Consider the following 124,579-nt stretch of genomic DNA (forward strand, 5'->3'; position numbering starts at 1 on the left):
CTTACTATCATCGGTTATCACATTATCATCGATTAAAACTCCGCTAAAATAATGGTGAATCAAATTTGTAAGGGTCCTGAATGCTCTTGAACTTCGTTCCTTATTTTTCCGTTGAACCAATTTTATTCAAGCTTTAATATTGATTCTTATATATATAAATATATATATATGGGTTCGAATCCCGGCGAGGGAAGAACAAAAAGTTTGCGAAAGCAAATTTACAGATCTAACATTGTTGGGTTGATGTTTAGACGAGTTGTATATGTATATATATAAAACGTTTGGCATACATACTCAAATCCTTGTATAAATGATTTATTTGCTATTTAAAATAAGAAAAATGTAGTAAACTGAAAATCAAACATACCTGATCTCAGTTGAAACAAACAATTTGAAAGTAAAAAACGTTTTAGAAAAAACAACTGACAGTTTGGGTTTTAAGTTTTATTTCCAAGTACAGGAACGTATTGATCGTTTCAGCGTCTTTCGTGAGTTGTTTACCATGGCATTTCATGTTCTCTTCGACAAATGAATTATGAATGTCACCATGATTTCTTTTGTCCCTTTTTAATCTAGATATTATCAAACGTTTTAACATCTGACTTGTCTTGCAAAACAATGTTACTAATTACAGATTGGCAAGCCTTCAAATTAGGGAAAATAAGTTGTATAGCATATAACATTATGGTAATCAAATCAATGCATTTAAATGAATTAAAAGCTGCAAACAACGATCGGAAATGTTTTATCTTGCAAAAATATATTGTACTTGTACCAACAATATGATCAATTTCATAGAAAACCGTTTTCCTGTTCTCAGGAGTCTCTGACCTTTGTATGTCTTTGATTTTAGTTCATTTATATGTTTCAAAGTTACTGTGACGTCCTTTTTCACTTCACTAGTACACATTTGGAATTAGATTCAGGCTGAAGTCTGCCTCTGGGTATGATATTTTTTCGCTGTGTTGAAGACCTATTGGTGATCTTGGGCTGTTTTCTGCTCTTTGGTCGATTTATGGCCTCTTTGACATATTTTCTATTTCCATTCTCAACTTCATGAGAAAAAAATTGTTGTGTGTTGTGTTATTGAAATTTTCATTTGTGTAGGCAAAATTCATGCATGCAGTGAACTAACATCTAGAATTTTATCGTTCCCATCTCAAAACGATCTCATTCTATGTTAGATGTGACAAGACTCATAATACGTTGATTAATGTGTTCAAACTAATTTATATCAAAACCAAGGTTAAGTTTAGGTTGAGTATAAAATACCGAAATAAAATAAACCTTATTTGAATTCAAGTGATAAGTTAGACCTTACGAATGTTAGAGCAAATAGAAAATAATTCACTAAGAAAAAAGTATTATTAGACATGTTTGATAAGTGTGCATATGTTTCAATTAAGTTGTTGCATTATGACATTTATTGTGCGATTTCAACATTTATGAATTTATGTGGACATTAATAATTAGACACGATAATGACTATTATTGCATAGCAATATAATATTTCCCATAGAAAGTAACCAAAAGTTAGCGTGCAATAAGTTCTAATGTTGCACTAGTGCAATAAATCTTCAAAAAATCATGATGTCATCAACGACAAAATATTAGTTTAAACCAATTTTTACTTTTAGATACATTATTGCTATACAATAAAAGTGTTATTGCATGAATATTGGGGAATATTGTCTCTCGTAGAACATATATAAAATTCTACATGGGACAATATTCCCCAATCTTCATGCAATAACCCTATATTACTTGATTTACTCTTTTCACATTTCTATTATCCTAGAATTACATGGCGGCTGATGTATAAATAGTAAGGGTCACTTAAACGTTGTGTAATATTCGTTTCAAAAAAGAAGAAGGATATAACCAAACGTCGTTACTCCATTTCCATAAGTGGACCTATCAAATTAGACTTAGCAATCTAAAATGCTCTCCGGTGTTTTGTAATAATATTAACGGTACCAATTTTCTTGCACCAGATGCGCATTTCGACAATACATGTCTCTTCAGTGATGCTCTTGGCCAAAATATTTGAAATCCAAAACCTATATAAAAGATGAAATGCTATAATCCAAAAGGTCCAAAAAGTATAGCCAAATCCGTGAAAGGAATCAGAGCTTTGCATGAGAGAGATACATTCCTTAATTTAAAATAATTTCTATCATTTTGTAACAGCAAATTTTAATAACACAAAAAATCCGTATTTTCATGCCATTACCAAAGTACTGGCTACTGGGCTGGTGATACCCTCGGGGACTAATAGTCCACCAGCAGAGGCATCGACCAAGTGGTAGTAATGAAATTAACGGCACCAATTTTCTTGCACCAGATGCGCATTTCCAGAATACATTTCTCTTCAGTGATGCTCGTTTCCAAAATATTTGAAATCCAAAGCTTATATAAAAGATGAAGAGCTATAATCCAAAAGGTCCAAACAGTATAGCCAAATCTGTGAAAGAAATCAGAGCTTTGCATGTAAGGTTCGCGTTGCTAAATTGGTTTTTTTTTTCTTCGTTGTGTTTTGTGTGCTGGTCTTGTTTCTCTTCTTTTTTTTTTGCAATGGTATTGTATGTTTATTTTCAACTTTTGAATGTCCTTAATGTATCTTTCGTCTGTCTAATGGACTGTTGCATCACCTGTCTCGCTACGTTTGGAATTCATGCTATTGAAGAAGGTGTGGGTAATTCTAAATGATAAGGATGACCTTGTCCCACGTGGATAACACTGGTTGTATTGCTCACAACTTTTTGGAACTTTTGGTAATCTTCAACTCTGTACTTGTTTTGGCATTCAAACTTTTTTCATCTGAGCGTCGCTGGTTGGTCTTGTGTGGACGTGGCGCGCGTCTAGCGTGTTAAATTGTTAACCTGGTACCTTTTGTTGGCTATTATTCGTTAGTTTTTCTGTCCTATATTTTCTCCAATTGATTTGTATTGTAGTCCTGTAATGTAATAGTGTCATTTTAATGTTATAACTAACATTGCCATTAAAGCGGGAGGTTTGGCATGCCACAAAACCAGGATCAACCAACCATTTGTTTTCATTAAATGCCCTGTACCAAGTCAGGACAATGACCATTGTTATCTTATAGTTCGTTTCTGTGTGTGTTACATTTTAATATTGTGTTTATGTTGTATCGTAGTTCTCTTATATTTGATACGTTTCCCTCAGTTTTAGTTTGTTACCCGGATTTGTATTTTCTCTATCGATTTATGAATTTTGAACAGCGGTATTCTACTGTTGCCTTTATTTATCTATTCCCTTATGGTTGTTTTCTCCTGGTTTTATTAATCAATAGCGATATGTATTAAATAACGAGTAATTACTCTTAACGGTCTTTTGGTTGTTTTTGTTTGTTTTATAACGTAAGTAACGGTAGTAAATACTACTTGGTAAAAGGGGACGGGATTGTAGAAACGGGTATTTCATAACAGTCAACCAACTCGAATTTACAATGGGATACTTTTAACCAACTCGAGCACTTGGAATGCATGATTTTATAATTTCCTTGGAGGCATCAACCCTCTATCAAGGAAACCATAATTGGAAATACAGGCCAGTGAATATCCTATAACGTGGGAGATGTATTCGTAATACAGGCCCTGCATGTTGTTACACAGAAATTCAACTTGATAATTAAAAATGCACCGTAACAACTTATTAATCGTATAACAGCGTTCCTAAAAATGAAGACTTTTTGTAAATAAGTGAATAAACTATTGATATTTGCGTAAGGATACACTCACCCTCGGTTGACTGAGTCAGACGTTAATACAACAGAGTTTTCTTCTAAACTTTCGTATAAAAGCTGATGTATAACATCTTATCTAAAAAAATGTTCGCCAAGTTTCGTCCCAAAGAAGTCTTCGAAAAAAATAATATAAGACAACCTTTATTTCATGATTATGAATGTATTTATTTCATTTAGTCAATAAAACTTTAATGACATTGTTTAAATATGTAAAGCATGGCAATAATTAATTTATCTTTTTTTATTCTTTGTTTAACATTCTTCATTAATAGTTTTTTTTTCTTCAAAATCATCTTGTTTCAACATCAACTCTTTTTTCAATTTAAAGAATTTGATTTATATTGGGGATAGGGTTGTCATTCATAATCGAATCTGATGAAATAATATCTTTTATATGTTAAGTATATGGCGTCCCAATCTGTTATATATATTCAGCTCTGACCGGTCATCGACATTGACAAGACGCATCATATTAAAGTACATATTGCTCAGTTTAAAGTACATAAATAATATAGTAAAAAACAAAAAATACTAAAAACTGGAATGTAAAATCAACGACCGTATTGCTATTTTTAAAGATGAACTTGCACGTATCTGTAGCGGTCACCCTCTGAAAGACATTTACATTGTTGAGATGTACAGAAATAGAAATTCTTTATTTGACCAATCACGGAACCTCGCGTGTTGTACATGTCTGTAAGAGTAGCTAAAAATACACAATATTTTTCTTAAAATTAATTACACGTGTCTGCTTCCTCAAACTCATGTCCAAAAAGGATGAACAATAAATCCATCTAGGTAGTGACAAATAAAGCAAACCAACATCAGTTTTTGTTGTTTCTAACTTAATCTACAGTGTGAAAAAAACATCCAATAATCTAAAGAAAAACGCGTCGAATAGGAAATATGATTAGAAAGAACAAGCTTTACAGTGCCTATTTAAACGTTTCTTCTATAAATGGTCTATATGAAATGGATTTTGATTTTTGATTTTTCCCATTCGTGTCTTTTGTATTTGTTATATTCTTATAGAATATTTCGCAATCGGTCAGAGGAATTTAATAACTTTAATTTTATATTTAATGTCTAAGCTGACTAGTATATAATTTTGCATCTATATTAAAATGATGCGGAGACGGAACTCAAATATTCCACTGGCTGAAATCATAAGTAAACTCGGTAATTTGGAACCATTATTTAACGGTAGAAGACATTTAAGTCGCAAAATTGGGATAATAATTTATAAAAACCACAATAGGGGTATCTAAGACCAGATAATTACATGATTATACTTATATATCGTTGTAATTTAACATTGGTACAAACGCCCTGATATTCTTTAACCTAATGAAAATGATCAATTTAATAAAATTCAATTGCATATGCTAAAACTGAACAATATACGCTTGCTATATTCACGATATTCTCTTATTGTATGAGTGTTTACTATTTTATCAATATTTATTACCTTAATTATGGAACCAAATTTAAATAGCTTGGAATTCAGATTAGATGCTGGCTACTAAAAGCGAATTATTATTTCACTATTTCACTTTCATTAATGATTGAACAAAAACAAAAACACATATTTTATTTTTTGTTTATATTTCGTAGCTAGTGCCCCATTAATAACTCATTTCAGATATTTTATTGTTGATCGTAAATTTACAATGTAGAATTTATGATTCTTAACACTTGCCTTTTTTGGATGAAAAACATTACAACAAAATACGCACATGGAATATAACGTCACTGAATAAAGTATAACCCTGGGTACATGGTTAGTTTTAAACATCAACTCTCCCTGTGTACACCATGTAACGAGAATGATACAAAAAATATCCAATCAAACATACAACAAATCTATTTTATGTCCCACCTACGATAGTAGAGGGGCATTATGTTTTCTGGTCTGTGCTTCCGTTCGTTCGTCCGTCCGTCCGTGCATCCGTTCGCTTCAGGTTAAAGTTTTTGGTAAAGCTAGTTTTTGATGAAGTTGAAGTCCAATCGACTTGAAACTTAATACATATTTTCCCCATGATATGATCTTTCTAATTTTAATGCCAAATTATAGTTTTGACCCCAATCTCATGGTAAACTGAACATAGAAAATGATAGTGCGAAGTTCAGGGTATAGTTTTTGGTCAAGGTAGTTTTTGATGAAGTTAAAGTTACATCAACTTGAAACTTGGTACACATATTCCCTATGATATGATCTTTCTAATTTTAATTCCAAATTAAAGTTTTGACACTAATTTCACGGTCCACTGAACATAGAAAATGATAGTACGAGTGGGGCATCCGTGTACTATGGACACAATCTTGTTGATCCTGTAAAACACTCACTTTTTTAGAAAGCTAAAACTTATTGTTTGATATGTGTATTCATGTGATCAATCATTATGAAACTTAAATTTTGTTAAATAATATAAGTAAAGGATACGTCGGCAAATAATTCATAAAAATAGGTTCTTATCCAAATTCTTATTTTATTTCATTTTTTATTCTTTACCTTTAGTTTGTTGAATTATGTTAGGGAACGTCTTCAGCTGTGGCATTTTTCGCTGCGTTTAATACCCATGGTTGGCCTCCGGTTGTTATCTGCTCTTTGGTCGGGTGGTGTGTCTATGACACATTCCCCATTTCAATTCTTAATTTCAGATTTGGTAATGCTTCTCAATATCATTTATAGCACAATTTGAACGATTGCATGGTTCTATATAGATTAAGTGGAGCCAAATCTACTTACCCCGTCCAGAGCACCTGAGATAACTCCGAGTTTTCGGTGGGGTTCGCGTTCCTTAGTCTTTAGTTTTCTTTGTTGTGTATTGTGTGCTATTGTTTGTCTGTTTGTCGTTTTCTTTTTTAGCCGTTATCAGTTTTGAAGTTTGAATTTGAATGTCCCTTTGGTATCTTTCGCCCCTCTTTCAAGACGTAATTAGTACATCGGTTTTTCAATGCTTCATTGTATCTTATATTGATTTTGAATAACTATCGTATACTAGTATAATGGAGTGTCTGTAATAACCTTTCTGGAAGTATTAACGTCTGCCAACAATCGGGTAAGTGATCATAATATGGAAATAATTACTTTAAATGTGCATATAATTAATGCAACGACTTTATTTTCACAAATCAAAAAATACTTTTAACTGTTTTTCTTCTTTTAGGTTTTATCAAAAGTACAGATTTAAAAGAATTTGGGGATCCCTCCAAATCGAATGCGTTCACCATAAATCGAATTCATAATAAAATTCCGCTATTAGAATCAAAAGGAAGACTATATGTTCCATTCATAATTCGCTCACACTTTCCAGCAGATTTTTTTTCCAGTCAATTCGCTCAATATTTACGTAAATATGTGCAAGTATTGTTCAAGAAGCATTATCCTGAACATGCGGTTCCTTATGAACAAGAACATGCCGAGGTTAACAGAAGCACGCATCAAACGATGGACAACGGAAATACATTTAGCATTTATAGTTCAGCAAATCTTGCTCCAAAAACTTTATTTAGTTCATCAAACAACATGGCTGTAAATGGCAAAACTAGTCACACCGGAAGTAAAATGGGTATACCGATCGTAATGCCACATAAAGAATCTTCTGCAAACCAAACGGAAATGGTGATGGGCATACCAATTCACATTCATCAATTACAAAATGGATCAGTTAACCAGGATATTCCTACATTTACTGTATCGAACAGTGCTCCAGTGTTACAATCAGGAAATATTTCGATGTTTGATTCATTTGGATTTAGAAGTGGCAAACAACAAAACAAGCAAGGAAAAGGGCAAACACCAGCTGACGATAATCGCAACATTATATGGATCAACCCAAGTCGCATTACTCAAATTAGAAAAGAATTAAAATCTAATAACAACCAAAATGAAGTTACCAACGGCGGGTTTCAACTCATTGGCAATCAACAAGGAACGATTGAAATAGGGAATGAAATTTCAAGCGACAAAAACACTAATAATGTGAAACTCTCATCACTACTTGGTATTAGCACAAAGTCTACTGGCGTTCATGATCAGCAAATTGTTCAGAGAACGAAAAGTAAGGGTAAAGACAACTTTGTAATATGGCAGGTTCCAGTATTCGATAACAAACAGATAATGTCCTCATCCGGTTCCTCGAATGGCAAACATACTAAGTATGAAATAAAGAACGCCGTTAAAATGAAAGTCGAAAGAATGAAAATGCCAACCATTCGGAATATTATATTACCTATTAATGCCTCTTCAAATGACTTGAAAAATCGCCCGGGATACAAAACGATAAACACGGTTAAACAGAAAGGCAAAAGGTTTAAAGTCAAGGCTAAAACACATTCTATGTTACCAGTTGATACCAGTCTTAGTGATTTGCCCATGAAGAAACCCAAAATAAAGGGGAAATATAGAGATGTGTGGAAAGATTTGATTGTGAATTCACAAAAGAATACAGGTCAAATACCTCCTGTGACACAGCCAAGGGTACACCAAAAGAAACGAAACTTCAGCAAAATTCCATTTCACGACAGGAAAATGACTGAAAACATAATGATAAAAAACACTAATTTGTTTCCATTGAATGGAAAACAAAAGTTTGTTAAGCCTTTATCCAAATCAGTAATACCCGAAAAAAGCTTTTTATTTAAATCAATTAAAAAAAGTATACCTTCGAACGACAGACAAACAATAACGCAGGAACACAATGATATAAATAGTATATCCACAAAACAAAAGCATGAAAAGCGTTTGGAGGATATGCATAACATGGATCATACTGAAAATTCTAGCCCTACTACGTATGAAAGGAACACTATACATTCATCAAATATTATAACGAAAACAAACACCCCGGTTCGGCAATCGCACAATGAGGACAAATTACCAAGCATTACTGTTCATTTACCTAACCTTTCAACTCATTCAAGGTCAATGACAGAACCATCATATCACACTGATCAAAAGGAAAACGAGCAAACGTCTACACATGATTCAAGACGAGTTGCGATTTATCCATATATGGATGAGCAAAGAGTAAAACAATTGAAAGATGAAGGCATGATTTTGCACCACAATACGGAGGACAACAATGAAACAATTTTTGACATTGACAATGGAAATAACATACAACATCAATCAAATGAAATATTGAGTCAAAACGAAGAAAGAAATAAGAAAGAAAATAAAATACCACAAAGTGCTGCAACAAATGAAAGGAATCTTCAGTTTATCAAAAGGAAAATACAGTCCAACAGAGACCAGATTCGAACAGAACAAATCAACATTCGAAAGAATACTATCTTGAAAGCAGACAAAATTGATGACAAAGATGTATCACAAAATAAAATAAAAACTGTAGGACAACAGAATAGATTTCATGTAAAAATGAATGCTATCAAAATGCCTCATAGTGAAAAAGATCGTAATGACATTAGAAACCTTACTTCCTTACACAATATAAATGATGGTTATAAAAATATTGAACAATCCAATAGAAACAAGATTCAAACCGACCAAATCAATATACGAAAGAAAATACTTTTGAATGCAGCCCAAATTAAAGACAAAGAAATGTCACAAAATAAAAGTAAACATGAAGAACAACAGAAAAGAATAAATAGCCGAGTTAATGCAATCAAAATGCATCATAGAGAAACACGTATTAAAATGATCAATAATGATCGCAATGCTATAAAAGATCAAACATCCTTTCAAAATTCAAATGATGGTAACAGAAATAAAAAACAATCCGTCGGAAACCAGATTCGAAAAGAACGCATTGACATACCAAAGAAGATCAATTTGTATACAGACAAAATAAAAGACAAAGACGTGTCGCAAAATGAGAGAAAAAATGTTGGACAACAGAATATATTTCAGAACAAAATGAATGCTTTCATAATGCCACACAGTGACACAAGTATTACAATAAACAAAAAGGATCGTAGCATTGTTAGAGATTTACCTTCCCTACAAAATCCAAATGATGGTGATGAAAATAAAATGAAATCAAACACAAATCAGAGGCGAACACCACATATCAATACACAGAAGAAAATTCATTTGAAAGCAGAAAAAGTTATAGACAAACATGTGTCGCAGAATGCAGGAAAAACTTTAGAACAACGGAATAAATTTCATAGCAAAATTAATGCTATGCCGCACAGTGAGACAATTATTATTAACAACAAAAACGATCCTAGTGTTATCAGAGATCTTACAACCTTTAAACATTCAAATAGTGGTTATAAAAATAAGGTACAATCCAACAAAGATTATATTCGAATAGAGCACATCAATACACGGAAGAAAATTCATTTAAATGCAGAGAAAATCAAAGACAAAGACATGTCGCAGATTAAAAGAAAAACTATAGGACTACAGAATAAATTTCATAGCAAAATAAATGCTATCAAAATACCGCACAGTGAAACAATTATTACAATAAACAAAAAGGATCGTAATAGTGTCAGTGATCTTACTTCCTTACAAGATTCAAATAATGGCTATAAAAATAAAGTACAATCCAACACAAACCAGATTCGAACAGAGTATATTAATACACCAAAGAAAATTATTTTGAATGCAGACAAAATTAGGGACAAACCTGTGTCGCAGAACGAAATAAACACTTTAAAACAACGGAATAAATTGCATAGCAAATGGAATGCAATCAAAATGCCTCGCAGTGAAACAAGTACAAAAATATACGAAAACGATCTTTCTGCTGTCAGAAATCTAGCTTCCTTACAAAGTCCAGTTAGTGGTGATAAAAATAAAGTACAATCGATTAGAGACATTAATCGAACAGAACAAATCAATATAAGGAAAAAAATTCTTTTAAATGCAGATCAGTTTCGAGCCGAACAAACTGATATACGGAAGAAAATTCTTTTGAATGCAGACAAAATTGAAGACATAGATGTGTCTCAAAATGACAGCAAACATGTAGGACAACAGAAAAATTTAAAAAGCCAAGGTACTGCAATCAAAATGCCTCATAGTGAAACAAGTATTAGAATGAACAAACAGGATCGCAATGCTATTAGAAATGCAACTTCATTACAAAATCTATATGATTTTGATAAAAGTGCACACAACAAATTACACTTTAAGGACAAATTGAATGATTCCGTCAGATCAAGAACAAAACCTGTGATGGGGTCATTGAATTCCATTCAATTAGCAGATCAATTCGTCCATAAAAGGGGAAAGACAGTCTTAAAATCTAAACCAGGTAGTTATTCGGGGAGCAGTTCTATTCAGAAAATTCAATATAATAAAGATCATTTAAAGGAAGAGTATCAAGAAAAAGCTAACTCCAATAGTTCAAACAAGTATGTCAAAAAGAAGAGACAGTTTATGAAAAGGACTTTTAAAAATCAGCAAGGATCAGAACTTTCCCTGGATAATGTTATTAATAAAAACGACCAGCCAACATACAAAAATCAGGTTCTTTCAGATGTTGGATCTCACGCTTCAAATAACGAAAATATTTTAAAGAAACCGATCGAACAAACACATGCAAATGCAGAAAATAACAATAGACCATTATCCATTGATTATTATAGTGTTGATTATGTTTCTAGACAACCAATGAAAGAAGTATTAAAGGATTCGAATTATAAAAGAAATCCATCTAAGAACAGCCAAACAAAACAAACTCTAGAATTTCAAGAAATTGTACAAGGTAATGATCGCTTATCCATAGCTCATTTGAATAAACCTAACAATGGTAATTATAAATCTAAAAGAACTGAAATTTCTCCTCTTAAAATAAATACTACGTCTTATATACAAACTACAGTCCCGGTAAAACATCTTCCACAACAAATTAAAACAGTTATACCTGAGTTCAAAAGGAATGTAGATTTTAAAAACAATGATCTGCAGAATAATCAGCAAATATTAACTAATACACGATTTGGAGAAATAAAAGGCAAGAGAAATATAACACCTGACGTGAGATACCATAACGACATAGCTCCAGAACTACAAGTGACTAAACAATTACATTTACCGAGATCTAAAGGTGCAATTGAAAATGAAAATACCTACAAAACATCGATAATCAGTGACACGTATGATAGGAACGAACAAAGTAATAGTAGAGGTGGACAAATAAGAATGCAAACTTTTAGAAGAGAACCAGTAGAAGGTGGCAATAGTAATATACCCACTTCAAAAAAGGAGTCAATGAAATTATCGGAAAGAAACAAGCAGTCAACCAATGATGTTGTATTGAACAAGTCGGTAGGCAAATTACCCTTTGATAAATCTTTTGCTACAGACAACACACAGGATGTTCAAAAAAGTCCCCATGTTCAACAATCAAAGCTGAGACATAATAACGTAAAGTTTAAACCTATTCAAAATAACATTCATTTTGTGAAAAAACGGCTTCCAAAAAGAAATACTGACAGAATAACTACTACAAAATCAATAAAATTAACTGATAGACGTCATCAAGTAAACACAGATGCTCTGCCATCTATATCAGTTCAATCATCAGACAAATCCGATATACAGAATGACATGCTGGAAAACTTGTCAACTCGAACCTCTAACCACAGAGAAAACAATCAAGTCATTTTATCGGATCATCAAGTAAGCGCAGATTATCCGCTACCAATTGCATTTCAACAAACATCATCAGATAAATCCGAAATACAGAATGACATGCTGGAAAACTTATCAACTCGAACCTCTAACCACAGAGAAAACAATCAAGTCATTCCATCGGATCATCAAGTAAGCACGGATGCTCTACCATCTATATCTGTTAAACAAACATCAGACAAATCCAATATACAGAATGACATGCTGGAAAACTTATCAACTCGAACCTCTAAACACAGAGAAAACAATCAAGTAATTCCATCGGATCATCAAGTAAGCACAGATGCTCTGCCATCTATATCAGTTCAATCATCAGACAAATCCGATATACAGAATGGCATGCTGGAAAACTTGTCCACTCGAACCTCTAACCACCGGGCAAACAATCAAGTAATTCCAGCGGATCATCAAGTAAGCACAGATGCTCTGCCATCTATATCAGTTCAATCATCAGACAAATCCGATATACAGAATGGCATGCTGGAAAACTTGTCAACTCGAACCTCTAACCACCGGGAAAACAATCAAGTAATTCCATCGGATCATCTAGTAAACACAGATGCTCTGCCATCTATATCTGTTAAACAAACATCAGACAAATCCGATATACAGAATGGCATGCTGGAAAACTTGTCAACTCGAACCTCTAACCACAGAGAAAACAATCAAGTAATTCCATCGGATCATCAAGTAAGCACAGATGCTCTGCCATCTATATCAGTTCAATCATCAGACAAATCCGATATACAGAATGGCATGCTGGAAAACTTGTCAACTCGAACCTCTAACCACAGAGAAAACAATCAAGTAATTCCATCGGATCATCAAGTAAGCACAGATGATCTGCCATCTATATCAGTTCAATCATCAGACAAATCCGATATACAGAATGACATGCTGGAAAACTTGTCAACTCGAACCTCTAACCACCGGGAAAACAACCAAGGCATGCCATCGGATCATCAAGTAAACACAGATGCTCTGCCATCTATATCAGTTCAATCATCAGACAAATCCGATATTCAGAATGACATGCTGGAAAACCTGTCAACTGGTACCTCTCATAACCGAGAAAACAATCAAAACATTCGTGATACACTACCTTCATCCTTTACCCACAGACACTCTGTTATTGATAGTGAAGCAAATAGAGAAAATAGTGAAAAGCAACAACACACAGCATCAGATTATTTAAAACACATTGACAAAATGGTAGAACCGAATGATTTCCCGAAAACAAAAACCAGTTTGCATAAGCACATTTCTGCACATCCACAAGGATTAAAGAAAAGTTTTATATCACCCAAAAAAAGTTTTATATCACCGAAAAAGAGCTTTATATCACCAAAAAAGAGTTTTATATCACCAAACAACAGTTTTATATCACCAAAAAAGAGTTTTATATCACCCAAAAAAATGACAGGTAATGTCCGTCAATTAATCCATTCAAAGTTCATTCGGCCAAGAAAATTATCAAATGGTGTATTAACAAGAAGAACTAATAAAGAGCCAATAAAAACAACAGTACAAAATTTGGTGACGCAATTGATTACAAAAGTAGACGACCAAAAACTTAATCAACAGGACACGAAACCGAAGACAATATTCAATCACAGGCATTTTGATACATCGATTAAGAAACAAAGTGTTCAGTCGCCTTTGCATGTTGATTATACTAAAGGATATGGAATCGAGGCTAAATCTAAAATAAGCAATCCTGCTTATATGAATGTAATGAAAGCAGGTCTCCAAAAGAAAGAGGTGTATAAGGGTGCGCTCGACATTCAAGCAGATGATGATAACAGTGACTACTACTATGATGAGGAGGATGACTATGACACTACAGACGTTCCAGGATTAAAATTCACAACAAAAGAAAGTTATATAAACTTAAAAACACCATTAAAAAGTATCAAAAATGGTGAAGCTGATATAAACGAAAATGAGGAATACTACGAATATGACAGTTATTCTGATAGCTTTGAGGATGAAGATGTATTACCAGAAGCAAAACGTAAGGGCATAGAACAATCACGACATACTAATGAATTAAAATTTGCTAATCCTATTTCAAATTCAAATTCAAAACACTCACAGAAACCTCCATTAAATTCACAGATTGATGGAGATTTTTCAGACTACAGTGAAAGCGATTACTACTCCGATTCTTATTATGACGATAGTGACGATAGTGACGTAGTGACTGCAAATAATAAGGATCAGTCAAATGATAGAAATGTCAATCCGCAATTATCAAAGACGGTATCTAACGTTGATTCTGATCTTTATTACGATGACAGTTCCCTGCCTGAAGACAATACTAAATATGAGTATTACGATGGTAGTGACAGTGACATGTATTATGATGAAAGTGAAAGTGATCTCAGTGATAAAAGACAGATTTTAACAACAGACTTACAAAAGCCTAAAACAAATACCGTCCCAGAAAGTGACATAAGCAAAACGATACCTCCTAACTTAGCGAAAGCTTATGAAAGGATACGAAAATTATGTTTGTGTAATTATGTCAATGGTAGAAGTCCCAATGGTGTTTTAATGCAACGAAATACTTGAATATCTGCAATTAGGATCGCTGTAAATAGCTGTTTCGGAATATATTCATAAGTGACCCATCTCTATTAATCCCGATAGGGAGTGTACATGGATTCCACTGTACCCTTCCAGGTCTCGAGGGGTGCTCCGTAAACGGAGGGATCTAGGTACATACATACATACAAACATACATACACACATGGCTTTCCAAGGATACAGTAATAGTATATACAACTTACCATCTTTGAGACTACAATAAAGTGAGATGTGGGTATACGTTAATAAAACGTCAACTCAAAAACTCAATAACAGGGACCTACAGTCTACTAAGAACAGTTAAAACCCTAACAAAAACAAAAATAATACTCTTTCACAAACACTACACACAAACATCTGATTCAAACAAACTTTACAAAAGCGTAATAGATTGAAATTGAAAATGTTATATGTTTCAATATTTTTATAACATCACTAATGTTGTAAGTATAATGGAATCTGATGCGACTGTCATACAAGTGAGGGATTTAGCGCTATAAAACCAGGTTCAACCTACCATTTTCAACATTTGAAAATGCCTGTACCAAGTCAGGAATATGACAGGTGTTGTCCATTCGTTAAATGTATTTTATCATTTAATTTTGCAATTTGATTAAGGACTTGAATTGTGCTCGGAGTTCAGTATTTTTGTGATTTTACTTTTTATACAAATGCTTACTCATTAAGGTGTGAGAAATCTGTCAACAAAGACAGCTCCTATCCTATGTCCTGATATCAGAAAATGGTCTTCAACGAAAAGAGAGTTAGATACGATTACTTTACTCTGTGTTTAATATTGTATTGACAGAAGAGTAGTTGACACTGTGTTATGTTTACTCTGTGCATGCTATTGTATCGACAAAAGAATAGTTGACACTGTGTAATGTTTACCCTGTGTATGCTATTGTATCGACAGGAGAGTAGTTGACACAGTGTTATGTTTACTACTCTATGTATGCTATTGTATCTACAAGGTAGTAGTTGACACTGTTTTAGGTTTACTCTGTGTATGCTATTGTGTCAATAGTAGAACAGTTGACACTGTGTAATGTTTACTCTGTGTATTCTATTGTATAAACAGGAGAGAAGTTGACACTGTGTTTTGTTTACTCTGTGTATGCTATTGTATCGACAGGAGAGTAGTTGACACTGTGAATTGTTTACCCTGTGTATGCTAATGTATTGACAGAAGAGTAGTTGACTCTGTGTTTTCTTTACCCTGTGTATGCTATTGTATCGACAGAAGAGTAGTTGACTCCTTGTAATGTTTACTCTATATATTATATTGTATCGACAGAAAAGTAGTTGACACTATGTTATGCTTACTCTGAGTATGCTATGGTATGAACAGAAGAGAAGTTGACACTGTGTTATGTTTACTCGGTGAATACTAATGAATTAACAGAAGAGTAGTTGACACTGGGTTATGTTTACTCTGTGTATGTTATTGAAAAAACAGGAGAGTAGTTGACACCGTGTTATATTTACCCTGTGTATACTATTGTATTTACAGTAGAGTAGTAGACACTTTTATTTGTTTACATTGTGTAAGATATTGTATCGACAGTAGAGTAGTTGACGCCGTGTTATATTAAAGCATTTATATGAGGATGTTTACTTTTATGTCAAGGTACTCTGTAAACCAACTAATTTTCGCGACTTTCGTGAGACGAAAACTGTCGCGAATATAAATCGGCGCGAATGTGTAAAACTTGGAATTATCCTTACGTAACTGCATAAAGTAAATTTGAAAATCGCGACATAATTAGCGGCTAAATGGGCTAGAAGGGGCTAAATGCAAAATAAAGTATCCGCGAAAATAAGTTCGTTTACAGTATATCGCACTTAGTTTCTTAAACCAAATGTGAATTTAACAGAAACTATCAAAGAGCTGTCTTTAAACCAATATTCCAACAATGCCAAATAAAAGCTTTAACAATGACGACCACTGACGAGATAATTCTGAAAATGTAGGTGATAGGTGGTTAAACTTTAATAAGTATATTAAGGTAAAGACATAAACTATGTAAACTAGTACAGATATGCACTCAACCAGTTCATTTCAAATGTTGCATTGTTTAATTGTTAGAACTGGGATGTCGTGTTTACATTATTTGTAAGTGTCTGGAATTATTCAACAGTTTCGATATAACTTTTGGACTGCTGTCGTATGTTTATAAAATAAAAATTCTTTTTTTTTTTTTGTAAAGAAGGTTCCTGTTGATAATTTAAAAAAAATCAAAATCTACAGTCTTTCATTCTTAAAGGATATTTCCATTTTATCGTGAACGAAGAAAACTGAAATTGATCTCATGCGCTAGAGCAATTGGTGAAATTTGTTTTGTCCCGTCACTCATTGAATGTTTTCTATATTTTAATCCTTGGATTAGTTATTCTATAATTTTTCTAAATCAAATTTAAGAAAGCTGACTAGAAAATGTACACAAAAAGCATACAATTGTCAGTAATTGCATTTTTGATACATCTTATTGTTGCATCGTTGTTAAGGAATTCAAAACGGATTTCAGATCATCGATAGTCTCCGTTAAATTGCCCCGATTTTGTTTTTTGTCCATGGATTTATGAGTTTTGAACAGCGGTATACTACTGTTGCCTTTAATTAACCACAACTTTTCCTGGCTCGGTCTGATATAAAGCATGACATATGATTAATGCCTAGAATATATGTTTGTAGTTTGTGTCATAAGGTTATTGTCTCCAAAGACATGTCCACTTTTCTTTTTATTCATATGTATCTCATTATTGAAGTTCTTAAATTTTGATTACAGTAAACCGTCTTCAACTGTTTTAACTTTTGAAACATATCTTCATAAACGCATTATAAGTTAAACATAATAATAAAACATATTTAAATTCAAACTGCACCGACTAACTAGGAGTTGGTGCATTTCAAACTTTAAACTATTTTTAAGCTATCAAAATAGATTTTTTTTTCATATTGGACTGTCATGGTAGTAATAAATAAGAGGGGAAATTAAACATGGGTTTGATTTAACCAATTATTTGATTGTTGCCAATTATCCTGATTTATTTATTTTAAGAGTACATGTATTTGTTATTTGACTATAATGACTCTAAGTCAGACGTAAATATAATTGTTCATGACTTTTAATGTGACAATCATAATTGTTCGAAATAAACTTTTTATGTTTATATGTGTGTAACTTAAATCGGACGTCTGGTATTTCAAAACTTATTTACAGCTAAGTACTTACTGCCTTCTAACTTGAGATTATTTTTAAAGTATGTTTAGTCAACATTTCAACCTGACAGCTAGATTGACAGGTCTTGAACATCTAGATAACAATATAGTCTTCAAAACAATGACAAAAACGTGTCTGTGTACGTCATGTGTATACACAACCTTAAACGAACTGGAAAAGTCCGTTAGGGAGGAGTTAATTCATACAATATAACAATAAGAAGAGGTGATAAGATTGTAAATGAGACAACTCTCCACCAGATACCAATTGAGGCATGAGTAAAGTGATGTGTTTTAGCTTTTATTTTTGTTAAGAAAAAATCTTTTTTGGATTCGGTATCTTTGTTTTTCATTTTATTTCTAATAAAAGTTTATTTATTTTTTTTGGCTTTCGAACTTTTCAGAGCGTCAATGGTTGATATTGTGTGGACAAAACACGCGTCTGACGTATTAAATTTTAAACCTGGCACCTTTTGTTAGCAATTATTCGTGTGTTTCAATGCCCTGTATGTTCTCCCATTTATTTGTATTGTAGTCCTATCACGTAACATTGTCATTTTAATGTTATATTTAACATTGTCATAAAATTGGGAGGTTTGGCATGCCACAAAACGAGGTTCAACCCACCATTTTTTTCATTGAAATGTCCTGTACCAAGTCAGGAAAATTGCCATTGTTATATTATAGTTCGTTTCTGTGTGTGTTACATTTTAATTTTGTGTTTCTGTTGTGTCGTAGTTCTCCTCTTATATTTGATGTGTTTCCCTCAGTTTTAGTTTGTAATCCGGATTTGTGTTTTTTTCTCAATCGATATATAAATTTGATCAGCGGTATATACTGTTGCCTTTATTCAAGTAAACATTTTACCTTTTCTGCTTCGGATTTATTGGAGAAGTAGTGAACACTCTTATTTAATTTTTTGGTACAACTTTTTTTCTTTTTTAAGTTTTTTTGAAACGAATATTTATGGTTCAACTTGGAGGAATTTTTAACTATTGGTATCACATACAATGAATTTCACAATAGTGTTCATTAAAAGGGAAAAACCTGGAAAATATAAGAATAAGATGTGGTATGATTGAGATTAAGATAACACTCCACAAGAGAACAAATGACACAGAAGTTAACAACCATGTGTCATTGTACGGCCTTCAACAATGAGTCAACCCAAGAAAATTAAGCCCCGAAATGAGAAATGTAAAAAAAAAAAAAAAATGGCCTGATTAATATAAAAATAATAAACCAAAAAATATGATATACAGCAACAAAAGACCACGGAATTACAGGCTCCTGACTCCGGACAGGCACATACAGAATGTGATGGGGCCAATAGTCCATTTGAAATAAGTTTCATTTGCTTCATGAACTTAGGCACCTACCATTTATCTTGTGTAGGGGGTCATGGTTTTTTTTTAAATAGCATGATTCTACATTTTTTGTAAAAAAAAATATTGTTCACTTGGGAGGAAATTGTTGCCATCGAAAATCAGGAAAATATTTAACACTGAGTTGCAAAACAAATGTCTTGTTCCTTTATGTAGTTGAATACGAAGTTTGTTATAAGTCAAAATCTTAACAAATTTTTGTGCCGAGAAACACCCCACTCACATACAAATGAATGATTGGTGCTTTTTACTATAATTATATTGTTGATTTAAAGTAGTGTCTATATAAAAAGAAAAGAAGATGTGGTATATGATTGTCAATGAGACAACTCTCAACACAAGAACAAATGACACAGAAATTAACAACTATAGGTCACTATATGGCCTTCAACAATGACCAAAGCCCATACAACATAGTCAGCTATAAAAGGCCCGGAATGACAAATGTAAACCAATTCAAACAGGAAAACTAACGGCCTAATCTATGTACAAAATATAAAAAAAAAACAAATATGTAACACATCAACAAAAGACAACCACTGAAATATAGGCTACTGGATTGGGACAGGCACATACATACAGAATGTGTGTGTGGGGGGGGGGGTGGGGGGGTGGGGGGTTAATATGTTAGTAGTATTCCAACCCTCTTCGTAACTTGTCACAGTACAATATAGGAAAGAACTATAAAAACCAGTTGAAAAAGGCTTAACTCATCACATGGATACAAATAGAAATACAGCGAACAAAAAAAAAACAGACTGGACGTGTCCTGGTATTTGTATATCCAAACAACAAAAAGACACTAAGTATAGATCTGAGAGTACTCGCAGTTACTGGCAGCTAGTTTACAGCCACTAACAAATAACAAGAATACATGCATCTAATTCTAAATTATCAATCAGTAAACATCCAACATCCAATGGATTTAGTGTAAAGAAGTCATAAACGGTCAGAGAAAAACATGACCATGTGGAATGCCAAGATACAGCTATCGATAAATTGTAGATTTCAGCATTTTTTTCAAGTCATGTAAATTTACTTATTAGTAAATAGGCGAAGATACTGACGGGTCATTCAAACTAATATATTAAAGGTAAACTGACATGTTAGATAAAGGTATCAATAGTATACCGCTGTTCAAAAGCCATAAATCGATTGAGAGGAAACAAATCCGTTTTACAAACTAAAACCGAGGGAAACACATCAACTATATGAGGAAAACTAACGAAACAACAGAGCACTGAGGTGCAAACAAAAACGACAAACAGTTCCATAAAACAGTACACAAAACTGCAGACTGCGTTACACGAATCCCACCAAAATTAAAGGTATCCAGACTAATCCTGCTTTACAAATAGCATCTATCATCTTGTTCATGGTTAGCACTAACTTGTGTCTCATTGGGTACTGTCATTACCGAATAAACGAGCAATGAAAGGGGTTGTGATAATAAGAATATATCCTTTGTTATCTGTGACACAGTCTATCCATGGTGGAACTCTAACCTGTGTTCCTTTGGCGCGATCTTACAGAATTCATGTAGGATATTTATTATATTACACTATCAATGTATAACATGCTTTGAAAAATGAGACATCCTTAAGGAAAGTATGTTGTAAATAATGTCATTGTCCAATACCTTTCTACCTCGCTGATGATAACCTATAGGGGACTACAAAATTTTACAGCCAAATGTCATAGATATCGACCTTGTACAGACAATGACAATTTCAATTTATAGATTCAAGTGTCCGCAGCGCTTTTCTTAATATGACTTCATCGGGAACTCTCAATCTTTATATATAAGTTTAATTTTTCGTGAATGACTTCATCCGAAGCTATACGACAAAACGAATAGCAAAATCTTCTTTAAGTTCAACTTTGCCTTCAATGAATTTCAGATTAATTTCCGTATCAATATAGGTACCCATCTTCGACTTTGAGACTTCGGATAATTTTGGAGTTTTGGGGGCAATATAGGCGATAGAAAAAGGTCATGCACTAATATGTATTCATTGAAATTTTCATTTAATTAGATTGCGACGTGTTACGTTTCTCCTCATGACTAAACACCGGTTGACTGAACAGAACAAAATGACAAGTGCTGAAAATAACAATGATTTTTTTTTTTTTTTCTGGGATCGTACATGTGATGAATATTAAGGATTTCATAAATGATAAAAACATTAATAATTAATTTACTTATAAATACATTTATACATTTGAAAAAAAAACGTTTCAACACAAATATAATGTCTATAATGTATTATCAATAAATAAATTTAAAAAAAAAACGTATGATAGTTATAATGATAGTTTTAATTGTCGAAACTTTTTTCGAATGTGATGCCGTTTCAACAGGATTATAAAATTGCTTGCATTGTAAAAAAGTAAAAAAAATAATTAAAAAGAATGCATGATACTTTAAAGGGAAACTTCGCAAAAAAATTAAAAATTGATATTATGTCCATTCTGTATAAAAATTCTCAAATTTATAGATATTAAAGTTTTATTCCACTAGATAAGAGATCACCATCGATTTTAAATTTTGAGTATCAATTCTCTGCGTTCCGCCATTTTGTCATCTACTACGATTAAAAATCACGATATGTCTATAAACCACAAAGGACCAAAACTACAGTAACCGATGTAGTCGTAATTGCGTGTCGATATCTTGTCAATCGTACGGTTGTTTTATCTGACTAACTAACTTGATACGGAAAATGTTCTTATTTTTTTTTTAAATAATCATAGTCTGTTATTTTTAAACTGTTAATATTGGAATTAGTTTTAAAAGTCAAAGTTCAAATCTTAAATAAGTGTTCCGTGAAAATTGTTTTCGAAAATCTAATTCGTTCATAATTCTTTAAAGTAATAAACTTTATTCATATAAATTCGGATCTTCCCTCATCTGATCACCAGCATGGCTAAAGGTATTACTCCCAAAGGTATTGTGAGGGGTGTGAGGTGACACGTCCAGGTATTCAAGCGATTTCCTGTCGGGCATGCAAGTTCATGCATCGTTTCACTTCTGTAGGTATTGATCAGTGTACACGGCCGATAACTTATAACTTTCCATTTTGAACTATCAGGTGTATAATATACATCTCTGTCTTGCGTGTCCGAAAGTAGTCATTACTTAACTCATACGCTTGTTTAAAAATAACATTTCTGGTGTAAAGAATATTATTTATAAAAATATAAATAATACCCCAAATAAAAATAACATTTCTGGTGTAAAGAATATTATTTATAAAAATATAAATAATACCCCAAAAAAAAAAAAGATTTCAAGAAATAAAAATCTATTTACATATTTTTCCAAGGGTTAATTTGGGAAAATGTAATATATACTCGTTGTCAATAGTAAAGGACAGACCCACTGCTCTACATGTGTTACTAATAGCCTAAGAAAGCAATTATTTTGTTAGGTCAATTCTCTTTCGTACAATACCAGAAAACATGGAAAATAAGTTCTTTAAATTTTGACTCTGGAATTAATACCGTTTTTGCATGCGAGAAACTTTATTTCTGGCGATGAGCAGACATGGGCGGAAAACAATAAAAAGATAGGTTTAATATTTGTTCATTCATTTAACATGTATATCTTGTGACGGAAATGCTTCCCTAATAATGTTAACAACACAAGATGGAAAAGTCACTCTGTTTCTCTTGCCAAGTGGTTGCCCTTTTCTGACCCAACAAACAAACTGACGATAAGCCATTAGTCGGCTTTGGCTGTCAGTTAGTACGTCTGGAGCTCTCCCTCTATGGCGCTTGTACCTAGAAAAACTTATATAGCTGCCATTTGTCCAATCCCTTTGTTTAAATGTACATTTGATACTTGAAACAATAAAATATTTTGAATTGAATATAGCTGGTTTCAAGAATAACCGGGTTCAGACAAACTGTGAAATCGATATTGTCATTAATGCATTCATTGTTTTCCGCCCATGTCTGCTCATCGCCAGAAATAAAGTTTCTCGCATGCAAAAACGGTATTAATTCCAGAGTCAAAACTTATTTTCCATGTTTTCTGGTATTGTACGAAAGAGAATTGACCTAACAAAATAATTGCTTTCTTTGGCTATTAGTAACACATGTAGAGCAGTGGGTCTGTCCTTTACTATTGACAACGAGTATATATTACATTTTCCCAAATTAACCCTTGGAAAAATATGTAAATAGATTTTTATTTCTTGAAATCTTTTTTTTTTTTGGGGTATTATTTATATTTTTATAAATAATATTCTTTACACCAGAAATGTTATTTTTATTTGGGGTATTATTTATATTTTTATAAATAATATTCTTTACACCAGAAATGTTATTTTTAAACAAGCGTATGAGTTAAGTAATGACTACTTTCGGACACGCAAGACAGAGATGTATATTATACACCTGATAGTTCAAAATGGAAAGTTATAAGTTATCGGCCGTGTACACTGATCAATACCTACAGAAGTGAAACGATGCATGAACTTGCATGCCCGACAGGAAATCGCTTGAATACCTGGACGTGTCACCTCACACCCCTCACAATACCTTTGGGAGTAATACCTTTAGCCATGCTGGTGATCAGATGAGGGAAGATCCGAATTTATATGAATAAAGTTTATTACTTTAAAGAATTATGAACGAATTAGATTTTCGAAAACAATTTTCACGGAACACTTATTTAAGATTTGAACTTTGACTTTTAAAACTAATTCCAATATTAACAGTTTAAAAATAACAGACTATGATTATTTAAAAAAAAAATAAGAACATTTTCCGTATCAAGTTAGTTAGTCAGATAAAACAACCGTACGATTGACAAGATATCGACACGCAATTACGACTACATCGGTTACTGTAGTTTTGGTCCTTTGTGGTTTATAGACATATCGTGATTTTTAATCGTAGTAGATGACAAAATGGCGGAACGCAGAGAATTGATACTCAAAATTTAAAATCGATGGTGATCTCTTATCTAGTGGAATAAAACTTTAATATCTATAAATTTGAGAATTTTTATACAGAATGGACATAATATCAATTTTTGATTTTTTTGCGAAGTTTCCCTTTAATGCATTCACCCAATTCAATATTACCATCACAGAGAGTAAATTCGTGGCAACAAAGACATTCCGTCAATAACGGCATAACTATGCATTTAGTACACGCAAACCAATCTGTGTTAAACTGGCGAGGGTTGCTCAGGATATCTTGATTTCGGGAACTTTCTGCAGCTGCCATTTCATGGAGCTCTTCTTCGGTATACTCTGGCTCTAGTGCGTACCTAAATTGACCTTACTCGTCAAGATCTGCCTCTCTTGACGGACTGGAACCACTGCTAGTACTATCATTCTCCGAACAAGACATTTTTAGTTATGATTTTATGATTAATTTTTGGACCATATATACACTGTCCTATAGAAACAAGCTCGCACAAATCATAAGAGAAAAATATGTGAGTAAAAGTTAATTGAATTATCAAAGTTAATATCTTTTGGTCTCGAATGTATGTTAACTAATTAATGTGTTTTATAGGCTAGCTCAAATCCTCATCCAAATGATATAATCTATATGTAATAATCGTTTCCTACCACACCGAGATTTGATGCCAAGCGGTAGATATATTTTAGGTACTAATTAAGTAATTAAATGAACAATAGATAACAATAATTAATCATATTAAATGTGCAAAGATTTAAAAACAAATGTATTTTTTCTTTATTCGTACATATTATATTCCGCTTCGGTAGAGTTATCTTCAGATATTGATTAATACATGGGTTTCAAAAGTCTAAATGTAAGTGTTCTCGTACATTTTTTTTGCCTAATAAAGACAAACAAAATGCTTTGGTAAAGCTATTTCTAATTTTTAAGTTTCCCTTTTTTATGAGACATAAATCAAGGACAAGAGGTGTGTATCATTTCATTCTAACACATGAATTAAGTTTCCCGTCTTTAACCGAAAATTGTTTATTTCTTAGTAAATTAATTTATTTGAATTCAAATAAATAATAGCACCAAATATAATTGAATAATTCCACGGCGATCTATTTTCATTTGTCACCAACTTGAATATGTAATTTAAATGTGTGTATTAAATGCTCCCTTGTTTTATAATCCACTGATCCGAATAGACAGTCACACCTGGCAAGGTGTGCCCTAGAGGCGTGGTTAAATACCGAAGTGCAAATAACAATTTACCTTTCAACAAGCCATCTACGAGTATTGCCACAGAACCGTGAATACACACATCGTATAAACCTAGTCATAGCAGAGACAGTAAAAGGTCAATAAGAGTACACCAACACATTGTTTTTACAGATTATTGTACTTTAATTTGTTCACCTTATCAGTCCAAAATGAATGAATTAAAAATGAATTTATAACTTTTGTGTTGTCTAAAAAAATTATTCGAATATATACGTTTAACATAAAAAAATTATCTCATGAATGTGTACAATTGCACGTCTGTGCGTTTTATCTTCTTATTATCGGTTGGTTATTAGATAAAGCATAAGTCATCGGCGCGCTTACGATTACGTTAAAATATGATTAAAAACCAAGACTTTTAATGATTGTATTTTAAATCCCGGCATGTAAAAACCAGGAGAAAACGTCACGACCTACAGGAAGTTGTTAATATTTTTTCATTAATTATTGAATTTCTCCTTTATTACTGCACATATAGCGATAAAACTTTGTGAATATATATATTATGTCATAATGAACATATTTAAACCATAAGTAAAAAATCGCGAATTTTCCCTTTAAATTATCCTGACGGACGGTGATGATAACATCACTGATGAATTTACTTATATATACAATGTACATTTAAAAACTTTTTTCGAATCTACAGGATTATAAAATTTCTTGTATTGTCAATATACGTTAAAAATTAATTAAAAAGAATGTATGATAGTTTAAATTGTCCTGTCGGTTGTCGGATTTCACCGGTGATCCGAGATCAGGGTTTTTTCCACTTAATGATCAGCCATTGTCTTTATGAAAGGGCAATCTCGAATACTTATTCATGAATAAAGCTCAGATTTCACTATAGTGGTAGATTTTTTTCAGTTTGTTGATACCCCCTACGACTCTTTGTAGAAATTTCAAACCCGATAATGAAATGAAATTTGATAAAGAATACGAACTAATAACAATGTAACATATTTACAAATAGACTTTAAATCGGAATATAGATTTTAACTCTTTAAAAAGACGTGATAACATATTGATAATATATCCGTGATGTTTGTAATGGCTATCACAAGAATGGGGAGTCTATAACGTGTGAATTTTAGCGTTACTGATACCGGAGGCGAATAACTAATATGATAAAAAGGTGAGTTCGAAATTTCTTGGTTTTTTTTATGAATAACTGCAGCTTCTTTTATTTTAGCTAATAACATTGATTTCAATGCATGTTAAATTGTATATTTTTTTAAGCTGCAAAATTTTCACTAGCCTAGGTCTTCCAGAAAATAGTTCATTCATTTACCAGGCATGTTTTTTTCTAGCATATTAATTAGAATGCAAATGACCTGCGCGTTAATTTATGCTATAAATTACTGTTAATGTTTCAGAACCTGTCATTTATTTTTAAGTTACAAAAAAATCATGATCATAAATTGGCGCATGCCATCTGGTTAAGGTTTCTTATAAGGTTCTATGCACTCGTCAATCTGCAGTGCTAGTGCATGTATATACTTTCATGATGAACTTTGTCCATAAATAATTATGTTAAACAGTTTTTTAATCCATTGATTTATTATATAATGTATATAGTAAATTTTCATGTTTTTCTATAAACAGAGACCATTTGACGTTTCATTTTAATTATCATCATTTATGGTGTCATCGAGGATGTTTTACACGAAGACTGGTCATATATTAGAAGTTCCTTCATATATTATAAGATTCAATTGGACGACATGTTCACGAAAATTATTTCAATCGGAAGACATATTCTTGAATATATTTTTCAATTGGAAGACATATTCTTGAATACATTTTTCAATTGGAAGACATATTCTTGAAAATTATTTAAATTGGAAGACTCATTCTTGAATATTATTGGAACTAATGTTACAGTATGGGGTCCTTACGTAATAAAAGATATAGAATATTTGTTCCAACAAGAAACGAAATTATGGAATAAATAAAGATTTGTTATAACAGTTTACAGGGGAACTTATGTTATATGTTATAAATAGACGTTAATAGACTTTTACAGTAACAATAACATTATTTTTTGCATTTAAACATTATACAGATAAAACTTGAAACCCATCATAATTATTCAAATTGACTTGTAAAATGAGCATAAGAGCATTTAATATAGAATTAATTGTCATTTAAAATACTGAAAAGACTTAGCAGGAGGTTTGGCGAATTATAGGTATTTATATACACAGCGACTCTTCCGATATTATTGTATACATTTATCTGGTGCAGCAGAATGTGTATCTTTAATGTTATAATCCGGGAGCCAGATGACTTAAAGAAAAGATGTCTTTATATATAAAAAAAAAAATATTGTAATCTACGTTATATGCTGAATAACATGCTTACACAAAACTCGTTAGAACTCTGTTTAACTTGGAATTTTATAGTTCCATAATTATACTACTAGTAGCTAATTTCATGTATTATGTATAATTGATGCTTCTGTAACGCAGTTACTGCGTCTGAGTTTTTTTTTTTTTTTTTTTTGTTATAAAGTTCAACGTTTAAGTTTAACCAAATACACGTACTGGTCAATTAAGCCTGTTCATCCTCCACCCCCAATGTGTTCATATTCAACCTAGTAGTATATCAACCCCAATTTTTGTAGACTTAGATATTTTCTGCATGAAATTTTGTTTTTACTATCATTCTGTATTTGAATTTTTAAACTTAAGTAGCCCGATGGTTGACTTTAGAATAGAAATGTGGTCAACCCTAACCTTCTCCCCTCCCATGCACAGTAAACCTTTGAAAAGGAAAACCCCCCTCACAAGTCTAGATGTTGCCTCTGGCAAGGCGTAATAGCTGCTCCATCCAACAAACACTCGTTTTCCACTCACTGCAGCTTGTCTGGCAAAACAGCCGTTGGACGTCAGAGTAATCTCGGACTATAGTGTGTTCTGTTCCTACTTTTGCAATAAATATTTGCCACTGGATGTTTAGAAAGCCAAAAAAAAAAAAAAAACAACATCAAAGGTATTGTCCAATCCCTGAGAGAGCTGCTCTATTTTTGTTTATTTATTGGATACATTACATACGTGACTTTGGTATATTATTGTTTTGACATGTAAAATGAAGTATTGTATGATGCAATTAAAGGTGTTTGTATAATTGATCATATATTTGTTTTGTAGTAACTTCCAGCAAACAGGGTCCGTAATCACAATGTCTTCTACTGAACCTTGACCTTGTTTACATCTCCATAGCAATTTGTCACAATTTTTACCACATGGACCACTCAGGAGCTGTCGTGCTCCATGCATCAACAACATAATTTGTCAACTTTTCAAGGTCACGAGTGCCAAACCTATAATAACAACATATATCAAAAAGTACATTATATATTTTTAAGGGCAGCACTATCTGAATTTTAACTATGAATAAAAGTTGATGTGGGGTATACCCTAATTAAATAACAACCCGACATTGTATGATTTTTTTTTTCAAACATGCTAAAGGAGAAACTATTTTTTCCGTCCAAGACCGAGTCTGATTTAGAAAAAAAATAGTAGATGTATCCCTAAAACCAAATGTTCCATAGTAGATATTATAGATATCTATTTAATAAATTAGGTGCGTCCGAATCTTTCTAGATTTATCTTCATCTTAAATGCTAAAAAACAAAACCAATTGGAGCAAAGGGTGTATAAATACTTAAGGAGTTATATGGCCAACAGGGACATTTGCTCATTGCTGAAGGCTGTCCGGTGACATATAGTTGTTAGTTTCTGTGTTATTTGGTCTCTTGTGAAGAGTTGCCGTATTTACAATCATATCAAATCTTTTTCATTTAAATTTAAAAAGAGAAACCAAAAACATCTAAGTAATCGGCCAACTTTACTATTTATATTCGGATCTTTCAAATTGGAACATTTTTTTTCGTCATTTATTCTGTCTAGATTTTTAAAATAAGACGTTAATTAAAATTGGGACATTTTTTTCGTCATTTATTCTGTCTAGATTTTTAAAATAAGACGTTAATTAAAATTGGGACATTTTTTTCGTCATTTATTCTGTCTAGATTTTTAAAATAAAATATTAATTAGATGTGTACTTTGGTTTAGAACTTAACAAAATATTAGACTTTTAACTTCAATTTGAATCAAATGTCCCGTTACAATAATATCAATATTGGCCACTTAGGCATTGTCCGAGTCTGGACAGCATAGTTATTGGTTGATATTTTAAATTAAAATTACCTCATTAAAATGAGACTAAATATCACTGCTTCATTAAAGCTACTATATTGACATTGTTACATTTTTATTTGTATATTATCTATAATTGCATCTAACATTCAATGTTTTCCTTCGTATATTGAAATGCTTGTGAACAAATAGTACAGTACACTGGGAGATTTTTACTTTATTAAAATGTGAGTAAGGACACGTCCTTCTTTGGTTCTTTTCTTTTCTGTTTTGATGTTAACGTTAAGTTGAAATATTAATCGAAAAAAATAATAACTTTTCTTTGGATAACTCATTCCTGATCAAATATTAAAGGTAAAGTCGATTCATCTTTTTTCAGTCTCTTAGTTCTATGGTTATGTTTGTAATATCATAATAATAAATCAGTTAATGAAAATGAGTCATTCTTTTTGGGGAGGAAATATTAGATCGATATATATAAATAAATAAAAAGGTCACTTTTCCAGTGTATAAATTTATAAAAATGGCAAGCCCTTCGAAACAGCATCAAATTTTTTAAATGTTTGATCATGGACGATGTTGAGGTCCCCTGTCATTATAGAATGTCCATAGGGATCGTATTTAAATTTGGATGCATGTATATGTTATTCACAATGTAGAAAGCATTGACCTTTTGAAATGACTTCATAATAAATACAGTTTGTTCATCTTTCTTCGCTTACAGATGCATTAACACAAAATTCAATCATATTTTATTTTACTCAATAACATGATGATTAAAATGATATTTATTATCAATCGATTTACGGACAATAAACTGACCAATAAAACATAACAAAATACGTCTTACTGTCATCCGACACTAGACAGAATTTTATTTTAAGGCCAAACTTCAGATCAAACGGCGATATCTTTTCCTTCACATTAAACTATCACTTTCAAGACTATAATATATTTCTAATGTACCATAAATGACACATATTTTACTGTCCATTTTCAGATGTCACTGAATAGGAGACCTTGTTATGAGAAGTGATTTTAAACTATAAAAATGTAAGTATTCACTTTTGTTATCAATAATTTATTCACTATTTAACTTAAAAATTGATACTTTGTTTAAACTTTAAAGTTAAGTAGAACCATTTAAAATGTTTTATTATTAATTTATTTTGGAAACATTCCTTTATTATGAAAGCTTGCAGGCATATCCATTTACTTATTTGCAATCCCTCAAATCGTACTGAAAATGATATCAAATACCATTTGTACTATATTCCAATTCTTAATTAAAAGTACATTTATGATTGCGTTTATTGTTTTTCTTAGCATCTCGTTTCTTAGGTCAAATTTTAACATTTTTCCATTAAGAATGATTTATTTTGAAGTCTGACTTCTTCGTCTGAGGTGTATGAAGTCGTTTTGAATGATTGTTGTTGACTTGCTTAACATTTAGACTAAGTGCCAATTATTTCAAACATATTCTAGGCAGGCACAAATAAAGCAATAAACTTTGGCTTTTATAAAAAGCATAATATTTACCCTTCAAAATGTTACATACGTATCCGAGTTGGGTTCTTAAACAGATTCGCGTTTTGCATGAGTTTTGCAGTCCCAAAGAATAAGATCGTATATGTGAAGTCACTATGAATCATCATTGACATGATACCACACAGTTTAGAATGAAAAGAGGACGATAGTGTGTTAACAGTAACACAGTTATCTAAGTGAACGACAATAATATAAAAAAAAAACACTTTAAATCATACAGTCTCAAACAAATTCCAGTCGTCCGCAGTAAATGTATAAGGATACTTTTAATAGCTTTGGATTAAGAAACGTTGTAAATTCGGTTAAATTAGGTTATCGAAGATAATTATTTGGTGCCGAGCATCTAACGTTTCTGTCGAGCCTGTGACAGAAAGATCATCATTGCTCGACATAGGGACAGTGATCCGGCGGATGTAAACAAACTTCTTACAATCTTAATAATTCAGGAGGTAGCAAATCTGGATCATCCATACTTTTTATATAGAGGCTTCATGTTATGAAGTTTCTGTCTGACATAAGTCCATTGTTCTTTCATGGTTCAGTTACTGTTACGTACTAAAAATAAGTAAAGAATTTTAGTATTTTTGAATTTTTCTGTTATTAGAGTAATATTAGGGTAACTATATTTGCATACCTTGCAAGATCTTCATTTCCGTCAGACAGTTTTTACTTGACCTCGACCTCATTTCAAGGATCGGTGATTAAGGTTAGGTTTCGTGGTCAAGTCCATATCTCAGATACTATAAACAATTTTCTACTGTATTTGGTGTATGGAATTATTGTAAGGTGTACATGTCCAACAGGCAGGTGTTATCTGACCATGACCTCATTTTTATGTTTCTTGGGTGTGCAATTGGTCAACTATATTTTAAGTGTATTTGGTGTTTGGAATGATTATAAGTTGTACAAATATTTCCAGTTCGGTTTATCTGACCCCCACCTCACTTTCTTTGTCATGTCAAGGTTATGTGGAAATTTGACATATTACATCTTTTATCTAAGTCCATTGCCAGAAATAGCCTTAATATATGCAATTTAACATCCTTCTTACTTGAGCTCCACCCACAAACATTGTATGTATGTTTCTTATAAATGTATAGTTTCAAAACGTCATCAGATTTCAATTTAATATCCACTTTGTAAAATGATGTATGACTTATGAACATAAGTCTTAACACCATTTCCAAGCATTATGGTAAAAAAAACTATACTTTTAAAAAAGTATTGTTTCACATCATATAAAGTCTCTAATGATGACATAATAAGCCTTCATACCCATACAACACACATCAGGTTAATAACGAGGACTATGGCATTGTTGTGTTCGAAATTGCTTCGACATAGCATCCACATTTATGAACTATTTGCCACTGGACGTTAAGCAACTCGTCAGCTGACAATTCATAAACATGATCTTTATCCGGCTGCTGCTATAGGTTATGGTCAATCTATAAATGAGAAACGATTCAAATGTATTTTTTGAAAAAAAAATCAAATACATGTCTATATATAAAAAAAACCAGTATGGTTCTTGTGTATTACAATGTATCAACTGATTTTCAAATATTCTCCTCAAACAAAAATATGTAATCAAATTCCCCTAAATTGATTCACATTGTCACCATTTTCAAGAATTCAGTCTGACATATAAGGTTACCATACAGTTTTGATGTTAGGAGGGAATACAAGCAAAGGGACCATACTTGGCAAAAAAAAGTTGTAATTTTACTTATAAACTACTTTTCTTTTTTAGAGGGGGTCTGAATCACGTGTCTGAATCTGCGCCTGCTTCTGTATCGAAACTTTACATGAATATAATAAGCTTGGAATACCAGTATGTCTTATTACTGAAAAATTATCCTAATGATAAATGTTTAAAGACTGTTTGAAACAGTTTCTTGAAAGATTTTGACAGATTTTGCGTGTGTATACAAAAACGAATGTCATATCTGTTTTTAGGAATTAAACCGTCACTTAATTATATGCTCAACAACTGCATTTTTAATTTAGTCACTTGAGGACATTAATCATCTCTCATAATTTGACATTCTTAAATTTATTTATAAAACTGCAAGAGTTCAGTCCCTTTGAACAAAAATTAAATTCAAGAATGTACAAAAACATCAAAACTTGGTTTATAAATTGTAGGTGATCCATATAAATAATGTAATTACTTTTATTTTGTCCACAGAAATATATTTGAATTTAAGAATGTACAAAACATCACAACTTGGTTTATAGGTCATCCATATAAATAATGTACTACTTTTGTTTTGTCCCCAAATTATGTTTTCTTGTCACCTTTTTACACATGTACCATCTATTTCTTGTTAACGACAAGGTCGAATGAGAGTGACACGTTGTTCTCACAATTGCAGATAAACCACACGATGTTTTGTATGCAAGTTGATGTTTTGGAGAATGCTATACAAAAGAGAAGATCTATGCTTGGGATAGATTATCAAGGAAAGTTATTAGAACGCACACCAGAATCCAAGTTTGTTCTTCTTGGGAGACCTGTAGAGCAAGACAACCCCGACAACGAGGCTGCACATCAGCAATTTCTCATCCATCGACGAGAATCACAGATTGAAGAAGTCAAGAACTATGTCCAAATTTTAAATGCTTTGAGATTAAAACAAAGAAAAAGAAAAAACGTTCCACCACAAGACGATCCTGTATTTAAAATATTGCTGTCAATTCTAAGAAAAATTGATTATGAAAATGCAGAAGAAAGAAAACAACGCAGAGAAATGAAACGACAAATACGAGAAACACGGAAAAAGAAGTATGAAGCTCGACAAATAAAATATCAGTCCGTAAGTATATATTATTCTACATCCCAATTATCCTTTAAAAGGTTATACCTTATACATTTACATGTATTAGTAATACACAATGTATGATGAGTTGTCACTTGTTTGTTTCAAATATTTTTCATAATACTCAAACTCCTTAGTAAATGAATTTCAATTAGAAAGGCAGTCGATTCTCGTTATCTTAAAGCCAGTCGTATCAACAGAACGAATGCAATTAATTCAATTTTGTGAATCCTCCGACCCAACTTTGGTTCTTCTCAACCAAAATTTCGTCTCATCCAATTTCGTCACATCCAATTTTGACTCATTACGAGTATTTATGATTAAAAAAACAAGTTGATTTCCATTTTTAAGTAATCCATGTTTAATGTATTATATTGAGAGAATATAATATTTAGGAAAACGTCACTTTATAATATAAGCAACAAATCCCTCGTCTTCAGGGTAAAACGTCCATTATGACAGGGAGGCGAAAGTTTCCAAAGGGACATTCAAACTCATATATCAAAAATAAACTGACAACGCCATGGCATTGCTAAAACGCTGCAACAAACAAATTAATGGACGAGTTCATTAGATATAAGATATTTGTTATCTTAGTAGCCCCTTTATACATATGTTTCTGTCCTTCTGACTACCTCAGCAGTGGTACTATAGCGAACTGATATTACTTCAGTAGTGATACCACAGCTGACTGATAGTACTTCAGTAGTGGTACCATAGCTGACTTCCAGTACCCCATTAGTGGTACCATAGCTACCTAATTGTATTCTAGTAGCGGTATCATAGCTGACTGATACTTCTTCAGTAGCGGTACCATAGCTGACTGATAGTATTGAAATGGCAGCACCATTGCTGACTGATAGTACTTCAGTAGCGGTAACATAGCTGACTGATAGTTCTTCAGTAGCGATACCTAGCTGACTTAAAGTACTTCAGTAGCGGTAAAAAAGCTGACTGACAATACTCCAGTAGCGGTATTATAGCTGAGAGATATAACTTTAGAAGCAGTATCTTAGCTACCTGTAGCTGATAATATTTCAGTAGTGGTATTAAATCTGACTGATAATACTTCAGTAGTAGTATTATATCTGACTGATAGTGTTTCAGTAGCGGTACCATTGCTGACTGATAGTACTTCAGTAGCGGAACCATATCTGACTGACAATACTCCAATAGCAGTATCATAGATGACAGATATAACTTCAGTAGCGGTGTCATAGCTAGCTGATAGTACTTCAGTTTGCGGTATCATAGCTTACTAATAGTACTTCAGTAGAGGTATCATAGCTTACTGATAGTACTTCAGTAGAGGTATCATAGCTTACTAATAGTACTTCAGTAGAGGTATCATAACTTACTGATAGTACTTCAGTAGCGGTATCATAACTGACTGATTGCACTTCATTAGCGGTACAATGCTGATTGAAAGTATTCTAGTTGCGGTACCATAGCTGACTGATAGTACTTCAGAAGCGGTACCATAGCTGACTGATAGTACTTTAGTATCGGTACCATTGCTGACTGATAGTACTTCAGAAGTGGTACCATAGCGGACTGATAGTACTTTAGTATCGGTACCATTGCTGACTGATAGTACTTCAGAAGTGGTACCATAGCGGACTGATAGTACTTTAGTATCGGTACCATTGCTGACTAAGCGGTACCATAGCTGACTGATAGTACTTTAGTATCGGTACCATTGCTGACTGATAGTACTTCAGAAGTGGTACCATAGCGGACTGACAGTACTTCAGAAGTGGTACCATAGCTGAATGATAGTACTTCAGTAGCGATACCATTGCTGACTGATATTTCTTCAGATGCGTTACCATAACTGACTGATACTACTTCAGAAGTGGTACCATAGCTGACTGATACTATTTCATCAGCTGTACCTACTGTGTTTTCACTTGGATTTCATGTAAACTAGAGAGACAAACTAAAGCAGATCGATTACAGGTCGCGCAAAGACACCTGGGTTTTAGATGTGAATAAAAATGCAAACGTACAAAACTCTTAATTTTTTCTTTCACCAAAAGATAGTGTTCAGAAATTTTGAAAAAAAATATTCGTTTTTCTATATTTTCTGATAAATTGACTGAGATCTTTTTTTTTTTGTTGCAGTTCCCAGTAAGATGTTATCTAAGGTTAAGATTTCCAAACATCCATAACTTTTTTCATCCTTTAGAGAATATACCGAAAGTTTAATGAAAGATTTGCACAATCTATTTCATTTTTTATATTAAATTCCTTTTTTGGAAGAAACCTGAATAAATCTATTACAAATATACGCCACACCATTTGAAATTTCACACAAAAAAATACTTTTAAGTATTTCAGTTTAACTTACGCTCGTTTGTGTCCTAATATTTATGTGAAAATATCCCAAGAACTGAGGTTCAGCTGGAATTTGTTTAAACCCATAATAGCTTTCTTATATAACAGTAAGACCTTTAAATTCACTGCTTTATTTTCAACAAACGGCACCAAAGTTTATTTTATAGGAATAAGAATATATCATAAAATGGTAATGTTCTCACAACTATCTTAGTGTCATAGCGTGGCACAACTAACTATCTTCAATGTCATAGCGTGATTGGCTTAAGTAAAATGATATAACATCATTCACAAATTATTTGACCTTATATTGAAGAATTATAATGAAGGTCGTAACCTATATATATCTATTGACAAAACATACATAACGGAATATTACCTTATTTAATCCTTTACACACACCCGCCGTGCAAATATGTTCTCAGTTTTAGTATCATTATGATAAGTAATAATATGTCTTTATTCGAAAATTGTTCGACAAATGAAAATCTTCTTTAATCGGGCATAACAAAAATTGGGCCAAAATAATGTTGACAAACAAAAGATGTATTTTAGTATGCGTTAAATCAAGCACGCAAACTATTTTAAGAATTAAATCTTTGAATTGGTCTTATTGAATGAAACCCATCTAACTATCTTCATTCAATACACCTTATTGTATACTATAGTAAGAAGATATAGTTTTTGAGGTTGTCCTCGAGTTCAGTTTTCTATTCAACTTGTTCATCGATAAGCCATTTTTTTTGAAAATGTCGACAAGTTGTGTCTCTTTAAGTCAACATATTTGACATAGACAAACAGATCCTAGAGATAGCCATGTATTCAAAGACAGTTTTAAGATCGGTCACAATTATGAAGGTAGGTCTTTGATTTTAATTCTTCGTTTGTAGGTGTGTTAGGGCATTGTGGGTAACCAAATGTGCATATAAACACTACGTGTTTTATGCTTTAATAGCTGTTTTTTTTTCAAATCATTTATTGAATGAAATTTGAAGAATGTATTTACTTTGTGCATATGGGACTTTGGAATGTAAGAATTTGGATGTGTTTATATCTACAGTTGTATTGCTAGATATGTATATATCTTTTTAAAAGAGGTCCTTGTGTCTAAGGTTAAGGGTTGACTTCGTACATGTGTATTGGTTGAGTTGGTGTAACAGGGGGAAGGAACAGGATATGAAATGTAGAAGGTCGTGGATTGGTTTAAATAGATCTATTATGTAATACTACGAAGCTATGGTAGTTGTTAAAGATGGTATAATGCCTGTGGTAAGACATTTATTTTGTCTTTTTTTCAAATTATCACCGTTAAATTATTATTTGAACAGTATAGTCATCAACATTTTTACATATTCTCCTTTTATTAAAAAATCTCTCATCACTGATACCAAATTTTAATCCGGCAAAAAAATGGGAGAAAGTATATAATTTCGATGACTTTCAAATGTGCTTGTGAATAACATCTTTTTATGGAGTTTCAATGGTCGTCTTCGTCTATTACTGCAGAAATTATATCTTAAAGAACAATGAGGAATCAGTACTGCTAATCTTTGACATTATGTCTCCTTTAGCTTATATGTTGCCTTTAACTTCTCTGGGGAAACTTAAACGAGTCTTTTTCTATTAATTTCCTGTACTTTTTCACACTCGAAATTTTAAATATCGATTTGTTAGTGGGGTTCTTGTTCCTAAGTCATCTGGGTTTTTGTATATTACATGTTTTCGGACTAAGTGGTCTTAGTGCAACTGTCGTACGGTAGAGGGCTATAATGCCAAATATAATCTACCATTTTCTATGTAATAAAGTGCTTGTACCAAGTCAAGAATGTGACAGTTAATGTCAATTCGTTTTGGTGTGTTTGAGTTTTTGAATAATCCATTTTATAAGTGACAGTCCATTTTGAAATTTCTTCGGAGTTCGAAATTTTGTTATTTTTTTCCTTTTTCTTCTTTACCTTGAAGTTTGGTATTTTCGTTAAATATACAGTTAGATATAGGTATAAATGTTCATAACTTATAAAAAAACACTAGTGTAGAAAAACAAAACAGACATATAAGTAATATATGATAGGATCTGAAATGAAAACATTCCACTTATTTCGAGATTGAAATATTTGAAACAAATATTGAATGGACATCGATAAATTCTTGAGATCTTTAACATTGATGAAATTCAGTTTTAAAAATTTTTTTAAAAGGCTTTCGCGTCAATGCGATCGAAACAATAAAAAAATTATACGTTTAGGAAACAACAATTAAATAGTAATGACAGCTGCAATATAATATGCAATTTAGGTTCAGCCTTATTCATATATTAAACCTTGACCTTAGAAAACGTGTTTTGAATGTCTTCTTCCTTAGAATTGAAACTGAACAAAAGGATAGACATGATTTAATACATATATACGAAATGCATCAAAGCCAATAGGCATTTATTTTTGTTCACATTTGAAAAGATTTATGAGATATGTATTGTGTCTTTCCTTTTGTGTGAATATTTGAGACATTGTGAATCATTGGGTTTGGTCTGGGACAGGTATTTAAACTAAAGTCTTACAAGGATTCTAAATACCTCACACTTACATCATCAAGTTCAATCTTAAAAATGGATGACCCTAAAGATTATTTCATACATGTCGGGTTGAAAAAAGTATATTCACCAAAATACTGAACCACGAGGAAAATTCATGAAGGAAAGTCACTAATCAAATGGCAAAATCGAAAGCTCAAACACATAAAACGAATGGATAACAACTGTCATATTCCTGACTTGGTACAGGCATTTTCTTATATATAAAAAGGTGGACTAAACCTAGTTTTATAGCTAGCTGAACCTCTCACTTGTATGACAGTCGCATCAAATTCCATTATAATGACAATGATGTGTGAACAAAACAAGCAGACATAGAAGGTAAACATGTCAAAAATAGGGGTACAACAGTATAGGATATACATGTAGTCGGTTGATCTAAAAGGTTAAACATGATTATTATTAGCAGGGGAAAACAGTACACATGTAGCATATGACATCAATTTTCATTTTAACCGTTGGCAAGTTCCATAGGAATGAAGAATACTAGAGTCATAGCGCTTTTCCTATTTTTAAAGTTTATCAACGATTAACGATATCGAAAGAATAATCACGTTCATTATAGTTTTTTCATTGGTCTATAAAACTTTTATAAGAGTTATTTTATGCATAAAGATGAAAATATTATTGATTTTTTGCGTTTACAGGTTATCATTTGAATTTTTGAATAGAGAAACTCTACACTATTTTAATTACCAAATATATATATTTTAAATGTATAGTTTATGAAAGGAATTCTTTGCAATTTGACATAGTACATACATCATGTAAACATTTAAAGTTTAAGTCTAAATACAAACATGATTAAGAGGAGAGGTTTTTAAAAATTGTTCATTTTCATTTAAATAAATAATTATATACTACATACAATGTCGTATTATGTTTCTGTGTGTGTTTAATTCTGTTTTATCATAATTACATGAAATCAAATCAAATCAAAGTACTGTAGTACTGAACATTGGATTGAAAAAAAATAATTATATTGCTATAGCTTAAAGTTATGTTAAGGTACAGATATATGTATTTTTTTCTGAGACAAGTTCCTGTGTGGATGAAAAATAATTGACATAAAATAAATAACCTCACCGTAGTAATTATTATATTGTAGTGATATTTTCATTAAATTTGATATTACTACTATACGAGCCGCTATTTTGCGCCTGTCCCAAGTCAGGAGCCGCTGGCCTTTGTTAGTCTTGCATGATTTTAAATTTTAGTTTCTTGTGTATAATTCGGAGTTTAGTATGACGTCCATTATCACTGTACTAGTATACATATTTTTAAGGGCCAGCTGAAGGACGCCTATGGGTGTGGATGTTTCTCGCTGCATTGAAGACCCTTTGGTGGCCTTCGGCTGTTGTCTGCTCTATGGTCGGGTTGTTGTCGCTTTGACACATTCCCCATTTCCTTTCTCAATTTTAGTAATCTGTTTTGTAGTAACGTATTATATTGATATTTTATTAAACAGTTTAATAAAGAGCAGATTATCTCACTAATATTTTCATAAATATTTTTTGATGAAATTGATTTATAACAAGCGATAAGGAATGCAATTTTGCACTTGATGATGTCCGCGTATTTGTACGATTTACACTTAGTGATGGATGCTAAAAAAAACGCAAAGGTTGTGTGCAGAATTTCTGCGCCAGTATAACTTCGGAATGACCTGTCAAGATCATCCGCTATGAATCTCACGTAATTGTAGCAAAGCAGTGACTTTCTTTCGGTGCAAAGATTGAACTTCTTGTAATCTTTTTTAAAACTAATTAATATATGAAAGTTGTTTTCCTATTGTTTGATGTGTTTGAGCTTTAAATGTTGCCATTTGATAATGGGTTTGCTTATTGTTGATTAAAATCTGCTTCTTTTTGACTTCATATAATAGTTATCTAGTTGACAATCATAAAACATCTCCTTATTTTACATAACACAGAATACAAGTCATAAGTATCTTAAAATTGAGAATGGAAATGGGGAATGTGTCAAAGAGACAACAACCCGACCATATAACAGACAACAGCAGAAGGTCGCCAACAGGTCTTCAATGCAGCGAGAAATTCCCGCACCCGGAGGTGTCCTTCAGCTGGCACCTAAACAAATATATATACTAGTTCAATGATAATGAACGCCATACTAAACTCCAAATTGTACACAAGAAACTAAAATTAAAAATAATACAAGACTAACAAAGTCCAGAGGCTCCTGACTTGGGACAGTCGCAAAAATATACCTCTAGCCAATGAAGAAAAGTAAACGCATAACAATACGCACATCAAAATTCAGTTCAAGAGAAGTCGAGTCTGATGTCAGAAGATGTAACCATAGAAAATAAACAAAATGACAATAATACATAAATAACAACAGACTACTAGCAGTTAACTGACATGCCAGCTCCAGACTTCAATTAAACTGATTGAAAGATTATGTCTTCAGCATATGAATATCAGGCACAATCCTTCCCGTTAGGGGTTTAGTATCGTACTCATCATACTTAGCTTACATGTATATCGTTTAAATGGGTTTTTTTTCTCATCAACCTGAATTGTTAAAGTTTTTTCCAGAGACTTTTGTTAATTTCTGAATCAATAAGTATTTATATATCTCTAGTTGACACTTTTCTGGTATGCATTCAAGAATGTTTATACCCTCTTATACAAGTATATTTTAGTTGTGTAAGACGATACCTGATACTGCATAAGGCATGAAATCCAATTCCTCTGAAGAAAATGTTATTTTACACTTTAAAGATTAAAGGGAAACTTCGCAAAAAAATCAAAAATTGATATTATGTTCATTCTGTATAAAAATGCTCAAATTCAAAGATATTAAAGTTTTATTCCGCTAGATAAGCGATCACCATCGATTTTAAATTTAGAGTATCAATTCTCTGCGATCCGCCATTTTGTCTTCTTTCCCGATTAATAAAAACGATATGTCTATAAACCACAAAGAAACAAAACTACAGTAACCGATGTAGTCGTAATTGCGTGTCGATATCTTGTCAATCGTACGGTTGTTTTATCCGACTAACTAACTTGATACGAAAAATATTCTTACTTTTTTTAAATTACCATGGTCTGTTGTTTTTAAACTGTTGATATTGGAATTAGGTGAAAAGTCAAAGTTGAAATCATAAATAAGTGTTCCGTGAAAATTGTTTTCGAAAATCTAATTTGTTCATAATTCTTTAAAGTAATAAACAAATATATTTTGATCTTCCCTCATCTGATCACCAGCATGGCTAAAGGTATTACTTCCAAAGGTATTGTGAGGGGTGTGAGGTGACACGTCCAGGTATTCAAGCGATTTCCTGTCGGGCTTGCAAGTTCCTGCATCGTTTCACTTCTGCAGGTATTGATCAGTGTACACGGCTGATAACTTATAACTTTCCATTTTGAACTATCAGATGAATAATATACAACTCTGTCTTACTTGTCATTACTAAACTCATACGCTTGTTTATAAATAACATTTCTGGTGTAAAGAATATAATTCATAAACATATAAATAATACCCAAAAAATAAGATTTGATGAAATTAAAATCTATTTAAATATTTTTTCCAAGGGTGAATTTGGGAAAATGTAATATATAGTCATTGTCAATAGTGAAGGACAGATTGGAACAGACCAGAAATATTGATTTAAAAAAATGTACGCACTTGCCGACGATTCGTTTATACGACTGGATAGAAAGTTACGGAACTATAGCGCAATTTAAAATATATACATGTATACATTGAACATAAGAAAAAAACATATATTTTGAATAAATAGGGGTAAAAGTGTTGTAAATAGACTAGTCCACGTATTCCAACAGTATGTAATCATCGAATGTCGATAGACTATTGTATACCAGAAGAAGAAGAGAACCAATTTGATTTAAATACAGGTCGATGTATAACTTTTGCTTTGGTTCATTGAAGCTGTGGACCTAGTAAAATCACAGATTTATATTTCAATAAGATTGTTCTCGAACAAAGGAAGTAATTCGTCATCACAATTGTTATATATGCCACTGGACGAACACTAATTATCCCCAGGGAATGTGAATATTTTGCTGGGAAACTTTTGAGTATCAAAGTTTCAAATTAATTTCGGGATTTATTTTCTTTCTTGGTATTCAATAACAGAAAAAAGAATAAATTACTTGTTCGCTAAATAGGGGTATTCTTGTCAGATAAAAGACTTTTAGTTATATTTAAAAGATAGGGAAATATGACATTAAATTGGTTCTGTCTTTTTTTTAAACATCGTTAAAAAGATGTGTGTCTAAGGTGAACGCCACAAGAACCCTGTAATACTAGTACGAGAGTATAGCATGTAAACATTCCTTCTCAATAATATGGTTGTATTGGAAATCTTTTCATACAGATTGACAACTCATTGTCCGATATGCATGTAATATTTGCCACATGACGCCCATACCTCAATATTATCTTATTCTGTGATATTGCTGTAAACATCGATGGTTCACACCCAAACAAAATGGGAGTAATGGACCTTCAGAGCTTCTCCGTGTTATACACTTGTGAAATATATAGACGAAATTTCTGTATTGAAATGAATCTACATCTCACAAACAGGATTTTCAAATAACGATTGTGAGTAATCACCTTACAAACCAATATAAACGTATGGCAAGATATAACCATGAAGGAATTTAGTTTTTTTCAGACGCAAGAACTCATCACTATATATATATCATAAACGTATACGTATATATATGCATACAGTTTCAAATATTAAGAACAAGCGGTCGATGTCGATAGTCTGTTTTCTAACTGTTCAGAGTTAGACATGTCACTTGTTCATTCTTGGAAGCCTTCATATTCCCCGTCTAACGATGGGAACTCTTTCTGATTGTGTTGACTATAAATGCTTGTATGGTAATTCTGTCGTTTATCTGTACAAGCGGTTGCATTTCCTCTCCTTTCCCAACAAACAAACGAACGAAACGCCACTAGTCTGATTTCTCTGGAGCTCATCCTCAATGGCTCTTATACGTCAGGAAACTTACATGTATACTAATAATGATTGTTTCAAGAACAACGATGTATGGACGAACTATTATAAATTCGTCAATATCAGTTATGCATGACTAAAAAATAACTTTATTACAACTACTGTATTACTTATTTGGATTAATGACGGCTATCATGTTCAACATTGCACAAATATTATCATAGAATTTTAAAAAAAATCCTCAAAAATCCTCAAAAGAAATAATGCCTTAGCTTAGATAATTGATATTCTTTTCACAAAAAGTTCGTGTAAATGATTGTCAAATGAATTTAATTATGTAAGAATAAAATGGTAAAAAGAAACTAAAAAAAATCATGCATGTTGTATGTTGTATTTTTTGTCAATTAAAAACTTTAAAATTGCAATAGTTTTATTAGCATTTAAACACAGCCAGATTTGAATACAAGTTAAGAAATTCCGGTAAAGTCAATGATATCAAACAGATGTACAATGGTATATCAAATTGGGTAATATTGCATTTAGTTTTTATAAAAGATTAAAACTACTATTTTTTGCTTCATATTTGAATCTTTACGCCAATTGCCGCTAAGAAAGTACTAAAAAATTGTTTCCTTTTATTTTTATACACTTTCGGAATTACGAATCTGAATTTTATTTTCAATTAATTTACACAATTTAATTATTGTATCTTTATTCTCATCGTGTATTAAATCTTAGTGTATTAACATCGTGACAGCATACTCTTTCTAATCCTTTCTGTTTATCCTTTCCAAATAACAACATTTATACCTGTGTACGCTTGAACTCACACCTGCGGCTAAATAGCTACAAGGTAAACGAATTGACCTCAAGCCGAGAAATATACAGTGACCTTTACAAAATAATATACACACTCTGCTCACACATTAGTTGCATTGAAATGATTATCAAAACAATAACGGTAAATAGAACTGAAATATTTTCAGTTCAATATCAGTAAAAATGTTCAATAAATATTTTATGAAAAAACATTTACTAGAGATAATTTTATAGGAGTTTAATTCAATCAATACAAAACGGTATATGCATATTCATTTTCGTTCATTCTTATATTGTGGTTAATAACTTCGACCATTCGTCAGCTGTGCGCTTTTAATTACGTATATTGTCGATAAGCTATAAGAGTTAAACAGATTTTATTTTTTCCCAGAATTCAATAAATCGGGCAATCGTAACTACTCGGCCATTCTCGCTACGCAGTACAATAGCCTCGTATGCACTACGGAGAAATTCTTCTTAAATTGTTGGCCGGAATTGTAGTGATCCGCGACACAAAGAAGTTCTATCCTCCAGGTGGCGCTATAATTTGGTTACATATCACAGAGTAATCAAGAACTTTAACTCTGCCAAATATTTTGGCGCGAAAGAAGGAGCAAAGTAAATAAGTAATGGTAAAAAATTTGTACCATTCCAGTCGAAAAAATATAAAATTCAATCGGATCGAAAAATTTTCCGGACAGGAGCAAGTTAAATCAGTAGTGGTAAAAAAAATGTACCAGTCCAGTCGAAAAAATATAATTTTGAATCGAATCGGAAAATTTTCCGGACAATGATTCCTCCGCCTAATGCATACGAGGTTATTTCTTCGTGCAACCAGAAAGGCCGAGTTGTTCCGATTGATAAATCGGGCTAATACGTCACGACCCACTCGAGAATTCAACCAAAAAAGTTACAAATACTTGATTTTCTCCGTTATTAGAAGGAATATAAATTTAAAACTTTGCAAATGTGTTTTTTTATGTTAAGATGAACATAATTAGATGATAAGTAAAAAATCGCGGAATTTCCCTTTAATACTTCACACAGCCTTCTTTAAACATTTGCATGGTCACCTGCAAAATTTCTTGGTATCAAATACTGACTACCTCTTTGGTACATTATATCTGTGTTTTAACTTAATGTTTACTGTTTGCTCTAGTCGCTCATGGACTTTTAGTCTGTTTGTGTATAATACATCTTTCTTTACCTGTTGACCTATCGCTTGAAATGAATCGGGTTGTCATAAATTAAATTATTTAAAAAACATAATTTTCTTTTAAAGATGAAATATAATAATTGTACAAGTTAATTGCCAAAAAAATACCTCTACCGATACAGATATATTAATATGCGTTTGTTCTCGTAACAAAGCTCAGCATTGTGTTACCGTGATTTGAAAGCAAGACCTTTGAGTTGGTCAAATTGGATATAATTTTTGTTATTAAAGCACATTACACTTGCATTTGTAAAATATTTTACTTATTATGAGTATAAATTGAAATATTATATCAAATTTAATTTCGGAAATTTGAAAAGGTTGACAATTTATTTTGATGAAAAATCTACAATTTACTCAGATCAGGTGACTTAATCAGTATACCATCACAGGTTAATCACTTAATTTAGAAATGTTTTAAATCTGGCACTGCCACGAACAATTTTAATTTTCGCTTCACAAACTTTGTCATTAAAGTGTTAGATATAAAATCTTGTTTTACTAAGTTTCACTTTATCAGGTGCGATACTGTAGTACGATATTATCTACATATATACATCGTGAAAACAACATTTCGTTGTTTAAATTCCAAACGATTAAATTATATTAATAAATGGTGCTTTAAATGCTAAATTCATTTTCCTCGGTTGTAAAATAAATAAAGGATACATATACTATACTTAAACTTTAGTGTGGAACGTCACTATCTGGAAATATGCATGGATGAATTTAAGTGTATTTAAGATTTTATAGCAGATGCTTTTAAAAAAATCGTTTTCGGAAACTTCTCTGTGCAACTGCATTTGGATATTTTAGACTGGCGTTTTTAGGTCAAACATTATTATATATCACTGACCAAAATCTGAACCTTCATATGGTTTACTATTTGTGATTATTCTGCGTGTCGCCTTGTCTCACACTTAAACAATTAGAATTATGGACAAGAAGCGTTCCAAAAAAGTATGTATAGATACAATTCAGACCGTCAAGTTGACAGCCAAACAATGATAAGGTATATTTAAAACAATAAAACAGATCTGAGAAGATACCGTGTAGTACACACAGGGAGATATTTACAAATAAAGAAATCCAATGTTTGTATTATTGTTGTGTTCAACTAGTATATATGTTGATGAAAAGAATATTTCGTGCTAAACTGAAATAAAATATGTGGAATGTGCAGTGTGAACATTCTACCTGATACCAGGTACATGTATTACAGTCACCACGGTAAAAGGTAAGACGTTCATCAAATGTTTCACACTCTGCCTAATGTCGTTATACATGTAAATGCGTCTTATTTTCTAGTATTTTCACACATGACATGGTTTTCTCTTTTTAATTTAATGTGTATGCGTATATTTGTATCTTAAAATCTTAAAAATTAAGATAACAAGCTAATTCACATCATGTTTTAATATGATGTCAAATAATTAAATTACTTTGCTAGCATATAATCATCCATCTTTGATGGAAAAAGGAGGGGGGTATATTTTTAATTTAATTTTTTCTCATCTCACTTTTTTGTTTCGGTATAAGAGTTTTTTTTACAACATCTCAAATCGGAAGATCGACGAGGTTGATAAATTTAGATTCATATATATTTAGAAAGAAAGATACGATCTTGTCTTATGTATCGGTGCACTTGTTTGCATTCCTATTTTACTGTAATATTTTCGGCTTATTGTCTTCCTGAAAACAAAGGTCTATGCAGAATTATATACGATGGTAAATGTAGGGCATTGCAACTTCTTTTTTTGAGAAAATACATATCTAGAGTCCAACATAGTGTTTGTATATAGTTATTCTTGTTTTCATTCTCTACATTATCTAAAATTCCGATGAGAACACTCATGTGTTTATGGTTTCGGAAATATTCAATCTATTTCAGATACAATAAATTATATCCAATAAGTTAAATTGTTCAATAGGAATTATTTTATTTACATGTCATATACTATCAAACTTCTCTCACACAGCTTTAAACCTTTGATCACTTTAACATGACTAGGTATCTACAAAATTGTCTATTGGATGTCCCCATGATCAAACCATTGACTTGACTTATCGGTTATATCTGTCTAGGGTCATAGATATATAGTTTGATTAAGTTTAATATAAAAATTAATCACTTTAATAGACAGGCTTCTTGATGTGTTTTAAAAGATCCTTAAATGTTAAACTAAGATCATGATCGGGCATTCCATCATATTTTTGTTTATACTGACCAAGTTTTAATTTTCTTACATCTACATGTATGGATACGTTCAAGACACGAATACACTGGCTTTAATGCAACGTAGAAAAGGGTGCCGTCCATTTATTGACGGTGCGAGAGCATATTCGAAGTTATTTAAAACACTTCAGTATCGCACACATCAATCTTCCAAGTGGTTCCAATAAAAGATAGTTTTCATGACGAGTGATTTTGAATATTGGTGTGACCTGCTCGTCGGAATGTAAACACACATTTTGTGACATTTTTCTAGCTTCTTTTAAGTGTATGTTGCCTGATAATTATTCAACTCTTTCATTGTAATAGCTCTATTTTTTTAGGTCGTGGCGGATAGTCGTCTGGGTCAATAGAAGGATCCATCCAATGAAATACCGTGTACATAAAAGAGTTGTTGACTTTAAAGTGGTTGCTAAAGTTTCTGAAGTTCTCATTTTGTAAGCATGTTTGCGATGCATCCATCCTCTTTTGGTTTGTAGTCGTCTGTGATGAAATGTTCAGCTTGTCGTTCTCGTTCTATCCTTCCTTGTTGATTGTTGCTATTGGTTAAAGTGTGGCTGTCCCATACTTATCCATGTATGTTGCGCCATTATCCATGGATGTTGCGCCATTATCCATGGATGTTGGATCTTTGTCTTAAATAAACTAATACCAAATATTGTTGATTTTTTCATGAGGAGAGAGGATTTGATGAATTCCTTCTTTTTGAACAAACAAACATATGCATACACTGCATTGACGTATACTTAAAAATCATTTTGCATTTAGACACGGTTAAAATTAACTTAATCTATAGAGAATTATTTGTACTAGTATGACACTTGCTATGTCTTTGCTTCTGTTGCTTCTGTTGTAGGAGCAAGATTCCCGATAAAAATAATATATTTGGTGGAGGCATTCTGATGATACTTTGATATTTCCGAGATTTATATAGAACTATTTAAAAGAAACAATGATTTCAACTCCCTCAGGCAAAGTTAACCTTTAATGGAATGTTGTTGATTCTTTTTGGGGCTCTGAATTTATTAATGATTACTCTTGATTTTGCTTGGTTAACTCTTTGGGTAAAAAATATATGTTTGTATTCAAACGTGGGAAATAAGTTGACAAAATATGAATGATAGAGTTTTTAAAAAAGTAAGTGAACGCGGGTTGGTGATAAATTTTGCTGCTTTTAAATAAATGAAAAACAATAGCCTTGTCATAGATTGTCAGCTATACAACTTATAGCTTCATCTTGTCATATGTTTCATTAATTTCTTCCAATTAGTGTTTAAGGAATTAAATAAGGATGTTTGAAAATATCTGAAAAATTTCGAAGTTTTTAGGTGTTTTTTTTTTACAGCAATATGGATGGTCGTGTTGTACCGATTTTGAATGCGAAAGCTGTTTCTTCGAGTTCTGGTCAAGGAAACCCAAGGACTTCAAAACTTATATTTGCTACTAATATGGTTAGGGTTTATGTTAGGACAGAGCATAACGGAGTCGGGGTCTTATCTTTCTTAAGGCACTATTACTTAATAATTTTGTACGAAATATTCTGACACAGCACGTTCAAGTCAGGCCCCGATGTACATTATCGTATTGAATAGATTGGGGAACTGTCCGCTTTATAAATATCCGTCTATCTACCAAATGGACTACATGTATGTGCATCCACACTTGCAAGAAATTGGTACCGTTAATTTTATTTGATTAACTTTAAAAATATTTGATTATGAACAGCTAAATTAAATGGATTGTCAAGATGTACAGAAGAAATGACATTATTATTTTATCTGAACGGAATAATTATCATAATATTTAACAAATGAATGAATGAAATATTAGGCCTCGTGCTCTGTCTATAAAATTATTTCAAATTTGAAGAATAGGTGTTGAAATAATTAATTTTCATATTTAAGTTTTATTTATTTAAACCTGAAATGACCGAGTACTAAGGCTTTGCTATTACATTTCGGAACGTCACTTTATGTTGTCAAACTGTTGAATGTTTATCGATTTGAGACGAAAGAACTTAACAATAATGAATTATTGTTTTTCAATTACTTCGTAGTAGGTTTTGTTCGTTGACTGGCAGTGATCCGTAGTGATTTGAGATTAAATATCTCTAGATAACAAACTTACATGATTGAAGTGTATAAGGATAATTTCTGTGTCAAGAGATTGAAACGTAGTGTGACATTTGTAATATCTTCTCAATTTTACCATTTAAATGCTACAAAGTATCGGGGTATGCACTAGCTATGCAATTCAAACCCCTCCCCTTTCGGTTTCATAGACTAAAATGAACGATGTTTTCAATTCTATGAAATTGTAAGTTTTGTCAAATATTGTTGCTCGGTCTTTAAACTTCTATGTTGTATCAGACTGTTATTTGTCTTTCCGTCGTTTCTAGTTTTGTTTGCATTGTCTTGTCGGTTTGGTTTTTTAACTTATTAGTTTGAAATAAAATTGAGAATGGAAATGGGGAATGTGCCAAAGAGACAACAACCCGACCATAGAAAAAAACAACAGCAGAAGGTCACCAACAGGTCTTCAATGTAGCTAGAAATTCCCGCACCCGGAGGCGTCCTTCAGCTGGCCCTTAAACAAATATATACTAGTTCAGTGATAATGAACGCCATACTAATTTCCAAATTGTGCACAAGAAACTAAAATTAGAATAATACAAGACTAACAAAGGCCAGAGGCTCCTGACTTGGGACAGGCGCAAAAATGCGGCGGGGTTAAACATGTCTGTGAGATCTCAACCCTCCCCCTATACCTCTAGCCAATGTAGAAAAGTAAACGCATATCAGGCACGATCCTTCCCGTTAGGGGTTTAGTATCTTACCATCATAACATATATGAGAAGAACATAACCTGTTGAAAGTCCATTTGGTATGTTCCATCTCTCCGTTTAGAATCACAGCTTGAGCGGAATTTTTTTTCTAATAGTTTTAGTAGAAAAGGCTTCTTAGCATGCTATTTTTTTTTTTTTTTTTAGGGGGGAATTGGTTCCTCTCTGGGATTGGGTTTGTCGCAAGACAATAAAATTATATGCAGACCTGCAACACATAGGATTTCTTTGAAAAATAGAGGTCATACTAGTTACATCAATGTCCTTCTGGCATAGGTGGATAGTTGTCACATACCAACTTCCAGTAGTTTTCTTTAGAGTAATCAATGCAAGGCTCGTTCATAACCTGAGTAACCAAAAAAATATATAATTAGACTTTTTGAAATATTTTGGATATGACACCTTCGTTACCTATCCTTTCTAGAATATTAAATTGTTCTTTATATTCGTTTATTATTTTCCATTTTGTAGTCATTTGCATATACAGATCGTATAGTTATGTTTCTTTTGTAAATTCTACTTCTACTTATTGTTATTTCAAACATTAAAAACACTGGTAATGTTCTTATTATACTGTGTATTGAAAGGCAATCTTTGTAATCTCCATTTAAAGGTTAGTCAGCTGATTTTAATTGCTGTTTTACGTATACGATTTGAATATAGAATTATCCATTCACAAATCGCATTTTCTATTGATGTATAGTGTATGCTCTTTTTGCTTTGTAAAATTTAAAACAGTTATCTTCAAAGAAATGAACAAAATATTCGAGTCATTAGGATGATAAACATTTTTGGCTGACGTGTTTTATACATTATATCGTGGCCCAAAAGGCTATGTTGATTTTCTAAAAAGCTACAAATGGGTTACTGTAAAAACACGTATATTATCTATGTTTCTGAAGATTACGGTTATGAAAATAAAATATAGTATTACCTTTCAGTATAATCCACGAATATTGAATATTAAAACTTATATCTGGTTTAATGCATAACTCAATAATTGATACAAAAATATTGAACAAAAGATTTCGAGACAGGTTTCCACTTATATGGGCATTTAAAAATTTTAATGAAAAGACGTGTCAGATATAAGATATCTCTAAAATAGGATTTCTTTGTGGTCTGTTTATTAATTACGAAAATATACTTTAATTTCTTCCTTTTGTTGAGCTATATACTGACCGTAAATTCACTTGAAATAATCAGGTTACGGCCAGTGACAATCCAGTTATGCTTATTATAATCTCCTTATGGTTATCGGTATGGAACAGGAGATTTAATTAAGGGAATTATAAACGACTTTATTAGTATTTATTATTTTTGAACGAACATGAATTTAATATTTAAAATCAAACATTGTTTACATTCTGAGGAACATGTGTAGAAGGATTTGTATACATACCAGCAGGTACGAGTAATATACATTTATTTTGATAATTTTCATTTGTAAGTGAAAAAAAAGATTTACTTCGTAATGTTTCCAATTATTTGAATTGTATGAATAAAAGTTACTTGGTATTTTAATTTTGTTGACTCCCATTTTCAATGCACAACGATAAATATACTTCAATGTACGTTCATACATATCTCAAAACATATGTTCGAACGCTCGTATTTCTTAACTTTTCATCGGATTTAATTTTAAAATGGAATTTAATACTTTTAATTATGCCATTAATCTTTATCATAAGATATAAAGTTTTGGTGCCAATTGAATACTGATTGAATTTCCTTTCGATCCTCAAAGCATTGGGTATGTACAGGCAAAAATATTTAACCTAGTATGCCTTTTTCATTTCTTTAACTACGAGCAATACATTAAAATATCTCATTTGTGTTAAAAAACATTATTAACAATTTTCTAAATACGAGTTATATGATTCTTGAAAACGTCAACATTGAAAACACACTCACAGCTCTCTAGCCACGATTCCTAATAAAACGAATTTTCAAATATAGACGCTTTGTTATAATACTTTCCAATTTTCGCGAAAGTATTAAGTATTATTTTGTTTTCTTAATTGTGGATTACTTGCAAGTATATTTTTAACAAAGAAAATGTATCGTAAGAAGTGATTATTTGAGCAAGTGGGTAGTTTAGATACTTAGTCGAGTATTCAGGCCTGAATGATATAAGTCGAAAGTCAAATACGGAAAAGTCACGGAAGTCTTACCTAATCTTATTTTTGAAATGCACCACACAGACTATACTTGAACTGAGGTTTTCCTTTAAATCTTATAGACGCTTTTTTCTTCCAAACTTCAAAAAAGGTTTCGTAACTTTGTTTCATGTTGTAATTTTGTCTTGATATTGAACACATAATTTTGTTGTAACCAGGATAAAAATGAGGCTTACTGGAATTCGTAGATACTTATTTCATTTTTTTTTGGTATCTTCCGCCCCTCTTTTGTCGTAAATATTTAATTCTTTGATATTTTTTCAAAGGCAACAAACAAAGACGATTAAAGATGAGGTTTGTGGTGTTAATATAGGTAGGCATAAAAGACAAAACACAGCATATACAAATAAAACGAAACTTAATAACACTTTACCAAATAAGGCTCGTAGCTACAGGATAGTGGCTCATAGAATTAAGTTGTTCATATTGGCGGCTGTGCTTTTATATCAACATCAAAATGTGCTTGAGAAATCGTAATAACAAAGCCCTGATAGAGAATTTATACTGCCACATTGAATTCAAGTAACTAAGATACAATTTTGTAAAAGTTTTCAGAGCTCCAGATAAGCTGCGTATTTGCGTGATCACGCAATACAAATAATAAAAAACCCAATGCAATTGCCCATTGCAGGGTTCAATAACCCAATTAATTCAAAGGAAAACCCAATTATATTCCAAAACCATGAGTTTTCAACCCTTTTATTGACTACCATTTGCGTTATTTACCCTTATCTATTTCACTGGTATTAAAGAGATAATAGTAACTGCAATTACGATTATCCCAATATGGCGACGGCAGATATAGGTAAATTCTTTACAGTCATTTTACTCAAATGTAGCATGTTTTTGTCACTAGTTACTCAGCTGCAAGATTTTTCTATACCATTACATCATATTTGAATCGTAACGGTGCACTGGAATTGTCTAAGCGCTTTGAAAATTGCCGTTGAAAAATTCGGGATGATAATCGTAACTAGGATAAAAAGAGAATCGTAATTATGGTATTAAAAAATGCGAAGATAATCGTAACTGGATAGTGTTTTATTGATATTGACACTAAAAACGTATATCTGATAGCACATGATGAAATTATGGTGATGAATTAATCACGTTTCAACATTTTATGACATATCTTTTTGTGGATATATTATTAATGGTTCTAATGAAAACAGCTACATACTATTATATCATAAAATTGGAAGGGTGAACAAGCTTTAAGAAATTTGAATATGGGAAAAACACGAACTATATTAAAATACAGAAAACTCCCAAGAACTAGGAATGTCACAAAATATTGGAATGAGCGATGAGGCAATTTTATAGGAAGTTATGATATATGGCAATAATTGTCAGGGGAAACGCATGTGTCACCCTACATCAGATTTGTGATTAATAAGATTGAGAATGGAAATGGGGAATGTATCACAGAGACAACAACCTGACCATACCAAAAACAACAACAGAAGGTCACCAATAGGTCTTCAATGTCGCGAGAAATTCCCGCAGCCGGAGGCGTCCTTCAGCTGGCCCTAAGACTGTTAAAGAATATTGATTTATCCTGAATAAAAACATAGTAAATATAATAATTATTGTTTTAAATCATTTAATGCAGGTGGCTATGTGTGCTATTTCTTCCCCCGGGAAGCGACTGCTGGTTCAATTCTTGTCCATACCCGTTATGCCATAATGAAGTAGGAAAGACGTTTAGTATTCGCTAGAGACAGGTAGACGAGAAATTAAGAACAACAGTTTTGCACTTTTGGGATATGGGATATTGCTACCCCTCCATTTCTTCCCAAATAAACCCACCTTAAACGCGCAAATAACATTGAAACTTTGAAAACAATTAGAATATCTACTTACCACAATACCTGACCCGACAGCTGCTTCATTGTCAATATATTGAACAGGTATATGGATATAGGAAGATGCGGTGTGAGTACTAATGAGACAACTCTCCATCCAAATAACAATTTCAAAAAAGTAAACCATTATAGGTTAATGTACGACCTTCAACATGTATACATTAAAAGGTAATACATATTGTTGTCTGTTTTTAGGGCAATTTTCAATAAAAATGTGAATTTCAGACGTAAAAAAAATGAAAATCAACTTGTCAATTTTTTTATTTCTAGAGTTATTTTGAATACCTCTATTGTAGACCTGATTGTAAATAAAAATAAAAAGTGCAATATTAAATACTCTTAAAAATGATATCCTTTTCATAATGTATGTACTGTTTCGCAGGGGACACGAAACTGCTTTTAAACGCGCATCTTATTGCATTTTAATGTCTCCTATAGACATTCTAGCTTGTTTTACTTTATAAACTAGAAAGATCTCATTTTTTTCTGAATGTGAGAACCATTTTTTATCGATAAATATTAGACAGTACTTCACATATAAACGTACAACTTATGTTACGTAGTGGACATTTTCATGAGTATTCATAAACTAACCCTTGCTATTTGTTTTGCACGAATAGAATTGAAAAAAATAAAAATCTCCAATACTTGTTTCGTAGGTGACCGTTTTGTAGTGGACATATTTACATGGGTTTGTTTCCCACAATCTCCATATTGCAATAGTAACAAAAAAGATTATATTCATCAAAACACGTATTACGCTGTACACTGATTTTGTTTCATAATTTTAGAACCAGATACTGAAGGAGATTTGAACCGTTTCGAAGTGGACATTAACAAAAATACGGTATCACTCTGGTCTATTTGATGTGCTCTTTTTTGTCAACAATTAAAGTGCCGTTATTAAAGGGAAACTTCGCAAAAAAATCAAAAATTGATATTATGTCCATTCTGTATAAAAATTCTCAAATTTATAGATATTAAAGTTTTATGCCGCTAGATAAGAGATCACCATCGATTTTAAATTTTGAGTATCAATTCTCTGCGTTCCGCCATTTTGTCATCTTCTACGATCAAAAATCACGATATGTCTATAAACCACAAAGGACCAAAACTACAGTAACCGATGTAGTCGTAATTGCGTGTCGATATCTTGTCAATCGTACGGTTGTTTTATCTGACTAACTAACTTGATACGGAAAATGTTCTTATTTTTTTTTTAAATAACCATAGTCTGTTATTTTTAAACTGTTAATATTGGAATTAATTAAAAAGTCAAAGTTCAAATCATAAATAAGTGTTCCGTGAAAATTGTTTTCGAAAATGTAATTCGTTCATAATTCTTTAAAGATTTATATGTCCAACAACGACCCACTGCTCTACATGTGTTACTAACAGCATAAGATAGCAATTCTTTTGTTAGGTCAATTCTCTTTCGTACAATACCAGAAAACACGGAAAATAAGTTCTTTAAATTTTGACTCTGGAATTAATACCATTTTTTCGTGCGACAAACTTTATTTCTGGCGATGAGCAGACATGGGCGGAAAACAATAAAAAGATAGGTTTAATATTTGTTCATTCATTTAACATGTATAATATGAATATCATTTAGTACACTTCGGTCTATACAAATGCAGAATATACCATGATGGTTTGATTTCGTCAAAAGATATAAGAGATCTGACAAATAGATTATCACTTCGATATTGCAAGACACCCATTTATAACTTTGCACTTTTGCATACCAAACTTTCGCAAAAAGATAAGTCATTTGATTAAATAAGAAGTTGTGGTTTGTTTACTTGGGAGACACTTACCCAAATGAAGTGGACTTAAGCAGCTATATAAGTCACGGTATGGCCTTCAACAGTGAACAAAATTAAAAGTATATTGTATAATTCAACTAAATGTGAACATGGCTGTGAGTTAGTACGTCTGGAGCTCTCCCTCTATGGCGCTTGTACCTCGGAAAACTTATACAGCTTGTTTCAAGAACAACCGGGTTCAGACAAACTGTTCTGAAATCGATATTGCCCTCTGGCTTGATATGGGAGTCTAGGGCTGATACCAGGGCCATATGGAAAATGCCATGTAATAATCTATAAATATCCGGTTTTTTTTTACAGTTTATATGAGAAAATACAAAACTGGCAGAAGGTTTGAAACGGAACACAAATTTAACCTACAATTGCTTCTCAGTCAATAAACCAAATAAAACAGCTAGCAAATAACCCCAACCCTAACCCTAAATCAAATAAAACAGCTAAACAAAGAAAGAAACATATTTAAGATGGAAAACAAATCTGGGGTTGATATTGCCTAAATATTCAATATTGTGTTGATGAAAAAACCCAATTTATTAAGGAGCTTGGTGGTGAAAAACCCAATTTGATATTAACATGAGGGGTGAATTGGAATTGATAATGCAATCAAAAAACTTTATCACCCAATTATATAAGAAAATGGTGGGTAAAAACCCCAATTTGTGAATTCTTATCTGGATCTCTGCAGTTTTGAAAATATACGATTTATGTATAATAAATCTATTTACAGTAGACTTTGTTTTAAGACATATTTTAAGGGAGAGCAAAAACAAGGTCTCATACGACCTTATAACATAGGCGTTTGCTTAATAAAGGAATTATCTTAAGCAGGTTTGACTGTATATGATAGAACAGTACTGAAAGTGAGTGTATGACGTAAAACCACACCATGTCCATTCTTTTATATATCTTTTTTTTAATATACCTCCTATCGCTATCGAGGGTATACATCTGACAATGAAGGTGTTGTGTGTCACTGAACTCTTCATGTTGTAATTACTTTTAATTATAAAATGGTAATAGACAGTAGTAGCTTAGATTTCCAAGATAACACTAATAACTTTACGCTTGACAAATGATATGTCATACTGCACATTATAGGTGTACATTATTCTAAAGGAATTTAGTAGGCCTAGATTTTACTTCTACTTTTTCAAGTCATAAAATGAAACAGTTATTATTTGTTTTCTATTAACAAAAATGTTAATTAGTTTTGGGACTAGATTTTTATGCACTGAACTAGTGATTTTGTCTCTATGGGGTGTCAATATCATTACAAAAATCACGAAAGGTCATAATTTAGGTTCTTATAAGAATACCTCAAATAATGTTTTTGTCTTCCGTTATATACATAAAAACAAATACATTCGTTAGAGTGTATGTGGATGATATATCTTTTAAATGAAACACCTCTTTTTTTTTAGGTGTTCCCTATACATCTAAAATTGGCATTACATAAAGCCAGTCCTTCATTTTTGTCTCGCCTGCGACAACGAACGTCGCAGCAGCATGCATGCGAGACATATGTATTGCGATTTAAAGTATTTGTATAAAACTATTACATTTCAGAAGGTTTAAGACCTGTGTGCTTCATACCTTGCTTCTAGATTTCTTGTGTTACGAAGTTGCCATCTGGCTTATGTATATTATCCTTGACATCATTTTAATAGATCAGTTACTGCTTGAAAATAACAGTTCTTTTTGTCATGTGAATGAATTTTGCACTTATTGTGAGAAATAGGGAAGCTACATTATAGTTATATGGTAATTCCTACATTTAACATGTCCTCGACCTTATTTTATGGATTAGGGTTAAAGTTACTTGATTAGGTCCGTTTCCCAGATACTATAAGCAGTAGGTAAAGTATATGTAATGCTATGAATGATTGTAAGGGGTACATCTCAGCCGGGCATGTTTCATATGACCATGACCTAATTTTCATGGTTCATTGGTCAGTGTTAAGTTTTGAGTGTTTTGGTCTGTTTTTCAAGGACAATATCAACTATATTAAGTGTATGGAATAATTATATGTCGATATAGCTGGTATCATCTGAGTTGACATTGACCTCATTTGCATGATTCAGTACTGGTCAATGTTAAGTCTTTGGGTTTTTTCTGGGTTTTTTTTTCAAATACTAATAGCATTAGGTCTGCTATATTTGTAGTATGAAATAATTGTAAGGTGTACATGTCTGTCTGGTCTGCTTTAACATAACCTCATTATCATAGTATACATTTATAAAGTGTTAAGTTTATGTGATACTTACAGAAAAACTTCATATTACAGGATATATACTATTACAAGTAAAACTGGCGAAACATTTCAGCGAGTGCACCACACCGTTTCCCCTTTTTCCAGTGATAATCATTTTATGTGCATTTAGTGCAAAAACGAACAAAACTGCCCTGAAACAGCATTATATCCAATTAACATCGATGCCTTACTATTTTGTAACAATACAATGTAGATTCTGGGGAATCTTGATTCCGCATATACACTTATGAGTACTAAATATTATGAACAAAAAATTCTCTGAAACTGATATTTTCAAGATGCTTGATTTCTTGATTGACAACATATTTGTTACGTTCAGAGGACGTGTTTTTCAACAGACTGTCGGCATTCCAATGGGAACAAACTGTGCCCCTCTACTTGCCGACTTGTTTCTTTATTATTATGAGGCTGACTTCATGCAGGAACTTCTTAGGAAGAAAGATAAGAAGTTAGCAATATCCTTTAACTCTACTTTTCGCTATGTAGATGATGTTCTGTCCCTAAATAATTCAAAATTTGGTGACTATGTGGAACGCATCTATCCAATCGAGCTAGAGATAAAGGATACTACAGATACAGTTAAGTCGGCCTCATATCTTGACTTACATCTAGAAATTGACAATGAGGGTCGGTTGAAAACAAAACTTTACGACAAAAGAGATGATTTCAGCTTTCCAATTGAGAACTTTCCATTTCTAAGTAGCAACATTCCAGCAGCACCTGCATACGGGGTATATATCTCCCAATTGATACGATATTCCCGTGCTTGCATTTCCTATCATGATTTTCTTGATAGAGGGTTGCTGCTCACAAGGAAGCTATTAAACCAAGAGTTCCAAATGGTGAAGTTGAAACCATCCCTTCGTAAATTTTACGGACGCCATCACGAGTTGGTTGACCGTTATGGAATAACCGTTTCACAAATGATATCGGATATGTTCCTTACGTCGTAACTACAATCTCCTTCCCTTTCATGAATTTGACCTACCGAATTAGACTATTTACCGGATTTGTTATCACAAAGCAACACGACGTGTGCCGCATGTGGAGCAGGATCTGCTTACCCTTCCGAAGCACCTGAGATCACCCCTAGTTTTTTGGTGGGGTTCGTGTTGTTTATTCTTTAGTTTTCTATGCTGTGTCGTGTGTGCTGTTGTTTGTTTGTCTTTTTCATTTTTAGCCATGGCGTTGTCAGTTTGGTTAGATTTATGAGTTTGACTGTCCCTTTGGTATCATTCGTCCCTCTTTTATGGCATATATTTTAGATTGGCTGTGTTTTGTGTTTTCTAATGCTGTATTTACAATTTACATGCATAACAGGTATTAATAAAACATGTGAAGGTGTTATTATTTCAATTACATCGTAAGCGTAATAATATTTCAATTACAACATAATCCCAAATGAAACTGTGAAACCCATCTCAATAGCAAAGCTGTCAGGTGTATACTGTGCTTTTTTCAAAATATATTATACCTTGCATAATATGCAGTCAGCTGTTCAAACATTGATGCATTCAAAGACACGATAATTTAAATCACATCATATCGAACAAGTATTATATTATAAATGCGACATGGTGGCTCTATGCCAAGACCTAACACATTGTTTATGGATTAAAGAAAATTACCCTTTGGTTAAGGATAATTCTCATTGTGAAATTTTAACTTTTGGGATTATTGGGATTTTTGGCTAATCTGTGTTTCAATTGAAGACTGTACACGAACGAAAGCAGTGTGACATAACGGCCTATAAATGGTACTTATATTTGTATATTTTATTTTAACACACATCTACTCTATCAATGCGTTGCACTAATTATCGTGGATTTGGAAAGAGATACGAGACTTAAGCATTCAATTTCACGTATTCTAAATTTGAAAGATATGTTATATACTAGTAGTGTATAAGGAACACATTTGATTACATTGTTATGTGACGGAAATAAGTTTGGTTTGATATCTTGTAAACGTGAGTAGAATACCTATATATATGTCGACATTGAGAATTGCCAGCTTTAAGATCTTTATTTTTTATGCTATCACAAATCTTTCAGCAATCATCTAGATAAAACACGAGAACAAAAGTTTCGTTCCTCTGATATTTTTGTAGCATTGATTTGAAAAAAGAGTTTCGTCTCCTCCTTTTTACAGATTTTATAACTTCTAGTTCATGCAAGTTTTTTGTTCTACTTGTGGGTCTTAGTCAAGTGTGGTACTACATGTTGTACTTAGTCAAGGTCGTTTCTACTTGTGGGACATTGTTAAGCTTGGCTCTACTTGTGGTACTTGTCGTCAAGTTTGGTTCTTCTTGTGGATTTTTGTCAAGTTTGGTTCTTCTTGTGCTTTATGGTCAAGGTCGGTTCTGCTTGTGGTACTTAGTTATGTTTACTAGTTATACTTGTGATTTTAGTCAAGTTTGGTTATATATGTGGCATTTAGTCAAGTGTGATTATACTTGTGGCTGTTAGTCAAGTTTATTTGTACTTAGTCAAGTTTGGTTGGTCTTCTAGCACATATAGTTAAGTTTGGTTAACGTTCGTCTTGTTATATTTAGTCTAGTTTGGTTCTGCGTGTGGACCTCGTCGTTAAATATTCATATATATAGTTAATTTAACATTAAAAGCATTCTTTCATTTATATTGTTTTATGCTTTTATCTATTACAGCAAGGGACCTGTACCTCAGAGAACGATGTATTGGTTGTGTCAGATGATCTAAATGAACATCGTGATGTCCTACGTAGAAGATTTTTGAAAACTCAAAAAAGAATGATGCGTTACCCGGGCTTTAGTGTTGAGTTCAAAAACGGCATTTCCAATGTCAACGGAATGTCAAATCTAACCGATAAACTCCGAAATGTAACGATGACAGATTTGGAAAATCCGGAAAGAGCGGGATGGTTATACGATCAATCAGAACACAAGAACGTATGGTGTATACTTGCAGATATGTTATTTTGTGTCTTTGAAAACGAGTCTTCAGAAAAGCCAAGTGTAGTTGTTATTCTACCGGGCTGTTCAGTCAGATCTCTTGTGTATCGGTCAGTGAAATCGAAAGATGTTTCTACGAAAACTGTATCAGGAATAGATAAATACCAGATAATAATTGATGATTGTTCTTCGAGAAAAAAATATTTGTTTAGTTTAGATAACCAGTTTGCTCAGGAAGAATGGATGACATTGCTTAAAGCTGCTTCTAAACTTGATAATGATAGTGAACCTGAAAATGGTACACTACAAGAACCACGTCGACATTCAATTCCAGGAATATCATCTAGACCTCAAGGATCATGTATATCACCAACATACGCACCATCACCTAAATCAACTACGAGTACCAGATCGTCGTATGCATGGAATGAAACTAATGACGGTACGAATAACTTAGATGACCAAGAGTCATTGAATAGAAGCCAAAATGTTCGAAACTCAATAGGAGACATCAGGCGAAAGTTAAGACGTGATAATGAATCAGAGAGTTTGAAATCAGTTCCAATGAAAGCAATGCATTTTGAAGGACGTGAATTGGCCGATAAAAAGTCATTGACGTTTAAGAAAATTCGTTCCTTTGGTAGTTTGGAAAGTCTTTTTAAACCGAAACGCAAGCACAGTAAATCGGATGAGAATGGGGAAACTCATTCTCTTGATGACACTGGAAAGAATCACCTGACTGCAAATGGCCAATCACCTCTAGCTAAATCACATGATAAGCGATTATCCCAATCGCTAGACTTCGGAAAATCTGAAAAGGGTCTTAGTAAAGGAATTGTCAGAACTGCATCAGATCTGAAAGACCGATTAATGAAAAGCGCTTCTGAAAAGTCAGGGTCCTCAAAAATTAAATTAAAAGACCTGAACGATATAAGCATATCTGGGTTTTTGCAATATAAGTATCTTATCAAATGGCAAAAGCTTTGGTGTGTAGTTAGTAAAGGATGTTTATACGGGTTTAAAACTCAAAATCAGGACGAAACTCCTGACCTTGTGGTTTTCTTAAATCGATGTGAAGTTGCATATGTGTCGGACCAAGATAAACGCTATAAGAGAATGTATGTGTTCAAGCTGACACAGAAAAATAAGAAAAGCATTTACTTAAATGCTTGCGACTACGCTGATCTAAGCAGATGGCTGCAAATTCTACAAATGGAATCTAGCAAAATTCAGTGTGATGTTGAATTAAGAGAATTAGACATAAATGGAGTCAGTAGTTCTAGTGTTAAAAACTCTACACATGGAAATAATGGAGTGGTAAGGGCTTTATCAAATACTGGTATTAATAAAAGGCATTCTCTACCAAACGGGTTCATGTCAGGAAGTGACGACACATTCAGTTCTTCTGCAGATGACAGTGAATGTTCTGTTGGTATAGACAATTACCATAAATTTATTCCACCGCAACACGACGAAACATTAAAACAAGTATGGGAGAAAGACAAAAACCATTTGTTCAATGTAGTACGAGCTAAGCTGAGTTCATACAAACATAGAAACGATGTAACAAACAAAGACCTGACTGGCTCTCATGGAGATGGTTTACATATAGTTACTGATGGCAAGACGCTAGTGCAGCTGAATAAAGAAGCAACGGTAAGATTCTTTATTTTTTCTTTTATTGCTTGAGTTATATATTATTGTTCATGTAGTATTGTATGTCTTAATCCTGCAATCAGTCAACTCTTGTACACTAACAGGTACAGAAATTAACTTTTGCTTTATTTGTACTTGTCGGGCCTAATAAACGAGTTGTTGAAAGTGTTTTTAACGTGCAGAAAACGAGGCACTCTCTTCTCGCTACACAAGGCATCAAATTTAATGTCTTCGTTTTGACTTGATTTGATTATTCCACACACACACAAACAGACGTCTCACTTTGGCAAGAAGGAGACCAGGTGACCATTTTTGTTTTTATTCACCATTCACCATTGGGTCGACCCTATTATATGTTTCGGCTAAATGCCAAGGTATACATGAACAGGGCACACACTCCTCTCATCCAATGAATAAAACACACCAAATGAAGAAATTATATTTCCTCTTTCTATTCATCTGAATACTGAAATCTGAATATTACCCTTAATTAGTAAGTCAAATATGGACATTAACAGATACAAAACTTTAAATTCAATTTTTGTTTGACATATCTGATTTTGAAGCGCTTTTGAATATTTTGTATTAAAAAATCTGACATTGTTCACAAAGGCCTAAAACATAAGCCGATTCTATCACTTGAAAACATATTCTGCGTTATTTTTATCATGCCTATTATTTTTTCGGCTTAATGAAATTGGTCGCCCCTATCGTTCGTAGGCCATCGATTATCGTTTTTGTACAACGAAAGATAACTCAATTATGTAATTTACCCTGCGGAAAACATCAGATGTTTAATATTCATTGACACTATAGATTAAGATCCAATATAACAAACTTGTATAATATGGCATAGATTTGGCAAGTGTGACGTTGAAATGTGGTAAGTTTGTTTCTTCATAGTTACACATGCTTACAAAACTGTAAAATACTGTGTTATTCTTTTTTAATATTGTTTTATCTGCACGCCACCTTATCACGGTTTTTAGAAACTGAATCAATAATCAAATTACATTTTTAAAGTTAAAGTTAACATATCTCGTCACTTGTATATTGTTAGGACTATGTATTTTTATGAAAAACATCTTTACACTGTTTTGTATAAATTATCTTTCTTCTAATAAGCCCCATTAATCTTTTTAAGAAACAATTCATTTGAATTTTACATACAAAGAGAAGAGTCGACAAGTCGGTAAATAAAATTATAATTGCTAATGTACTTCCACTTGGAATACTATGGGAGACATTTTTTATTTGCCAACTTAAAATTTTTAAACTGTTGCTTTGATGTTAAACATACGATTGATGTCTAAGTGAACATGATGAATTAGAGGCGCTTGAAAAGTATTGTGAAGTAATGAGTGTTTCCTCTTTAAAACGTATGATCTAACTTTAGATATTTCAATCATCTCTAATTATACATTATCTTAGAGATACATACCACAAAAATATTGAATCTAGTCATTCAAGAAGCTCATTGAGTGTTGTCTTAACAATACAGAGAAATTTACCGGGAAATTGACAGCTAATAATTATGTGGGTTATCTCTAAACATTCCTCAATTGGCTTAAAAAATCACCTTGAGAAGTACAAGAATCTAATAAGAAAGTGCAAATTTTACAATGGTACATTATTTATTATATAATAACGCGCATAACATGTATATTAGGGTATTAATTTTGTTCATTGTTGAAGTCTTAATGGTGACCTTTAGTTCCTTAAAGCTACATTATGTGGACAGGACTGCCAGGTGGGTTTTCTCATAAGCAATCGTACCACATCTCCTTAGTTTAAAGCAATGTAAAAGAAGAAGATTAATGTTAACGAATCCTTAGTTTAAAGCAATGTAAAAGAAGAAGATTAATGTTAACGAATCCTTAGTTTAAAGCAATGTAAAAGAAGAAGATTAATGTTAACGAATCCTTAGTTTAAAGCAATGTAAAAGAAGAAGATTAATGTTAACGAAACAGCAACCCAACTCAATAGGTTAAGGACGAATAACAGTTTATGGTGCATGAAAGTTATATTTAGAGCCGTTATTAGATATATTACTTAACTGGTCCATACGATTCAACGCCCATGTATAGCTATAATTATACAAAAATTGACATACGATAGGAACATTCTGTATTCTTACACCAACAAAAACGTGATGCTGTTAACAATTTCTAAGCTTATCTGAATACTTAGACAACCACTAAACATCAGAGTGGTTGTCGTTTGTTGATGTGTTCACTAATGTTTCTGTTTTTTATATAGATAAGACCGTTAGTTTTTCGGCCCGTTTGAATGGTTTTACACTAGACTAAGTCATTAAGGGGCCCTTTATAGCTTACTGTTCGGTGTGAGCCAAGGCTCCGTGTTGAAGAACGTACCTTGACCTATAATGTTCGACCTTTACAAATTGTGACTTGGTGAGAAAGTTGTCTCATTGGCACTCATACCACATCTTTTTATATCTATCAGTCTGTTCTAGCACGTAAACTTTTATTCAAATACTTTTGAAATACGAAGACGGTGTCGTAGTTTCGTTTTGAACATTTTAAGCACAAGACATGGGTGGGTTTGTGTATAGTATATAACAGTACGTTTCTGGTTGGTGACACTTCGTTTTAAAACCGTATGTAATTTACAAATAATGAAATATGTCAAGATTATAGGTTTAACCCTTCCCTTAAGAGAATTATTTCGTATATAAATTGTTGACATAGTTTATCGTAATCCAATTAAAATTGACAAATACTTTTGATTTTGTTTGATATTACTAATCCAATTAAAAATTTCTATCCAGTTAATCTGAAACAGAAATTAATATAAATTCCTTGTTGATTAACTGGCTGGTATGTTAAGTATGACAAACTACACCAGTCGGGTATACACAAATGTAACATTGTCTTTGACATAATTCGCAAAAACAAAATGAAAGTTCTACTAATATAAATGAATTGAATTTTTGTTTTTTAACGTCCAGTGGCAAATAGTTCATGCCTGTTCAGGACGAGGTACTTATATAAAGTTTGAGTGAAGATAACAGTCACTCAGAGTGTGCACGACTCTTCGATTAGTTGTTCAGGACAATATGTAAAGCGATCAAATTAAAGTCAATTCAAGTTGTCTATAAGCAAAAACATTCAAAAACGTCATTCAAATCACATTCAGTTTAAGTTATATTTGCTTTCAAGTTTGTTTTTTGTTGTTTTTTATTTTTGTTTGTATGTCCTTGTTTTGGTTTGATTCAGTTGTAAGGTAAACACACATAAAATTTAGTTTCTTTTAAATCTACATAGTTTGGTCTCTGGTCGATAGTTGTTACATTCCACACCTTACTACGAGATCGTATGCATTTAAAGCAATTTTATGATTTTGATGCGTGCTGAATACTTTAGTTTGTATATTAGTGGTTTTCTTGTATATATGTCAAGCTGGGGTTACAATAGACATCAAGTCTAGTACCATCATAAAAATGATTAAATGATATAAGAATTGTATTTTCTTTTCAATGATCTTTTATTTTAAGTCGAGTGAGTAAACTATATTCTAAGGCCTTGCTGTTTTTAAAGCAACTTTATTGTATAGTTACTTTTACAAGGAACGGACTCTTTTTGTGTCCATGTATATCACATTTGATCGATTTTATTTCTTCAACGATATATTGTTGGTTGCTGAATGTCAAGTGGGTAATATTTCATTGATGTTTGGAACAAGAACACATTAATATTTAAAAACAAAGGTCTTTCCACCAGAGAAAAAATCTATTTTGATACAAAAATATTAAAAATCGGTTGAAAATGTCATTTCCAGTTTTAAATGACGCCTTATTGTACGCTGATTTCAAAAATATATTGTTGCTAGACAATTTTTTTTAAAAGGGAGATGATTTGTTACTTCCAAGAGGTGGAAAGACCTAAAAATATACAAGCGTCATTATGAAGCCCAGGTGGTCGTATGGTATAGCGGGACGGCTACAGTGCAGGCGATTTGGTGTCACGATATCTCAGTAGCATGGGTTGGAATCCCGGCGAGGGAAGAACAAAAAAATTGCGAAAGCAAATTTACAGATCTAACATTGTTGGGTTGATGTTTAGACGAGTTGTATATATATAATACAAAAGGTAGTTCTATTAAATGAGATCGTCTGGGAAATTTTGCCTTTCATTAGGACATCTATAAAATTGGGGGTGTATATTAAATAGGGACAGAAATTTTACTATACAAAAGGCCACCGACTGTCCCTTTTTCTAAGATAGAGCTCTGCATGTAATACACGTAAAAGTAATAAAACTGCTGATACAGGCAATAATATTATCATACTTACATAATAAAAACTCTTAGTCATGTTGTGTGTGAATCATGAAAATTTAATATGCATTGAAAAAAAAATTCAAAATAACGTACATCCAATACACAATCAAGCACCTGTCGATACTGTGACGTATTTATGTGAAATCATCAAAAGTATATTAAAGATCGTTTGATAAATGAGGGTCTTTATGGATGGGTTTTGTAGAAAAGAGAATAACTAAGGACATAACTGCAGAATAAATGGCTAAAACAAAGATTATGGAAAATAGAGGATTTGGAATAACGAGGTGCTGAAACATATAGTATTCAAAAGTACCAGGATTATAATTTTATACGCCAGACGCGCGTTTCGTCTACATAAGACTCATCAGTGACGCTCAGATCAAAATAGTTAAAAAGCCAAATAAATACAAAGTTGAAGAGCATTGATAGAATAGAGAATGAAGGACAAAGAATAGAGAAAAATGGTCTAAAATGAAACTTAAAAAGTAAAGAAGTGAAGGGCACTCATATATACCATTTACAAAATAAATGCATATGAAGTTCATTGCAAAATGTCTTTACATACGTAATGCATTGTATCGGTTGACAAACAAAATGAATGATAGACTTAATATGATACAGACTCTTAACGCTTCGTATCTTCGAATTTAATTTCTCGATTTAAATGCGATAATAATAGATTAAATATATACAAGTCGATTTTGGTATCTATTTATGAGGATGTCCTGTGGTGATTTATATTACATGTATCTTATATCCATCTTTAACAGTACAACGGTATAATTATTCGATCACAATATGTTTGTTTAGCGTTCGTCCACCACGCCTCTTACAATGTAAGAATTCCTTTTTCTTTTCTTATTGTTAAGGACCTTATAAGTTGTGTTTCTTTTATTAATGATCGTTGACCATTCGGGGTATCAAGTTAACTGTGATATTAACTTCAAGATTAAAGTATTAAAGTGCGCGAACTTCATGGACTAAACGAATTTAATTTATAAAGACAGTACAATATGATTTTACATACATTTATGGAAGCCAATAACCAATTCCAGTCTATTGATCTAATCGTTGTTGATGTAACCTTTCTCAACTTCTAAATCAACGTGCTTATACTTGGTTTTTCTCCTTCTCTTTGGTGTTGCTGTTAACCTCAAAATACTGCTGTTATCACAATTAAGTTAAGTTAACGGTCAAGGAATATGAAAAAGGTGTAATATTTACAAAATATGGTTGGAAGTATAGTGGGAGAGTATTTTGCAGAATCCTTCAACAATTAGCAAAACCCATATCATAAAATGTGATAAATCTGACAACGATTTAAGAAAATCTAAGAAAATGCTCTTATAAAAAGAATCACACAGGAGTTACTACTGTCTTTACTTTGCGTTCAGTTTATTTAAAACTTATGAGTGACCGCTGTGTACCGAAAAAATATGAAATGATGTATAATATATGGTGTTATTTTCTTGCATGGATGGTAGATTTAAATCATTGGTTGTTGTTATTTTAAAAGTCATGGTCAAAATATTTCTTGTTGTTTTTTTGTGCACTTTTTACGTCAATTATCAACATGTCCGTTCGGTATATCAACTATTAAAACGGTTTCTTTATTTAAAGATGCTTTTCAAAGAGCGACTGACGAATCTATATGATTGTATTAAGAATGTGTGAAGTTGAGGTATATAATGATAAGGATAGAAGAGGTCGACGATGTCTATTGTAATAACTAGAAATACAGGAATATATAAAATTACTGGCATTCAAGATATCAAGTATTATATTGTTGAGTTTGACAACAAGGAGCTATTGACCAACAGTCTGGGAATTCATGGCAAACCATAACTCTACAAAGTTATGGTAACCCATAACCTTTCAATGTTTTGAGATACCAATACCTAATCCTCTTTCATTTTATTACGGTGACGTCTTCATTATCGCTTTCGTTATATTCCGGATCTCAAACCGTTACCTCACCGAAGTCGGTATTTTGTTTACATTGACATCCGGGTCACCGTGTAAAAATGGACGAACAACAACCTTCGACATCGCATTCAAGGGGTACGTAAATACGCCGACTGCGGCAATATTATATGTTACACATGAATGAACCTGCATGTAGTGTTATAAAAATGATTAATTTACATTTTCCAATACTCAAATACGCAATTACGCTTTTATTTAAAGAAATTACGCTTTTTCAAACTCGTTCAAAAAATAAAATATACACGAAAGTTATGGTTAACCCTAACTTTTTTCACCTGAATGGTTACGGTTTACCAAAACAAACGAAAGGTTACGGATATCCGTAACTTCAATAGGGAGCAGTTGTTTATTTCATTGAACAAGCTGAATGAATAATTGACAAATTGATTGATACCCATAACAGATAAAGGCAGTTCTTGTCTCAATGAAAAAAAGGGGGGGGGGGGGTTTGCCAACATGTAAATAAAAATGAAATACAGCTCATGTTATATATCCATGGTATCTTGAAGAGTAAAATTTCAAAGAAATACTGGAGAACAGAAAAAGTTCAGACTAATAGTATTTTATTAATTTTTAATTGTATTACTGTTAAATTTAGAATAAAATAGCCCTAGATAGACATCTTCATATAAATACAGCTCATGTTATTTATTCATGGTATCTTGAAGAGTAAAATTTCAAAGAAATACTGGAGAACAGAAAAAGTTCAGACTAATAGTATTTTATTAATTTTTAATTTTATTACTGTTAAATTTAGAATAAAATAGCCCTAGATAGACATCTTCATATATATATAGCTGATAACCGTCAGCTGATGCAATTGTGATATTTGCACATTAACCGTCACAGGTAACATTAATGTATTGGCACAAATGCAAAGCATGCAAACCATAGATAAACAGTGATATAACTGTGAAATTTAGAGTCAACTAGCCCAAGATAAACATCTTCATATTCAGCATGGCATATTGCTCTCTTAACACGGTCAGCCATTTATCGTCCCCTTCCGACAGACTATCACAGGTATTTGTTTCAAAACTTTAAAGAGGAGGAAATGTACATCCTTTAGGCAATGTAAATCGTTCTCTATTAAAGGAATGTGCAAGAAGTTTATATATGAATGTAAGATTTTTTTTCTTTTTCTTTCAGAAGCATGGCACAGCAAGAAAAAGATATAAGACACTACAAGACATTCCAAGTGATTTTGAATAAGACAATTGATTGACTTTTTCAATGTATTCTTAAATAAATCAAATAGTTAATGTAAAATGGTGTTTTGTTCTCATCTCTTAAGCCAATTATCAATGATTATTGACTTAAAATTTACCCCTTTTAGAAGTGTAACGTTTTAGTTTAGAAAGAGAAGTTATAATATTGAAAAATTTGAATTTGGGACACAAGTTTTAGTCAATGTAATTTCAACTTAATGTGTATAATGTTTGCATAATGTCCAATGGCAAATATGGTATGCATGTTCAGGTATTAGATAGGTAATAAAAGTTGAGAGTGAAAATCTAAACATTATACCATTGTGGTAGGAGTGTGGGCTTTCTTGCGCTGTCTGTCGTCTGTCCACCTATATTTGTCGATTTTGTCCAACAAATATTTTCATTACTGTTTTTCCCAAAACTGCTGATCAAGATGAGTTTATATTTGATAAGCTGCTTGATAGTGATGAACTGTGATGTGTGAACATTTTTGTATCTGACACCTGTTTCCTGTTTGCTTATACATTGCATTTCAAAATGTGGAATGTTCTCAAATTTTTCATTACTTTTATTAGTAATGCTGCTGAACAGAATGACTTAATATTTGGTAAGTGGCTACCATGATGAGTTGTGTCTGCCATTTTGGAGGGTCTGTCCGCTCCCTCACCCCACACAATTTTGTTTTGACATTTCATTAGATTTGGACACTATTTTAATATAAATAATCAGATAAAACCAGATGCTCAACACGGCGCAGCTTTATACGACCGCGGAGGTCGAACCCTGAACAGTTGGGGCAAGTATGGACACAACAATCAAGCTGGATACAGCTCTTAATTTGAACTGTGATTAAATAGTTGACACAGCACAGGTAGATATTTCTTGTTTTTAGATACCGGTACTTTGAATTGTGAATTTTCATATGCTTAGCAAAACAACTGATTTATTCTTGTTTGTATATAGAACGAATCACTGTGTATAAATTAAACTAATGATTTGTTATTTATTAAAGCAGGAAACTCGATCAAAAGTACAGAAATTTTTATATTGATATGATCTAGATATCAATCAAAAACATCTTCTAAAAACATTTTGAAAACATTTTTATGGCACAGTCTCACTTGAAAGAAAACATCACAAAAACATTTTTAATAACATTATTTGATATTCATGATGTTTTTCCAACGTTCAGAATTTTTTTTCTAGAAAAATATATTAGAAAACGTTTTAGCAATATACATCCAACCATCTATTTTAAGTTTTTCTCACGTTTTTTTGTGATATTTTCATGACATTAGACACAACATTTTAATAACATTTTAAAGATGTTTTTGTGTTTGCTGGGTTTATACTCCAATCAAATTTTATAGGTCTAACATTTATATTTTCTCTAATAATTGTATTGTATTCTGAAACGGATGCCATGATCAGCATGGATCAGGAAGATACGAAATATAGCCTTTTGTTTATGGTATGGACTACCAAAACCTTTTTATGACTGAAGGTTATGGTAAACCCTAACTAAAAAGGTAATGGATGGCCATAACCTTATCAAGATAAATGAAAAATAATTTCTCCCACCCTCAAAATGCACAGTTATGGATATCCATAACTATGAAGGTTATGGGTTACCATAACATTGTAGAGTTATGGCTTGCCATGAATTCCCAGACTGAATTACACAAGTACATTATGAGTATTAGTACTTTAAAATTGTCTTTTAAATTTGTTTAAATTAAAAAAAAAAATTAATCGGGTCTCGAATAGACATCTATTTCAGGTCATTAACTGTCAATATAAAAAAGAAGATGTGGTATGATTGCTAATGAGACAACTATCCACAAAAGACCAAAATGACACAGACATTAACAACTATAGGTCACCGTACGGTCTTCAACAATGAGCAAAGCCCATACCGCATAGTCAGCTATAAAAGGACCCGATAAGACTATGTAAAACAATTCAAACGAGAAAACTTACGGCCTTATTTATGTAAAAAAAAAATGAACGAAAAACAAATATGTAACACATAAACAAACAACAACCACTGAATATACAGGCTCCTGACTTGGGACAGGCACATACATAAATAATGTGGCGGGGTTAAACATGTTAGCGGGATCCCAACTCTCCCCCTAACCATTGGACAGTGGTATAACAGTACAACATAAGAACGAACTATAAAAATCAGTTGAAAAAGACTTAACTCATTAGATGGACAAAAATATAAGTGGGCGTGGCCGGGTACTTATACATCCCGACACAAAAGGACACAATGAACAGATCTGAGAGTAGAACATTTATTGGTAGTATTATTTCTGAACCTGTAATTCAGTGTTTGTCATTTGTATTTGGTTCATTATTGCCGTAGTATAAATAAGGCCATTGGTTTTATCCTGTGGATTTGTTTCGCTTTGTTCATATCTTCTATATATAACACACTATACGGTACGGTGTGTGCTCGTTGTCCTATGATTTTGGGTAGTTATCCTAAAACTGTATTACATGTACATTTTCTTAGTTTTTGCCTTGCCTGCTCTCCTGATATCGTATTTCCCTTTTTATTGATAGTTGAATGAAAAAGCAAAGTGTGTCCTCTTGTTGGCAATGACATAACTTGTTTGTTTTAGTTTTGGGGAAAGCATTTTCATGTCACGAAAGAAAGGTACAATGGATAAAAAAAAACGACTATAATTGTATTTAGAAGGGTTGCATTCTCTCTTGGAAGGCTGTTAATCGCCAGGCTCTCGTTCTTTGTTTTGATCCCTTTGTTTTCGAATTAATTTGTCTTAGGTTTTAATTATTGATATTATTGTTAGTAATATATACCCCAATTTTATGGTGCGAGCTTTTTGAAATGAACTGAGTACATCTTCCATAAACATTCGGCCCTTAAGTCTGATTAACTGTATCTATCTTATGATTTGGTTCTTGTTTTATTATATTAAGTAAACGTTTGTATAATAGTCCCAGTTATACATACTCAGATGTGCATCCCAATTCGATTCAAGTACCAGCTCCTATATATATATAAAGCTATATGTAGTACTATTATTTTCAATAATAATAAATATTAAAATGACTGATTAAATGTTACGGACGGGTGACAATGCGAACAGGACATCATAGCGATAAATGACACTCATAAAGTCATCTAGATAAAGATAGGTAAAAACTCATCAACCGTGACTTCTCACATCCGACGCATATTTACAACACGGAGAAAATTTAGTATTTCTGGGATGTTATTATTAATTCAAAATGTATAATATGATTCGGCACGGATTAAAATTATCAATTTGTTAACCATACAACCACAAAAGGAACGGAATTAAGAAACGAAATATGTTGGTTTAAAATTTTCTTCATTTTTTTAATGCATTGTAACAGGACTATATATCCATTTTCACCTGTTGATTTTAATACAATTTGCGGTAGATGTGTTGATATGGAATTGTGCAGATATATAAATTATAAAATTGAAGTGATTCATCAAATGGAAAGAGTAACATGCATAAATGAAAGTTTGATCGGATTTTGATTAGCTATCTTTTTAGACTAAGTCTGTATATTAAGCGCGTTATAAGTAACACGCTTTCTTGGACTTACGCTCCAGCTAGAACGAGCTTACATTGTTAAAGTCTACTAAGTGCCTATCGTACATACAGTGTCAGTGAACTTTAATTTATTGTTTTCATTGAATCAAAGTGTCCAATATTCAATGTGGTTTTAGTACTTAAACCAGAAGAGTCCAGTTGATAAGACGATCATTATTATACGGGGACACGAAACATTAAAAACTACTAGTCATATTTCAACTGCGTAAGGAATTTGTAATAAATACCATGGTTTTATTATTATTATTATTGTACGGGTTTGACCATACTAACAATGATGAATCGGCCTTCCAATAGATAATTGTTATCATTGAGGATATGTTAAATATAATACCAATTCACACAACCAGGGAATTTATTACATATTTCATTTGAAATTTGATTATTCACATTAAAGGTCAGTGCTTGTTCTTACTGTGATAACGTGAATTTAAGTCGACAAAGTGATATGTTTTTATAAATGAGCGTAACGGTGTTGCTTCACTTAGTTAACTCTAAATTGGATTCAGATGGTATGGTGATGAAGAAAATCATTTAACGGTTGGATTAAAATCTTTCATATTTATTGATTTCATGGGAAAAGCCATTTCATAAAACTTTATTTATATACATACTTGAATCATTAATAAAACGACGTTGTGAATTTAAAAAAACATACATGTAAGTGAGTTTTAAAATGGAAGTACCACAAAAGTCAAGACTATACCGAAGAATTTCTGATGCTGGAATTACTGCAGTGTTAACAGTTGGAGAACGGAATAGAGTACGATCAGGGACATTAGGGGCACTGCCTGGCTCTCGGAGGCTAATTATGGCACCTACTTGGAGCAGTCTGACAAAGGTACGTTAGACCACAGGGCGGATTTAGAACTTTCTTTGAAGGGGACGACCCTCTGTCTGACCTATCCAGTTATGCTTCAATGATTCCCTGTCTGATAATTAACCAATTTTTTCCAACAAAAGGGCGCGTCTGGATCCACCTATGGACCAGTACTTGACCTTGATTGTTGAAGAGGGACTTCGGTTCAACTAATGGGTAAAAGTCTTTTGTTTCTATTTGGCAAGCGTGATGGTCTTTTTATATTTATAGATTGGCACGTGTTTAGTGACGCTGCATCATTGGTATTCGTGTTTTGAAGTTTTCTCTATTTGCTTTTTTTCTGTAATATATTGAGCATATTTCCTACTATACATGGTGCAATATTATTAAAAACAACGTGGCTGGTGTTTGCATAAACTGTTGAAGTTAGACGTATTTGTTATAAAATTCTTTCTAGGTATATGTAAAAATGGATTGTTATACCATTTTTCACTTTTTAAATTGGTTTCTGTATTATAAATATTTTGCGGTTGTTTTCTTGACTTATATTTTGTTCAGAAATAAAGTTAATAGCGTTGGTTACGCTCTGATAATTTTCTTTGCAGTTTGCAAATGCTTGTGGTATATAAAACATAGATTGCGGTTTATATATGTGTTTCTCGTTTTTTAGAAAGACTAAACCATTGGTTTTCCTGTTTGGATTGTTTTACACTTGTTATTTTGGGGCCTTTTATAGCTTGCTGTTCGGTGAGAGCCAATGCTCCGTGATGAAGGCCATACTTCGACCTAAAATCAGTGTAATGATTTGCTTTTTACAAATTGTGACTTGGATGGAGAGCTTTCTCATTGGCACTCATACCACATCTTCCTTTATCTTTAGGTGCCCAGAATTAGTTTCGGTTGAAATATACAAGAGTACTTTTACTTAGTACTTTTTTATGACGGCTGCCTCAGGGCGTTTAGTATGGTATTTTTTCATGATTATAATCAATATAGCATTATGCAAACTGATTGCTTTTTTCGTTTAACATTCATTGAAGATTAAACTTAAATGGCTTCTGTGAGGTATACGTGTATTCCTCAAAAGAGCAAATAAAATACCTTGACTTATTTACCCTGTGAGGTTTTGATCTTTACTTAGCTATTTGATGAAGGATGTATTTGTTTGAAGAAAATTTAATTATCTACCTATTCAAGTATACTGACATGCAATAAATATTAAATAGCTGCTTATTAAAATTCCATGAAATAAATCTTTCCAAAATTCTCATACGTAAAGGTGCTCGATTTACATGTACATGTATGACTTAAATAATATATAAGTAATAAAAGTTGCACTTGATGTGTAAATGTCATTTGAATTTAAATTTTAAATTAATATATGAAATAAGAGACCTAGATTCTAGGGACAAGTATTTCAAACAAACAATTGAACTTTGCCTCACTGCAGGATTTCGTTGTTTATAAGAGATATTAGCCCACGTAAGCAGAACCTGTCGAATGATAAATTACAGAGTTTATGTCTTAAACTTGAAAATCAATTGATTTATTAATCAAACTCTACCATTTATTCCATCGACTATACATGTAATCTCAATTGACTGATCGTGCATGTAATCTAGGGGACAGAGAGAAAAGGAAACGTGTTTTTCTCCATCTTCGTACTTTTTTACTTTCAACTATTTGATTCGAGCGTCACTGGTGAGTCTTTTGGCGTACACAAAATTAATCCTTTATGGTATCTCTGATGACTTTATTGAACAAACTGATCCAATATGTCAGTGTATCCTATATTATACCATCAAGATTTGGGACGGAATTTCACAATCTCCTGATAACGTTCACAGAGGGGAAAATGTGTTCATGCTTGCTCTCATCTGATGATTTTATTCTGTTGTCATTAGGCATAGTATGTCGATTATGTCATTAGGCATAGTATGTCGATTATGGCTTATCAAGGCTTTAAAATACAACCTCCTTGGTTACATATACTGATTTTAAAGATGTTTTAGTATTTCAACCATTTTTGCTTCAAGAATGTCATGCAAAAATAATAAATGAATGAAAACCTGTAATCTAACATTATAAAAGATGCTCTGTGAATATTGCTTAGCACCATGCTAGATAAATGAAGAATCGCCAGTAACCTATACCCCTGCATATATGCACTGCAGTCTGCATACATAATATATGTGTTTTAAAATGTCAATGTAAATATTTAACGTAGTACTGACCCAAGACCTATAGTACATATTCATAATGGCACTATTGAATAACACCTCTTTGTCATATTGTTTTAATTGTATGCTAAATAAGAACACTGGAGGTAATAAAAATGTCTATTTGTATTGCAGTGAAATTATATTAAGCGGGATATAATTTGATTTATGTTGGAACAGCACACATGACCTTAACTTCACTCTCCCCCGGGCAACATGTTGCCTTTGTTGTAGGTTGATGAATTCAAATTAGTCAGAGAATGCACAGATTTCACATATATTTACAAATTTGCCTTCATCTCCCTACAAATTATTTCTTATGACTAATTATTTCAAAAGGTATGCAATGATAGAGAACATAAATTTAACCAAACAATTTGAAAGAAACATGTAAACATATAATTTTAAATTCCGGAAATTCGACCCTTTTGCATTTTTTAAAACTTTTTGTATTTTTCAGTGGTCAGTCCAAGTTAATTGCGATTTCTTGCCGATTTTGGTCATCTTAATGGACAAATAGTCTTTATGTTGCGATGTTACGCTATTGTATCAGATAAGGGTGAAGGTTGGTACCTATTTAAACGTTTAAACCGACTGCATTTGTTTGCATCTGTCCTAAGTCATGAATCTGATGTTCAGTAGTAGTTGTTTGTTGGTGTGCTTCATAAGTATTTTTCGTTTATCGTTTTTTATATAGATTAGACCGTTCGTTTTCCCGTTCCAATGGTTTTACACTAGTCATTTTTTGAGAGCCCTTTATAAAATGTAGATGGCTGTTTGGTGTGAACCAAGGTCGCGTGTTGAAGGCTGTACTTTGACCTATAATGGTTTATTTTTACAAATTGTGACTTGGATGGAGTGTTGTCTCATTGGCACTCATACCACATTTTCTTATATCTATGTAATTTAAATTCCGGAAATTCGACCCTTTTTTCATTTTATTAAACTGTTTGTATTTTTTCAGTGGTCAGTCCAAGTTAACTGTGATTTCTTGTCGGTTTTGGTCAGTTTATTGTCAAATAGTCTTTATACTCCTACGAATTGTTTACTTGGTCTTGTTAATGTCTAAATTATTATCCATATGTCACACGCCATCGTTACACGTTGATGACTATTTTATATCTAGCACAATAAATGTCCTTTTATGTAGTATGCAAATGACCTGAAAGAGGCCAAATTTAATTCTCGTAAATTATGGAAAGAATTCTTTTCATCTCTGGTATTCCTAATATATGAATTCATAAAAAAGTTTTAGTAAGGTTGAAAAGCGAAATATTTGTCGATTTGGCTATTTAGGGGTTAATCTTAAAATGATTGAATCAACCATTAACTTCAACAAGGTCTACAAAAGAAAACATGCCATGTTTATCTGCATGTAACATCATGAAGACCTGATAGTCGACATTTATGGGGCCTAATATTCGATGGCGATTGATTTTTGACATTTAATGGAATTGCAGGCGTTATACATGCTACAATATTAAATATAAAATTGTTGACTTGTATAAAACCGGACTTTGGTCAACACATGTGACATTTCGGATAGGTATGTTCTAACTACACAGTAAGTTGATATCATTTTGTATCTTCAAACATTAAAGCATACCATAAGTTTGACTGCAAAGCGAGTCAATTTTTTTAATGAAATGCTATATCAATCTGTTTTTCGCATTTCTTAAGAATATGATTGATTTTAATACGGCCTGATAATTGATAAGTTATGAGTAAAAAGCACCGAATGTGTAACTGTTGCTTTCGACGTACACTCTTGGTTGTGGTCAAAAAGACAAAAATTTGTTTATTCATGGAAGGTTTTATGTTGAACTCTAGAGGGGCATCTGAATAAGGGATAGCAAATCTGGTATATGATTAAAGCAGGATGATGGCACAACATCTTTAATTGAGAAAGAATACATGCAAGATCTTTCTATTCTTTGCAATTTCCTGAGGTAGGAGTAAATGTTGAGAAACTTATTGGCGCATGTCAAGTTAGAGCTTTTAAGAAACTGTTAACCATAGTGTTATTTGAAAATATAAACCCATTTAAATTTGTTGCATCTTTGCTCAGATCTTTATAGTGTAACCCTGAATTGCATGTTTAGATAATTTATGCGCATATCTTAAAAGTGACCTGTTACGGAAACTAGGGTGCATTGAAAGTTAAACGGATAAGTTTCAAAGAAAGAGGCGATTGTAATCTCCTATTTCGATATAAATATATACTAGAACACACCCGCGAAATCGCGGGCATTCAGAGCGTAGTTTAAAGTATGTAAAGTGTTGTTGGATGAATTTTGTAAAATATTGAATGACTGGAGAATTTCAGCAAAAGTATCATAAGTCATATATAGGTTATTTGGGACAGGAAAATGCTTTTTTTTTTTTATCCCTCCTCCTTTATTTCGAAAATTCCCAATTTTTGGTTTTCTATCAATTTCAATATGAACATAGTTTTCATTTAGTATGTTATGAACATTTAAGTAAGGAGCCTGTAATTCAGTGGTTGTCGTTTGTTTATGTGTTACATATTTGTATTTCTTCACTTTTTGTACATAAATAAGGCCGCTAGTTTTCTGGTTTGAATTGTTTTACATTGTCAGTTCGGGGCCTTTTGAAGCTGAGTATGCGGTATGGGCTTTGCTCGTTGTTGAAGGTCGTACGGTGACCTGTAGTTGTTAATTTCTGTGTCATATTGGTCTCTTGTGGAGAGTTGTCTCAACATGGCAATCATACCACATCTTCTTTTTTTTGTAATCAATGAATTTTGTAAGATTTAATGACTGGAGAATTTCAGAAAAGGTATCAAAAGTTCACATGAATATTTTTAGCGCTTATCTGTATATTATGAACATTCATTACTATATAAATATAGTGTTTTTACTTTCAATTCTAAGTTTACTAATCGATCCATGGTGGTCATTGATATAGTATACAGACCCTCTCTATTTAATAAACTCTGTGACCGCCGTGGATAGTAAACTTGAAAATGATAGCAGATAGAATTCTGAAAATACACTTTATTCTTTGTATATTGTATATGTATGTTGAAAGTATACAGAAAAACGCAAACCGGAAGTCTAATCTGACTTAAAATTTTGTCCAATGACGGGACAATATCCGGATGCCTTTTTTCTCGTTTTTCTCCCAAAATAACTCAATCTGAATAATCATATGAATGGATGACAAATGCGACTATGCACTGTACCTATAGGACACAGAGGCGTGTTGATCAATTTATTGTGGAAAGGAGAGAAGCGACACCAAAAATGAGGTCTTCTCGTTTAATAGTATAGATGACATTGTACCAAATAAACGTAACATTGGATTTTCTGATACAAAAATTACCTATTTCTATTGATATCTGATTTCATACTTTCACTTGAAATATTCCATCGCGACATGCTAAAGAGTTCAAATTAAACATGATACTTTTGATGGGTTTTCTTGAATTGAAAGTTTACGATTTATAATATATGTAATTGTTAAATCTATTACGACCATAAATGCCAACTTGATGTCTCCTACAGTGACATATAAAGGACTTTTTTACCATTTAAAAGTCAAGCTGTTCAATCCTAAATAAATGAGTTTTTTGGTTTGAATGTTGTCAAAAGTTGCGGTTATTTTTGTATTTTTGGTGAGCTTTATACGGCGCTAAAAATATATCCATAGACGATTTGTTAGTTCCTAAAGCAAAAATAGACAAATTGTCGCATTGAAATCTGTTTACATCTCTTTTGTACTCCGAGTAATGCTTAAATTTCTTTCACTAATTAATTAAGTTATTAGTGAAAGAAAATTGTAGGTTCTGCTTCTAGTTACTCGAACAATTCAGTGACCTTTCGAGGAGTTGATAATAGTGGCTCGATTAATCGAGCTTGTATGTTGTTGATACTAAATTAACACAAGTAGAAACTATTTTTCGCCTCTGGTAATCTATTATTTAGTATAAAAATCTACATTAAGTAATGGTTAGATCATAGCTTTATTTATATATAACTTGACATTTGTTATACACCCAATGGCAATTTGACCTTTTAATGTGTGTTCTGGTCAACTAATTATATTAATGATAATATATTCGTGTATTAACGGACGGGGAACACACATTAATGCGTCCTTTTTATGGACAAAATTATGAGATACCATGAAGAAAACCCATGCAGAACATTCAAATGTATAAAAGAGAGGCGAATGATACCAGAGGGACAGTCAAACTCGTAGATCGAAAATAAACTGACAACGCCATGGCTAAAAAAGAAAAAGACAAACAGACAAACAATAGTACATAGACATAACATAGAAAACTAAAGACTAAGCAGAACCCCACCAATAACTTAAACTGACCCCCAGTTGTGTTCACTTATCGCTGCACTGGAACGGCGGACCAGTTCACCAATAACTGGCGGGTGGGGGGGGGGGGTGATCACATAAATCTGGAGAATTTGATAAACGGGTATTATAAAACGCCTCACTTTGCACAGGAAAGAATAAGAGAGCTTTGCATTTTGCGCTTTATGAAATTCAGTGTTTGATATGCTAGTTTAAAGCATCCAGGCTTTTAATAACAAATATTTTGTTTCACTAGCTACATAACTTGGATTTTCACACAAAGAGTCATTAAAACTATACTACTTGACTCAGAATATACGCCTTTTGTGCATGTTTAATGCCGTAACTATTTGAAGTTTCTTTGTACTTAATATAAAATACAGAGTGAACCTTTGAAACATAAGTTAATCATTTCAAATAGAGTTACAAGTACAAAACACTTAAAATCAAATAAGTTTGGACATCTTCAAAACCACATCTCTCATTCAATGTCAACCTAAATCCTATAAGCTTATTTTCTACTTTACCATTACAGTAGATTTTTTTAAGCTGTGCATCAAATTGAGCACGTGTGGGCGCTTCTGTCTTTGTTTTTTTTTTTTTTTTTTTTTTGTGGTTTTATTTTGTTTTGCTTTGTTTATTGTTTGGTATCATACATTGAATTTATAAAAATGATAAATACAGATATTCGTTCTCCCGGTTGGTCATCAATCTCTCGTGTTTATGCTTGTTTATACAAATTTGTCATGAACATAATCCGTATGTTATTATATGCGTAAAAATATCTTTCTCAAAACCATTTATTTGCTGCTAAAAGAAATAAAGATTCTTCAATTTTGAACCAACCTCTAGCAAAATACATCATTTATTTCTAATTAAGTAAATGACGTTTAGTTCATGCTTTATCTTCCCAGTTAAGATGGCTAAGCTTCAAACTATAGGCGAATGAAACGAATAAACCCTATGTTGTGCTTGATAAAGTAATGGTACTTGTTCAAATCATTCAGGAACGATTTATAGAATTAAATTGTTATTAAAAAGTCGAAGGTTCTTGGCCTTTCGAAATACTTTTCTATTGTTAACCTGCACATAATCTGTAAAACTGTTTAAATAAAGGCCAGATGAAAGATTTTTGTATTTGGTTTGAGCCGGTTAAATTGGTAGTTTGTTTGTAAAACAGAACATGGTTATCATGAAAAGCGATTCTGAAATGACTTTATATCGTCTGTGTATTATATAAACGCTGCTTGGAATTTGAGGTTAACCTTGCTGGATAGTGCAATGAATTTATTAAAAAAAAAAACACGCTTGCTTTAATAATATAGTAAATCCATATCTGTGGCCTTATAATGCTTATAAAAACGTGTAAATCGTTATATTTATACATGCAACAATGCACCACACAACTGGTTATTAATTTCCAACGACATATTGTATGGATTTTATTATAAAATGAGCAGGAGATCCAATTCAAAATGGAAAATATTGAAAAGATTCAACTGTTTACAGGTAAATTTACATCATTTTGCATTATGTGATTTTAATTATGGATATTAACGCATAAAATTTGAATTAATATAAAACCAAATGCAACTATGAAGTTAGGAATTGTATATTCTTGGTGTTGAGAATGAGGGTGGCAATCTACGTTTACATGTTAAACCTAGACAAAAACTATTTACAAACTCTGGTGGGGTCTTTTGTAAGGCGACATGCTGCAAGTATAGGCTATTTTTAATTTACATTCATGCCCCAATTTTGTGGTAGACCCGAAAGAACTAACGTATTAAATGAATTTTTAACAGTTTTTTTTTCCTTTTTGACCGAACCCCTTATGATTTTACCCGACCTTTTGTCAATCTCTTAATATATTATACATCATAGATAGCAGAAACAAACACTATAGGGTGCGATCGAGACCTTAATGTAAATAAAAATCAATCACTAAAATACCTGATCATTAAATATTTGTTGAACATACATAAATAATGCTGAACAACCCTTCATTACAATCTGTAAGACGTTTTAATGATAGGGTTTAAGTGTTTTATTAACAGAAAATTGCATAGTAAACTTTTAGTTCAATTATATTACAAAACCTCACGTCTCTACGTAATTCGCTGGAGTTGTAGAGACTTCGCTATCACGTCATCACAATCTGTGGTTCAACCAGATTTGTTTATATTTTTGAAATAGGAGCATTGATAAATTCAATCAATTCGCAGGTAGGTTCATTTGATTTGTTGTTTTACAAGGGAATCGTTTCCGCTACTTGGTTATAGTGAATTTCTATATTTTATTTTTGCAGTAAGTTTTTACTATTATATGTTGCTGATATATTATGATAAAGCAACACTTTGAATACAAAAAAAAAATATATATATTTTCATTTAGACTTTAAAATATTTAGTTGTTTTGCAATTGTTTTTTTTGTTTTTACTTATGCTGCTTATTTTGACAACGGGGAAGTTTTATTCTTCTTGTGATATATGTAAACTGCAAGTAGGCAATATTTAAATTTTAATTTTGAAGTCCTACGTACCTAGCATGTAAATTTTGCCATGAATCTGACTGTATTTGAACATCCATTCCACTTTTAAAATATCTTATATATGCTAGTTTTTAGTAACCTTTGTGTCTCTTTTCTTTCACAAAATGAATAATAATTTCTGACCTTATTTTATACATTAAAATCTCCAGCAGTGATTCATAAAAATAAGTTTAAATTTAACGTCAAGTGATATAATTTATTGGACATATTTAAAACTTCTATAATAAAATGAAGCTTGTTTAAACTTCTACATCATTTTGAATGACTTCAAAAGTCGAGCAAGTGTAAAATTGGTTTTAAATTACCGTATTTCCTTTTGACTTTGGTATAATGGTATTTATTATTATGTTGCCTCATCTACATATCTGTATTGGAAAAATGTATCTCTATCATCTTTTGATAGATAGTGGGATAGAAGAGCAAGTGCTGCAGAGATAAAACATCCGTCTTTATGTCTTTACCAGGTCGTTACAACCCTGAAGTAATGTTCATAGTAGGAATTATTGATAAGAATTACAGTTTTTGCTGCATTGCAAACAGTTATTTCTATATTTTAGAACAAATACACAATGTGTTCAAATCAAGGTCACTAAAAAAAGGAGGGATGATACAAATATTATTTTGTTAAGACTACGAATGTTTTCCATTTTTTTATGCATTGAAAACAGTTGTTTGTATTAAATATATTAAAACCAATGCACAATATGTTTTTGTTTAAATCAAGGTCACTCAAAATAGGGGGAGGGATGGGGATACAATCATAATTAAACTTTTCAAAGAATAGAGAACCAATGTCTTTATATTTGTATACTTTTTTTTTAATTTTTTTTTTTTTACTTATTTTGAACATTGAATGGATTGGAAATAACACAAAGGCGGCTGTTATGATATGCCCTTAAATGGAATTCAGAATATGTAAATGTCAAAAGAAGAAGCCAAAATCTAGAAATGAATTCATAAAAAATAAAACGATACCAGATTTAAACATGCAACCATGTAAACGGATTTAAAAGGACAATAGCAGACCGATACATTTGTACTTATAAACGCAATATATCAGGTAAACACGGTTGCACATTTAACATGTTTAAATTGAAATTATTATGACAATGCCAGGCAACACTCGTGCACATTTAAACTGAAATTATTATGACAATGCCAGGCAGAGACTTGTGCATATATAAACAAACAGAAGTTATTATGACAATGCTAGGCAGAGATATATGAACACGTTTGAACTGAAAAAAATATTACAATACATAGCAGAGCAATGCTATAATCAAAAGATTAACATAGACATTTTTTTATTTATTCACTCAATAATCAAAAGTTGAAATACGTTTGATTATCTCGGTGTATCCTGAATTGTAAATCTTTAGTATCTTTGATCTTGTTACTGGATCTTTTCGGTAAATTGTAGATAAAAAAAGTCTACATTGTATATATTGAAGACCATTAAAACGTACTTTTGTCCTAAATACAGGCTTTTGTTTCTTTTCTTTTTTTATTTTCATGTATATATTTTGACCTAGAATGCCATGATAGACATGTTTACTAATAAATTAATGTAAACATGTCAAAGGCACACATTATATATGTTTCTGGTATGAAAACTATGTGTTATTGGCCATGTTGACCGTTGTACAGTTCATATTTTGTAGTAAAAAAAAGTACGCCATTGCATGTAATGGAACTTTATAAACGTAGCTCAGCTTTACCATTTGGTTCAATCATTTCAGAACCTTATTTTTAATTTTTACTTAATCTGCGATATAATGCAGCTTCCGTTTGATTAAATGTTTACGAGATGATATAAAGTAAACATTATTTTGAATTTGTAATTAAAAGTTTATGATTTTGAGATTTTTTTTCTATGAAATATGTTAACAATCAAAATCTTGATTACATTAAAACTTTATAATTTTAAGATTTTTTCCCTATGAAATATTTTACCTAAAAAAATATTGAATACAGACTTTCAACATTTATATTATCACATTTCATTCTCGTTAACCTTACCGATTTACTGTTTTAGCTAAGTTCCATGAAAGATCAATTAAAACCACTCGATGTTTGTTCTCGCTGATGATCTAATTTTAAACCCATTTAATAGTTAATCTAATCTATTTTTTCTTACGACCACCCTCATAAATAAAACACTTGCAGATGTAACTGTTCATACTCTATTTATATTTTGAGATTTTGTTATGTATCGGTTCCCATTAAATAGTCGGGAGAGGAACGTTTGTGTTTAATCTTGAATGGGTAATTAGCTAAACCGCAGTGATGTAAAACGTGAAAAAGACATTATCAAAACAGCCTCTGTTGTAAATATTTATAAATTTCACAAATTTACAAAAAAAAATGTATTATTTGCCACCATTAGTTTGCAACACAAAATACTTCATGTTAGAGATCTCCCAGGCCGGGGGGGGGGGGGGGGGGGGGTATTTTTGTTATTTCTGAATGTTTGTTTTTTTAGGGCGTATGTGACCTTGACGATCCACCGCGATAGTTCCTATTAAAATAATTCCCATCTTTGTCAGACTTGGGCTTCGTTCTGTTCTTTGGTCTTGTCGTTGTCTTTGTGACACATTCCCCGTTTCCATTCTATTTCATATGGAGTGATATAGAGCTAATCAAGAACATTACATACATATTGTTGATTTGACACCAGTCTCGTGTTGAGGACAGTACGATGACCTCTAGATGTCTTTCTTCTGGTTGCCTTGGTTCCTGGCTCAACTTGCGACGCGAAGATAGATTGAGCTGGGAAACCAGAATAAAGTCAGTCCCGTATGGATGCTGTCTCGTTGTCATATACCCCAAAAATCTTTGTTTATTCATATGTGCAAGTTGAACCAATACGCTTTATGTATTTTGGTTAGTATTGCAGACATTTACTGTACAATATGCCATGCCTTTTGAATGCATTTGACGGAACTTTCCATGTCGACTAAAATCTGAATTCGCACTGAGCATGCTGAGTGTGCATCTGTATCTGATAAACAAAGCAATGGACATGAGGTTTAAACGAGTTGCACTACAGACTGTACAGGACTTGGAATACTAACAAGATCGGTATTATATTCTCAAACATTTTCCTTAAAACAAATATGAAACACATGGCTGCTATTTTATATAAGGTATGACATTGACAAACTTGTTCAACGATATTGTAATTTACATTTAAATAAGACCATTGCATCACAATCTGCACCGAATATTTGAACAGTACAACTTGAATTACATATATAGTTTATCTATTTTTTTTTCCTAGAAGCGTAGGCGTTTACACAAAGTACAAAAGTTAATTTCAATAAATTCTCAATAGATTTGAAATATCTTTGTTGCATAGGGAAAATGGCTTTCTGTATAGGAAGGACATTTTTATCTCTATGTATTGTGACCTTGTTTAATTGGAACAATGTGTTATACATACATATGTATACATATTCTATTATAACAAGGTTAATGTGTTCCTTGTGTCATTGACAAATCAGTAGGCATTTTAACAAGAAAAAGAAACAATACACATATGTTTTTTTCTTCTAACAAGATATTTCCAAACATTTAATAAGATTAATGTTCATCATATAAGAATTTCGAATCGTAGATAGTAAACTGTTAGCTTCTATACGGTATTTGTAAACTGTTAGCTTCTATAGTATACGGTATTTACTGTTCAGTCTATTTGTCCTTCCATCCTTTTTTCGTAGTTTCTTGTACAGTTGTTTTTACTGTACGTCTGTCCATCCATCTTTTTATACTACAGTTGTTTTTACTGTACGTCTGTCCGTCCATCCTTTTATACTACAGTTGTTTTTGTCTGTACGCCTGATCGTCCATCCTTTTATACTACAGTTGTTTTTGTCTGTACGCCTGATCGTCCATCCTTTTATACTACAGTTGTTTTTGTCTGTATGCCTGATCGTCCATCCTTTTCTACAACAGTTATTTTTGTTCGTTTGTGTCTCCGTTCATCATTTTGTTCGTTTGTGTCTCCGTTCATCTTTTTCTTCTATTGTTGTTTTTGTCCGTACGTCTGTCTGTCAATCTTTTTGTATACTACAGTTGCCTAAAATTGAGAATGAAAATGAGGAATACGTCAAAGAGACAACAACTGGAACAAAGAACAGATAATAATGTCTGTCTTCAGGTTCAATTTATTTGTTTGTTTTGGGGGAAATTTGGTGATTGTGTACATGTACGTTATTACCGATTTATGAAATTGACCCTAGACAAGTTCAGTTCAGTAGAATCATGCCACGGTGAAAGATTTTAAACATTTTGACATAATTTATGTTTATATATTTATTGAAAACCAATATATATAATGCAGAGATCATGAGATTATTTTTGAAAGCTTGTACAAATATTTTTAACTCTATATCATCCCCATTAACCATACATTTCTTGAGATTTAATATTTGTTTAGATATTGTTATCAGCAGCAAGATATTTGGCACAACTTGTCGTCGTATTAATAAGCAAGAAAAAATAACGTTGCCTCTTTAACGTGTTAACCTGGGTGGAATAGATATTTCACCAAATCTGCTATTCTAGATGTACAATATCCCGAGTTCATTCATAAACTATGTTGTTCCATTATATAACAATTTGGATGAATGATGGAGACGCAGAGATTAAACGTATTTGCACTGATTATTTTTTTCATATTTTTCTTCGCTTTTTGTGCCTGATTTTCATTGGGTTTTTTGGGAGGGGGGTGGGGTGGGGGATGTATTGAGGGGGGAATGACATGATACAGATTGTCTAATTATTAATACACATTTCACTTCCAGTTTTGAAGATTTGTGAACTTCGATTATGTACACTTAGTTCGAGTTCTAGTATTGTCCATTTACATGGTTTGTTTTTTTAGAGTTATCCTGACTTTATACCAGGTTGATAACCTCAAATTATATACTAGAATGTTTGCTAACTTTCTTTATCCTTGGTGATTAGGTAATATCGCTTCACAATAATGAATTAAGACTACTAGCACATTCTATTTTGACAAAGATTCCATCATTCCTTCTTTTTTTAGAACATTCTCCTTTTTCATCCAATTAGATACGATGGAAAAGATACGATAGAATATTTTATTATTGTAAAAGTTCCAAACAATAGGATTGTTACTAAATAACAAAAAGGAATAATAAAAAATACAAACATGCAACATTGACAATAACAAATTGTTAACATGCACGCCTCCTCCAAAATTTTGAATGTAAATTATCATATTTAGAACAGAAATTAAGAAAGAAATGCTACCTGCCACCAATAAGGTTGTAATAAAGTTAAATGACCTATTTTGCTACCACTTTTATATACATTTGGTTATATATTAAGTTATTAAAAAGTGTCCTTGTCCGGGTAGCGAAGACGATCAATCATAGACAAGTAAAAAACATTCATATAAAATATATAATTTATTGTTGTCCTCAACATGCATGAAATCTTTGCCGTTGGAAGTTAAGCAACCAACCAATAACACAATTCATGGACGTCCTGAACATGCATATAATATATTTGCCGCTGGATGTTAAGCAACCAACCAATAACACAATTCATGGCCGTCCTGAACATGTATATAATATTTGCCGCTGGACGTTAAGCAACCAACCAATAACACAATTAATGGCCGTCCTGAACATGTATATAATATTTGCCGCTGGACGTTAAAAAACCAACCAATAACACAATTCATGGCCGTCCTGAACATGCATATAATATTTGCCGCTGGACGTTAAGCAACCAAATAACAACACAATTAATGCACAACTGTTATGTTTTTTTTCATCATTATATATTTCACTTGTGCCAATAGCGATAAACATTATGTATATATCAATAGGTCATATTCGTCACAAGTAAAAATTGGGTTTCCTTCACTGAATAGGTTAATCTTTCACATAATGTAATCACTCTAAGACATAAGCCCGAATTTCCAGCTACTTTGTAGCTGTGGTCTTATCAGACATCATGCTGATGCCAATTACCCCAGACCATGCATCATGCTGGGTTTGTTAATCTTAATCCCCCAAATAACTGGTCACATACATATTATCATACTTAATATCATTTTCAGTACAGTTACAAATGTGTATAATTGATTCCTAGTGAATATTGATATAGAAATTGATTAATAAAGTCTGATCATGTGTAAAATCACAAAAATACTGAACTCCGAGGAAAATTAAAAAAGAAAGTCCCCAATCAAATGGCAAAAATTAAAAGTTCAAACACATCAAACAAATGGATAACAACTGAAAGTTATACATCAGAAGTTGAAATAAAAACAGAAAACTATTACAGTAATTCTATTGTTTTGAAGAAAAAAGGGGGATTGTCATCTGGAGGTTTAATTGATTTTTTTCGTTTTCTGGTAATCAAATTGATTTTTTTTTTAATAAAAATCAGTTCTTTTGACCACATTGATTTGGTGTCACAAACCTATGCTGTGTCAAATATTCAATCACAGTCCAAATTCAGAGCTGTTTTAAGCTTAAATGTTGTGTCCATACTTGCTCGACTTGCCCTCCCCCTTTTTAAAAACATCTGGAGTTTTTACTGTTAATTTCTAGCTGTGTAAAGTTAACTTAGAATTAAAGCAAGTGGCAAATAAAATTTAATTTCAGCATGTTTATTTTGATATAGTAAAGAAAAACGTGAATTTAATTGAAATTGATAGAAAACTAAGAAAAATACCAGATTTAGATAAAAGGGGGAGGGCTAAAAAAGTTGTCTTTTGACCAATATCTATGGCATAGACCAGATCATTTTTCGAAGTTAGGCTAATCGTTTATGGTAATTTTTTAATTTTCCTTGATTTCACATCAGTTTGAAAGAACTCAAAGTTATTTAAGTTTATTAAATATAGAAAAAAAAAGGTGAGGAACAAAATTATTTCATATATGTGTAAATGCAGGGAAAGTTGTCATTAACATCGCAATAAACTAAACATGCATATAATTATTTTTAATATATATTTTTTCTTTAGGATTTTTTTTTTCAAATTTATTGTTCAGAAATACAATGAAGCTAGGAGGAAAGACACAGAGAAATATAAATTTATAGCTTATCATTTTGTGATTTACATCTGGTTATAATAAAAAGTTAGATATAAATTATGTGGACACACTTTCTTAGTGGTTCACTAATTATAACCAGATGTAAATCACAAAATGATAAGCTATAAATTTATATTTCTCTGTGTCTTTCCTCCTAGCTTCATTGTATTTCTGAACAATAAATTTGAAAAAAAAAAATCCTAAAGAAAAAATATATATTAAAAATAATTATATGCATGTTTAGTTTATTGCGATGTTAATGACAACTTTCCCTGCATTTACACATATATGAAATAATTTTGTTCCTCACCTTTTTTTTTCTATATTTAATAAACTTAAATAACTTTGAGTTCTTTCAAACTGATGTGAAATCAAGGAAAATTAAAAAATTACCATAAACGATTAGCCTAACTTCGAAAAATGATCTGGTCTATGCCATAGATATTGGTCAAAAGACAACTTTTTTAGCCCTCCCCCTTTTATCTAAATCTGGTATTTTTCTTAGTTTTCTATCAATTTCAATTAAATTCACGTTTTTCTTTACTATATCAAAATAAACATGCTGAAATTAAATTTTATTTGCCACTTGCTTTAATTCTAAGTTAACTTTACACAGCTAGAAATTAACAGTAAAAACTCCAGATGTTTTTAAAAAGGGGGAGGGCAAGTCGAGCAAGTATGGACACAACATTTAAGCTTAAAACAGCTCTGAATTTGGACTGTGATTGAATATTTGACACAGCATAGGTTTGTGACACCAAATCAATGTGGTCAAAAGAACTGATTTTTATTAAAAAAAAAATCAATTTGATTACCAGAAAACGAAAAAAATCAATTAAACCTCCAGATGACAATCCCCCTTTTTTCTTCAAAACAATAGAATTACTGTAATAGTTTTCTGTTTTTATTTCAACTTCTGATGTATAACTTTCAGTTGTTATCCATTTGTTTGATGTGTTTGAACTTTTAATTTTTGCCATTTGATTGGGGACTTTCTTTTTTAATTTTCCTTGGAGTTCAGTATTTTTGTGATTTTACACATGATCAGACTTTATTAATCAATTTCTATATCAATATTCACTAGGAATCAATTATACACATTTGTAACTGTACTGAAAATGATATTAAGTATGATAATATGTATGTGACCAGTTATTTGGGGGATTAAGATTAACAAACCCAGCATGATGCATGGTCTGGGGTAATTGGCATCAGCATGATGTCTGATAAGACCACAGCTACAAAGTAGCTGGAAATTCGGGCTTATGTCTTAGAGTGTAATGGTTATAGAAGTGCCAGAAACCTCTTATGATTGCTAATTTTGATATCATAAAATCTACATGTTTCTTATTAATCATTACGTATGTAATGTTTTACAGAAAAGAATGTAGGAAAAACCTCAACCAAAGTAACGAAAAAAAAAAATTATTAGGCAAGCAAATAAAATTAAAACGTTCATAATACATGTATCTTTCAATAAAAAATCGTTATTCATTTTATCTACATTAACATGACTTATTAGATTTCTTTGATATAAAAGAAAACAAATATAACTATCGAAATGAAATAAACTTCCACACTGACATTCCAACAGCTGACAATAATTGCGTGGCACCAATTGCATGCCCATCATTCGTGTTTCATCTTGCTTTTATGTCTCGCCACGCTTTTGTAATATTCAGAAAACCTTATCATTAAATAAAGCGATGCTGTTGTATACTTTAACGTATATTGAATTAAAGATTAAAGTTCATTTTACTATAGATAAACTGATTGAAACTGTCATTTATAGTTTGTAGATTCTAGTCAAAGAATTAAGTATCTTGTTAGAGAGATTATAACGAGATTTTATGAGATTTTTACTGTCGTATTTTTCAACGCTTTGAGATTCGATATCTGATTATTAACTTGCCAGCATATATCCTTACATATATTGGATATTTGTCCATTGTCGTGTATTAAGCATTTTTTAATTAAATAGAGGAGTAAATTAAATCTGAAACCACAAACACAAGGTGGATTATATAACGTGTGTGCAGACTTCTATTTTGTAACTCTTGAGTCAATTTCAAAGAATAATATTTCGAATCAAGTACATTAAACAGTTATTTGTGAGACGCTTTGGGATTTGATATCTATACTTATGAACATGTCAGCATGTATATTCTTACTTATACATGTTATATTGGATACTTGTCCATTGTCGTGATTTTATAAAATCTGAAACCACAAAAAACAAGGTGGATTATATAACGTGTGTGCAGACTTCTATTTTTTTAACCTCTTGAGTCAACTCCTAAGGATTATATTATGAATAAAGGACATTATACAGTTATTTGTGAGACGGCTTAAGTTTTGTTTTTTTGTACTTACAGGGAGCAACCGGGCGAGAAGTAAGAAGATCACATTCATTTCACATAAAAGCACGTACTGACATGGCTGACATATATTGTCCAGATTCACCAGCATCTACTCGTAAACGACACAAACCATTAACAGTCAAGAAAATAACACCCAGTAGTCTCGGGAGTTGTCCAATATGTGGTGGCTTGGAAAGGAGATTAGTGAACGGTGAATGGATCAGGTAATTCATTTTGATGATATTATTGTTTTTAGGTCAATTTCAATTTTGACGATTTTCACCTTTGCTTTTCAGGAGTTATGGCCCTTCATCATGTTCATAGCTATAAAAATGACATCAAAATATTACATACCACATCATCATATTTCTTTATAATGTAGACATAGTTTGATGTCCCATTTTGATGACCTCTTGGTTATTGTTGGGTTCGAGGGGGAGTTGGACGTTATAATTATATACATACTGGCATTTCTGACGTCACGGTAACAGCAATGTTGACATATATTTTAGACATTATTTTAGTTTGATTTATTATTTATCGTGACATACTATTTACCTAAAAACACAAAATTCTTAACATATCTGTGTTCTCTTATAAGTCTCATTTAATGTCACTGACTTGGAGCATACATGTATTTTTAATTTATTATTTGAATTATTCGTATTGACAGGAAAGATGGGTGTTGGAGAAATTGTTCGTTCATAGACAGCGGAACAATTTCGTTTATCTTTATTTCAATACCTTTACATGGTCTATAAATATTGCAGAATTTATGTCGCCCCTCATTTCCTACTTTTGCTGTTTGTGGTACTGCACTAGAATACTTTTGGGGTTTTGTGTGTTCTTTTTATATTAAAGTAAATTGAGTCATTCCAACCAACAGCAACACTAACGAATAATCAAATAATAAGATATAAACATCAAATAGTGTCTTAGTGTGTATCTGATTTTTGCTTTTTAAGCATCATTAATTGAACTTTCGTTCTTCATTTCTTTATTTTGTATTATCTGTGATTGGGCGTACGTACTGTCTCAAGTGTCTTTTTTTCAAATTCAGGTTTCGCTTTGCATATTTCTTTATCATTTAGATGCCAGATATATCAGATCATTACTCTTACATGCATACAATAAATTACGCCTAAAATAACACGACCGGGTTAATCAGAAAAACCGTAGGCTAGCAGCAGGATTTCAAAAAACATACTAGATTGGTGATGTTTTGAATGAGTTCTGCATGGTTCTGACATGTATAGTATTACTACGCATCGAACAACGCATTTCATATATTTATATATATATATATAAAACTATTTGTGAATTTACAGATACTGGTATGCCTTAAAGGATGGAACACTTTTCTCCTTTTTAACTGAAGATGACACAGTAACAGTTGATATACAAGATCTCCATGGTTACAAAGTGTCATCTCTAATTGACCAGTTTAGAGGGAAAAGATTTGCAATAAAACTTGCCCACGAGGTTAGTACTCTTTTCGTTTGACTTAATCCTTACAAAAATGTTGGACTCTTGGTGTATCCATTTATAGTCATTCTAAACCTTTCGTGATGGAAAATTGTAAAACATTTATCGAGGTGAAAACTGCTGCAAGTGGAGTGATGTTCTAGATTTATCACATGCAATGTAAATATTCCCATTTCTCGTTGATTTTGAAGTGTCTCCATCATAACTTAGATATTTCTTATTTGTATGCTTTGATATTAAAGTATCGTCAACCTACTTAACATATTTAAACACATTAAATATTTTTAAGTTTATAATTGATGTTAAACTAAACTTACTTTTACTTAGTTAAGTGTTTAGACTCAAAGCAATTGAAAACATTGAACGGACCTCTGTGAACCTCTGAATACTGTGTGTTAAGATGTCCTTTAGAGTTTTGTGTATGGTTAGATTGCTTTTTATTTGACGCATATTACACATCTTATTCATCTTAATTCAAAATTTAACCATGTATTTTTTTTTCTGCGTGTACACTGTGATAGTAATGCAATACTACTGTCATCTTTTAATTTAGGAAGTCCCTTCTACATATTTATCCGCGGACAGCAGAGATGAAATGGAATTATGGGTAGAAAAACTTCAGTCAGCAACAGGACAACCACCTAGTGAGCATAGTCAAGCTGAAAGCAACAACGATAATCAAAATGGTAATTGTGTTATCTACCTAAAGAACAAATGATTGCATTGTTACCATCAAACTTTCAATACCGAATAGTTAGTGTTGGAAGTAAGAAGACATATACAGAAGAATATATGTTTGTTTTTTTCATTGTTACAGCATAATTCGTCATAGGTAAAATATAATGGTAACATGGTGGTTAACAGTGACGCAAAGAGTGCAAAACAAAGTAAAATAGGTGTTTCCGATTTGGCATCGTTCGTCTGATTATAAACAATGTACTTTATTTTCTGATTAATTATAGCAGTAATCTATTTAATCAGTTAAGTGCACGTTTTTGCCTAATTCTTAAGAAAAGCTTCAAATATATGAAATGTTTAAGAAAACAAACATTTTGTCACGTTTCTTCTACAAGTTTGATTGATGTAAAATTTTGATTGTTTTCCTACAAATAACATAGTTACATACATTTTGGTACATAGTAATTAAGGTTGAAGTGTATGCTGTTTTAATATCCTAAATCTCTTTTTGCATCCATTCAATCTACTGCAGCCTTAACATGTCAATACTTCTGAATTCTCAGATTGCAGTATTGTTCTCGGCACTTTAACATTATTTTTGTTCCCATCTAATATAACTATAGTCTTAACGTATCGATACGTCTGCATTCTCAGAATCCAGTAGTACTTGGCACTTTGTCACCCTGTTTGTCCCCATCTAATTTAACAACTGTCTTAATAAATCGTTGCTTTTGACTTCACTCTAAGATTCTAGTATTGTACTTGGCACTGCAACACCCTTTTTTGTCCCCATCTAATCTAACTATAGTCATAACATATCAATATTTCTAAATTCTCAGATTCCAGTATTGCATTTGGCACTTCAACACCTTTTGTCCCCGCATAATCTAACTATAGGCTTAATATATCGATACTTCTGAATTCTCAGATTCCAGGAAGTGCTTTGCACTTCAACACCATTTTTGTCCCCATCTGATCTTACTATATTCTTAACGTATCGATACGTCTGCATTCTAAGATTCCATTAGTACTTGGCACTTCCACTCTCAGATTCCAGCGTTGTACTTGGCACTGTATTACCCCTTTTTTGTTCCAACCTGATCTTACTATATTCTTAATATATCGATACGTCTGCATTCTAAGAAACCAGTAGTACTTGGCACTTCAACACCCATTTTGTCCCCATCTAATCTAACTACAGTCTTAATATGGCCCCTTAATATATCGTTACTTTTGAATTCCTCTCTCAGATTCCAGTATTGTACTTGGCACTTTAACACAATTACAGATCACTTTGTTATCATCCTGGTATCAGTTCGAATTATATTTGTTTACATTTGTACCAATCTTACTGATGTATATCCAGATGTAGTGTATTATTTATTTTACAATGATATTTTCAACAGATAATTATCAAGAAAAATGTCAGTCAGTCAAACAGAAATTACTTCAGGAAATGCTACGTCAAAAACGTGAACTTGAACTTAAACAAGCAGCCAGACAGAAGGTGTGTATAATGACGTCAAAATATATTTATTCAACTATACTTACCATGCGTCAAATGCGCATTTCAACAATGATTGACTTTATACTGATGATCGATGTGAAACATTTTGAAAAAAACAATAAACATATGAAAACGTGCAAGAGCTGATAAACAAAATAATTGTACCTAAATCCAGACAAAGATTACGGGTTTCTTTTGTCCAATTGTGACACTGTAAAAGTTGACACTGTTAATAATAACAAAGACATGCTATTCAAGTTTGCGTTCCATGTGTAGTTGACATCCTTATTAATATCAAGTGTTTCGAGAAGATTTATTATTAATTTTTGCATGGAAATCCACTTTTAGTCTTTATTGGTCTGGTTGTTGTCTCTTTGACACATTCCCCATTTCCATTCTCAATTTGATGCTTATCGGTAACCTAGCTGTTGTAATGTGTTTCAAATATTATACACAAATACTCAATACATCTCGAAATATAATGTCATTGTGTACCCTTAATTAGTGGGTTTCGATTCTATGACAGTTTGATAGAAACTATGGTATAATGTTCATACATTCTTTAGATTTCAAGAATTCCTGTATTGTCATTGATTTATTTATCGAATTGGATGCTTATATCAGAGGTACCGAAAAAGAAATTTCATCTTTCAACACTTTATATTATGCAAAATGGAATATTTCAATCAAGATTAAAAATGCTAAATTGTTTTCTTTAATTTCAAGCTATTGCATCAACAAGTTACTACATATAGACTAAAATATTCTTTTATCTTCATGAATTTGTCAGTTTTCGATTTATTTCATATATATCAGCATTTCACTGATTGGCTATCAATATAAGACATGGTAATGCGTTTCGATATCTCTGTTTGATAGACGTCAATTGAAATGATGAAGAGCATTTACGGGGATTGTTTTATTTGAAACAATATATCACTCGCTTCATTTCAACTCGCATGAATTAAGTTATGTTTCCACTGATATGGACAGCCTTTCACAACTTTTGGTGAATAGTACCTCACTAGATGCTTTCAAGCAGGGGTATTCCATAATCGCACAAGCACACTGTTTCTAACATGCACCTGTGAGTATATACTTGCCCCTTCGTTATCACGCATACATCGCCAATAGTTTTATATTACTAGTAAGAGAACTGCATTGTTTTGGAAAAGGAAAACAATATTAATCCAGCTTGACATTGTCTCTGTATATGTTTTTGTGTTTTGTTTAGAAATTTTAATTTTACTGAAAATGTCATATTTCAGAAGCATCATCAGAATTCTACTGACACTTCCGGTGGTTATGTACAGGATGACCAGCTGATATCTGACGTGGTACGGTTACGTCAAAGAAGAATGTCTACTCAAATTAAGGTACAAAAATAAATAACAATAACAAATCTGCAATGTTTGGTGGATGTTGTTTATTAACAGATAGTGTGATCTCCCCTTGTACGGACTTGTGCCGTCTTTCTCGCTGAATTGTTTGAATAAGACATGTTTTAAAGAGAGGCTTCTGAATAAGATGTCCCCGTCCTTTAACGTCCATCCTTTTTAACCGGATTTTTGTGACAAAAATGTCGGTTATTGATTTGGGGATGTACGGCGGGCGGGCGGGCGGGCGGGCGGGCGGGCGGGCGGTCGGTCGGGCGGGCGGGCGGGAATCAAATGTTGTCCGTGCATTAACTCATGAACCGTTCAACCAAAGCTTTTAAAATTTTAATATGTTGTTACTGACAACTAAATGAAGGTCAAGTTCAATAATGCGATTTTGACTTTTACCGTTCAGGAGTTATGGTTCTTGAAAGATTGAAAAATGGAGTTTCCAGTCGTGTCCCTGCATTTACGCATGAACTGTTCTACCTAAGCTTTCCAAATTTTAATATGTTGTTACTGATGACAAAATGGAGATCAAGTCCAATAATGGCGATTTTGACTTTTACCGTTCAGGAGTTATGGTTCTTGAAAGATTGAAAAATGGAGTTTCCAGTCGTGTCCGTGCATTTACGCATGAACTGTTCTACCTAAGCTTCCCAAATTTTAATATGTTGTTACTGATGACAAAATGGAGGTCAAGTTTAATAATGACGATTTTGACTTTTCCGTTCAGGAGTTATGGTTCTTGAAAGATTGAAAAATGGTGTTTCCAGTCGTGTTCGTGCATTTACGCATGAACTGTTTTACCAAAGATTCCCAAATTTTGATATGTTGTTACTGATGACAAAATAGAGGTCAAGTTCAATAATGACGATTTTGACTTTTACCGTTCAGGAGTTATGGTTCTTGAAAGATTGAAAAATGGTGTTTCCAGTCGTGTCCGTGCATTTTCTCATGAACCATTCAACCAAAGCTTTTGAAATTTTTATATGTTGTTACTGATGGCAAATTAGAGGTCAAGTTCAATAATGACGATTTTGACTTTTACCGTTCAGGAGTTATGGTTCTTGAAAGATTGTGAAATGGCGTTTCCATTCACGTTGTTGCATTTACTCATGAACCATTCAATCTAAGCTTTTCAAATTTTAAGATGTTGATACTGATGACAAAATGGAGGTCAAATTTGATACTGACGATTTTCACTTTCACCATTCATCAGTAATGGTTCTTGTGATATTGCCAGGACACAAATAAATATTAATAAATCCGGTTTGCTGTCGTTGTGACAGCCTCTTGTTATAGATTTGTTTTATTACGAAATAATCCACGATTATCCTTATAATGTCCCTCCCCTTGAGCACAAAATAAAGAATACCATTTATGAACTTAGCTCTGCTTCATATCTAGGCTCTCTATAGAAAAAGACAGAGATAGGCAGTGAGTAAGGTTTGTTTGAGAACATAACTACGACAAGAGATGACTTTTTTCTCATTGTGAACTTTCCTAATTAATGTAGAAACATTCCAACAGCTCCTGCCTATTGAAAATGGATCTTCTGATTGTGCGGTAGTCCTGGTATTGTTTTTTCTTATCCAGATTGCTTTAAAAGATGATTTCTGTTTTCAGAAAATCTACTGTACTCAAGGGGTTTGATAATGAAGTTTAAGTCATCTTTTTTGAAGTATTACGGTTGTAATTATGGCATGGTTGTTCATTATTGAATGTTTGTCTCACAGTTGATCACGGATACGTTCTATTTATCTTACCCACAATTCAATTATCAAAATGTTTGAGCATAAATTTATTATCATGTAATGCCCTTCAATCTTGTACGTTATGTGGACTTTCGACTGATGTATTTGTTCTCACTTTAGTCTTTTGCTGACAAAACCGGTATCTGACTTAGACAGTATATGCCTGGCATCTTTGAAAAGTTTTAAGACAACTTAGTTTCGCCCAATTTTGATGGGATTCATGTTGTCCGGTCTTTAGTTCAATACATTACACGTCTTGAGTTTTTGTAAATGTATATTTACATTGTTATTTGTTCTTAAAACGTCCTGTACCAAGTCAGAAATATGGCAGTTGATACCGACAGTCCGTTTGAATATATGTTGGAGTTTGCTCTTGTTGGTAGTTCATTGTTTCTGTTGTTCCGTAGATTTCCTATTATAGATAATGTTTTTCCTCGGTTTGAGTTAATTAGCTCAATTTGATGTTTTATTAAATAAAATCGAATCATGACTATTGACCAGCGGTTAAATATTGTTGCCTTTATTTAATGAAAACCCTTAGATGCATTGATTTCAAACCGTGGAAAATTTAACAGCTTAATGGAAGAAATGAACATAACATAATCTTACGCTTTATAAATGAATTATTTTTAACAACATTTGAAAACAATTAGAGGAATTCTAAGGAACACTGTAATATTTGAGAAATGGGAATTCCGGGTTTGAATATATTTCACATGCCGGGCAACAGCAGATTGTAAAAAAATGTCAACATTTCAGTTTCTACTTGTGATAAAAAAAAAAGCTTTTTAATGGATTGGTAAAAACGCTCTAATAGTTGATGTGTTCCCTCAATTTTAGTTTGTAACCCACATTTTTTTGTTCTCAATTGATATATGACTTTGAACAGCGGTATACTATTGTTGCCTTTATTAAACTATTAATGAGATAAATATAAAAAAAAACATTTAAATAACAACAACATCTTTAATCTCTGAATTTACAAATAGTGAAAATAGATATATATGTTTAACAAAACAATTTCTTTTCTTTTTCAAGATGGATACAATTCAAAAACAGATGCAACCACAGTCAACTGGTAGAAAATTTTTATTCGGAAAGAAAAAGAAAGTGGATGAAAGTAAGACTGAACATCTACAAGAACAATTACGTGAACTGAGTGAAAAAATGCAAACAATTGATATAGACATAAGTCGTAAGGAAATGTTAGACATGAATCAAAATAAAAAGCCTCAATATCTCATGCATTCAGACGATTCTTTACCATTCAATGACGGCATGTCATCCGAAAGTCTGGACAGTGAAAAGAAAGATGACGATTCCATTCGTGGGAACAGTTTAAAATTGAAAAATAGTGTTCAAAAGTTTGCTCAAAAGACAAAAAGATCTTTAAAAGGGAAATCTAAAAAGCAACATTTTGAAGTGCCGAAATATAATGGTTTAGTGACTGCAAATGGTGGTTCGAATGGAGCTTTAAATATAGATCTTAGTCGAGATGATGATGACGACGACTCAGATCAATCGGATCAAAGTCCGAGGAAATCAAATAACAGTCTCATAGATCTTACAAAGTCAAGGAATAGCACATCATCAGATGATGTTTTTGAAAACAGTAAAAGTGATACATCGTTGTCTCCAAGAAAGGAAATTGATCCAACCGTATTAGCTGAAATTGATGTAAGTCTTCTTGTAATTGAAGTAAACAGCCAAATGATTACCCAAAAACTACAAGTTTGTGCCTAAAAACATTTTAAGCTAACACAAGATTTTTGGTAACAATCCATGATTGATAAGAAATTTTTTCTTTTTGTGATAAATTCGTTAAAACAATTTGGAAAATCAATGAATTAAATCAAATGTTCATATGTTAGAGAAATTATTGTGGTTAAATGCTTTCAAGAGATGTGTATTCATAACATAAACTGTTATGTTAAATTGTCGTAAATGACAGATAAGCGTTTTTATGCAAAAAGTTTTATTTGTACATGCTTTTTAAAATGTCAAAATTAATTTCTCACTCTTAATAAATGTGGTGCAATTAAAGCACTTTTCTGTATTTTTCTGTCACAGCCACCAAATTTATACATCATTATTATCATTTACAAGTCATATTTTTAAGATTTCATATTTAACAGGTTTTTTTAAAGTTCCATTTAAATTTGAATATATGAATATGGTTTTTGTATGTTTGTTGATTTGTCAACTGTTGTTTGTGTACTACTGGATCAAGCCTTTTACAAATCAAACTTGTGCAATGATACGATGGGATAAGTTATTAATCTCACCAGAAAACAGCAGCTAAAACATTCGCATGCATTAGAAAGAAAATATGTGTCTTATAAATCAATGTTCCTTATTCGTTTGCTTAACCATGACATTAACTCAATAACATTTTATTTCTTTTTGTCATAATCAGTTGAATATAAGAAAATGTTCAATCATAAACTTTATAAAATTTTATATTTTTGCAGGCCTTTGAAGAACTAACGAGACAAGTGCTTAACGCTAGAGCTGCCCCTACATAGGAAGCAAAATTTAATGTGAAGAAAGAAAGACAACTCTGTTTTTAACGGAACAGATAATCTCATTTGGTGCTCATATACAATTTGCATTTTATTGTTGAATTTGTGTTAAGACATGTACATTCGAACATATGTACAAAATAGTTTTTTGACATCCATTCATGATACGAGGTACACATTATTTTACTCATTGTTATGCATATGTTTTGTAACTTACATATTAAACGTTATTATCGTTTCTGGATTTTCTTGTTATTAAAAGATGGTAAACCAACGAGAATGAACTATAAAGTCGTATTATACTGTCATCTTAACAGTCGGCATTCTAATGTGAACCAATTGTCCCCCTCTTCTTACTGACTTGTTTATTTATCATTATTAGGCTGACTTCATACAGGAACTTCTTAGGAAGAACGATAAGAAGTAAGCAATATCCTTTAACTTTACTTTCCGCTATATATAATGTTCTCTCACTAAATTATATAAAATTTGGTGACTATGTTGAACGCATCTATCCCTTCGAACTAGAGATAAAGGATACAACAGATACAGTTAAGTCGGCCTCATACATTGACTTACATTTAGAAATTGACAAGGAAGGTCGGTTGAAAACAAAACTTTACGACAAAAGAGATGATTTCAGTTTCCTAATTGTAAACTTTCCATTTCTAAATAGCAACATTCCAGCAGCCCCTGTATACAGAGTATATATCTCCCAATTGATACGATATTCCCGTGATTGTATTTCCTATCATGATTTTCTTGATAGAGGGTTGCTGCTAACAAGTAAGCTATTAAACCAAGAGTTCCAAATGGTGATCCCAGGTGCTCTGGAAGGGTAAGCACATCCTGCTCCACATGTGGCCCCCGTCGTGTTGCTCATGTTATTACAAACCCGTTAAATAGTTTATTTTGTAGGTCCCATTCATGCAAAGGGGTGAGGATTGAAACTATCCCTTCGTAAAGTTTACGGACGCCATCACGTGTTGATTGATCATTATGGAATAACCGTTTCACAGATGATATCGGATATGTTCCTTACGTCATTACAACAATCCTCACCCCTTTGCATGAATGGGACCTACAAAATAAGACTATTTAACGGGTTTGTAATAACATAAGCAATACGACTGGGGGCCACATGTGGAGCAGGATCTGCCTACCCTTCCAGAGCACCTGGGATCACCCCCAGTTTTTGGTAGGGTACGTGTTGCTTAGTCTTTAGTTTTCTATGTTGTGTCATGTGTACTATTATTTGTCTGTTTGTCTTCCTCATTTTAAGCCATGGCGTTGTCAGTTTATTTTCTATCTATGAGTTTAACTGTCCCTCTGGTATCTTTCGACCCTCTTTTTTTTAACATAATACAAACAAATAATCGATCTATTTTTTTATTTTTTGATAAATATTAAATGAGTCAGAATTGAAATGAAAGAAACACAAATATTTTTAACAAATATTTTTAAATTTTGAAGTAAAATATAAAACATTTACCACTAATTAGCCTCTTGTTGAAGAAACCAGACATACTTGCCAAATTACGATGCTACTGTATTTGGTGACTTTTTAAACAATCTAATCTAAATCAGAATAAAGGGATTAAATATAATTGACTTAGCATCATTCAAAAATTATTGATATGTAAAAACAGTCTAGAATTTGCCAAAAATATGATTAAAAAATGTTAAGCATCAGCGTAGAATTTAGCATCACGTAGGACATCGTTTAAAAATCATTTAGTAGGTAGACTCACCCATGTTTTTTGGTTATCAATGAAGGAGTTACTGTGGCCTGCATATGCTACATCCTCTTCATTTGTACTGATATGGGTAGTGATCTCATTGAAAATCTATCGTCATCTCAAAAAGCTTTCATCTTTATGTTTGGATGTTAAACAAGTTATCAGCATTGCTGCGTCTTCTGATGTATTCTTCAGAGAACAGTTCATACTAGAGTTGATGAAACGAATAGAAAGAACTTCACGTTCCACAAAGTGAATGAAATAATTTTCTGTGCATTGTATTTATTTTTTGAACATTAAAATAGATATAGCAGATAAAGCTTGATCTTGCCATTATTTTCACCTAGATTCCAATAGTGATGGGTCTTCTAGACAAAAAATAACATCCTTGTGTAATGTGCAGCAGATATTGGCTCTAGTATGATAAAACAAACTACAGTTACCATGGGTTTTGTTACCCTTGTTTTCTTGATAAAGAGTACATGTTTTCAAGCAAGCAGTTGAACTACTATTAGAATGTCAGAGTGGACGTCAACTATTTTGTTTTATCACGAGTGAACTTCTCGAATATATATGCACAATGGACAGATTCGTGATCACACTTACGTTTTCCAGAAAAGGTAATCAAATATGTTTCAGCGTGCACGTAACATATGACCAAATTCTCTGTATTTTCTTTTAGCAAATGCAGTCAGTAGTTGTAAATAGCCCTTGCAGTACTTAGTACATGATATGAAGGACTTTGTTTTTGGCCTTTGGTAGTTAAGCATCTTTCAACATCTGGTACCATTCCCTATACTCGTTTGCAATCCACTGGTTATTCCAGGTTTTTTTTCGATACTGGGAAACCGGATACGTAAATTATAAACGTATCGAAGTTACATATTGAAAGCCCTGGGGTCTTTCTCAATTAACTAAGGTCATCTATGTAATATGGACGACGAGAACGAGCAGCGCATCACGTACACATATAATGAAAGTAGTAGAAACAATAAATACCGCTATTGGTACTATCAAACTGCACAAATGTCACATAAAATTCCAATCAAGTATATAAACACACTTGGTAACAATACTTTTTTCCCCTTTAAACAATCATATAAAAAAAGTCTGGAAACGGGATCTTATGAAAATAGGTCTACTTTTTGTAAAGAAAAAATGTGAATGAAATTATCCAAGAAACATCGAGAGAAGTTTTTATAAAGGAGAAATCAAGAATTGAAAATTCAGAAAACAATAATCCCGAGACAAATCTTAACAGATAAAAGACAAACAAAGATATTGCACATCTATCCTGAAAAGTGCTCCGAACACACGAAATTTCATAAAGTGTTGTACCGATAATGAGAGACATTAGGTTAACAAAAGCTTGATGATGCATATTTTGATTGGTTCACAAATTTTGAAGGAAAAATATATTGGTGGACAGAAGAGTTTAATATAAAAAGTTCGTAGAATCTTGTTGAAAAAATAACCGGTTTTTCAGCAAAATAAAATGTCAGGAACAAGACAACACACAGTACTGCTTTGATATACATAATTGCACAATGGTATACTACTGTTGCCTTTATTTATATGACAAATTACATACGAAGTCACTTGTATTGTTCTTACATCTTAATAATTCAGTTTCTTCATGAAACTACTATATTTACCATTTATATCTTAACTGGATATTGATTTCGAATGTTTATACCTTTTATTCGGTGTCCCTGTTGTCCCTTTGTTTTCCTCTTGTGGTCAGTGTGTTTCCCGCGATTTTTTTAGTTTGAGGCCCGATTTGTTTTATCTCAATCAATTTCTTACTTTTGAACACCGGTATACTACTGTTGCCTTTATTTATACATGAATCTAGATTCATTAAAGAGTTTTATTTCACATTAAAATGAGCAGTATGGGTGTTTTAATACCTTAACAAATAAGAAGAAAATAGCTTCTTTCTAACCTGTCAGTAAAAAAGAATACAATGCCTGGAAATCATCGCAGTCAAATTATGCCTATTTTAAGGTGTTTCTTCTTGTAAAACACCCCTCGTGGTGTCAGGAATTCCCAAAGAAAGACTTCCTTATGATTAATATTGACTACCCTCGGTGTGTTATATAACAAGAAACACCTTAAAATATGCATCATCCATAACATAACTCAAAATCAATGTGCACATGTAAAACCTGAAAGCCACGGAACAGCGATTTAATTGCTGGTTCTCATCTAACCATCACAATGAAAACGTTAACAGTATCTAAAAACGTCTCCCTTGCTATCACTGCAGTTTCAAAGCAGCCTTTCGCACCGGTTTAAGCGGAGTGTTGTGTTAGATGTCGATCACGTTGCATCTCCGCATTGAAGAATAGAGCTGCAGGGTTATATCAATAATAAAAAAATATATCTTGCTAAGAAATCCAACTAATACCGGTACCGATTATAAATTATCCGACATTGCAAATACGGAAAGCAATACAAACATTTAGACAACTAGTAGACACATCACGGTATTTGATACATTGGCATGGAATTACGTATGAACATGGCAAATATACGTTTGGATTGAATAAAAAGAAGAGCATACACCTCTTGCACGGTAAAGTATTATACAGCCTCCACACAGCAAAACCGATAGCAAAACAGATCATAAATATGTTGGAATTACGCATGCATAACAATTTCAACAATTAAATTATCAAAAAAAAAAAAAAAAGGACACGAAGAAGAGCACATAAGAGAACTCATATCTAGAAATATGCTATAATTGTGCAAATATAAGAGCACACACCCAGGCGCGGATCCAGGGAGGGGGGGGGGTTCCGGGGGTTGGAACCCCCCTTTTTTTAACGATCAATGCATTTGAATGGGGACATGTAGTTGGACCCCCCCCCCTTTGTCCTGGGTTAGGAACCCCCCTTTTTAAAATGGCTGGATCTGCCCCTGTACACCCCAAACACGGGGAAATATTTTACAGCCTCCATTCAGGACAAGAAACAACTAAAGAGTGAATGTTTTGAAATAACAACCAATGACACAAAATCTTTAACTGCTCTAAGACGAAAATAATAATCTCTCTCAAGGGAGTTATATTGGGTATATCTTGGATATGATATCAACTTAGTAACACATACTGCGTATGATGGTGCCACTGGAACCATTATCCTTGCATCAACATGATAGGTTCACTACAGAAGAAAATAAGTCTTGTAATATTTCTGGCGCCTTCATTCTGCTATCTTTCTTCTCTGATAAATTATATCATGCTTTTATAATATTTTACATTATTTCTTCAGCACAAATTCTGCAATCTATTATAACATACCACGTATATACTTTGTTTTAAATTCTGATGTGTATTTACTATGTACAGCATCAGTCCATAGGGGAACAGGTCATTTTTATAAATTTCCTATTTACAAAACTTTGAATTTTCGAAAAACTAAGGATTTTCTTATCCCAGGCATAGATTACCGTAGCCGTATTTGGGACAACTTTTTGGAATTTTGGATCCTCAATGCTCGTCAACTTTGTACTTGTTTGGCTTTATAAATATTTGTATATGAGCGTCACTGATGAGTCTTATGTAGACGAAACGTGCGTCTGGCGTACTAAATTATAATCCTGGTACCTTTGATAACTATTTCTACGTATTCTATTTTCAACATTCTCTTTGATAAATATTATGAATACGGTCCTCTTCCTTATATTCGTTTATATTTCAATGTTATCAAATGGCAAATCAACATGCTTTTATCGAGTGTCTGAAAATAACCACCGTACTTTTGTCTCTGTGTATGTAGCTTGAATCAAGTCATGCAACTTAAATGATTTTTCATACAGTGTCGTTATCAAGGGATAAGCTTTTTGTTATGTATATTTTCTGTTTTCTGATAATTATTGAAACCGATCGTAAATTATTTCATAACACTGGTCATACGAAGAACAGATAAACAGTAGTAGTTATGTTTTGACTATTTTATGAATATAACTTCCTTGTGGAAGACATAAGTTGTGTTATTCAAATGTCAAAGTTTATCATCCCGTGAGGGGATATGTCGTATTCCATGGGTTGCGCTGATAGAATATATTCATTTAATGATTTTTACGTGACAATTGTCGCATGGAAATGTTCTGTTCTCTTCGTGTGACGCTGTAGGTATGATTCGTCTTTAAAGTCGGATTGCAACTTCAAGATACACATAAAACAAAAACAAAGAGCTTCGAAAGTTTTCTCATGTTTGTCCATTTCAAAATTGAAAATTTCTATGTACAATTAACTTTCATTTTCTGTCATATTCCTATATGCTACTGAATATTATTTTGTAATATTTCGTAAAATGTTGCGCTTGAATGGTTAGAGCTGTTGGCAATGTCGATGCACCAAGTCTAGCTAATTTTCGATTTTGTGCTTAACGGACTGCTTTAATTCTTTTTTTACGCGGTCTTGTAGCTGAAATGGTTTTAAATTAACTATTTCAAACTTATATAAAGTTTTTAGAAGAAAAAAGGTGAGTATTGCTTAATAATTGCATTTGCAGTTAAATTGTCATTTTAGTAAAAAATGATGCATATTACTAATAGTTCAGGCACGACATGGACAATGGTAGGTAACTCTGTTTAATTTGCTTAATTTTAACATGGATTTAAAAAAAAAGGGAATTTTTAGTCCTAAACAACTTCGTACTTTATTTGACCTGTTTATCTGTTTTGATTCAAGCGTCGATGATAAGTCGTTAGACGAGAAAATCTACTTTTAAAACCGATTAATTAATTGATTGTTATTTGCTTTCAGGTTCAGTAGCAAATAAACATAACGACACTTAACAAAATCGCTAAGACTGTAATCTTAGTAGACTCTACTCTTACCAAAAGAAAACAAACAAAGACAAAGACAAGTAACGCAAACACGTCATGAAAACTACTTGAGGTTCAACAACATAGGAATTGGCCTTCCTTTTCAATCATCATCAATATCATTATCAGAAAATTGAAAACAGAAATACTACCAAAACTCGAACGTGAATTCTTCGACCAATCGTCTCCAGTGAGGAAAATACAGAAAAGACAATTCTCCTTTTAGGATTTGATGAACTTTTTGGTGTTCGTGTTGGACTATATCTGTGTTTCCTTTGTAAATATCAATAATAAAGAGTTAGCCGATTGTTATATGATACTTAAGGGTTTGCGTTTTCTAGATAAACGGTTGTTTTTGCAAGGAAGCTATTGAACCATGGTTGGTAACACGATGTCCTCGATTAGGAAAAGGTTACAGAAGTGACTATAGTAGTTATATACAGATATAGAACTAAGATCTGGTTCTTCATCTTCGGTCGAAATTCCATAGGAACATAACACAGACCTATAGTTATCCAGGATTTCCTCTCTGAATAGTATCGTTGGAATATATTTTGAGTTTCATAATTAGTTGTCAGCCCCTATTTCTTTAGAAAGCAATTCATGTAATGCAATTTCCATATAAAACGATGTTAATTGGGGCCTTTTCTAATGGGATACCATATTAACATATGTGTCATAGAGGTATGTCAATTAGGCGCTTATCAACACTTTATTTTTTAAAGAAGATAAATGTATCATGCGTTCATTTTTTTAGTTTTTAATTCGATTTTTTTAAGCCTGTAATGCAACCAGTAGTGTTGCTGAGGACTTATGAAATTCTATGGACAATACGCAGTCGGTGATGTTATAAATAAGAGACACCAGTAGTTAACCGAGGTTTCGCATCAAATAATCGGCATTTTCATGGGAACAAGACTTGTTCCTTTTTTTATGACTTGTTTCTTTATTCATATGAAGCATAATTCATACATGAGCTTCTTGTTCTTCTTGGATATAGCAATTAAAACCAGTAATGAGCATTCAATACTTGTTAGGAAGATGATAAAAAGAAGAAGCATTATATTTTGATTTCGCGTTCTGTAATATATAGATGATGTCCAACCATTTAATAATTCAAAGTTTGGTGATTATGTTGAACGTGTCTATATCTAAAAAGTAAAATTTTAAAAAAAATACTGAACTCCGTAGAAAATTTAAAACGGAAAGTCCGTAATCATGCTAATCAAATGACAAAATCAAAAGAGAAAACAAATCAAATTAATGGGCAACAACTGTCATATTCCTGACTTGGTACCAGGGATGGGGTAGTTAAAATGTAATGGTAATTAAGTGTAATGCATTACAATCAATTTTCTATGTAATTGAATGTAATGTGTAATTGAGCATTTTTTTTAATTACATGTAATGGTAATTTAATTAATTACATTGAAAAAAGCATGTAATGCTCAATTACTTTTGAATTACATTTCAATATTGTCATATATATAAGCACACTTTTTAATATTTTTAAAGTGAAATAAAAAAATATTTTAAATTCATTTATAATTTCTTTATTCATATTATGTTTAATTCAAATGAGTTCATTTCTGAGATGTCAAAATACCCCTTGATGTATTGGCAAGTTAATGGGAACAAATTCCCTCTCCTATCAATATAATGATCTTCTAATCATAAAACTTCCATGTCCTGATCAAGCAATATATTGCACAACATTAGCTCCTGTCGAAAGACTATTTTCAATTGCTGTTTTCAGAACAGAAGATTCAGACTAATTGACAAAACATTAAAATAACTATATTAAATGATTATCAAATGCAACGCTTAAACTATGATTACATGAATACATTTTTGTACTTTACACATGCATTATATAAACATGTAAAATATTGTTAAAAAAATATCATGATGAAATGTAATGTGTAATTTAATTAATTACTTTAGTAAAGTAATTGTAATTTAATTAATTACATTTCAAAAACTGTGTAATGTGTAATTAGTGTAATTAACCATTTTTGCAATGTAATGTGTAATTTAATTAATTACATTCCAATGTAATTGACCCCAAGTCTGCAGGTATTTTCAAATGTAGAAAATGGTGGATTGAACCTGGTTTTGTAGCGCTAAACCTCTGATCTTGTATGACAGTCGCATCAAATTCCATTATATCTAAAACGATGCTTGAATAAAACAGACATAATAGTAATAATTTTACGACAAACGAGACGATTTTAATTTTCAAATATTACTTTTCATTTCTATATATGTAGCAACATTCCAACAGGTCCTGCAAATTGAAATATTCCAGTTGATACTCTAAAGCTTGCATTTTCGATCTCCATTTGCCTCGATAGAGGGTTGCTGCTTACAAAGGAATCTATGCAATACATAATGGGATGTTGAAGTCATTTGCGATGATATCATGGACACCATCAAGACTTGTTTGGCCATTACATAAAAAAATATTCGGAAGATAAAGAAAATCCTCTTGACCACATTCCCGTCCTTCTTCTTTCCTCGGATTATAACCTACAGAATTATACATATCGCCAAATGTACTTACTTGACGGTCGACATAAGTCGAGAAGAATAGCTCCTTACTTTTTCGAATCACCTAATTTCACTAAGTCTACATTAAACAACATAGAAAAAAACTATAGAATGAGCAAAACAAAAGGGATGTTTGTCGTTTTGGTCATTTTGAATTTTGACCATGCCATTGTCAGCTTGTTTTCAACTTTTTAGCTTCAATGTCTTATTGGTATCATCTTCCTCTCTTTTCCAAGCAATATTATTTCAACCCTTGTAATATGCAGTGTAGTGTTTTGTTTACAATTGTTTGTCTTTTTTCCCTCGGAACATATGGTGTTTTCTAGTTGTATTCCTTAAACCTTTTTTCTCGGACTGTCAAGTTTGAATCTTCTAAAAACACATGTTAGTCGTGTTTTATCTAACAGTTTCAAGGATGAGTTTTACCATGTAGTTGTGCATAGATAGTTATTGTAAGTTTCTGTTTGGTTCCATCTATACTTGTAAAATTAACCATAACCCACAAATCCTGATACAATACGTTTTTAATCTTCAATATAACATACCAACTTCAAAGGGGGAAAACTTGAATCAAATATACACTGCATTAAGACTCTGAACTTGTTGTGTTAAAAAATTAATCTTTTCAGACATTATCTGACGGAGAATTGTAGAACCGGAAGCACGATTTCGTTTAAAAATCTTAAAAGATTCTGATGTCATAGCAATGAATTTCTCCTTAATTTAAAGTTAATTACTTGTAATTCAATTTTAATGTTTTTCAAACTGCGTTTCCTGTTTGTTCTTTCTGCTTAATGTCAAGACACATTTAGGCGCCTTCGGCCATGTTACTTAATACTGGCAAGTTGCGGTTATATTTATCGATATTTCCTGCCTACGAACTTAAACATTATTATTCGGATATGAGAAAGAAATCTGAATATATATATTTCCACTAAAACCATACATAACAATCATACCGAATTCCAAGGGAAATTAAAAACGAAAGTCCTTTAAAAAAGGGAAAAATCAAAAGCTCAAACATATAACGGTAAGACAACAACAGGCATGTTTTATTTAGAAAATGGTATTTAAACAAGATTTTATAACTTGCTAAACCTCTAACTTGTATGACAGTCGCATAGAATTCCATTATACTGACAACGTTGTATAAGACCAGATTAATTCCAAAATTCTGTTAAAAGTGTTGCTCGAAAGTTTTGAATGCTAAGCTAACTGAATAGTTTTTGAAGTATCATTGCAAAACTTTCTCAGTTATCTTGTTCATCATCCCTTGACAAAAACAATATTCAGTTGTGTATAAATGTTATGGTGTACATTTCACTAATGTGTCTGAGCAGGTGCTGCTGGAATGTTGCATTCTAGAAATAAAAATGGAAAGTTCCCAATTGGGAACATGAAATTATCTCTTTTTGTTTTCAACGTACATAACTTTCTCTGTTTGATAATATGTAGTGCTTGTTTGGTCTAGACAAAAATTAGGCTTCTATTGAAGATCTCAAATATGATCTGATCAGTTCACTCAATATTCTTAGTTTTGCTTGTTCAGTTGTTTTTGATACTAGTAGTTTAACAAAATTATCTTCAAATTATGTATGGCAATCATTATTCGTCTCAATTTGATCTCCGTCATCCTAACAGTTTAAAATTTAGATTGAGCGAGTACTTGTATTAGAAAACTTGATCGCATTCCAGCACTTTGAGTAAGCCTTTTCTCGTTTTTGCAAACTAGCTCAACAGTGGTGATATAGATATCAATTTAGTCGCATTTAGAATTGTATTTGATTTTAATTATGTGTATGTCTCTTAAAGTCAATTCATATAAGTCTTTCTTAAATTGAGGATACATTATATGGCCTTCCAAACACCGTTTCGATCCCTAACATCACTGAAGAGAATTGATTGTCGAAATCTAGATCTGGTGTACTCAAAAAGTATTGACACCTTATGTTTGTGGCATAACATCTTGGCCACAAGTTTATTGTTTTTCTGTTTAGTATTAAAGTTATATTAAGATCCATTTTGTTACATCTTGTGATCAACTTTATTTGGCAATCGCCAATGGCAGTCATCAGGGTTAAAGAACATCAGTTGTTCGACCTGTTAGTCAAATGCGTTTTGTTTAAATATACTTTTTCACTTTTTTGGTCTTTTGGAAAATGTTGTTTGTGCTGTATTTAGACTCTTCTACGACGAAATTTGTTTTACATGCACACGTATAAAAATTGCGGTTTTTATACGTGTGCATGTATTTGGAAGGCCATATAAAAAGTACCCTCATTTTTAGAAAAAGTACCCTCATTTTTAGATATATATATATATATGTTACAGTGAACTTATATAATCAGGGATATGTAGAATCCCTAAAATTTTAAGGGATTATGTATAATCACTGGTTAGTTTAGGGATTATATATAATCACTAAAATTTTCAGGGATTATGTATAATCACTAGAAAAAACGTCAGGGATTATACAGAATAACTGAAATGATACTAAAATATATAACGGTGTCTTCCCATTTATCCAACTTTTAAATTTTTATTTTTGTTAATTATTGGGTTGTTTGTTTAGTAATAATAAGCTGTCTTTCTAAAATTTGACAGTAAATTTGTTCCTGTATGTTTTTATATTATTTAAAAATATATATATAGAAGGAGAAGAGAAAACTTTTGGATCCACCAACTCCACACTTTAGAACCTGATGGTCTTAACGAAAAAGACGAAAAAAGATACAGGAAAGAAAAAGAATAATTTAAAACAAAGCATTGTCCTTTTTATCCCGTAATATTGGCCAATGGACGTTGCTAACTTCAACTACCAATCATGTATTTTTAAGGTAGCTAAATCCAAGTGCAACAGGTACATTGAGCTGCAAAATTTTCTTATTTTCAAAGCAGCTAAATGCAAGAGCTCATAGACATTGAGCTGCAAAATTTTCTTATTTTAAAGGCAGTTCAGTGCAACATAGACGTTGAGCTGCAAAAGTTTCTTATCATCTACATCTGATTTCACCTGGATAGATGCACGCTTGATAAAGCTAGTTGGTCTAGCGAAATATTGCGTTTATTTTCATCATTTTGTAAATATTTTAAACATTCTTATATTTACATACTAAATAGTGTGTTAAAATTACATTGTTAGGCAATCTATAATTTTATTTGTGTAATTGAATTAATCTCTGTACTGATTAATCCACACTCCCATAGATTTGTATGTCATGTGCTGCTATTATATATATATATATTTACATTAATGTAAACATTCATACGATTGTCAATTCTATCCCGAATTTGTCAATTAAAACAGCAAAAGACGTAGAAATATCTGAATTTTTTGGTATTTGAGCAAGTGTAAAATCATTTGTTCCCCGGACTAATGCTATAACGACCAGAAACTTAAAATTTTACTACACTAGAGAGACAAAAGTCAATAATTTTCTTCAGTTTTACCGGTTTAAGGTAAGTAAGACAACATAAAAAACATGAGGGCAAATACAAAAACTATGACCTCTTGTGTTTTAGAAATTGAAAGTTAAGTTAAGTTAAGTTAAGTTAAGTTAAGTTATTTAATATTAAATAAATCAACCGAATTTAAGTTAAGTTAAGTTATTTAATATTATATAAATCAACCGAAGTTAAGTTAAGTTAAGTTGTTTAATATTATATAAATCAACCGTCGTTGCACGGGATTCTTACCGTTGCCCGGTTCGATTGCATTGATATATGCATCGTTAACGAGAGCCTTATCCCCACTGCTACCGGGGTTAACATTATCAATTGGCAAATCAAGCCATTTAAACTGTACTTTGAACATGATTGAAATATATGAAATAATTCATTAAATCTTGATAAAACTAAAGGGGGGGCTCTCAATACTTGCAGGTGCGTGTAGCTCACAGCTTAAGGATATGAGGAAAAGTAAATGTGTTGTATAAATCACAAGTCTACTACCAATAATTATGCACACTTTTTAGAATTTCGTAAAAGTTTCGTTTTTGTACCTTTTCGCATGGACTGGCTCATATCAGACTAATACCCTGAATATTGTATAACGTTAGGCATAATATATTAATATAAAAGACACAAAAATATTGAAATGATAAACACAATATAATTAAATGATAAGCACAATATAATTAAATGATAAGCAAAATATATATTGAATAATTGATGTTTTGTTTTTAATACTGACTTTATCAGCAATAATATCAAGCGAGCCCTTTTTGATATTTACTGTCTCAGTATTAATAATATCAAGCGAGCCCACAAGGGCGGGAAGTTAGTATGAAACTATTAACATGATTAAATGGCATAATGATTATTTTTTTTATCGTATTGTTCATTGTTGTTTTAGCAACAGGTTGAGAATATGAATTAAACTGAAATTGTCATCAACTCTATTTTTATGCGTACAATCTTTTTGATAAATGTTAATTTTATGCACAATATTTAAAAAATAAACATTTTAGTTACAAAAAAGATTGGATGGCATCGACTATTACACATTTGTCCTTTTTTTTTTTACATGTATATCTATTAAATTCATATTTGTTTTTACCACAATATCAACGTCCTCCATATCCAATCGTATTTTACGGCACGTCTCGGAGAAAAAGAGTTTTCAGCACAAACATCTGAAGGTACCAATGAAGGGAAATCAGCAACCTCAAACTGATTTCTTGTATTAAAGATCCTAGCAGGAGTCCATTGCTATATGACAAGAATCTCCCTTTCCTGGAACCACTTGTGGAATTGGTTTGAGATATATGTTGTTTTTCCTCTGCAATTTGCATTAACTTTTGAGCATACGTTTTCTTCAACCCAAGCAACACCTGTGCCTGTGCCGAGCTTATTTGTTAGTAGCATAATGAGGTTCAACACTTGGATAAAATATAAAAGAAAAAAATCATCACTTAAGAATCAAATAGTAGATCAGGAATGAAAACTGCATGTTTACTTAAATTTTCAAGGAATAAGAAAATAATGATAATTTGTCTATGTTAATTTGTTTCATCATCTTTGGAGCTTTTAATTATTGATAATCACTGAAATCATATTAGGGAATTTGTAGAATACTAATTAAAATTATCAGTGATTATTTAAAATCACTGGTAATTTTCAGGGAATCTGTATAATCACAGTGGCGGATCCTGAACTTTTCCTAAGGGGGGGGGGGGGCGCTGACTGACCTAAGGGGGGGCCCACTCCAGTCATACTTCAATGATTCCCAATATAATCAACCAAAGTTTTCCCACAAAAAGGGGGGGGGGCGCCTATGAATCACTAATGATTTTAGTGATTCTACACTAATCCCTGAAAAATCAGGGATTCTACACTAATCACTGATTATACAAATTCACTGTAACATATATACTTTAGTATTCGCCTTTCATGTTTCAGTTTGTGGTTTTAGCTTCCAGATGCATACATTGACTTAATTTATGAATTTGAAGCTAGCGTAATTTTACATCCATTCGACGCAATATCTTATATTTGCGTAAGGAAACATTTACACGTTTTTTTTTTATTATAAATGTTCCTTTTCTGACCTATTTTAAACTTTATTTAACTATTCCAACTATTGACCTACTCTTTCCCTAAATAACTTCAAGCTTTCAACTCGTGGAAAATTTGATCATTCTAAAGTCATTTTGTGAGCATGACTTAAACTTGGGTTGTTTGCAGATCTACGATTCACTTTTGATGTGTATCAATGACACTGTAATAAATGCGGAAATGAATATTTATATTAACACTTCACTTATTAAACATTTAAATTTTTTGAAGTTTTACTGACATTTTATGGCTATTCAAAATACATGACGTCAATACCGACTACTTACGAATTTTCAAGAGATTATAAGATCCAAGAACACATTGGTACATAACTGTACTTTTATATAACAGTCTTAGCTGGTAATAATGTAATATACAATTCGATCATTTGACTAACTAAAGTAAACAAAATAGCATAATATTTCTTAAATTAAAATTTATCTTTAAAAATGTTGAAAAAAAAGAATAAGTCACTAACAAGAACAAATTAAGACGTAAACATGTATAGCTAATTCCTATTGTAGTCATTTAGCAAGTAGATAAATAAAGATCCAAAGAGTGACTAGGGTATAGACATATGGTAAGCTCTTGGTCTTCTTCCAACAGACAGTTAAACCCTTGCCAAAATTACCACAGCTCGTCTGTGCGGGATGTATATAAACTCGCAGCAACGTCCGGTCGGAAACTGAGTGAGTGCGTTAAATCCGATGCCTATAAAAGAAGAGCTTCGCTCTCTACTCGATCAGATCCCGCATAAACTACCATGGTTCGTAACTGACCTGTAACAAGACAAATGTTCTGTTCCTATATCCAAAATACCCTCATTTACCAGTAGCATCCCCATCAACCCACCTATAATGTATTTATTGTAAAGGAGTAGTCCGATAAGCGCCGATTTTGGCCTCAAATTTTACTATTAGGTTCATCTGACGAACGATTTTGGACACTTTTTAAACAGTTGATTCGATTAGATTATGTGAAAGATGTTAACTGATTTACAGATTTAAACCGCTCCGAATCAAGCTTAAATATGAAAAACCTATCAAATAAGCCAAAAAATGTCACTTTTCAGATGGATTTATTCAAAAATGAAAGTGGCCGCATCCGTGTTCATCCTCAACCTTTATATATGTTATGTATTATCATCAAACACAATTTACGTTTCAATATTAAAAATGAATACAAATGCGGGCACTTTCATTTAAGACGGAAACCGTCTAAAATTTAACTAAAATGCTAAAAGTGTGAAGATTTCAGTAATTTAGCATGACTTAATGATGCTAGTACCAGATATATGTGCATTGTGTTGTCAAAAACAGTCCATAGTTATGTAGCAGAAGCTTTATACTTTCCAATAAATAACTAAAAGCTTACATTTTAACAATTTTGTAAAACTGCTATATTTTGGGGCCAAAAAGGTGTCTTATTTGACCTACTCCTTTGATCTGGTCCTGAACACGCATGAAACATTTGCCACTGTAAATCAAATAAAACTAGATGTGTCATAGCGACAGTCTTAAAAAGTTGAAAAATCTGCAATTTCAATAACACATGGGGACTCAAACATGATGGTAGTCTCACATATAAAAAATCAGCTCAAAATCTGGAGGCGTGTAGAAAAAAGTCCGTATAACTGTGATTTTCAACAATTTTCTAAGTTGTAAACCCTTAATTTTGGCAAAATTTAGTGGAGCGGAACGAAACTTAAACTTGATCTGTAACTCATCATGGTTAGCTCACATACCAAAAATCAGCCAAATATCTGAAATCATTTAGAAAAAAGGTTCGTATTTAACTGTGATTTTCAAAAATTTATCAAAGTCCAAATTATCGAAATTAAAGCAAAAATTATAACCGAGCGAAAGGAAACTTAAACTTGATCTGTAACTTATTATAAGTAGCTCACATACAAAAAATCTCCCCAATATCTGAAAGCCTTTTAGAAAAAAACCCAATATAACTGATTTTCAACAATTTATCAAAGTCCATAGCCCGTTATTTCGGCAAAAATTAGCCTATCTGAACAAAACTTACACTTGATCTGTAACTCATCTTGGTTAACTCACATGCCAAAAATCATCCCAATATCTGAAAGCGTTTAGAGAAAAAGTTCGTACAACTGTGATTTTCAACAATTTATTAAAGTCCAAAGCCTGTATTTCCCGCAAAAATTAGCGAAGTGGAACAAAACTTAAACTTGATCTGTAACTCATCTTTGTTAACTCACATACCAAAAATCAGCCCAATATCTGAAGGCGTTTAGAGAAAAAAAAACTCTGTATAATGGTTTGTTGCGGAATGACGGAATGACGGAATTACGGAATAACAGCTAATGACGGAATTACGGACAAGAGTAAAACTTTGTGGCACCGACAACTTCGCTGCGGGGCCATAAAAACGCAACCAATCAATCAATATAATTAAGTTGATGAAACCTTATTGAATGTGAATAGGAAAGAATCAAAATGATATATACTTTACTGTAAATGGTTATCAACTATGTTGTTTACAAATACAAATAACAAGACGGTTTTGCAAATTGTCCTGGTATGAAATTTATTCAGGTGAAATTGACAACTTCAAGTATTAGGTTGCTAGGTATTTTTTTAGTGTAACTTAAAAAATTTACTTGATCCAGAAAAGTATGCCGTCAACACTGGTATTGGTATAAAATCTGTGTCTAGAAAAGTAGTTTGATTGTAAACTTCCATTTCATAAATAATTTGGTTATTCGAACAAACGAAATGAGATAAAATACAATGCTTCGGATAGTTTTAACTATGTTGTCTATGCAGTTTAAGGTGAATGGTGCTTCACCAAGAGGTATACCAAAATCCACACGTGTCGTATAGCTGCTTGACAATTGAAAAAAATGTTTGTGGGATATAAATATTGACTACAAATCCAAATCAAGCGGGTTTATGGTCTAAGTCGATATGTTTTTTTCTATATTAATGTCCATGTCTATCTCTATTCTCTATATGTGTGTACGTCTATATAGTTTTTTTTATCGTAGTGTCTATATATATATATATATATATATATACAACTATGTTTTTGTTTTATATTTGTTCATACCTATATAATGTTTTTGTGTGATATTGGTTTATACCTATTAGTATGTTTTTGTTTTATGTTTTCTCTATATATATAATTAAAAGATATATATTTGAATTTTGTAACTTTACTTTCGCTTTTTGCTACTTATATAAACAGTGTACTTTGTTATGGTTGTGAAATTTGGGGTGCTCACAAGGCACCAGCTATAGAAAGGATACATCTGGGCTATTGTAAAAATATTATGAAAGTAAAAAGCTCTACTAGTAATGTCATGGTGTACTAGGTACGAGCTAGGTAGATTGCCATTATTGCACACCAGAAAATGTCGAATTTTTAAATACTGGTTTAAGCTGTTATGTACTACAAACTGTATTTTGAAAAACTGTTACTGTTTTTTATATGACGATTTACAAAAATGTCCAAATAATAAGACAAATTGGTTGTATTTTATTAAAAATGAATTGCTCAGTATAGGTTTAGGTGATATTTGGTATAATCAAGGTTTATTTTTAGATAGTAAGCTCTCCAGTAGTTTTTACTTGATAATTAAACAACGCCTGTTTGATTGTCTGAAGCAAGATTTTGACAGCCAAATGAATAATTTAGTTAAATGTACAAGTTATAGATATATGGTTCAAAATTTTTGTTTACAAAATTATTTATGTAAACCAATACCAGTTATTTATAAAACATATATTACCAAAATAAGACTTAGTAGTCATGATTTAGCTATAGAACGTGGTCGCTATTCTGCAATTCCAAGAAGTAATAGACTATGTAGTTTTTGTAAAAATGACATTGAAGATGAGATGCATTTTATTTTAAAATGTCCTACTTATCAAGGTCTTAGATCTTATTTTATAAAACCATATTATTGGAGAAAACCTTCTATGTATAAATATATACAATTGATGAGTTCTAATAATCTTAGAGAATTATGTAATTTGGGTAAATTTATATTTCGTGCACAAAAATTAAGATCTAACATGATGTAATATGTTTAACACATTACCTTCTGCTATCTATGTATACTTTGCGTAGTTTATATGTTATAAAATTGAGAATGGAAATGGGGAATGTGTCAAAGAGACATCAACCCGACCAAATAAAAAACAACAGCATAGGTTCACCAACAGGTCTTCAATGTAGCGAGAAATTCCCGCACCCGGAGGCGTCCTTCAGCTGGCCCCTAAACAAATATATACTAGTCCAGTGATAATGAACGCAATACTAATTTCCAAATTGTACACAAGAAACTAAAATTAAAATAATACAAGACTAACAAAGGCCAGAGGCTCCTGACTTGGGACAGGCGCAAAAATGCGGCGGGGTTAAACATGTTTGTGGGATCTCAACCCTCCCCCTATACCTCTAACCAATGTAGAAAAGTAAACGCATAACAATACGCACATTAAAATTCAGTTCAAGAGAAGTCCGAGTCTGATGTCAGAAGATGTATGCCTATAGTTGTTATGACTTTGGTAAATAAAGATATAATTATGTTAATTTCTTTTGCCAAAGCTAAGTCGTTACCTATTTATATATCTATGTCAATTTATTTTGTCTAATCTAATGTAAAAATAAGATATATAGGATGATTTCCAATGACACAATTCTCCACCAGACGATAAATGACGTAGAATGTCACCAGCTCTACGTCACAGTTTTGACAGACACTCTCCTAAATCTATGTCAATTACTTTGGTCAAGTAGGATATATAGGATTGTAATCACAATGTACATCGGAAGAATATAGGCTGAATCGGTTTATATAAAAAAAGAAAATATGGTATGAATGACAACCCTCAAGAAAAGATCATCAAATGACGTAAAAGTTAGCAACTGCTTGTCACCATGCGGCCTTTAACAAAGAGCAAAACTCATATGTGTTCTTCTTATAGTATTACAACAGACAATCGTGTTTATTTCATATCAAATTTTGTAAACTTTTACTTGTTCTGAGGAGATTTTCCCTGCATTTTGACATTATATAAAGTCAATGATGAGATACACCTTGAAAATGATCCATCTTTTCCGTTTAATACTTAAGGAAGCGAGTCAATATTGTTGAAGGAATAACTTTCGTCATTGTGATTGTATGAATCATAACTTTTTTACCCCACAAAAAATAACATAAAAACGGTTGACAGTTTAGCCACTGCAAGCAATTCTAGATATATTTTACATTCAAAAATGTATCAGTATTAAATGTTTATTGGTGACTTAAAATGCACAGATGGAAAGCTCTTACGACACCCTGAGTGGAGTAGAAATTCACACATATTTTAAAAGAGTTGATTAAAGTCTAGCAGTTCTAAGTACATGTATGATAGTTATTAAAGGTATGAAATCGTTCAAATTATTGTTGCATATAGTTATTCTAAATTGATTGTTTCCCAAATCTGATCGCCCTGAAGATCACAAAAAAACATTTTATTTAAATTAAATATGTCAATAAAGGTTTTGATTTTGTAAATATTGTCGGTATTTTAATGATTATTCTGTTAAAGAACAAATTCCTGGATATTTTGATAATACTGAACTCCCTCTTATTTGTTATGTTTACAAAAAGCTACCCGAAAATATGTGTTAAATTACTGCGAAGTCTGTAAAGATGTTACCATTTGTCACAATACACCTACCTCATGTAATTACAGTAATTCCGAATACATGTATGGCCCCAGTTCCCATGTTATATCAGGAGACCTTAACATCGTTCGTGACCGATCGATAGTTGAAAACAATCAGTTAAGGACCTAAATATCGTTCCTCGTCAACTTTTAATTGGAATGAGTGTCGTAATATCATCCACGACCCACTCCGTACGGATAAAACGAGAAAAAGCTGACTAGAAATCATTGTATATATAAATATATATATATTTTAATTCGGTATATATAATGAACATAGTTGATATACGTATCGAACATTTTAAAGCTTATTTTAGCAGCCATAATAGTCCAACTTCTCGTATCAAACATAAG

At 32.2% G+C, this 124,579-nt stretch overlaps 1 protein-coding gene and 1 long non-coding RNA gene across 9 annotated transcripts; both read left to right on the forward strand.

Moving 5' to 3' along the window:
- Positions 1 to 26,684: 26,684 nt before the first annotated feature.
- On the forward strand, positions 26,685 to 104,092 carry LOC143057152 (uncharacterized). Of its 8 annotated transcripts, XM_076230393.1 has the most exons (11): positions 26,781 to 26,922; positions 30,954 to 31,006; positions 33,880 to 34,320; positions 62,136 to 64,055; positions 94,545 to 94,753; positions 95,858 to 96,011; positions 96,568 to 96,700; positions 98,099 to 98,199; positions 99,468 to 99,575; positions 102,371 to 103,009; positions 103,804 to 104,092. In XM_076230393.1, the coding sequence occupies exons 3-11, from the start codon at positions 33,892 to 33,894 to the stop codon at positions 103,855 to 103,857; spliced, it is 3,747 nt and encodes a 1,248-aa protein (XP_076086508.1). In that variant the 5' UTR covers positions 26,781 to 26,922; positions 30,954 to 31,006; positions 33,880 to 33,891; the 3' UTR covers positions 103,858 to 104,092. The 8 variants fall into 8 exon arrangements, with proteins under 8 accessions (XP_076086515.1, XP_076086508.1, XP_076086509.1 ...); XM_076230394.1 differs by lacking the exons at positions 26,781 to 26,922; positions 30,954 to 31,006; positions 33,880 to 34,320 and adding an exon at positions 37,497 to 37,518; XM_076230397.1 differs by lacking the exons at positions 26,781 to 26,922; positions 30,954 to 31,006; positions 33,880 to 34,320 and adding an exon at positions 47,330 to 47,485.
- On the forward strand, positions 70,184 to 71,615 carry LOC143057154 (uncharacterized). The gene is made up of 2 exons (XR_012972650.1): positions 70,184 to 70,421; positions 71,496 to 71,615. It is a non-coding gene; the product is annotated as an uncharacterized LOC143057154 (long non-coding RNA).
- Positions 104,093 to 124,579: the final 20,487 nt, after the last annotated feature.

The sequence above is a fragment of the Mytilus galloprovincialis genome, chromosome 13 (genome assembly GCF_965363235.1).
Source record: "Mytilus galloprovincialis chromosome 13, xbMytGall1.hap1.1, whole genome shotgun sequence".
NCBI lineage: Eukaryota > Metazoa > Mollusca > Bivalvia > Mytilida > Mytilidae > Mytilus > Mytilus galloprovincialis.

Bases quoted from the DNA above. Each gene is read 5' to 3' on its own strand.
- LOC143057152 (XM_076230393.1), top strand. From the start codon at position 33,892: ATGTTTTGTATGCAAGTTGATGTTTTGGAGAATGCTATACAAAAGAGA. The intron at 98,200-99,467 runs GTGTGTATAATG...GTCATATTTCAG, and splicing joins AACAAGCAGCCAGACAGAAG to AAGCATCATCAGAATTCTAC. The intron at 103,010-103,803 runs GTAAGTCTTCTT...ATATTTTTGCAG, and splicing joins CCGTATTAGCTGAAATTGAT to GCCTTTGAAGAACTAACGAG.